Here is a 143,869-nt window from a genome sequence, read left to right as displayed (position 1 = left end):
AGAGAGAGAGAGAGAGAGAGCACGTCACATGATGTACTGCTTCTGCTGAGTTTGTGGATCTGTGTTTAGTGTAACGACAAAGTGGGAGCATGTAAGCAAGCAGGCAGAAGAAGAGACAGAGAGAAGGTGTGTAAACACTCGTTTTCACATAGGTGTGTGTTTGCAGCTCAGGCTCATATGGGACAGCTTTAGGAAGAAAGCTAACTCTGCGCTTGTGGGCCACTTTAAATTGACAGAAATGGAGTCCAGCTGCAGACAAACAACCCCAGCTGTATTTTCACTCTCTACCTCATTTTGAAACCTGCTGATGATGGTAGCCCCTATTCACCTGATCCTGCCCTGCTCCACCACCCAGAGCCCCCATGCAGGAAAAGCACCTTCATCTGAGCATGCTGCTGATCAGAATCAGACATTACGCCCCTCATTTCTACAGCATATCATCTTTTGCAAGTGCAGAGATTGCATATCTTCAATAGAGGTGACAAGAATTCTAGCAAGCAGGAAGTTTCTTTCTTTTTTTTTTTTTTTTTTTTTGTAACCTTGACATACCCTGGTATATGTCAGTGGCCAAGATGGATAATTTGTGTGCTAAGCAATAGTAAGTATGCAGCAAGGCTTATACTATGTACAGTGTATATACCGTCATGCTATATACATGCATGTATATACCACATACAGTGTATATATATATAATTTGCTTTGGCCATAATCCATTATGTCTAAATTTAACAAAAGCCACAGAATCCATATCATATCCCATTATTTTTGAGATTCATTCTTTGAAAATGAATCAAAAGTGACATTTCCTGTATTTACCTAACATGGGCTCTGCAATAAAGATCAGCTCGATGATCAGCTAAGTGTCAAACTGAAGAAAGCTACACAGTCATCTGAGAAGGAACCCACTGGAGCCTGTCAAAACACAGGAGGAGATGGAGTCTGTGAAAACAGAGGCCATGTTCTTCACAACAGAAACCGGAAGAGCCATTAAAGAGCATAGTGGCTTATTGTGAAAATGTACAAGCTGCTTATGTTCATGTGAGCAGAAGGGAGATATCATTCATTTATTATCTTTAGCCATATTTTTTTATTTACTGAATTTGTATTATTATCATAGATAGTAATTTTAAAACATTTCCCTGTCCCAATAAAAAAAGACCAGGGTGCTGCAAGGGTGTTCAAGCCAAACCAGGACTTGTGATAAAATTTCTCATGAACTGATTGACATTTACAGAAGACTTCAAGGATAGTACGGCAATGAGACTCTTAGCTGCAGTAAACCATTTGAATGGTGCAAATATTTTTTTAAAAGGCCATACATCCCATTCCCATCAACATTCTGCAAGAAAATCGAGGGAACTTGTGGAAGACATGCATCTGTCTGTAGGAACTGTACACACGACCAGTCACAACCACCACTTGCACATTAAAGGAACTCGGCTGAGAGTTATTGTAACTATTGTAGGGATTTCTGTTTGATTCACTAAAAAATTACAATCATAGTAGCTATATTAAAATTTAACAAACATATTATTGATACTAAATTGCATCCTTAAATGAGCACAAATAGAGCTGCAGGCTGATTTATCTAACTTGACAAAACTGTGGGAGATGGACTTCAGACAAAATTCACACAAATTATTATAAACAAATTATTTCAGTGTTTGTGCTTTTTAACACTCTGGCGACTCGATGAAAACATGCATAACATATTCTCTATCAGTTTGTAATTCATCTTGCTTCATATGAGAAAACCTCTTAAAACTGCAAAAATGGATATATCTCATTTTGCTGACAAACTGTTTAGTACACGGACGTCACTAGACAGTTTGGAGTTGACATCAATACCATTTCCAGGCAAGGCAACAGATTTTGAAACAGCTGGTTCCATTGCTTATCGTCCTAGGTCTGAAAGGCAAAGCATGAGAACGCCAAGACAAGACAGGCCAATTCAAATTGTCATTTAGAAATCCTACAGAAAATCCCGCCTGCATTGTCAAGAGGCTCATTTACTTAACGTTGTCAATATTGACTAAACATTAAAGTTGAACACACCGACTGTTCTGGTCACCTTCAGTTTTTTTATTTCGGGTACTGATGGACATACAGATTTCTTTATAAAATTAAGGTTTTGTATTTATTTAACAAAAATACCTTTTGTAACAAATGTATATGTGCAACTTTATCTATCTTTTTTGTCTATGAGTATATACTAGATAAATACCAAAATGCTATTCTCTAAGAGCCATTTTCTAATCAGATCCAGATACCAAACAGAACATGATGTAATCTGTTAATAAGTCCGGATCCATGTTAGCATTGGCCGCAGCAGGCTGCATCTTTAGCTGGGGTTACACGCTGGCTTGTGTGAAGCATCTCAACACTTACAGGTCCGTCAGTGTCAAGAAATAATTAAGCATAAATATTCATGTCTTGATTCTATGCAAAATAGCATCTGTTTCGGAATAGCATGCCATCTGTTTTTGGGACTTTAAGGGGCGAATGAGCTAAAGAGCCGTTGTGATGCACACTATCCATTTTGATCTAAAAAGATCATTTTTTGCATTGCTCTTAAAGATTTATGCTTTTATTAAGGTGATAAATGCTTCCTATGCTGATTCTGAAAACCTCATCAAGCAAACAGTTACGTTCATGCATTCATAGTTTATTCTGCCTCATTAATTCACCTGAGTGTGTTTAACATTACGTCTAGGGAAAATACTTCTCCTTATACAAACAATTCAATGTTCATAAGACCTAGTTTAAATGCTGATTAACATATAAACTGTCTAAAAAATATGAATCACTGTTGTAAGATAAGAATCCAAGATGGCTGCACTGTGCTGTATTTGAGTCACTACTGTATTAAAACATTAAAACCACCATCCTCAAGTTAAATCCTGCTCATCACACACATCACACTCTGTTCACTAATTGTCTCCCCAGCCATCCTCCATTTAATCTCTACATGTCTTTCCTGAATCTCCCGGCCCTGAAAAGATGAAACTTTGTGTTCTCTCAGTTAAATTCGGAGTTTCTCCACACCTCACCTAGCGATGATGGCTTTTAGCACTCGGAGGTGTAAAACACACACATTATAGGTGGGAACCCATTCTCAGCATCCCTCAGGATGGAACATGGTAGACAAAAAAAAAAAATCACCTCTGTAATCTACTGAAAAAAATGACTCCAAAATTTGTTCGCCGTTTCAGCACATTTAATTCAGCAAACAAGCTAATTCTTAAAACCATTACGAGATAACCAAGCTGTGTTAGGACAGAATTGATTTTCCTCAAATTATTTAAGAAAACCTCCAGGAAGCCATGGGAAATGGTTTGAATCCAGAGTATCTCATTGTGCACCATGAGACAGAAGAGACCGGGATTGTAGTAGATAAAAGACTTGGACACCATCAAAGCCATGGATGTTTTTTTCCATGTTTGTCTATCATTTAAATACTAAAATGCATGCAGTATACTTTAAACAGAAACCTTTTAAAAATAGCTAATATGTGGATAATACAACACTTTGGACTTGCTGTTATAGGAAAATAATCAATGACAGTCTGATCAGATGCAGTGCACCATTAAAAAATAGATTTGAATTGTTGATTATTTTTCAATGATATCACAAATTTTAACTGTCTTATTCAACAACAGCATGTCAATGAATGAAGCATCGTTCTTTTTCTGTTCATATTTGCATTTAATGCTGTGGTACCTCCATGAGGAAGTTTCTCTGGTTATCTTTGAATTTCAGTTTATGGGTCAAAAAAATCTTGATTTTGGCAGTTTTGGGAATTTTTTTAAATTAATTAATTTATTTTATTTCAGATTTTTTTTTTTTTACAAAAAAAAGTATTACAAGCAGTTAGAAAACATAATTGTTGTTTTTGAGTAACAGAGATGATAAAAAGCACAAGGACCACTTTTTCTTGGTTATATCTGTGTGAATTTTAGATGATTTTGCAAAATGTTCTACCCACCTTAGTTTTGTTCCAGGAAATAAATCAGCCTGAAGTTGTTTTTGTAACTATGCAGTTTAGGATTATTGATAGTGCTGGTTGAGTTTTAATTAAAAATAAAAAATAATCTAGCAAACTCATGCTTTGATTGTGCTCTTAGAGTCACTGGCAGAAAATTGGAACAAGGAAAAAGGTTTTACATTTTGTAACACACAAAACCTTCTTTAAAAGATAATGAAAACATAATTAATAATAATAATAATAATAATAATAATAATAATAATAATAATGAACCCTTTAGTTCACAATGCATCATCAGCCTCTTCCTCCGTTCCAAGTTTCACATTTTAATTTACTTCAGTTTTTAACACCAGTGCCTTATTGTAGTACAGGTATTAGTTGCATATGGTGCAATCAGGTATCAACTGATTGCATAAACATCTGTCGTCCAATAACCTTATAATAGAGTTCAGAAATCCTGATTAGAAAATTGAGCAACAAATGCAACAGCTTTCAATACACAACTTGTTAAACTTACTGTATTTCTTTTGTACACAGTGATCACATGTCTCTTGAGTGATAACGCTGATAATAAGATGACTTAGGAAACATCACCAGGTGTGCTGAATGGGAAGTGTCAAGATGGAAGGTGGAATTGAACTAAAGTTGAATGCTTGAGCTACTTTAAAGGGCAACTATTTTTACAATAATACATTAAATATAAGATGTGGGAGTGGTGGCTCAGGTTCCAGGTTGTTGATTTATCATAATGTTGAGATATTATAAACTTGCATAATCTGTTTCCTCTAACCAGTTTATGTTTTTCTTTATTTTTATATTTTAAAATTGTAATTAATTGTGATTATTCACAGACAACAACTTTTAATGACTTTTTTCATCAATTGACTGTTTCATCAATTTACTTATCAGTAAAGAGAAAACATGGGGAAATTATTTTGTGCAGTATTTTCACATGTTACAGATTTAATGGACAGAGTTAAAGCTAAAAAAAACAGTGGAGTATTCATTTAAGGCCTTTAATTGTTAAGCCAAACCTGACTATAAGACTTGGCAGTGTATTTGCTCAGCATGCATACATGAACGGACAAATTGAACAGTACAAAAGAGAGTTATATAAGGCAGATATATAGGGGTCAGGATCTGTGTTAAACTGCAAAAAAAAAAAAAGTGTGTGAGTTCATGTGTGTAAGGAAGCGTCTCCAGCAGGAGGCCCAGCTGAGAGAGGGCACAAATGGCAGTTCCCTGAGCTGGAGACCTGCCCACTCATACTTTCCCCCACTTCACACCTTATATCACCCCACATCTAGTAATCTGCTCTTCTCCTCTCTTTTCTCCCTTCCTCTCTCCTCCTGTCCTCTGGAGACTCATTAAAACTCCCAAAATCACACAGGTTTTAATATGGGATGCATTCCGTCACAAACACACACACACACACACATACACAAACACCTATTTTCCTGTCAGTTTTGAAACTCCTAACTTACACACATCTGCATTTCCATAAACTCACCAGCTGCAGTGATAACAAAAATACCAGTCATTCTATTGTACTGTATATCCAGACCTCTTCAGTACAGTCTTGAAAAATACAGTTTCTAGTCACCAGTGTTAGGTGTAACGCATTACAAAGTAACGCGTTATAGTACTTGGATTACTTTTTTTGATGTAACGAGTAATCTAACGCGTTAGAGCCGCCATTTAAGTACTCAGTTACTTGTGTGAAAGTCGTCCTACAAGCCCCGCCCCTGATAACCCGCCCCCCTCTGTTATTCCTGCTGTTACACCGCGATTTTCCTGCGATTTTGACAATGCGAGGACCGATGCGCAGAAAGATGGAAACCTAATAACAGTGCCAAAACTCGCAGTGAATCATGATGAACTGTACTTACAGCCACCGCGCGAAAGCGGTATTAGGGGTATTAGAAGTTAACAGATTATGGGCCAAACTTCACTGAGTGATAATGGTAGAATAATTATAAAGGTCTTGACTAAAACAACATGCATGAGGAATCACAAAGGAGGTTTTATTTTCTGCAATGGAAAAGTACTCAAACTAGTTACTTTTATCAGAAAGTAACTGTAATGTATCTGATTACTTTTTGAAGACAGTAACTTTGTAATGTAATTAGTTACTTTAAAAAGTAACATCCCACAACACTGCTAGTCACTGAGGCATTAAATACACACGCACAGGCGCAATCATGGTATATGCCTACTCACCAATCAGATCAACACGATTCTGGTAACTGGAAGGATCTATGTTGATTTGTAAATTGGCCAATTAAAAGTTGTGAGAAGTGAGCAAGTGCTGAAGAGGCGGCATTAGTGGAAGTTATGAAACTTAATTTGAGCAATACAGGGAAAAAACTGGGAAAAAAATAAATAAATAAATAATCACAAAAAAATTGTTGATCTTAACAATAACAGGAGCTCTAAAAATACTCAGAGGTTTATATTAAAGTGCATGTTTCAATATGTTATTACAGCAACACATTCACTTGAAATACAGATGCTCATGATAATCTAAGATTAATAATAAACAAACAGAAAAGTGATCCTATTTGACAAAGAAACTGGGTAATTATTACTATGATCAAATTTTGTTAAAGAGGCATTCGAGTCAAGCTGGGACTTCTGAATGTGCAGAATAACAGAACATGCTCATGAGAGTGAAAACTCAGTTTATTTCTTCATACAGTATAATCCCCTGCTACACTAATGCATTTATTCCAGTATTCCACTAGTGCTTGGTTACCATAAAGGTAGAAAGATTTCTCATTACGCCGGAGCCATGATCAGAACTCCTGTAGCAATCATGTGGAAATGGCTTTAAGTGAGGCCAGGACTGTATGGGCGTGTGGCAATAACTCCCAGCAGAGTTCCTGTTATGTGCAAGTGGTGTCCCACAGACAAATATGTCTCTCCTTTAAGCTGGTGACAAGTTACCTGTCGATTTTTTAAGGTTTATGAGTTCTACTGACTGAATGTTCATGGAAACAACCGCAGTAGCTCCAAATGTTTTATGTGTTTTACTAAGAGTCACATCATCGTAGTGTGCATAAAGTCTTCTGTAAATGTCAGTAAGGGTTTATGTAAGGGTTTATGCCTTAATTCATAAGAAATGTCATCACAAGTTTGACTTGAACATCCCTTGTGTAAGATGATGGTAATTTAACAATTTAAGTTTTTAAGATGTGAGAAAGTCTTTAACTTCTGCTTAACTTGATCTTGTAGAACTGATATAGTTTATCATGGATGTTCCCCAACATTAAAAGTGACTATAACTGCATTAAAAGTATATTACGAAGATAAAAATCTTCTTCTTTTAATAAAATCTAATAATACAAATCTAATTAAAAAAATATTTTATTCATTGAAAACTGTCATCTCATAAAAAAAATAAAATATTGTGACTTGTTTTTGTAGAAAAATAATCTTCTAAGGGGTCATCTAGTTTTTGTTCTTACATATGACCACATCCTTCCAAATCCCCCATCCTGGGTTACAGACCAGCAAACATTTAAACACTGTGTGATGTTTAACTGGAGGAGGATAATTTCATGTTTTCCAGTAGACGATTAAAAGAAGTGGAAAGCGACCAGCTCGCTGATACCATCTCAGTCATGCTGGTATGTCAAGAGAAATCTTCCCACACAAACCCCTTCACTCTCTCAAGGCAAACAGGCCCAGAGAATTCAAGAACACTCACTCACAAACGCCTGAACCCAAAACACAGGTGCCACCACTCTTTCATCTCCATGGCACTGAAGGTCAACAATGTAACGGTGGTTTGAACATAAATAATATATTTTACGTTTTCACAAAGCTGGTGAGTTTAAAGATTCTGCTCTGTTGTGGGCTGAAAGCGAGATATGTGGAAAGGTGGAGGGGGGGTGGGGGTGGGGTCAGGGAGAGAGAGAGTGAGAGAGAGAGAGAGAGAGAGAGGGAGAGAGAGAGAACTGCGCTTTGGGTCACAAGACCAAAGACTTTTCCTCTTCAGAATTTCAAAACAAAGCCATAAGAAGAACAAAGACCGTTGCTGCCTCCTGTGTCCGTATCTATGCTCGAGTTGTCTCTTTCTTCAACAGCACACAGATTGTTCATCCTTGAAGCTGACAGGAACTGAGAAAATACAATTCATAATGTGTGTCTACTTCTGTTACTCTCAAAATGGTGTCCATAGAAGTGCTTCCAGGATTTTGTGTCATAGCAGTGGAGTTCAGTATCAACTGCCATCAAATGCTCCAGACAAAAGTTTAGTTACTATAGTTATTACGTATAAAGAATTCTAATGGTTCCAACAAATATTCATTCATTTATTCATTTATTCATTTATTAATCTTCAGATACCTGCTTTATTCTGATTAGACTTTCCATAAAAGCAACTTTTTGGGCCAAGGCAGAGATACAGTGCATCAGAGAACACCATACACGTGCTTTCTCTCTCCCTCTCTCTGCCTCTCTCCTTCAAACACACATACCCAAACACACACACACATACACACACCTATGGGTAATTTAGTATAGCCAATCGACCTACCTGTATGTTTTTGGCTGAGGGGGAAACAAGAGACCCCATGCAAAAAACAAGCAGTAACCTGAGCTCAGGACTGAACTGAGGACCCTGGTGCTGTAAGATAGTCCAGTTTTTTAAAAACATCCTAAAAGTAAAAAAAAAAACATTTTAATTTGGTTGTTAAAAATGGTACTGTAATAGCTGCTCTATAATCCTTAATGGGATTTAATCATGGCATTCTACTTCAGAGAAGGTGCATGAAAAGAGCGCATGAAAGAATGTTTAATGTGATGCTCACGCTACCATTTATCAACAGTCTTTCTATCGCAATCCTTTTGGGAAACGTAGAGCTGTTCTGGAATAATTAGGCTATGGATGTCAGATTTATATATCCACTTTTTACTATAATTATATTCATGTCATGTTATAATGCTTTCATAAGATATTAAGCACACACTGGTATACTGTACCCCTTGAAAATGCATCTTTTAATGCACTATGAAACTTTAACATGGTGTATTAAAAGCAGTGTACATGACAGATTAAGATTTAATTATTTGTCACATGTACCTTACAGCACAGTGAAATGATTTTTTTGCATAGCCTAGTCAGGACGCTGGGGTCAGCCCAGATACGGTGCTTCTGGAGCACATAGGGTTAAGGGCCTTACTTAAGGGCTCAATAGTGGCAGCTTGGCAGTGCTGGGGCTTGAACCCCCAACCTTCCGATCAGGAACCCAGACCCTTAACTGATTGAGCCAGCAATGTCCCAGTATATACATATATTAAAACTGTGTCACAGGGGTATCTCTGGCCCCTTGGGGCATGCTTACCCAGGGCCTCAGGGGCTGTGCTGTTCTTTTGGTGCTGTGGGTTGGCCTCCTTGTGCTCTGCCTGCTGGGCCCCGTGTGTGGCGAGCTGTGGTGCACTGGGTGTTCTGGTGCCTTTCTATGATATGATTTGTGCTGCATTGGCTTTTCCGTAGGATTGGACTAACATTAGGTAAACATTTGGTGCCCATGATGTACATATAGTGTCAGTATACCAGAACATTTTTGGTATATTTATAGGTTATTATACTGTACATGCAGCCTCTCAACTCTAAACTACTCCTTCTGCCTTGGCAAATTTTATAATCTGTTAATGACTACTTTTTCTGTGGCCATTTTCTCATTTTCACCATTTTCATTTGGTCTGGCCAACCCTCCTACTGAGATCCACTTTAGGCTGCTAGATATCATTCTTAAAGTGCCTAAAGTTTTCAGACAGTTACTTTCTAGTGATAAATGGACACTGTGACGTAACCCGTGAGCTTCGCTAGTAATGTTACATTAGAACGAGACAACATCATGAAATCTGTGCATGTTTAGGATGGAGTTTTTCTCAGCCAGGCGGTGTTAGGCCTCAGTTATGCAGGACGGCCTGCGAGGGCTGTCACTGGCTAATCATCAGCAAGGATGATAGATGATGTTTATTTTGTGGTGATGGAACACAACCCCTGGCCGATGATAATTGTAATAAAAAGGACAGATCAAGCTGGCGGAGTTATTAAATTATCAGACCATAATTTGCATTAAAGTCCGAGGGGGGAGCCGTCTCGCAGCCGGCCGCGTGGCTCTGGCAGAGAAAACAACATTTCCATTCCGGTGTTGTCCTTGACTTCCAGAAGGTTCTTCTCTTTCTTCTTTTGCGCAGACTGTGTGTACTCCGGTACTGTGGAGGATATAGTGGGTTATTACAGATTGCTAAAATTGCCAAAGCTTTCTCTGCACACTTATGCATGCACACACATTGACATGCACACACACACACACACACACACACACACACACACACGTGTCCACATTTACTCCCCACACTTTAAGTTGTTTGACAAGGTAAAAGAGAGGCCCATAATCATAACCGAGTGCATAATAACAGCATGCGATCATTCTGTATACTTTTCATATTTAACTACAGACATCTCAGGTTTACAAATCTCCACTATATACACAACAAATGAAGTATCTGAAGGGCAGACAATACAAATGATTCAACAGCATCACAATTAAAGGGTTGCAAGAGATGCCGTGCCACATGAGCGGGCCGTTTCATGTCTGTCTCGCATTCACTTGTTCTCTTCCCGCAGGTCCAGGAGAGGCTCCGTGTTCATTAGCCAGCCAAGGACTCGGAAACATTTGCCTCGGTTGTCCTTTTCGAAGCGAGCGTTTGAAGGGCTCTCGCTGGGGAGAGAAGGCCCTGGTGCCGAGCCAGCTGCATGGGAATGGAGGAGTAAAAGAAGAGAGAAAGAGAGCGAGAGTGAGAGAGGAAGACAGAGAGGCTAATGGGGCTGCTCCTCTTTTAAGTGTGATCCACCAGAGGAATACATGGACATGCACAATCCCTGATGTGTGCTGAATCGTGCTGAACAGCCTGTTTATACTCTTCTTTTCTTGCACTCTGATAATCTCCCTTTTTTTCTCTTTTATTTTGTTTAAAGTCATAAAAATGCTTTAGCAGCTCGCATAAAAACAAAGCGAAATAATATAAAATATAAAAAGCAATAAAAAGATTTGTGGTGATTATAATGGTGACGACGATGATGATGATGATGATTGCATCTTTGAATTATCTCTGAGTAGTTAGCTAAGAATTATAAAACTATTATTAAATTATAGTAACTAGTAAATTAATCTGGGGTTAAATTAGATCCACCAGTAGATAATTCAGGATGACTGTCACTATTCAATATAACATTATTTTATTTGAATTATAATATAATTATATAATATATTAATTATCAAAACACAATTTACCCAATTTTGTGTTCTAAATCTGTGTTGAAATGAGCAAAGAAAATTACAAAACATAACACTGAGCGGTAAATCATCACTGGTGATAAATTATCGATTAACAAAATGTCACACATTGTACAGAATTATTTACAGCTACACTTGATCCGCAAAACAAATTATATTTCATCTATGTGTTATTCACGTCTGTTAAAGCAGCTATGAACAGGTTTTTTTCTTTACCAGCCTCTCTTTTTTCCTCTTTCTTAAAATTAATAAATCAGTGCAATGCAGCTTGTCATGTTACCAAGCAACTGGAAAGCACACACTCCTCTATTTTGAAGAATTTCCTCTGTCGGAAAACATACTGTTCCAAAACCCCTAAACTGGAGACTCCTTTAAAAATGCAGTGAGTGCTTTAATATAAACCTGTGATTCACCTTCAGCCTGGAACTATTGTTCTTCCTTTGTGACCGATCAGACTCAGGAATTCAACAGTGCTGTAACAAACTACACTATATGCAATACTTATTTGTGTTAAATCCAACAACACACTAATAACAGCAAAGAAGGCATTCTTAATTGTGCTCACAACTGTACTGTATGAGTTATCAAATTCAGATTAAAATCTGAGGATAAAAAATATAATCTAATCTAATACAATAAATTATGTTAACATGATTGTGAAGATTTGCTCCCTCACTCTCTCACACTCACTCTCTACACCACTTACCCTGCACAGGGGCCTGGAGCCTATCCCAGGGGACTGGGGCAGGAGGCGGGGTACACACTGGACGGGGTGCCAATCCATTGCAGGGCAGACACAATTACACATAATGAGGAATTTGGCAACCTACGAGTTTTTGGAATGTGGGAGGAAAGCGGAAAGCGTGAACACTCCATACACGCAGACCTGAGGCAAGAATCAAGCTCTCGACCCTGGAGGTGACATCATCATGCTGCTGTGAATATTCAAGTTCAGAAAAAAAAAACAATCTGGAAAAATATACACACAACATACATTTATACACTTTAAAAGACTTTATAAAGACTACTTGAACTCCCAGCTATCAAAGGGCATCTCTTAGGCCTGATGTTTAACGTTAACAATTAACGGTGTGCTACAATACATGATGCTAAATTATGATGCTTTAAGTAAATACTTTAACCTTTAAAAGCTTTCTAATAGAGAAACGTGTTGTAAGATTCTAAAAAAATATTAAATAATTTCAATATTCAACTTTTTTTCCCCTTAAGACTAAAGACTAAATAGCCCGTGTGTGTTTAAATAAATAAATGTAAAAAAACTGTAATAGAAACTTCTAATAGAATTTATCTAATAGAATCAAATGAAGCTCCTGCTCTTTTCAAGCATTCTAAACACTGATTCTTATGAAAAAATTTAAATTCAAAAATTGAAGGATTAAGTTCTTTAAAAAAAACTAGTCAAGACATACAGAGATAACAAGAGAATTGTAACAAATTTACCTTTTTTCCCTTTTTTAAATTCCTCTTAAACATGAAAGGCTTTTCCATTACATCCTGTGGCGATTTACAAGCTTTGAGCATTAAACGATGTTTATGGATGGCAAAACAAACAATAATAAACAAAAGAAATAACATGTAATTACCAGAGGTGGCAATTTCATCCAGATGTGAGTGGGCTTTGGCCTGGGACCTCGGCTGCATTAAATACTTTGCTTGATTAACAGCATGCACTCCCAACCGGTCCGGGCCTGTCCCTAATGATCCTGAGGTCAGAGGTCACCGGACTAAAAGCAGATCAGAGAGGCCGCGGGCCTCCAGTTCAGACACCGTCATAAATTCACCCGATGCAGAGGAAGCCATCTTTCACCCAGCTGTTAAATAATAACACAATCACGCTGTGCCACTCACATTCAATACAGACAAAGCATGCAGCGCTGCAGGAAACACAACGAGTGTCTCATGATTCAACTGCAGGCACACAAATCAGTTCCTGAAGCTTTTATTGAATTAATTAATAAAAGCTAGATTGAGTTCGGTTTGAGTAGTAATATCAAATTCAGGGAATGGGAAATTATAAGTGTACAGTATAGGGCATCGAATAATAATAAAAAAAGAAAACAGTGAAAATTTATATAATTAAATAGTTATTTTTACTTTTAAGAAAGCTGACAATCATTATTGTGTAAAGTTTTGAGCCACCCACCATTTCTTCATATTTGGCTTCCTAGGCAGTCTTTCTTATATTTATTGAGGAAGAGTTCCCCAGGCTACCAAAAGAGCTGTTTTGGTTCTTATTTATGGCAAGTTTGTGGCTCTAATATTCAGTCTATTCCCTGTACCTGACCAATTTCAAAGGAATGTTTTTGTTTGTTAAGCCACACATTGACCTATGGATCATTCAAGCATAATGACCACCTAACTTTGATCATGAACCAGTGAGAAACAGGTGCAAATGATGACAGATGATCAGGCCGGTGATTAGTATACTGCTGATGCTGAATGCTGAGTGGTTGGAACAGACAAGAGGGGAAATGAGGCTGCTGCTGAGGTTGTTACAGTAAACAGCCAATTTTTAAATTGTATCTTAAGGCAGTTTTTCCTATTGCAGTAAAAACATTTTTTTTTTTTTACATTTCTTTAATTTCATTTACATTATTTAATTAAACTTAACATAAAGAAATTCTTTTGTCCAGAATATTATTATATATAAATTAAATATAATCTTAATGAAATTATATTAATTTTATCAATATTATAATATTCCAGATTACTACTGAATACTGATTATCTTGCTTATAGCCCCTGATTCTAACGTTTTGTTACATTGTCTCCAAATTATTTCTCTTTATTAGCAGATGATAAATATGAATTTAAACAATTTCATCACTTTCATTTCATTCAAACACTCCTTAAGCTACACATATATGAAAATTTCATGATATAGTCAAACATGAGGTGAAGCCACTGTTAAAACCGTGAAGTTCATCATTTTACAACAACAGAAAATCCTGAAGTGATTTATTCCACTTATACCACAGCATCTGTCTAGCTTTAACGATTAGATTATTTATTAAAGAATGACACATTGCGCATTTTGTCCATTTATATTTTTGTTTTTGTTAGATGTCCAGGGAATAATTTTTCTTCTTGTTTTTATGTGGAATAAATCTCCTAACTGGCCTTTTTCTTTTTATCTTTGTCTAAAAAATTAAATAAAAAAATAAAAAAATACACTAATTGCTATCAGAAAGTCTTTACTGTATTTGCACATTGTTCAGTATCTTTTACTTCTGCTGCACTTTACTGTTAACATCCTATCTTTAACAGTTTATTCCCCAATCAGTCCTATTGCATACATTCTATATGTTTGTCTTTCTTCTTTATTTAATTTTACCAATTTTACTTTGGAGCACAGTTAGCACTGGGTTGGATGTTCGAATCGTGTCTCTGGTCTATGTGCATGGGGTTTGCTTGTTTTGTGGTTCATTTGTGGATTGCCTCAGGGAACTCCTGTTTCCTCTCACACTCCAAAAACATGCATTGTACGTTGATTGGTGTTTTCAAATCACCCCTAGTGTATGACTGTGTGTGAGTGAGCATTAAAGAATTGTCTACTAACAAAAAAAAAAAAAAGGAATCACCTTATAAACATTACAAACAGTTGAAATCAGTCTATATACAATGTCCACTATGCAATCACTGTTTAAGTTGTTACTATGGAAACATATTAATATAAACCTTACTTTTGAACTAATCTCTGACCAATAAGAGTCGAGGACTGAACAGCGCTGGGTTTTTTTAAATTGTGCAGCGCTGCAGGAATGCAACAGGCTCTGATTACAGCTGTCCCAGAACCTCACTAAGGAGCCTCAGAGTACTACTAAATAATCAGAACGAATACACCCTCTAGTGGAGTTGCTGGATTTGAAGCATGAGCATCTGGACGGCTTTTGCTCATTAATTTAGAAGTAAACAGCATTTTTGAGCCCATTCTCGATCGTTTAGAATGTGTTTAAAATGGGCAATGGTAATCAAAATGTCTTTTTAAAAGAATATAATTTTACACACACACACACACACACACACACACACACACACACACACACTCATAATTGGCTTATAGAATATTTAATCCTAATTATATATTATAATCCAATAAGGCTTATTATTAATCTTTTATTTCAGCGTTCATTTTAATAGCTGTTTCTTAATTATTTCTTAATAAATAAGAAAAGTAGAATTCAGAGGGAACTGTGATTTTGAACAATTTTACATGACACTTTTACTAGCAGTGTCAAAAGGTATTTGTTGATTACATCTGCCATAAAAAGAAGATTTAGATTAAACCCCCCCCAAAAAAAAATATTTAAACCCTCAGACTTTCATAGTGGTCCAGAGAGGAGGTCTGTAGTAAGCATTAAGCCTAAACAGGTGGATGAATAAAACCCATAAATACGTCAGGAAAAATATATGTATAAAGTACAGACCTGTAAGACAATCTTCTTTCAAGCCAAGTTTGTCTTAACATGCCTCACGGGTGATTGTAAAAACAAGGTCGCCTGCCAAGTGAAACTTAAAAGCGGCAGATAAAGTAGGGCTTCGGTTTAATATTACATTTGGTCCAGTGAGACGAGAACAGAACACAAACTGGGACAGTGACACAAGAACTGGTCTGTTTTAAATATCAGAGTGAGTCACTGGTCATATGGGCCTCGGCTTATATATGTAAATCCAATGCAGTATTCTGTTTCTGAACAAACAAGAAACAATTATATCACAGTTTATTCCAAAATGGTGAAGTCACTCTGATTTTTTTTTAGGGTAGATATCTAAAGGGCACTGAAGCATGAAAAGAAAAATATAAAGGACAAAATGTTATATAAATGACCATTTTTAAATAAAAAAAAGAATTATAATTAAATGTTTATAAACATATGAATGATGAATAAATCAATTTTAACATCAGGTTTAATCCAACTGTAAAATAATTATATGCTAAAACATTATAAAACTGATTCTTATCTGTATAATAAACATTATACTAACGCAAAATAGTATAATACATTTGTGCATAAAAACCTGTGTGTGTGTGTGTGTGTGTGTGTGTGTGTTATGAACAATATAACAGTTGGTGAAATAATATAACAGTTAGTGTAATAATATAACAGTTGGTGTAATAATATAACAGTTAGTGTAATAATATAACAGTTGGTGTAATAATATAACAGTTAGTGTAATAATATAACAGTTAGTGTAATAACCAAGTGTAATGTGAGACATGTAAAATGTAATATGTAAATGTAATGTTGCACATACTGTAAATGTGCAAATTGTTCTTAGACTGTATTTTAAGTCGCCACACCAATTATTAACTTTGTTGCATCAGTCACTGTTTACTGCTTTTATAGTACTGTATTTTTTTAAGTGTTGAAACTTTTTTTTAAGAAACCCTTGTTTTACAGCAGTTATTTGCGTGTGCTTAAGACTGAGATGTTTCTGCTGAAAAGCTATTTTGTGTTTGCCAACAAACATGACGCTGGGCATTATGACCAAACGACTCCACTTTGGTCTCATTTGTCCGTAGGACATTATTCCAGAACCAATGCTTTGTTCAGATGCATTTTTGCAAACCTCAGTCATGCCTCTGTGCTGTTTTTAGACAGAAGAAGCTTTCTCCAGGCAACACTTTCAAGCACTTGTACTTATTCAGTCCTCTTCTAATTGTGCTGTCATGAAATTTAACATTTAACATGTTCAGTTAGGCCTGTAAGGTCTAAGAAATTGCTTTTTTGTTTTTTTTTCAATTATTACTCTTGAGCATTGCACAGTCTGACCTTGGGGTGAATGTACTGGGACATCCTGTCCTGGGAAGACTGGCAACGGTCTTGAATGCTTTCCACTAGTTTGAAAATTGTTTTATAATGCATGCAGCAACAATTTCTTCTTTAAGACTATTGCTTATGTCTTTTCCTCTTTCGTGTTAACACACACCTGAATGATCTAGCCCAACAAACTAAAAATATCTGCCTTTGTAGAGGTCTGCACATCTACTAATGATCAATTAATCAAGGGCTCATTATTAGCAGCATGTGCCTGCATCTCACCCTATTAGATCATGTAGAAGCAGTAAAGGGTAATTATTGGCTTCATATTTGGTAAATAAATAATGGCACGAGTAGTATTTGCTTAATACTAAGACCTGCTGCAATCATATGACCTGTATTATTATTTTTTAATTGCTGCAGCAGAGGTAAGTTTTGGTCTTGCTTTCCCTGGATGGTCTTCATGCGAGCCAGTTTCATTATGGTGCTCGATGGGTTTTGGAAATGCACGTGACAATACTGTTCATGCAAGAACTATTCCAGAACAGCTGACCTTCATGTATTAAAGTAACAACTGACTGTTGTTGTTGTTGTTGTTGTTGTTACTTAATTACCTAATGCCATAGTTTAACATTTCCTACATTTTAAATAAAGGTTTCTAAATGACAATCTTAATATCTACATAAGATTATTTTTTTTTTTAACTTAAAGTCTCCTATTTCAAAATTGAGACAGTACAACTACAGGCTTCAACAAAACATCATGCACATTTTTTCACCTAGCAAGGAAAGAAGACAGTGTCATTGTAAATGCAAATTTTATAACATTGCTTTTAGGTACATACTGTATTTCCTGCTTATCAAGATTATTTGGAACAATAACTAAACTGGAATTGAAGCAGTGAACTAAACTGAACTGAGACAATGACACTTTGTGTGAGTCTGCTCTGCCTTGTGACTGGATCTGCAGCCCACATTCAGCTCAATTATGTCTTCATAATCAAAATGGATGATGTGACGGGCAGCTCGCCCCCCACAGTCCCCCCCAACACGAGACATTTTAATGTCAGTTTGACAGGCCTCACATGGGCCACGGGAGCTGAGAGTATGCATACTAATCAGGCCGATTAGGGCATGTTAAAACGCGGGCCAAGATGGAGAGGTGGATCTCTCAGACCTCCAGGTCTGCATCTCATCTCTCTCAGCACGATGTCTTCCTTCCTCTGCTGCAGAGAAACGGAACACCGTGCACATTCTGACCTCCTACACAGCCGGCGTCTGCCGCAGTCCGGTGTACCCAGCATGCCCTGGGCCTGCAGGACTCCCACGGGCCTGCGCCCGTTCCCCACCATCTGCTGTGATTTATAGAAAAGGCCCGATGATTTATGGTGCAGTCATCTCACAATGAAGTCGTTCTCTTTCACTGGCTCGACCTCCTCGACCCAGCCGCCACTCCTGGCCAGGTTTGGGAAATGCACGCTAATCATACGCTAAAAAGATGCTTAAACAGTCAGGCCTGGCCAAGGGAACCGAGGGCCTTTAATAAAATTAATTTTCAGCAGCAGGGTGAATATTGATGAGGATGCGGAGCCGGAGATGAGACGTGGCCACCGGAGAGAGAGATTGGGCCGTAATGAGAGGCGAGGACGGCCGACACACCTGCACTGGACTCCCATTAATACGTGGGAGAGTTTTTTTTTTAAAAATGAAACAAATAAATATCAGTGCCTGGGGAGAGATACTTACAGATTTAGGCCAACAAAGTTTATAGAGCTCACAGCTTTGGATGAACTTTCAATGAGCCAGGAAGTAAAAAAGTACCTCTAGGGTTAGGATTAATAAAGTGGTATAGTAATGGAACACAAAAGAACCAACCTGCCTTGGGGGAGAGAGAGAGAGAGAGAGAGTTTGTAATGGTATAATAGAACTAAAAATGCAAATAGCATTTTCCAACCAGGCTGTTGAATTCTTGTTTCTGATTTATTATAAGCCGCTAAATAAATTTCATATAACAGCAGCTCTTGTGTCATCTGCAAAGCAAATATCAGGTTTATCCTGATGTGGTTATTCTGACACAGGCATTGAGTAATAGCTCAATTAAAGAAACTAATATTAGCTCAATAATATGCATGTTATTTAGCAAAACAAATTTTAAAAAGTGTTTAGTTTATAGGTAGAATAAAAGAAAGGCTGTTTATGGCTATTATAATGTTTATAGTTAATGTTTATAGCTATTATAATGTAATTGACATGTTTTGTGCACAATCCTTATTACTTACAAATATAAGTACAAATGAAAAATGTCATACTTTAATAACAATTGAATACCAATTAGTAATTTTAAATATGAAGTCTATATACCTTTAAGAAAAGTAAAACACTTTGGGGCATGGTGTTGTTGGAAAATATGGAAAAATTTATAGAAATTATAACAATTCGCTTCAAACGACATTACACCCCAATGGTTTTACTTATTTTGATATAATAAAATGACATTACATAATAAGCAGGACAGCCTTCCATATACTTTGGTAAAATCAAGAATATTTATTAAACACCAAGTATTTATAGCATATATTTATAATCAAACACCCCGTATTTATAATTATTATTAAGCATATAAGAAACCATCATATAAGAAACCTTACAGTTGACTTCCTTGTAAAACTGCAAGGTTTTTGTAGTTATTTATTTGTTTGTTTGTTTGTTTGTTTGTTTGTTTGTTTGTTTATCATTAAGTTTTATGTGCATGTAATTTGTGATTTATGTATGTTGTTGTATCTTACTTATTAAGATGTTCAATGACACTATTTTGGCCTGGTCTTTCATGCAAAAGAGGATAAATTTCAATCTACCAGGTTAAATAAAACCGGTTTATTATCAAAATAATTATAATTAAAATATATAAACTAGTCACAACAAATATTAATTAGATTTGTTTTTTGCTTTACACTTTAGTGCACTTTATTTGAATGGTTTGATTATGATATACTGAAAGGCCATGCAAAAGGCCCAGGTTAAATTCCCAGGAAACGCCCTAATCCACTCACTGGATGCAGGGAATCCTTAGTCCCAAGACCGGATAGAATGGGAGGGTTGCATTATGTAGGGCCAAGTCATATGTGGATCAGATGGTCCTCCTTGGCAGCCCATTGATGAAAGCAACCAAAAGAACAAGAACAATATTTGTACTGTAGATATTATTCTGAAGAGCCTAAAAGAATAAATTTTCTTAAAGCCCCTACATGTACTGTCTCTAAAGTCCTCATAATTTCCCAGTTATTAAAAAAATCCCTGTGCTGTTTATAGTGCTTTGCATAAGTATTCACTCCTCCCTGAACATTTTTATATTTTATATTTCCATAATGCCATGAAATTAAGATTAAGATTATGATTCAATTATTTGTCACATATACCTTACAACAGAGTGATTTATTATTTTTTTTGTATATCCCAGTTAGGAAGCTGGAGACAAAGTGCAGGATCACACAGAACCTTGACCGTTTGAGCTACTGTACCACTGGAAACGGACTTAACTAGAATGAATGCAATGATTGCCAAGTTTTGTTGCTTATGTATTTTAAGTGTTCCTGATGCTGTTTGTCTTTGCATTCAGTTATTATCATTAATTATTATTACTATTATTATTATTAGTAGTAGTAGTAATAGTAGTAGTAGTAGTTGTAGTAGTAGTAGTAGTTGTAGTAGTAGTAGTAGTTGTAGTAGTAGTAGTAGTATAACAATTATTAATTATATTAACAATAATAATTAAATCAATAATTATAGGAATGGATTATTATTATTATTATTATTATTATTATTATTATTATTATAACAATTGTGATACACTTACATTTCACAAAGGTCGATTCCATTCAACTAATTATCTGACTTCTGGTGGGGAAAGTGTTATACCAGTATTGTGTTTGTTGAAATTCTTGACATCTAAATCCATTTCAGTTCTACATACAGTACATCATACATTAAATTCTTATGTATTATTACATAAGATAATACATAAGAATAATAAATTCATCATGAATTATCACTTCCTAAAAAAGCACTACTGTATGTCAATAAATACATGGACCTACTGTGTTTAAACTCTAAAACTGATTTTCAAACAGTCATTTTCAGGCATCAAATGATTGATGATCTAGAAGTAATTCTACAGTAAATTAATCGATGTGATGTAAATGTATCTGTCAGTAGAGACAGCTGGAGGAAAACACCCAGCGCTGTGGCTCATATCACTCTCAGCCACACAATCAACGTCCAGAAGAACGGCCGGAGAGCCATTTTCAGCTTCAGTGCTCATGCTTTTCTATCCCAATGACACACTGTGTGAAGAAGATGACACGCTCACTCCTGATAAGGAACAATGATGACTTGTATGGACATATGTATAAATACAGTCATTTATCCAATCACCACTCAAATCATCCTTTATTGCTCAATTATGGGGCCATAATTTTATTCATGAAATGCTGCGGGGTTAGAAGGCTTTCGACTGGCTTCTGAAATCCAAGGACGTAGAAAAGAGTTCGATATTAAACAAAAGAAAATAATTAAGTGCAAAAGCTGGGGGGCAAAACAGCTAGAGAACAATAGTAAAATTTTGTGTTCCAGTTTAATAGTACAATTTACATATTCCCATCCTTTAATTATGAAATGCACTGTCTTTCTTTCTGTCTGCTCATTAAACTGTTTAGCAAACACCAAATCCATGAGCATTAAGTAAACTACTTGTGGAGATACACTGCCTAGCGATTGGGATGATCATAACTGCAATTTTTAGATTGCTAAAAATTGGACTTGATAAAAATGAAAGAGTCATGTGGTCTGATGAGTCCAGATTGACCCTATTTCAGAGTGATGAGCGTGTCAGGGTAAGAAGGGAAGCGCATGAAGCGATGCAGCCATCATGCCTAGTGGCCACTGTACACGCCTCTGGAGGCAGGGTTATGAACTGAGGGTGCTTCAGTTGGTCAGGTCTATAGGTTCTGCAATAACCAGCTAATGACCTGAAAGTACTGAATGTCCAGATTGTAACATCTTCCCTGATGGCATGGACATATTCCAGGACTCAGGTTGTAAAAGAGTGCTTATGCAAGCATGAGGAATCATATTCACACAAGAACTGTCCACCACAGAGTCTTAATCTTAACCTCATTGGAAGTCTTTGAGATGTGCTGGAATTTTTTTTTTTTTTTTGATTCCTTCATCATCAATACTGTACGAGCTCTGTATAAGGTGCATAAGGTTGTGGAATCAATGCCACAGAAAATACACCATAAAAAAGCCAAAAGGGTCCAGCAAAAAAAAAAATGACTGTGTTAAGAGTGTTTTTTTTATTTTTTTATTTAGTTAGGCAGTGCACAATGATGTCCTGCAGAGACCCTCAGATCTCCTCAGAAAGCACTTATATAAAAAAAAAAAAATATATATATATATATATATATATATAATTGGTGCAGAAATTTGCCATGCTGCTTCACAACTCTTCTTGTTCTTGGGTTGATCCTGGGCTTGGGCACAATTTGGGTTTCCTTTAAATTATTTCTAAAAACATGATAGTACAGTATATGGACTGACTACTCTCCAGGCACCATGCACATCTTCTTGTTCAAACCTGGGGCAACTCTACTGCAGGTAATTCCCCTAAAGGCATGTTTTTGGAAAGTGAAAGTACATGCACGCGGACAAACAGAGAAGATGGGAAAGTCCGTACAGAAAATAACTCAAAGAACCAGGGACCCTGGAGCTGTGAGGAAGCAACTCCACGCACTGTATCACCATCCCAGTCAGTAGAAATGTAAACCTCCAACCGTGATCCATTACAATACATGCTGCTCATACATCTTTTGGTATGTATCAATTTTAGTCTAAATAGGGATTTAACAATATATTATACATATTCATATATGATTCTAAAGGCCTAGTCAAGATAGCTTGATATCCCCAGGCCTGATTTTAGACGGATTATTTTCTGCACTGGGCCTGTCTAGGCAAGACCTGTCTACTCTTAAGCCTACTCGCATTACACTGTAACGACGGGACTTTTACAGAATAAAAAAATTGGACCTTTTGGTCAAAATGCATAGCAGTAATCAATAATAAGCAGTTTATCAGCATTACGAGATTAACAGTTAATTCATGTATGCAGTCTAAATGCATCTATCTCAGGTAGTTTATTTCTGATTTATTTAAATAATGTTTTAGGATTTATTCTCAGTCAAGATAAACTGTATTATTATTATTATTATTATTATATTTATATTTTTGCATTAAATTTCTCCATGTAAATCATGTGCTTTATAACACAGTTGTATTACACTGAATTAATAAATTTCATGCACTCAATATTTCATGTATCTAGTAAATTGTGTAATACGTGTCAAGGTCGAGCGCGATTTAAAGAGCAGCACGTGGCTTCATTCTCAGCTCTCTACCTCCCCCTGCTGTTATTTTAAGGAACTGTATGGACATAATGTCAGTGCAAGTTTTTTTAATCACCTTGACTATTTTTAATCCAACCATAAATCATAAATGTATGTTTGATTGACATGCTGTCCAAGCTTTTAGACGTGAAAAGACATAGCTGCATTTCAGTTGGATCAGATGCTGCTGCTTTAGTGACTTGTCATGTCCTTCAAAAATCAAAGTGAAACACAGAGTTTTATATGTAATAAATATTGGGTTAAAAGACATATTTCTCCTGTAGCATACATTGTTTTCTACTGTTGCCTTGCACACCCCCCCGCGGCGTCTGTGTTAATGGAGTTTGCACATTCTCTCCGAGCTTTACAGGTTTCCTCTGGGTGCTCTGGTTTCCTCCGATAGTCCAAAGAAATGCAGATTAGGTTAATGATTGTTCCCAAGTTGCCTGTAGCATTTAAATGGGCGTGCAAGAGTGTATATGTGTGTGTGTGTGTGTGCCCTGCAATGGATTGGCACCCCATCTAGGGTGTACACTGCCTCGTGGGGATAGGCTCCAACCCATCACGACCATGTGCACATGATAAAGCAGTATAAAAATAAATGTCAGAGTAAGTAATCCCAGTAATAAAATATAAGGGAGAGTAAAAATCTTTAATTTTTTTTTTTTGTGAAGCTGCTTTGGGACAATGACCATTGTTAAAAGCGCTATATAAATAAAATTGAATTGAATTGAATTGAAGTAATCACAGTTTTTTAATCTCAAATCTGATTGGTCATAAGGTGTTGATTGATTTTTTTTTATCACAGCACAACATAACACGATGTTATTAACAGACAAAATCATACTGAAACTTACATGGTTAAGGTTTCTCTAAGAACATGTTTAACATGTAAAGAAGGACTCATCAGCGTCAGTGTTCTCTAAGCATTAATAATGTTTTAGGAGTAGGAGTTTTCTAACATGACAAGCTGCATTTTTCTCTTTTTTAAATCTCTATTAAAAAAGGAGGATATTGAGGTAATGACTGTTTATAGCTGCTCAAATGTAAATGAAAACAGGAACTGAACTGTCTTGGTGGTTTTACATTTCATGATGTTTAACTTCCCTAATAATTTTAATCGTTGGCAGTAGATGTGCAATTAAGAATTGTTTGGATGATAAGAATGTATTATTTTTCCTTCACAGCACACCCTGTCAAGTATTATCCTTTCCTTAATGTTTAATAGCAATTTTAGGATAATTTCACATTCCAATTCTGGTTAATAACTAAAAAATACTGTATATTCAGTGGTAATGGGATTAGGAATGAATTTCTAATCTCATGCAATGGGAGCAGAATCCAACTAGAAGTCGCTCTGCTTATTAAACTCATGCACCGTTTTGGTGGAAAAGGTCATTAAAAAAAAGTGCCATACGGCTTGTTTGAGCTCATTAATGAGAGAAGGAGAGAATGGAGAGAGCGTTAGTGAAGCCGGGTGATGTGATGAGCTCTCTCCTGCCTCAGGCTGTGATGTCAGTCAGAGGCTTAGAAGGTCTAAAACACTTCCTCCTCCATGTAACATTCCCTGATGAAATCACCTGCAAGCCAGCACACGAGTCCACTCAGAGCACTGACTGACAGATCAAATAAGAGACAGGTATAAAGAATGGAACAAAGCAGTGTAGAGTGCAAAAGCACAGCGGTATTAGACGACTTTGGAGTAAAGTAGGAAACAGTCTGAAGTAAGGTATTAATCTGCAGTTATCTTGGTCAAAATTTTGTATTTCAAAGATTCTAAAAAAAAGTCTGTGTACATTTTACAGTGATTAGTGCAGCTCTCTGTAGACACATGTAAGATTTTAATATTTTTTTTATTTATTTGCACACATTTAAATATAATTTAAGATTGTGTTCCAATCAACACATTATAGTATAGCAGAGTGCATGAACTTACAATTTGGTAAGATCTGTTATGCTGAATACTGTACAAAAAATGCAACCTATGCAGGCTGACATTATTTATCTAATGCATGAAAGTAGTGCCAACTTGTTTGTACGCTTGTTTGTCTAATTAAATCAGAAGATTTAAAAAATGCCATTCACTATAAAATTCCTATGATTGCTGCCATGAGATGGAAATCAAATCGAAAACTTTCATATTGGACTTTCATGTTGGTTCACAGAACTTGCCTTTTATCAGGTTTAATTACAAGGTGACATAATATGTTTTAATTTAAACACTAAATGTAATAGGAAAAAAATATTAGTGCAAGTACTCAGTAAAAGTATTAAATTAATCTATTGTTTCTAATGAACTAATCCTAAGGGTAAGGGTATGATGCAACACAGAGAGCCGAAAACCTACAATCAAAATATTCTAATGCATGGTTTTATAAAACAATATAATATAATTTAATGTTTACTTTTAAAATATATATATATGAAACTTATTTATTTGCAATACACATTTTTTTTCTGCCATGTAGTCTGTGAACAGAAAGCCTTAGTTTTGCAACATTTTACAATTTTCAATTAACAAATAGTGTTGATTGGAAGATTGGATATAAGATATACTGTAATGGTAGGTAGGTGTGTGATTGTGTAGGTGTGTGTGCATGCGTTGGCATTGTACATGGAACTGTGTACTACAATATACAACAAAATAACCAAAGATTAAGGTATTTTATGGACAGAACAATGGCATAAGTTTGATGGTTTTAATGACTTAATATATAAATTAGTTATTTCATTATGTTGATTTGTATTTTAACGTACACCATCATTAAACATTAACATTAAAATGTGAGCGGTAGCTCAGTGTGGTGTTAGACTACTGTACTAATCGGAATGTCCAGGTTCTAGCCCCAGCATACAACTTGAGCAAGGCCCTTAACCCTTAACTGCTCAGATGTATAAGATAAAATGTAAGTCGCCCTGGATAAGGGCGACTGCCGAATGCTGTAAATGTAAAATGCAGGTTGTGCTGCAGGGGTAACACTGGCCCCTCGGGGCAGACTTACTACTGGTATGTGGTGTCTGGCACCGGAATGTTAGTGGTACTGTAGATCCTTTGGGTGCTGTGGATTGCGGCGTGGGGCTCCGATGGATCAGACTTGTTTATTCAGCGCGCTGCATGGATGCTCAGTCAGATTGAGATTTGGGGAATTTGGAGGTTGGATCAAAAACCCTTTCCTTTCCAAGCCCCATAGGTAGCAGGCTGTGATGCACAATGTTCTGAAACCTTTCTATCACAGCCAGCATTACCCATGATGCCCATGATCCTGTCAACAGTGTACTGGTATAGAATTGCTAATTCATGTGGCAGTTGGGTCTGATCGTGCACACTGCTTAAAAAATTTTACATATACCGTACATCACTGTATATTTCAAGAAAGAGACAGAGCCTTAGGTGGAAAACTCAGGAGGTTTTGCTTTATCTAGAGCAAATGATGTTTACAGATTCTATCACAGGTGGAAGTTTAACAAAAAAAAAACAGGTCTCTATGTACAGTTGCTGGAAATCACACAAAATAAAACATAAATACAGATATGGATATTAAATAAGAGCAGCTAAACTAAAGGCATGCACAGTAAAGCGACAGGCGGCGGCTAATGTTTCAACTCGTCAGCAAAAGCACTGCACTGGCTGCCGTTGTAACAGTCCTTTGAAACAATGGAGTTTTCCTTTACACATACTGTACACACACACACACACTCACACACTGACAGACAGTGAGACATACAAACACACGCACACACAGATTTTAAAAAACACATTTGCAGCTTAAGTGAACAAAGTCAAATGTAACAGAAGAGGTGTTTTTTTCTTTAGTAGTAGTGAATAGTAAGGTAAGGGAACGTATAAAGCACTGAGCCCCTCTAGACATTTGAACCGAAGCCTGGGGTTCTAGCAAGTATCCATGTAAACATATCTGCAGTATACACACAACCAGGATTGTTAATCAGTCACCTACAGTACGACGCCGCTCACTGCACACATCATTACAGTACACCAGAAGAGATCAGATTTCGCAAGCGGCTGCTGAAACTCGCATGCTTTTGTGTGCATGCAGGAGGAGCTCTTCAGGATGGTCGATTAAAACTTTGCGAAAATGTTCAAACAGCACTGCACTTGTATAATATCTAAGGAAGTGGAAATATCAGAAATGAAGGCAAATTCTGCAGTCTCAGTTATTCCAATGATTATTATGCCATAAATATGCCATTATTTAGACAATGAGTCTAAATTATCACCAGAAAAAAATCTCCACTGATTAAAAACAAGCTTAATAAGTTTGAACTTAGATGTTAATTGGTAAAGCACTCAAGAAATAAATATTATTCTTTATTCCATAAAAACTAATATACTTATACATATTTTGGAGGAATTTGCCTTTACTCACCTGCATAGATATGTTTTTTTTTTGTTGTTGTTTTTTTTTTGCAGTGATGTTTTAACATTTTCTGACTTAACACTAATACACTGTACACTATTAGTATCTGTCCTGTGGTGTTAATTCTTTTGGTGTTAAGAGAAGTTCTTAAAGGTTTTTTTTTTCCAGGTAGCAACTCCATTAACTTTAAAATGAATACTCAACAGATCTCTGAGCACTGATTCATGAGCATACAGAAATTAATTTAAATATTAGCCTCGTTATTTAAACGTATACTCAGCGCCACTACAGTCGTTATAATATTAAAAGTGGACTGTGATATTTCACCATGATTTAAAAAAATATTAAATCAGAGCCTGATGGGGTTCTAGGTCACACTTCAGGAACCGATGCTTTACACAACTGTTTCTTAAAAATCACATCCAGCTGTTTAAACATACTACGAGACAATACCCCGGATGTCTGAACATCTTTTTTATTCGGGTTTCAGGCTGAAAAAAAGACAGAAAACCCATCCAGGTCAAATTGTTGTCCCCTTTTTTTTAATTCAGTGAGTTTTCTGGTCAGGCTCTTGCGGTCCAAACTAACGTGCCTATCAAAATTCAACGGCATTCAAGATCAGAGTAAAAATTAAAGAGCAAGGGTTCAATTAACAGCAGCTTTTTTTTGTAAGTTCCCACAACCAGAGAATTAAACAAGTGGCTTGACTAAAAGTAAATCCAATTTGGATCAAAATTATTGCTCTAAAATTTAGATTTGCACAACAGATATAACATCGGAGTGAATACATGCACAATTTCATAGCAGTGTTTTGGTCTGTAAATAGCCGAACGCACTGAGTCTACTCAGAATATTCACTGATGAAGAGGCTTGCTTCAAAATTGAGCAGAACTGAAATTCTTTTAACCAGCCTTTTCTTGGTCTTCAAATAAAATTTTAAATCCAAAGGCAAAAAAAAAAAAAAGAAAATCCTATATTATTCTAAGCAGGCTTCTTCCTGGAAGTCACCGAACAGTTCTTTTTTCTTTTTACAGAATCAACCAGGGATAAAGTTATCCTTCATCTTTTTTCTTCCTTCTAAATGGACAAAAGGACGATTACTGTACAAATACAATCTCTTGTAGTTCTTGCATATTTAGAATTAAATGCCACCCAAAAAGTGAATTTTCTGTAGGTCCGAATGATTGACATGCAACAGAATTTTCCAGCAATTTGAGGCAGCGGTGATAAAGATGTCTATTACTACACCTACTGTACATAGAAATGCATCTTCAATTAATCTAGTTCTTACATTTACTAAATATGTCCTTCACTGGAAAGTTGATTTAAGCTAACAATAATACAGCAGCTGACAGGGTGGTTTTCTTTAGCCAACCAGCGACAGGAAATAGGGAACTTATAGGAAGTTAAAGGAATACTCCAGAATCTTTCAACCTATTATCTGTACACAAGATCTGTAGGGTAGGTGTAATCACAGCAGATGCTTTAGTTTTATTTATTTTTACTTTTTTTTTTAAATGGGGGCCAAATACCGGATTTCCTTTACTGAGATTCCCTTTCAAATTCTAATAAAATTCTGAGAAGACATTTTCTCTGTAGGGGTCCAAACATCAAGTTTTCCCATAAAACTGTGTGTACTAAAAAAATAATTTGACTTACTGTATAATATACACCAATCAGCCAAAACATGAAAATCACAAAACATTAACACTGATAACCAACTACGTATAATCCAGCACCAACCGGTGACAGAATCAAGGGTACCCAAGGCTCACCCATGCCCACAGGGACCAAAGGTCAGACTGTCTGGTCCAATCCCATAGAAAACTCATTGCACTCTATGGCCATGATAGACAAGCACCAGAACGCCCAGTGCACAGCCCGCCGTACACAGGGCCCAGAAGTCACAAAGCCCAAGGCCATCAAACAAGCCTCCAAACTCTCCTCGTGATCTCATTCCGTGGAGAAACAAGTCTGATCAACAGAGGCCCCAACCCACAACCTGCAGCCGCCAAAGAATCTACTGCCAATGTCTTGGTACCAGACACCACAGCGCACCCCAAATGCCCTGCAGAGCCACGCACCACATGGGGAACCTACAAAATACTACTGTAGGTGTAATGTTTTGGCTGATGGGTGTCTAGGTCTAAGGGCAGATGTTGGTGCAATAAATTAATGTTTAAGATTATTAGGTCTATATAACAAGAATTAAAACTCGAATGAAAAATGAACAGTAATAAAAATGTTAACGAAAATACTCTCATGTACTGGTCCAACATTGATACTCTACATTCCAACATTGCATTAGTATATTTAAAAACTTCAGATACTGTACTTCACATACAATTTCGAGAATTCCCTAGTGTTACAGTAACTACAGAACATACCCAACAACTCTTCCATGACAAAAATCTGTCTGTCTCTGAAAAGGCTATTACTAAAAAGAAATTTTAATCAGAAAAACATAACTGACTCATAAATCTATAAAAGTGCTTTGCAGAAAAACTGCTGCCCCTAGACTTTCATTTTAAGAAAGTAGTATACTGTACGAATAGGTTTTCTGTCCTTTTCATGGTCATTACACATACTCTACAGATGTGCGACAGAGAGAATGCAAGAGTATTCCTTAAACAGAAACAGACTGCGCTATAAAAGAATACAGACAAACAGGTCCACTGGACTGAGGCACAACTGCTCTGGTTAATGCTTGATACATTACACTCACATTCAGGAGTACGGCAAGACAAGCGACCCATTTCAGTATCACATACTGGAACATGGACCCCATACCGAAGTCTCAACTCTAAACACAGGGCTAAATTAATCGAGACCTGCTGTTTCGGGTCTAATAAAAGATTCAAATAAAAACATTGTTCTTAAATGAAAAGAAGAACCCAGGTTATGTGTTTGGGTGTTCTGAAGAAACTGAATCGTTTCAGTGAAACTGGACTGGGCGTGAGGTTGCGATTGGTTCAAGAATGTGGTTGGTTGGTTTAGCTGTGGGAGGAGATGTCAGACGAGCTGCTGCTGTTGCTGTTGGTAGTTTGGGCTCGCTTGATGTAGAGGTTCAGCAGTTTCATCTGTCATAAGACAAGACGAAGATGGTATTAAAAATCTGCCACGATAATGCATTGAAACACTGAATTCAAACAGTACATAGTAAGAGATGAATTCATATTTTGTGATATTTTGCATATTATTCATGTGTAAAGATGGATTATACATGTAGGGAAGTATTGTGCAGATAACTACAACAGTTGTACAAGCAAGGTTTTTACAAACACTTTCCTGCAAAGAAATTAGAATTGTTAGGAAAATACATTTCCCTCTTTTGCGTAAACTGATGAAACATAAAATGCACAAGTCAATTTACAAATGGAAAACATATATACAGTAACTAAGAGGACACACATTGAAATAAACCAATACATGATCTAATAGTAGTTTTATGTATTGCTGATATAAGAAAATGTTTTGAATGAACAACATTGTCACTTTGCTGTAGCACCCAAATTTCCTCATGAGAATCAAATCATCCATCCATTCTCCATTCGTCCCTCCATCCATCCAATTACTAGTCCTAGGTATAATCATAACACTAATCACAACCATGCGATAGCCATGAGATACTAAATGCAATTCATAATATGTGCATGCAATATAATTAAGCAATATTACACAAAAGTGAGAGTGATGTTATACTGAATATCAGCATTGCTATAATGTGTTCATAGGCAGGAGCACAAGACTTTGAAACAATTCCCAAGGAGACAAAGGCTACATTTCATATTACAACCCAGACTGTCCGATTCAGATGTTTTTAGTTAGATGAGATTTGAGTTTCCTGACGTTTTACATTCTATGAGTCTAATGCGGAGGTCCTCTGAAATGACACACAGGCGACGAACAGTTGTTAGCACTGCTATGAAAAACCTGTGCTGTCTGTGTTCATTGACGTCTCACGCATGCGCGGAGGAAAAAGTCTCAAAAGTCTCATGAATTCATATCTGCCCGACTTATTCATTATGTATCTCACACAGTGTCTGCACATTTACCTTGCTGCCCGTCAGCTGGGCAAGATGAGGCTTCAACCCTTCTCCAATCACAGAATAAATCGCCACAAGGCAGAAGACACTGGCTTTCCGCACGCTGCTCTCGGTATTATCATAACCCTTAAATACAGATGCACAGAGTTCATAGTGACAAGTACAACAAACAGCACACAACAATCTCATTTGAAATTACATCACGTGATGCTGTCTATTAATGGCTGTGTCTTCCTACGTACAATATGTGGTTTGATTCCCTGGTGTAGCATTGCTTTCTATCTGTAACAGGGTTTAACAGTGTACCAGGTGTGTATTATGTCTTTTAAAGGAGCAGGTGTGTTTTTATATGCACGTCTGTGTGTACCTGCAGCAGACCGGGGATGATGTCAGGAAGCAGCTGATAAAGGGACTCTTCCGGGATGCGTTCAATGACCTTGGTTTGCATTTTAATGGCAGCCAGGTCGATGGGGTAGTCTGCAGTCTGTACAATGGGACACAGCACCTTTATGCACTGCTCCGGGTGAATGGAGGAAGCCAGGGTGGCGGCGGCCTCCTCTGCAGCACGCACCACCTAAAAAAAGAATTACAGAAGTGTACTTTCACTTTACACTGCAAGTGCAAGAATTTTATGTGTTTTAAGCAGGATTTTAAGAGTCCTTTATGTGACATCAGGGCAAAAATATATATATGAAAAAAACATCATGGGAGAAAAAATACATAAATGAAAACAATATTTCCCTGAAATTGATATTGATAGATTGAGTATATCTACATTGTAGGACGGGTCGTAGATAGACGTGCTCGACGATTTTCTTTTTTGTGTTTTGTATTTGAATTACAAAATAATTTGAGGTTAAGTAATCCCACCTTCTGCGTTATGATTAGTTACAAGAATTCAGTCTTTTCTATAATCAGTTAGTCTATTGAGAAAAGGCAGGAATTAAATTGTTGCTTTGAGTAAAATATTTTATATTATTATTTCATTATTGAATATAACTGTCAGTCTAAATCACATTTATGTATGAAAAGCGTTTAAACTTCAAGTCAAAGCTTCAAGCACAATACATAAGACTCTTAGCCACAGTTCAATTTGCAAACTTTTTAAAGAAGGCTTCACGACTAAATCCCAGCCAAAGTGGAGTCATTTCTATAAACATTCAGAGTGTGGAATGCTTAAAAATCGACATAACTTGTCACTAACTTGCAGAAGGAACACATCTGTCTGAGGGCACTGTACACACAATCATTGACGAAAAACACTTGTACGTTACAGGAAGTTGGCTGTAAGTTATCGCCACATCCCCCGTACAGTCCTGACCTCTCTCCAAAGTATTTCCACATGTTTGAGTCATTAAAGGAGTTCCTGAGATGCCAGAGTATTAGACGTGAATCAGGCAGGCAGCTCGATCATGGGTCAGGCATACTGAGAAAACTTTCTATCTTGGCGCACAAGTGAAACACTGGGATAAGTGCATTAGTGTTTGAGAAGATTATATAGAGAAATAAAGGGAGTTTTTACTCTCATAACTGTGTTCTGTTATTCTGCACAATCAGAAGTCTTGAATTGACTCGAACATGCATTATATAATTAAAAGGGCAGTGGTGGCTCAAACGGTTAAGACTGTGGGTTACTGATCGGAAGTTGCCACTGTGGAGCTCTTGAGTAAGGCCCCAAGTGCTGTCAACACAAGTGACAAATAATGTAATATTTATTTATTTTATTTGATTGATTCATAAATATAAATCACGATTATTAACATTATAAAAAAGAATGAATACAAAACTGTTAGCAAGTTTGTGGGAGTTTAAGTAATCCTGCATTATGATTGGTTACAAAAATTTAGAAACCTAGAGTATGACTTAAGGCAGGAATAAAGGTAAGACATAAATAATGTTTTTGAGAACAGTATAAAGTACTTGATATGAGTCTTTCATGGTTCTGTGGGAGAAAGAGAGAGAGAAAAAAAAACATTTTTATTTTTTTGACCCTACTTGTGACTGACCTCTTTGTGGGAGTCTTTGTGAGCCTCCAGTGTTTTCATAATAGTCAGTTCGGCATAGTTCCTGAACCGTGCAGGTTGACTTCGCAGGATCTCTTTCAGAACACGCAAAGCCAGCGCCCGAATGGTGTGCTGAGAAGGAAAACAGCAAAAACGGGTCATCAAACACAGATCTACACACTCCCACTGTTACTCCTGATCCAAAAGCCTTCGAAACTAGACCAGAATCTGTTTAAACTGAGTAATCTTACTGATTTATTGATCACCAAAACCAGGACAATTAAATGGTTTGACACTGATAACACAGATTTGTAGATCTGTTTTTATAAATGTTTGCCGTGACTGCTGATTGATACAGTGTTGGACTGGATACTATGTTTTTCTGTCAATATGGGGTGCTCTGTCGATTCCAGGTACTCCACACAGCACCCCATATTGACAGAAAAACATAGAAGTGTTGCCATTTTAGCAGATTTATTAAAAAAGAAAAACACTGTGGCTGAGCTCCAGAGATGCAGTCGGTAGATGAGAGAAAGTTGGAGAAAATCAACCATCACTGCAGCCCTCCACCAGTCGGGGCTTTATGGCAGAGTGGTCCGACGGAAGCCTTTCCTCATTGCAAGACACATTAAAACACCTGAAGGACTCCAAGATGGTGAGAAATAAGATTCTCTGGTCTGATGAGACCAAGATAAAACTTTTTGGCTTAAATTTTGGTATGTGTGAAGAAAACCAGGTACTGCTCATCACCTGGCCAATACAGTCCCAACAGTGAAGCATGGTGGTGGCAGCATCATGCTGTGGGGGTGTTTTTCAGCTGTAGGGACAGGACGACTGGTTGCAATCGAGGGAAGGATGAATGCGGCCAAGTACAGGGATATCCTGGACTAAAACCTTCTCCAGAGTGCTCAGGACTGTGCCGAAGGTTTACCTTCCAACGAGACAATGACCCTAAGCACACAGCTAAAGTAACGAAGGAGTGGCTTCACAACAACTCTGTGACTGTTTTTGAATGGCCCAGCCAGAGCTCTGACTTGAGCATCCCCGGAGAGACCTTAAAATGGCTGTCTACCAATGTCTACCATCCAACCTGACAGAACTAGAGAAGATCTGCAAGGAGGAATGGCAGAGGATCCCCAAATCCAGGTGTGAAAAACTTGTTGCATCTTTTCCCAAAGAGACTCATGGCTGTATTAGATCAAAAAGGTGCTTCTACTTAATACTGAGCAAAGGGTCTAAATACTTAGGACAATGTGATACTTCGGTTTTTCTTTTTAAAAAAATCTTCAAAAATGTCAACAATTCAGTGTTTTTTTGTCAATATGGGGTGCTTACATAAATGAGGGAAAAACGAACTTAAATGATTTTAGCAAATGGCAGCAATATAACAAAGAATGAAAAATTTAAGGGGGTCTGAATCCTTTCCACACCCACTGTATCTGAATAATCACTCATATAAGAACACCAGTGGTACAGTAGTATGCAGAGCTCCTATGCCAAATGTATAAATGATGGCAGCTCACACAGCCCCATTTGCATACCTTGCTCTTTCTACAGTACGAGTGCTAGAACACTGAGCAGATCACTCACGTCTTTGTCCGCCAGTGTCTCAAGCAGCAGCAGTAGCATAGTCTTAAAATGCTCTTCCCAAACGGCTACGCTGTCATCACGGGTCACCTTCAACAGCTCCAACAGGGCGGCCCGCCTCTCCTCCACACGCTCTGTGTGACTGGACAGCTCTTTTAGGAGGTCACCAACAAGCTCCAAGTGCTGAGCAGGGCCTGAGCGATAACCAGAGAAAGAAAAAAATATAAAACCACTCTCAGATAACTGCTTTGATTATTTAACACCTCTGGCAAGCAATCTAAAGGAAACAATCTATTACCTGCAGAATAACTTTTGGGAGCCATGATTTTGTTTTCACCAAACTCTTGACGCCGACCTAAAGAACAACCAAGAATTTTTTTTGGTAGGGTTACATTTTCAGTAACTGAAAATACTATAGCCATAAAGAGAAAAAAAGGAAGAAAGGCATTACCATCACGGAGCTGCTCCACATCATCATCGAACACTGCCTCCTTTAGAGCGGCTTTGTCATAAGTGCTAATGGAGTCGCTGTAGTTATAGGGATTGTACTCGCGTGTTCTCGGCCCCAGGAAAGAGCGAGGGGACGGTGTGTTCAGTAACGAGGTCTTATTGTCCAGAGCCATTCGTCCCCCCTCCATCACATCTGTACCTAGTCGGGGGTCTGCGGCAGGTGACGCTAAGGCACTCTGTGTGACACACAAATCATGAAACCAGATATATGAGATACTATTTTCGAAAGAAATTATAGATTTTATATGACATGAAAGTTTCACAGATGTCATTAAATATGAGGGGCGTTCATGTCAAACCAGTACTTAACTAGCAAAGTACAGTGATGAGACTCTCAGCCACAGTAAAACATTTGAATGGTGCAAACATTTAAAGAAGGCTGTACATTCACAAATGTCTGCGGTCATTTCTGTAAACATATAGCAAGTAGGATGCGTAACTCTTGAAGATCGACGGATAAATCGTCACCAGCACATCTGTGAGTGGGAACTGTTAACACAATCCTTCACAAACGCTGCTTTACTAGAACTTGGCTCACATCCCGTACAGCCTTGACCTCACTCCAAGCCATTTCCGAAAGTTGTTTAGGAGGCCAGCTTTTCAGACATGAAGCAGATTTTCAGCAGTTTCAGACATGGGGGTAAGTGCATTAGTGTTGCAGGGGAGTATATCGAAAAATTAAGTCTTATAACTCTGTTGTGTCCTTAAAAGTCCTGGTTTGATTTGAACACCCCATGAGTCTGACACATTAGTGTAGTAAGAGGTTAAATAGTAAAAAGCCTTGGCAAACCTCAGTTGCGTTTTGTGCACAGGGGTATGGTCATGCTGAAACCAACGTTTGGGCCTCTTAGTTCCAGTAATGGGAAATCTTTATAATATTCCATACAAAGTAATTTTATGTACTTTTATCCTTGGGTGCATAATTTTAGTAAAGGCTCAAATGCATATTATATCCAGGAATCCACATACTTTTGGTCATGTAGTGTACTGTATGTGATTTTTTTTTTCTTTCTTTCAGAATGATTAAGAAACTTGTATTTATTATGGAAGCAGAACTTAAGAGTGCAAAGTATCCAGTAAAATTTAGCCCAGTTTTTTTTTTTATTATAATGTAAAGTAAAACTCACAGCATCATCTTTCTTGGCGTCACGTTTGATTGGCTCGTAGCTGTCCTCCTGGCTGCGGAAGCTGAAGCTCTGAATGGCTTCAGTGACTCCTCGCAGAGAGCTGTAGAGCTCCTCCGAGTTCATGTTCTCTGTGTCGTATTCCAGCATGCTGCACACATATATATTTTTTTTTACATTGATGTAAAGTAACTGCTAGTAACACAATGGAGTGACAATAACAACACTACCCCTGCACACACATTAAGATAGTTACTAAATCATATGAGAAATATCCAGATCATTCTACTCCAAGGAATACACTACTCTTGGAAAAAATTTAATATAGTGTATGACAAAAAGAAAGGGCCAAAAATGTTTTACAAACATTTTGCTGCGCTTATGTTATTGTGGTCCTACAGTATCATTTTGACTGTATATTTTCTTGTCCCTGTACTGTATATCTACACTGATCTTATCATCAGTGCAAATCCCTCAAGCATAAATTATACATATTATACAACAATGTAATCTGATTAGACAAGGGGCACTCCATGAGTGCTGATAATAGATGGTAACAGCACTGGGACGTTTAACTATATGTATCACTCATCATTCAAACAATCATTAAATTACACTAGTTGCAGCATAGGTGAAAGTAGGTCGGTAGGATCAGCAGTACTTGACACATCTGATATCATCTTGAACAACACGCCTTAGTAATTGCTTTTAAGTCATTTAAAATTGCCTCTGAACTGTTTGTTTTGTTTACACCTGAGGCGAGCTATGCCGCACACCAACATCTAACAGAAGGTTAAATCCCAAATCCTTTCCGAACCCCTGTTTAAGAGCACTACTTGATGTGTGGAACAAGGGATCGTACATCCTTCATAGCCCACAAGCTTTCCATTAACCACTACTTGGTTTCCAACCCCAGAAACCCAGATTAAATGGATTTCCTAAAGTATAAATATAAAGTAATTCTTGTATCTTCTTTAGGATTTAAAAATACTTTTAGTTTCGCTGCATTCAAGCTAATTCTCCACTCAACAGTTAAAAAACAGTCTCAATCTCAGTTCTCTATACAGCTTTAGCTTTATCTGTCATCTCTATTAGACAGTAATTAAATGTGACTAGAAATGCACAGTTTAGTAAAACCATCTGCATATAAGACGTTCTGAATCGATTTAGCTCGCTTTGAGGAAACCCCTTGAGGACAGACTCTGTAAACATTAGACAAGTTGCTGAACATTTTGTTTAATGTGGTTTTGTAGTCTTGTCAACAGCTGTTAAATGATGCTTTAGTTTAATCTGCAGTCCTCATCCAGATGCAAAACTAAACAGAATGACAGAACAGAAACTCAAATAAAAAAAGGGTAAAATCCCCCCCCCCCCCCCCAAAAAAAAAGTTAAGTGTAGTATGATGGGGATTGATCAGACATCAAGAAACAAAAAAAACAAAACAGAAAGAAATGTAAGGTGAATAATACATTCGGAAAAAACTAAGAATGTTAAGTGCCTGGACATTGTGAAATATTCCTTCTCTAGGAACTCATAATAAATGCGATACAAGCGAACGGGTAATGAACAACAGCCTGTTTCTAAATGGGAAAGTGACTCCCCGTGACCTTTGACCCCACTCAGTGACCCCTAGACGGAAGGTCGTTACCTGAGCGAGGGGGCCCGGCGCCCAGGTCGGAGAGGGGGGGTACCAGGGCCAGAGGAAGGGGGAGTGAAGGGACACGGGGCCTTTGAAAGACCATTCGAACTCCAGCCCCATATACGACTGAGTCAGGAACAGGGGATGATGCAGGACGAAGGAAATAAACAAAGAGGAAGAGGAGAAAGAGAAGAAAGGAAAGGGAAAGTAGAGGAAACAGGCTTGCGTGTTAGAAGGTCAACTTATAATAAGAGGATTAGTATTGTTAAACAGTAGCAGGCATCCATAACCAAACATGGGATCGGCTCAATCATGTAGTGGCTTACATAAGTATTCACACCCCCCAAACTTTACCACATTTTGTAATGTTACAACCTGGAACTGAAACTTATCTATGAATAAATGTTAAGGCTCTACAGAGCATGGGTATTAATACATCTCAGGCAATGAGAAGGGGAGGTTTGAAGCTCTCTGGTCTGAGGAAAACCAAAATCAAAGTCTGGCTTTGTCAAAAAGCACTATGTTGGGTGAAAACCCATCACTCTGAATTCTCATAATGAAGTGTAGTCATGGTAGCTTCATGTTACATGTTTCATGTTACATGGTAGCTTCATGTTATCACTATTATCCGAGTCCACTTGCTTGCTTCTGTGACTAGTGCCCTCCATATCTGCTCACTCGCACTAATGGACAGACTCGTGTGTACTGTAAATTGTGTGTGGTTGTTGTGGTGCCATATTCATTCCATTTTCTAATAACTAATTTTATGACATATAGTCCCTTAAAATTCACCAGATTCTAACAGTACAAAATGTTTAGAAAAAAGGGGGTTAAAACTTGTGCAAAGGACAATATGTTACAGTTTTGGGAATATGTTTCAGAACCAAGCTGGGTAAAAATTGCATGCATATGACTGAAGGATTCTGCTTAGGCACAAAACATCTGATTTGGATTTCAGTTTTATTAAGTTTAAAGGTTTAATCTTATGTATATTGAAAAACCACAAAAATGATCCACATACTTCCAGAACGTTTTGTATTTTAATACCTGGGTGAGAGGCCTCCATGAGAGCAGTTTGTAGGGGATGTCAGGGGACTAGTACGGGAACCAGAGAGTCTTGAAGGTGTGCGGCTAACCGTGTTGCTCGGTGAACTCTAAGTAAAGACATAAATGTAAATTTAAAGTAATGAGAGAAATAAATGAGATTTGCAAATGATTTCTAATCTGCACTTCACTGTATAATGGGCTTTGGCATCTAATGTCGTGAAGGTTTTAATGACAATTTGTCCTTCCATCATCTCGGTATTAATTGTATGTTCAGTAGCAATGATATAACGTCAGTATACCGTGGCTGCAGCATTGCTGGAGTTCTTCAGGTGATTATGCAGGAGTTTGGTGGCTCCATCCTGAAAGGTTTTAGGCAGTGCTCCCAGCAACATTGTGAACTCTGGTGTGTTCAGCTCGAACAAGGAGATCAGCACAATCTGAGCAGCCTGCAATACAAGCAAAGTGCACAATGAGAAGAGGACTAAGAGAGACGTGAGCCATAGGAGAACGGGAAGTTGTTGTACAGCTGAGTAATCATGATACCTAAAGTGACGATATACAAATAGGAATGAGATTAGGTGGAAAAAACAATGTAAACTACCATATTAAAACAACTTGCACAAAAAACTTGAATCACTTGTTTCTGTATAGAAAAGTTGAGCTGGTCTCTTACAACATTGAGAATTTTTTAATCTGTTACACTTATATCAATATCAATTATTACTGTATATCAATGGCAAATTCTAATACAAAGTTCTTGATTCTGATTGGTCGGAAGATATAACAGCAATAGTCATTATCATTTACTTTTACATTTAGGCATTTGGCAGACGCTTTGATCCAGAGCGACTTACAAAAAGTGCTTTGAAGTTTCCGTCATTGGATCGATACTTACACTAAGTTACTATTTTACTAACCAAGTGCCATCAGTCAAACACAGTTGGGAAAAGGATTTTTCTACATAATTATTGTTTCTATAGTTAATAATAACAATAGAAAATACATCAAGTATCACACCATACTGTATAACAACATTGTACTTTAATCTTATGTAACATTGTATCTTTTTTTTAGTTCTCATACATCTTATACAAGTTATCAATTTACCTTTACATTAGTATAGCCTTCTGTCGCATAGATTATGTAACATCTTGTATTATTGTTCATATGTAATAAAAATATGTAACCACAGCCATTAAAGGAGAAAAAAGTGTTAAAAATATTGTGTTAGAAAGATCAGAAGAAATTGTTAGAGTCTGGATTTTCTGCAGAGGCATGCATGGTGTTTGAGCACATCATTCAAGTCCAAAGCCACAGAAACATTAGCTAGTAACAGGTTCCCAGCATTCCTAACCAGAGTAGGAATTAAACATCTTCAGATAGACATTTAAGAGATAATAAAGCTTTTATACATTCTTCCCACAGTCAATATGTTAAGAGTCCCAAATAAGAAGAGTTGAAGATTATCCAGAAGAACGGCTCCAGAGAGAGCACAAGCCAAGTGTGGTTTATGCGCCGGTCATGCAGGTTTAAAAGGGAAACTTTTACTACCTGCTTACATCTCTCCTCCAGGGTGCCCTCCACGGGGAGGGGGGTGAGTGAGCTGAGCCTCCCTGCCAGCTCCTCACTTACCCAGCTGTGCAGGGTCTGATACACACATACACACACAGTCAGAACAGCTGGGTACACATATTGTGCACTAACGCTCATGCGCTAATTGACGAGCCATACCACCTTTTGCGTACTATTTTTATTATCTTGGTTATAAAATATTATTTATAATATACGTTTTATGAAACAAAGTACTGTATGTTAATATATCAGTACGTGTATGAGCTCTAGTACAGATATTATTTGCTCTGTTTTTTTACAGGAGTGGGTTGGTTTTTTAAGAGCTACATAGGGGGATGTTTTATGTGATCTGGCAACTCTGGCGTCTATGCAAAAAGTCTGAGTGTGTGCATAATTTGCTCTGGAAGCATGCGTGTATATCAAAGCACTCATATATTAAAGCAAATTTCCCCATAAGAAATAATGGAAACTCTGATGATTTGTTCCACAACCCAAAAATATTCATATATGAAAATAATTCATACAAAAGATAAAGTAAAAATAAAACAAATGAACCTGCACTTTACCTTTGAAAAGAATCCAGACAGAGCAGTGTTTCCATTAGTGTGTGTTTGTGCGCACACACGCTTGTGTGTATTTGTAAAGCTGAAGTAAGATGAGAGAAGGAGGGAAGGGGCTACTGTGTAGGATGACTTTTACACACACACGCGTGCGTGCATACACAAAGACACACATACACATATACTGTACACAGACAATAACGAAAACTCTGCTCTGTTGGGAAACTAGATCTTTAACAAGGAACCTCTCTAATGACACTTGCTTTTGCTTTACAACAATGTTGTAATAAACAGTACACGCACACATCGATGTTGACTATATGACTGACGCAAGAGTCCAAGAAAAGTCAGGATTTTATTGTATTGTATTTTTTTTATTTAAAAGTTAAAAAAGCCCCTGAGAAACCCTGATATAAGTGATGGATCATTCTCAGCCCAGCAGTGACACTGACAGTGATGCCTGCTATGTGTCTGCTGTTATTAAAAAATAGATTAAAATCAGCCGTATTATGCACCCTAAAAGATGAGCTACACAGTGTGTATACAGTAAATATGTAACTGTACACAAGTGATTTTAAATTAGGTTTATAAAGTGCAAACAAGACGGACTCATTATCATTATGAAAAGCCTTCCAAACTCCACTGTAGACAAAGCATCACCCATCAAGGTATAAAAGATATGAGCTTCCATGCTGTCCAAGAATTCACATTTTCAATGATTGGGATGCCCAGTTGTCCAAAAAAGTGCATTTAAAATATGTTTTGTACATCTTTTTAAAAAAGTAATATTAAACTATTAAACTATTATACAAATATTGATGCTTCTTTTGCACATGTATTTTAGCGTATCTTCAAAATGTAACTGTAGCCTGAGTGTGTTAATTAACTAGAGTGTGGTTTGACAGATTGATTGTTGTTGTTAAGCGCTGTGGTAGTGAGGCATGGTTAAGCGTCAGCCCCAGATGGTGAGGAAAAAGGTTGAACTGGCAGGTAAAATGTGATGATTCCCACCTGTGTCTTATTACAGTACCTCCAAGCTACTTATCTGCATTTCTGTCTGCTTTCAGTGACTGCCATAATCGGAGAGGGAGAGAAAGAGAGATAGAGAAAGAGAGAGTGTGTAACGCATTATAGTACTTGGATTACTTTTTTGGTGTAACAAGTAGTCTAACGCGGTAGGTCCGCCATTTAAGTACTTAGTTATTTAGTTATATTTTCAAAAATGTGATCCGTTATTCAGACAATTTATGTAATTCGTGAGCCAGTCAGCAGTCATTCCCAATCGGTTATTGTGTGTGAAAGTCGTCATACAAGCCCCGTCCCCGATAACCCGCCCCCCCTGTTATTCCTGCTGTTATACCCTTATCTCGACTATGTGAGGACCGAAGCGTGGAAAGATGAAAACCTAATCACAGTGCCGAAACTCGCAGTGAATCATGATGAACCATACGTACGGCCACCGCGCGAAACCGCATAGCTGAGACAGGGGTTATTAGTAGTTAACAGATTATGGGCCAAACTTCGCTGAGTAATGATGGTAGAATAATTATAAAGGTCTTGACTAAAACAACATGCATGAGGAATCACAAAGGAGTTTTCATTTTCTGCAACGTAAAAGTACACTAATTACTAGTTACTTTTATCAGAAAGTAACGCTGTAATGTAACTGATTACCTTTTAATGGCAGTAAATTTGCATAATGTAATTAGTTACTTTAAAAAGTAACGTTCCCCAACACTGGCTATGTACTGTATTATAGTTCTCTTTGTGGAAAAAAAACAGGTCATTAATGAGTTAATTTCTGTGACATTTTCTGAGAACTGCAGACGTCTCTTTGACCCAAGGCCCAGCCGGATCCAGATGGCAAAACTGCGAGTTTGTTCAGCCTGAGTCTTCCTCTGTACATTTACTCACCAGGTTTTACAGCAATGCCAAAACCAGACACAGGAGGCAGGTGGAACTTTAGCAGAGCTCCTGGGACCTTCTTTCACTACATTCTCATGACTTCCATGTTTAAGCTCACGCTCCTTGGCATATGTTTTTGTCACTAGTGGTACTAGGACACAGGGGAGGAGTTCACGTCTTATCTGCTCTTTCTACCTGCGTTCTCTCTGTCTGCAGCACAGGCTCTAATAAAATATCTTAAAAGAGATGTCCTGGACATGTTTAAAAAAAAATTATAGCTGTGCAACCCCTTAGTTGTGAGAGGAAACATTATACATCACTACTGTACAAGAATAATAGCCAACCACATAAATACAACAATGTAAATATTATGACCAAAATAAACTTGCTAAAGCTTTTAGGTTAATAAACTTGATTATTGATAAAATCCACCTTTTTAAATAGATGCCATGAATTTTTCTTTATTATTAAAGGGCCTTAAAATTTCAACTGCAGCCCACAAATTATGTGTGTTAAAATGCAGAGACTAAAAGCTGCTTTATTATAACCAAGTTCAACTCCAATCCTTGTCTTCATGAAGCCACCCTGCAGACTACACATGGTGTCTGCTTACAACTGACGATTAGTGTGTGTAATTACAGCTGGGCGGCTGTGGTGCATCACAAGAGCTTTTGTGGTCGCTGTTAAAAAAAAAAAGTATAAGTGTTTTCTGAGAGATGAAGGAAAAACCCTCACTTTTCTGACATCTGAGCTCTTGGGTTCCGTCGTCCAGGTGATGATGCGGGAGACGGCTAGTCGCGTCTCACTGGAGTTCACAAAATCAGTGGGATCCATTTGTCTGGCCAGGGACTCGATATACTTCAGAATGGCCACCTTCACCTACACAACAGACACAACAGCGCAAAGCTGTTAGTAAGATACTTCCTTTTCTAAGGTACTGAACAATATGCTTTATGATTAAAATAGAGTGCAAGGTTATAGTTTCATACATGAGAATTTGATTTGTGAATGAATAATCTGATTTTCTGTTATTTATTTTCTGGACAATATTATCATTTACAGTATTGTGCAAAAGTCTTAAGCCACCCCAACTGTCTTATCTTTGGCATATTGGATGTATTAAATAAAGAAGGCAATGTTTTACTGTGACTGGCTGCAAAATATCCAAAGATACATTTTAAAAATATATTGTTTATGTAACAACCTTAGCAACAACCTCATTTCCCAGCTCGTCTGTTCCAACATCCGTCATATTAATAATGTTAATAATGTGCTAAAAAGGTCACACTAGAGCAAACAAGGTGCTGCATTATGACAGAATTCAATTATTGTTTTATGCTTGCGAGTGTTCATATATTGAGGATTTTACAATAGATTTAAAGATGGCTTATCCAATCAGATTTTAGTACTGATATTATAGAGTGCCAGCCCCAAGCCCAGATAAAATGGGAGGGTTGTGTCAGGAAGGGCATCCGGTGTAAAACCTGAGCCGTAGTTGTGTTTGTGCTGTTGTTCCGATCAGTTGGTTAGCTGTGGTGACCCTTCCATGGGAGTAACAACAATTATACCATATTATAACACAACAATTATTATATTATAATAAGGACTTTTGATTGTGCAGAATAACAGAACACAGTTATAAGAGTAAGAACTATCTGTGTTTCTTTATATGATCCTCTTCTACACTAATGCATGTATCCCAGCGTTTCATTGGTGCTTGGATACCATCAAGGTAAAAGTTTTCTAAAATGCTGGTCTCATATCTCCTTTAAAGGCCCAAACATGTGGAAATGGCTTGGATAGAGGCCAGGACTGTACAGGAAGGTGACAATAACTCCCAGCCGAGTTCTTGTACTGTGCAAGTGGTGTTCATGAATGATTGTGTGTACAGTTCCGGGAGACAGATGCATCTCTTCTGCAGTTTGGTGGCACGTTATCCATCAATAGCAATTTTCAACTATGAGGCGCCTGAGCCACTTTTTTTGTTTGTGAGTTTATTTTTAACTAAATAAAGTTAAGGTGTAGGAATGATTATATTTTGAGGAGAAAACGTAGTAAACCAACCTTAAGGTTTGGAGTTTGTGTCTGATCAACAATGAAGCGCATTAAGATGTTGAACTGCTGATCATACGGAAAAGAATCCCTGTAAAATAAAAAGAGAACACATTTACATGAAGGACACTTATTATAACGGGAATAAAAATAAGGCATGCAAATACAATAAATAAATAAATGTACAATCAAACTGTGCTTGTTTCATACCGGGTGACATCGAGAGCTTTCTGCACTTTGGCCTGCACCGAACCCAGCAAATCAGCGCCCATCTTCTTCAACAGCTGTGTGAGGAGCACAAAGAGCCAGTCCTGCAAATCCTCTCTGTGCAGCACGATGAAGTCCACAAGCGTTTCCAGGAACATGCTAAACACCTAACAGCATAACCATTTTAAGCATTTAGGACACACAATGTTTAATATAACGTATTTATGTATTTGCAATGACTTGAATAAACCCAGAAGGAAATCTCTTACTCTCTGATGCAGTAATCCACACCAAGGCAAGGCCGTGCAACAACATAAAAAAATGTTAGTATCACAAACCACACTACACAAATCACATTACAGGAGTTTTATACTCATGCCATTCACCAGGATTTATAAATGATGACTTAATTAAAGCGACTCACCTTGCTGTGAGGGTCGGCAAACATCCTAGTGAAAATCTCACACAGCCTCTTGAGCTCCACACGGCTGAAAGCCAAAAAAAGAGAGAGACATCCAAAATATTAATCATTCAGGGAGAATCGACATTCCATCATTGTACTGATGTACTGTTTCTTCATCTATATTATTTTGACAGCTTTACAAGACAGGAATGGACGCTGAATAGCTTTGTGTGTGACAAGTAAATTTTTTTAATCTCTCTCTCTCTCATTGTCTATATTGCTTTATCCTGCATACATGGTCACAAAGGCACCTGGCACTTATCCAGGAGACTTACGGCACAAGGCGAGGTACACCCTGGAAGGGGTGAGGGGAGCCAATCCATCGCAGGGCACACACATACACACATTCTCATGCACACACTACAGGCAATTTGGGAACGCCTAATCTGCATGTCTTTGGACTGTGGGAGAAAACCGGAGGAAACCCACCATGAAAACCGGAGGAAACCCACCAAGGGGTAAAAACACACAAACTCCATGGACACAGGCCTGAGGTGGAAATCAAACCCAGACCATGGAGCTGCAAGGATTTGAGACACCATAAAAACAAATAAATAAAAATAAAAATAAATGAGAATTTGGATTCATTAACCATTCAAATGCAGTTTTACTGCAGCTAAGAGTCTCATCACCGCACTATGATTTAGGTTTTCTGTAAATGTCGGTGTTACACCTTCATTCATGAGAAATTTTATCACAAGTTCTGGTTCTAGTTGAATGCCTCTAGTATCTAAAAAAAGAAATGTACCTTTTTTTTAATAGTATTATCAGAAACCAAATCTAAAATGAGTAAACATATCTTTCAGTTCTAATTTTAAGCCGGAGATAGTCATGTTTTATTAGTGGAAACTTCTGCCAATTTCAAGAATTCATTTCCAGAAAGACTGCTAATAGATTTTACGCACTCCTAGAGCACAATAGGGGGTCGACATAAATTAGTGTTTTACGTCCTACGTCCTGTGCCCTTTAATAAACTTGCTTTATGATTAAGTTTTCATGTGTCTCTTGTGTCTCTGTAGCTAGGAGTCTAAAACTTTCCTGTTCCAGCTAAGGCATACATTCTGGCACCTCTGTAGGTTTATTTGAAAGGAGGAAAATAAGCACATAATGGAAAAAGCTAATTAGATTCTAATTATGCTTGCATGTGTATAAAATATAGATCTGTATTGGGAGGGATTTGAGGCTATCACCTTGGAGTTTAATCTGTTTTAAATTCCACATGGGTGTAATGTGGATATTTCCTTTGAGGATATAAAGAAGCCTGTGAATGAGGTCATTATTTCAGTTACATGTGATACACATCTAATCTATCTACTGCTGTATTTGCAGCCTGAATTCTCGAAACTAAATTAAAACAAAACTCACCTGAGGGTTCTTTGGCTCTTCAGAAGGTTCTGGAGGCTAATCAGACCTTCTTTCCTCTCGGACCAGTTGGAACTGGCGCAGTGGTTTAGGATCTCGGCTACGTCCTCCGTCTGACGCATGTAGTGCGGCACTCCTCCGTTTCGCGAGCTATAGGAGAGCTCTGAACACGCGCTGGAGGCATCGCTGTTAGCATCGTCGTCCGAGTACATGCCTTGAGATTCGTACCAACGCCTTACAGGCCTCCGCTAATCATCAGATAAAACAAAAAGCACAGCAAGACTCAGGACTTATAATAATGCGGTTATATTTGGTGTTAGTGCTAGAGCACTAGGAATGCAGCTGTTTTTCTAAAGATCTATGCGGATAAGGGCATGCAGTGGGTCAGCAACTATCGTCATGAATCTCTGGAAGCTGCTACTATACTACATGACTTCAAACTATTTCAGTTCAAAGTAATATGTATATTATATTACTTATATAATATACATATACATATATTTAATATGTATATTACTTATATATGCATATATAAGTATACCACAGCAGCGTTGAGTTCTCGAATCTGACTGATTAGAGGATGGTGAGTATGTTATGTAATAAAACAGCGGTTTTACAGCGTGTATAACATAAAATAATAACAAAAGTTAACTTGTTTCCATGATGTTGAATAACACCAACTGTAACTATAGAAAAGATAAAAAGTCTTGCATGTCCTGCTAAAAAAACACTGCAAATTGCTGTGGTATAAGAAGAATAAAACATGCAATTGCTATACATGCTGTTATTGGAAAATAGTTAACCTCTGTAAAGTATTAGTAATTACGCCATCGCAGTGTTGATTACTTTCCTGTAACAGCATGCAGTAAAATATTTTTTTTAGCTGTCTTAGCAATGTCTATCTGTAATGGACTCTAGAAATTATGAAGATGAGATGAGGGGATGACACGAGTTAATTGCCGATTAAAACAAAACAAACCTTATTCCTGGAGTCTCCTAATAGCTGATGAGGTTTAAGACAGCCAGAGAGGGAAAAGCAAAGACAGTGACATGTCAGGATTTTTCGGTTCATAATTCCCACACACTTCTGGTGTTAACCGCTACAGGTCAGCCATTTAGCTACGTTACAAACAAAGCTAAGCAACAAATGCAATCTCACCAGAGCATCAGCCACAGCCGCCTCCACCTCCATGCCTGTGTTCAGGATGCGCATGGCATTGACTGAAGCAGAGATCCGTGCCTGATGGATCAGCCCGAAACGATCTGAGGATAGAGACAGCCAAAATTCTGTTTATTTATTCTTTAACATAATCTTTAAATGGGCAGTTTATAATTTTAGGGATCTGATCCAACTGGGATTTAAACCAGACCCATGGTGAACCCCTAACAAGACCCTCCCTCTAAAAAAACACAATCAAAACGCCCCCTCTTTTATGCTGCTTCAAATGATCTCGTTTCTCTAAAACTTTCAACCAGAAGCCTAAAATGATAAATGCCTACTTCGGAATTTTTTTTTTCTAAGGTAGCTTTATAATGTTATGCTAATTATTATAAAATTTGTAACACCTTTAAATCAATAATTTACATCGATTAACAGCAACATCAAATATCACACAAAACATAAAAAAACAACAGAAAAACACAAATATTAATCACCATACAAAATAAAAAAAAGATGTACTGTAACATAAAAATGGTACAATGATACAAATAAAAACATAAAGTCCAAGGCACAAAATACAAATGTAATGTTTTACACCAGAGTCAGCGTATCTACTTCTAATGATGTACAGTAATAGTAAGCTTTAAAGTAGAGCTTTGTAACAAAAACGTCAAAAGAGTTGTATAACAACATACAGTATTATAGCATTGATAACTGTACCATATTAATAGCTGTACAGTACAAAGAATATGGTCATGATCATATTTTGATGAACACCAATGCTTTTACCATGAATCTGGCAAATCTGCAAAAAGAATTTAGCACCACATTAATTAAAAACTAGTTATAAATCAATATCAATATCTTAAAAATCAATATCTTAGATGATTTTAATTGCATTTTTGTTTCAGTTTTGGAAAAAGTCAAAGAAAATTATTTAGAAAGATTTAAAAAGCCTCTACTTTAAACCTCTAAAAATGAGAAAATAAATTATACAACCAGTAACGATAAATAAAAATATATACCCAGTGACACATAAAATAATAATAATAATAATAAATCAATAACTAAATCAACTGAATTCCATAATGACAATAAGCAAACATTATAAAAAATATAAAAAGCATAAACGAAACAATACGCAAATCAACAGAGGAAAAAATCACAGACTTCACACCTCGCTCAAACTGCCAGCTATCATAAAACCATAATTAGGCAATTTATAAATTTGTAGAAGCGTGTAAGTCAAACCGGGACCTGTGATAAAATTTCTTGTGATTGAAGCTGTGAAATCAACTGTCATTTAAAGGAGACTTCAAACACATTACGGTGATGAGACTCTTAGCTGCAGTAAAACATTAAATGGTGCAAAGATTTAAAAAAAGTCTTTCCCGTGAACATTCAGTAAGTGAAACGCCTGATTCTTTAAAATCGATCGATATCTTGTCAACAACTTGCGGAAGAGGTGCATTAGACTAGTCTGATCATGAGTCTGGTGTACTGAAAAAACTTTCTACCTTGATGGTACCCAAGCACAAGTGAAACACTGAGATAAGTGCATTAGTGTAGCAGAAGATTATATAGAGAAATAAATGGAGTTTTTCCTAACTGTGTTCTGTTATTCTGCACAATCAGAAGTCTCGGATTGATTCGAACATGCGTTATATAATTAATAGGGCAGTGACGGCTCAAACGGTGGCTTAAGACTGTGGGTTACTGATCAGAAGGCACCGCCAAGTTGCCGCTGTTTTCTGTTATTCTGCACAATCAAAAGTCCTGGTTTGACTTGAACACCTTTTGTATTAATTTGACAAGGGCTTCAGGCTGAGGTGTAAGGTGTGAAATGTGTGAATGTGTGCTCTTTGGTTCCCCCGTGAGTTCGGCCATCATGCCAGTGGTCACCTGTTTGCAGGGCGTCGCCGCCTGTCAGGGCACTGGTGGAGCGTGACTGGCGCCGAGACACTAGACAAATACAGGCCAGATCACTTGGTGGTTTTAATTATACAAACACACATTACATTCTAGCGAAACAAGACTTAAGGGATGGAGTAAAACATTTCTATGAAGTTCAGCGTTTATTGTTATAGCATGCAGGTAAGTAAGAAGGTAAAGAGTTGACGGAGAACACGGGAAGCTAGAGCTGTTTGAAGGCCTTGCTTACTCACACACACAAACTTTTAGAAATGTTTTTGTCAATTAGTCCTGCCACTATTTATAGACTCTGCTCTGATTATGCATAAAAATGTTTTTATCTAGTTTAAAGTGAATATGCAATTTAACATGCAAATTCAATTATCATTATCATTACTTGTGTGTGCGCGTGTGTGACTCACCAAGGGGAGTAAAACTCCGTGCAGGACTTGTGTCTCTGCTGCTCTCCCTGCTTGTGTCACGACTGCAACCCTGACTCATACTGGGCCGTGGGATACGACTCCCCCGCACTACCAGCCCCCATACACACACACACACACACACACACATATATACACACACACATGTCCAAGCAGAGGGAAAGAGAGGAAAATAAGACAGATAAGACACAAGAAAAGGAAGTTAGAGGGAGGTTAAGTGGTTACAGACGAGAAAAGGAAGGAATGAATAGTAAAGCGGATGCAATGGATTTGTTTCTTGTATCTTCGGCTGTGATCATAAAGACACGCTTATACTCATCCCAGGACTCTTATTCCCACTCTGCTCATACTCAACAAACTTACACTGTTTATAAACACTTTGTTAGACCTGAACACTGTAATGATTTGTAATCACACTATAAAAGAGGAAGAGTTCAATTTTGCGTCAGCTTCTTCTCAAGGTTTCTTCCTCATTAGGTCTCGGGGAGTTTTTCCTTGCCATTGTCACCACTGGCTTGCTCGTTCCGCATGTTTATCTGTATCTGGATTTCTGTAAAGTACTGTAGCTCTATGACAGTGTATTATAAAACAAATGGTATAAAATTGATTTGAATTGATTTGAACAAAACAAATAGTTCCTCCAAAGCTGAAATATTTTTGAATTAGGCAACTTTTGGAACTGTTGATGTACAGTATTCAAGCTTATTCTGCCTTAAAATAAAATGCCTATACAGATAACACACCTTAAATAGGATTAAAAAAAATTCACATTTTTTATCAAATAAAAACAAAAAAGATTAGCTATAAATAATATACAGGATTTAGAGCGATAACAAGTAAGCAAAAAGAAGCACAGGCTTCACAATTTCAAGAAATCTGCTGTTACTTTTTTCAGTAATGTATTCAACAGGTACAAAAACAGATATAAAGTGCTGTTGTCAAAGGTCTATAGTGTAATAATGATGTGGTTTACACTTCTCCTGCTGAATGAATAGAATGAATTATTGAAATATCTCTACTGCTAAATCTTCCTCTTCTTAGCCTTTTGACTCTTTCGACCACAGAGAATCATCTGGCTTCACCTAAACCTATTCTCTGGGTCCTCTTCTCTCACACCAACTACCTTTTTACACTCTAGTTTGGTCTGGACCATTGGTCCCAAGTAGTCTTCTGGAAGAAAGTATTCACTACTGCCATTTCCATCCCTTTTTGCAAACTTTACCACCATCTGTCCTTCTGCGTTCCTGTCCTGAAGACCAAACCTGCCCATCACATTCTCATCACGTCTGTCTGGCCCTTCGCCATTAATCAGTTAAATATGAGAGGTCACTAAAAAGTATTGTACGACCTGTACTTGTGTGAGCTTTTATATCAATGCAGTAATAAACAAGGTCATTCAATATAAGTTTTCCTTATTACATCAACAATTATCTTCTATCCCTCTCGTACAGTTCAAGCCTAATTTTAATAATGGCATTCTCTTTGTTCACATCGATGTCATGGAGATAGTGTTGCCTCTGTAAGACCCCTGACATCCCTGGGTCATGTTTCAAAATCTTCGAGCTGAAACAGAATTTATTTTGCTATCAGTTTGAGCTTAGGCTGCTTTTATTTACACAAGCATTTAGTCCATTTGAATTGAACCCCGTTGTGTTTTCCATCTTTGTACCAGACTTACTATACTTAAGTCAAAGTTAAAAAGAATTGATCTGACAGAATTGTGGGATTTTCTTGATCTAGGTACTAATAAACTCTAGAGCATTTTACCTGCAGTAAGAACACAGTTCGACTCTGAATAGACCTGCTTACAGGACGTGAACAAACAAGGCATGGCTTTGGGTTGCATAATTTTTGAAAGCTGTTAAACTTAGTTGCAAGTCAACGACAAACTGAGGCAAAAAACAAAGCTGTATGACTGCAAAAAGTTACAATTTCTGGGATCAATCAATCAATCAATCAATCAATCAATCAAACAAACAAACGAAGGGTTTGACAGCAAAACAAAACAAATGGCATTTTCTGATGTTCAATCATTTGGGCGAAGCTTTGGACTATCACTAGCATCATGATCCATTTAAAAATTTATGAAAATAATACGTCTAAAAGAATATTAAGCAGCAAGATAATGCTACAACACTCAACACTGTCTTACAAGAGAGATGAGACAAACATGCTTTGTGTGTGGGAAGCTCTTACATTTGGCATATGTCTATTAATCCTGTCCAATCAGGATTTCTGAGTTTTATTGTATTGTATATTCCTTAAGGCACCACTGATGTATTTGGTTAGTTTTTGCCCAATCGGACCTTATCTGGGGCATCCCTGTACTATGGTACGGTGCTGTGAATCATACAAAATTCACACTGATACGACCAACACAATTTCGACATAAAATTGTGGCATTGTGTGTGCGGCATGGTGTTTCTCTCACCCTGGCCGGAGCGACCGGGACTGCTTTCTCGGCTGCAACCCTGACTTCGTGGTATCCTACTGCGTTTCTCTGCAGGGGTCACAGAAGACGTTTTGCCATAGGATTGACCAATAAGCTTTCCAGGGGAACTGGAACGACTCCCAGCTAAACACACACACACACACACACACACACACACACACACACACACACACACACACACACAGAGTTAGAAAGTGAAAGAGTATTCTTATCCATCTTATAGTAATATAGTATGACAACACACAAACAGTATAAAACGTTATGACATGCAGGAACACCATTACAAAGGAAGTCATAAAACATAAACAGAAATTAAACAAATTCAACAGTGATGTACATCAACATCACGATAAATGAAACTAAAAAGGGAGGAATTGTACATTTGGGTGGTTGGGGGGTGACATCATGCTGTAGTGGGCAGAAAGTTTGCTGTACCGTGGGTCTTAACACTGGCTTGGTTTGCTGATCTGGATCCTTATGTATGAGCAGCACGCAGGGCAGCGAAGGGCATCCAGTTACATAATGACAATGAAACTGTATTACCCAACATGCACTGGGCATGTCAATACATTTGCTTGTACCACAGCACTGGTAAATGCCTAATTTTTGTTGATTAGAAGCTCAGACAAAGGTGCAAAGCGAATATTAACGCGTTATTTTAAATACATTGCTTTTTTATAGTAAGAATTTTTAAAACTATTTTCTAGTGACACGATTTGTAACAATGGGGGTAAAACGGCAATATTACTTTTCCTGCCATGGTAAAATCTTCAAGAAAAGATGCTGGTAAAGGAACAGTTTATAGCTGCTATAACATAAACAGCTTCAACATCATAGGATGTTGCATAGCAATAAATGTGACGATTAATGCATAAAAGGTAAATGTTTATTCATTTTAAAAAATGCTGTGGTAGAAGAAGAATAAAATACTCTGTTATATGCTGTTACAGGAAAATAACCAACGTAACCGTAGCAACAGTAACTCTACTTTGTGCCATTGATTATTTTCCTAAGCAGCACATTCAATAGTGTTTTATTCCTTACATTAATCATCTTTGATTGTTGCCATGGGCAACAATCCCAAGCATGCTTCTGTTTTATGATGAAACAGAGAAAGAGCATCATATTTTTTTTAAGAATCTTAAATTATTCTGTATTTGTGGATAATGCATTTAAATTCATCCAGTAATTTAACCGTTACATGGCCTGTAAGGATTTTCTTATGACCACTAAAAACGAATAACAAATATGCAAAAATTCTTCAGGGAATGCGATATGAAAACTCACGTTGCGACTGCGACACCACTTTTGCTCGGCTCCGCCCCCTACTATCTGTAACAGAGACTCCGCCTCCGACGCTGCTGCCTGAACTCTGTCTCCGTGTACGCACCCGGCCTAGAGACATAAAAACAAAGCAGCAGTGGATAACATGCATAAATAAGACAAACAAGTTTAGATAACTTTTAGAAAAATGTGGGATTATAATAAAATGAAAAATGCACAGACGATGGAATCATCTTCTAGACAGAAATACACTCGTGCTTATAAAAACAGTTTCACAAGACACATAAGGCAACATGACTAAACTGAAAAAATGCTAAAAACTGATACACCACAAAACTTACCTCTTAAAAAAAAAAAAAAAGCCCTAAATTACCACTGTGCCACTTTTGCATACCTTTACACCATGCAGTTTTTAAAAAGATGTCAAAACTTTTGAAGTTTTGACATCTTTATAATTTAATCATTTAATAATAATTTAATTATATTTAATTCTAATTATTAATAATTTAATCATTATCCTACTATAATTAAATAACCTAATACTAAAATAAACTATCATTTCCTTTGTAATCAGACTACATGTCACCCATCCGGAGAATTAAGAAGCAGTGATGTTATAGCAGACGGTGTTTCCTCATACCACTAGGATATCTGGTCTGAAACAATTAATTCACATTTTTTTAAAGTTAATCTACTGAACATTTTAATTCTAAAGTTAAAGTACACAGTACTGAATTTGTTTTAAATAACCCAGTTTATATTCTCGCTGTGCTTGGTGGGTTTCCTCCGGGTACTCCGGTTTCCTCCCACAGTGAGAAAAGACATGCAATAACTCGTTTTCCAAATTTCCCATAGTGTGTGAATGACTGTGTGACTGACTGTGTGTGTGAACCAGCATACGATATGCTGGCAAATAATCGTATACCTACAAATAAATATACTATAAAGTATGTGGTACATGTAACTGAAGACATCAGGTTGAGCGTAATCCCAGGCTGGTAGATGTTTTCTCCCCAGTCATATTCTTCCTGCTTTTCTAACAATGGATTTAATGGTGCTCCATAGAATGTTCAAAGCTCAGGATGATTTTTGATAACTAAACTTTATCAAGACTGTAGCAGTTTTGATAGCACGGTTATCCGCCTATAAGCCTTCTTGGTCTTGGTTAGGTAAGTTCTCAAACAACCTCTGAGGCCTCAAGCGTATTTATACTGATATCCTGTGGCTTCTTAAATGCAGAGATTTTTTTAACAGAGCCGAGTATTCTTTCTGTAAACACTCATGCTTCATGCCCTAAAAAAGCTATCTGCTACAAAATCGAAAAAATGCACTTTACACTTTTAAATGATTAACCACTCCCGTTATAAAAATATAATAAAAAAAAATCTAAGACACTCCAGTAAAGTCAATTTGAAGATACCGGTCCGACATCATGCAGATGATCCATGCAGACTTATTAATCACAGCATATCAAACACAGCTTTTAAACAACATCTTATCAATCACTAAATATCAATTACCATTTATAAACCACATCTTATCATTTATAGCTTATCAATCACAGAGATGCCCAGGTCTAACAAACCTGATTCATCTGATTTTTAGCTTCAGGTACAAATAACAAGTGAATAAATCAGATGTGAATCAAATGAAATAACTGAGCTGGGCTTCCCTGAATCTTCAGTACACAGGGACTAGGACAGGATGAGAGACAGGGAGGACTAGACACAAACCCCAACTCTAAACACACACACACACACACACACACACACAGAAACCTTACCCTCCACATTACCAGGAGTTGCATCTTAGGTAAATAAAAGCAGGAGACCAAAAGAAAGGCAGAATATTTGTTTTAATTATTAGTGCTATTCATTGTTTTTTAAACTTCAATTATAGTTGCTATTAAATGATACATAAAAGAATACAAATCAAAAGTTAATGGTTGTATTTTAAGAGGAAAATATAAAGCAAAACACCCTAAAACCAGAAAAAAATTTGCACTTATCCTGCATTAAACCCAATCAATACAGGGCAAGCAGCACAAGTATGGACAAGAAACTAATTTTACACATTTTTCCACCAAAATCACTGCCACTGTGTCTACAATTTGTTCCTTTTTTGCATTTTCCAGATTAGTAGTTCAAAACCCAGTCCGCCCCAAACCACGGTTTGGATAATGTCATACAGACATACTTATGTAGTTTCTGAAACTCTATGACATGTACTGAGCTCCAATAAAAAACTAAAGAAGCAAGTGTTGGACACTAAACATGTCTTGGCTGATTGACTATGTTGAATACGTGGGATTGTGCCAACCTTTAGATTTGAGCCAATGAGCCAAATCAATAGGTTCATATTAGAGCAGAAGAGAAAAGTGCCCCCTAAAAATAAAATACTGCACTGCAATCATTTTTTTAAACCACAGAACCCACTTTAACTTCCTCTGTTAATGATGCAACCTTTCATTTTCCAAGTGCAGATGTAACGTTACCTAGCGAGGCGTAGGAGCCAGGTGGCAGTGCACCAGCAGAGCTAAACTGAGCAGCAGCGGGTACTTTGGGCATTCGGGACTTGGCGGTGGCAGCAGCGTTGACATCAACATCGCTGCGTGATCGCTGCAGCGAGACAGGTGTGGAGGAAACTTTAGCGCTCACCACTTTACCTGAGAGACAGAGCTACAGTTAGACACTAATAGTCATTACTATATGCAACTTAATAAAGGCCTAGGAAATACAATTCAGTCACATGAATAAAAACAAATGGCATAGACTTACTTCTGGTTACGCTGCTTACTACAGGTGCTTTAGCAGACTGCGGACGACTACAAGAAAGAGAAATAAAAAACAGAAAAGGGAAGCATTTAATTTCTTTAAGAAAAATCAAGTGCAGATAGCTAAGCTTGATCCTTGTCTTACTTGAGGCTCTCTTGAGAGCTGGAGGAGGAGCGATCGGATTGCGGGAGAGACATCACGCTGTCCGAGCTCTTCAGATGTGACTGCAGAGCTTTCTGATAGGTCTGCTCGAGGGCCTGAAACAGTTGCTCCGCCTCCTTACTGAAGTGGCCATGGAATCCCCAATAACACCTACATAATATGAGACCAGAATATTCGAATCAAGCTCATGATTTTCATACACAGACTCTAAGAGAAAAAGCCAAATGCACTTACTTTCTGGCGACGGATCTGGCTTCTGAGTCAGCATCGTGGACTCCTTTCTTAATGGTATCCATCAGAACAGCTACATGCCTGAAATGACACACCAGACATTCAGGGCTGAAGGAAGCTCTCGTGCAAGCAGATCCAAAATCAATATTTGGGTCTCTCTGCTCTCCTATAGAAACCACACATGCGCTTTTATTAACCACTCTCAATCATGATACAATCCTGTGCTCACAGGAAGTCTGACAGAAGCCCATGTGGCAACCACGACGAGACCACAAGGGATAATGATCAAGGACATGACCTCTGTGTGAGGATGTGTGTGCCAGTTAATATGTGGGGATCATCCTGAATAGGAAAGCGTTGTCACTGTAAGTTTAAATAAATTATGTTAAAAAAGGGCTTTATGAAAAATTAAACAGTCCTACCTGTCCAGGCAGCTCGTCTGCCACTCCTGGAGTAAAAGGTCTAAAAACTCATAACAGCGCCTGAGAAGGTATAAAAAGATTAGACTAGTCTGTCAACACGTTATCTATTCAGCACTAGAAAATGTCGATGGCCTTACCGCCGGACAGCCACGGATTTGGACGTGCAGTTGCTGGTAATGATGGGAATAAGCCGAGGATAGTGTGTGTGCTGTGGGAGACAAACACATTGATGGGTTTAAAACATAAAAATAAGCAAACAATGCACGTGTCAGGCAAGGGTATTATTTTCTATTTAAAATATAATACATTTAAAAGGGGGATTTAGTAAGATTTAAAGCAGCAGCTTGTAATTCGCCTGAGCAGCAAGTTGGAGATGCTATTAAAGTAATACAAGCCTTTCTTTTGCCTTAAATGACTCAACCCTCTGATTTAAAACTACGGATGACTCATGAGCTGTGTTTTAGGCTGCAATCCTTTTGTGGCCGTTAAAGTGCAAAGGTGAAAAAAATTACGCAGATCCATTGCATGGAAACAGTGTGAACCATATTTTTAGGTATCTTCAAAGAAACTATAATTATAAATGTTACTCCAGGGATTCAGTCTCACAAGCTTCTGGTGACAAATCCTGATCTATCAGATCCCCAGGCCATAATGTGGCCCTGACCTATCAGTTTCCACGGTCCATTATACTGTATAGCCCTAAGCTACCAGTTTTCCTTGTCCATTACTGTATATAGTCCTGATTTACCAAGTCTCCTTGTGCATTATATAGTCCTTATCCACCAGTTCTCCATCTATTATATAGCCCTGATCTACCATTTCTCCTGTCCATTGTATAGCTCTAACCTACAGTATTACGTCCCCTTGTACATTATTTAGCTCTGATCTACCAGTTCCCCTTGTCCATTATATAGCCCGAACCAACCAGTTCCCCCATCTGGGATGTAGACCTGACCTACCAGTTTCCTTTGCCCATTATAATGTCCTGACCTACCAGTTCCCCCATCAATTATATAGCCCTGATCACCCATGTCCCCTTGCCCACTATATAGTCCTGGTCTACCAGTCCTCCTTTCTATTACATAGCACTGATCTACCAGTTCCCCTGTCCATTATATACCCCTGATCCTGTTTCCCTTGCCCATTATATAGCTCTGATCTACCATTTCCCTTACCCATTAAATAGCCTTGATCTACCAGTTTACTTGCCCATTATATAGCTCTAATCTACCAACTCTTCTGTCCATTATAAAGATGCCTACCAGTTCCCCTGTCCGTTATAAAGCCCTGAGCTCCCATGTCCCCTTGCCCACTATAAAGTCTTGATCTACCACTTCTCCTGTCCATTATATAGCCCTGCTTTACCAATTCCCCAGTCTATTATAAAGCCTTGTCATACATTCTGACTGGTTTCAGTTTTCCGACATCCATTATATACCCCTGATCTACCAGTTCTCCCTGTCTATTATAAAAACCTGGCCTACCTGTACCCCCTGTGTATTACAAAACTCTGATCTACCTGTCCTCCGCAACCATTATAAAGCTCTGATCTACCATTTCATCTGTCTATCTGCTATTAATTCTCTATGAGCGGCAGTATTTAAGCAGAAGCATCAATGATGCTACAACACAAGGCCAGGGTGCTGGCATAGACATAACGCTCTGATCAATGTAATTGATTTTCTGTTGTTTCTGCACAAGACATGCAGCAAATCTGGTCTTTAACGACATGGGATGAGCCAGCATGACAGCAGACAACATCATAAATATGCACTCACTCGTATAATAAAGCGGATGGCTGCTATGCCAGATGTGGCCATCACTTTAGCGCTGTTAGGGACGAGATTGAGCAACGTGGGCATGATGGACTCAGCTCCATGGTCAAACTTATTACCTAGCAAAGATGACAGATGTCTAGAGAGAGAGAGAGAGAGAGAGAGAGACAGAGAACATCACTGTTCACTTTACATGCTTACCAAATGATGCAGATCAATTGATTATTGTGTGTATATTTTTCAGTGCACTTTAACTATGTTGAATGTAATGTAGCACATGAACCCTAAAAGCAACTCTAAAACCTGTTAAACACAAACCATAATGCAAATTTAATTATTTGATCTTTTCCATTACAGCCTTTTTAGAAGTGACATCTTTTTAACTAACAGCCATGCGAAGTGTCTGGTGAAGAAAAACTGGATGTACCCCAATGTGATGCAGGCTTCACGGACAACTTGGGAGCGCAGGTCTTTAGCAGAGAGCTTAAACGCTCCTTCCATCTGCCGCAGTTGTTGGAGGAACGTTTCATGATTGGTGGCGCCAGCGAGCAACAGCGAACGCATCTTCTTTAGCTATAAGAAATAAACAACTTTATTTGAATGCATGTACAAAATCTACTATTCAGAGCTTTAATTTAGTTAGTTCAGGAGAGGAAGAGGGTACTCGGGGTACACTCCTATTATTAAGTCAGATTTATTCAACCACTTTATTATTTATTTACCTTCCTGCTTTATTCCCTGACTTCCAGACTGCATTAATTACTTTTTCAGACTTACTTACTTACTTTACTTGCTTACAGATATTGTTAGTGTGCTGATTAATTGTCTTATTTTTACCCATACTTACTGGCTGACTGATTGCTGTTCACTCACTGACTCAGAGCAGAACAATATTCAGATTCAGATGCCTTAGGCACAAATGGATGCTGCCTGATTAATTTCAGAATCTACTACAGATTTAATTTAATAAATAATCTAGAATTCCAACCTTAACTTTAATTTTATTAACAAAAGTAGGAAATGGCTGGAAATCGCTCACCGCGACCACTCTGTGCTCCCAGTCTTGTTTTTCATCTGAGAGGATCTCTCTGATTTTATTCATGGAATCCTCAAGCTCTCTGCTGGAGTAAATCTGAAACAGGCACAAAGCACAATCCTCATGAACAGAGCCGGAACTGTCTGCTCTCCAACATGTACAGCCTCAGTGACCATTCGATTTCTGTTACAGCCGTGGAAAATGACAAGACCATCATACTTCACAAATCAGATGGAAAAAATATGAGTGTAGCCTTTTATTCATTACACATTTCTATCCTTAATTTTTTACCACAAAAACCCTAGTGTACGCATGGGCCAAAGAAAGAATGACCAATGGGGCATTTCCTTGAATGACTACTAGGAGCTGACACCGAAAGGAGTTCAATCCCCATAGACCCCTATGTTAAAATGTCCAACATTACAACAGAAACAAACATGTTTGTAAACTCTTTTGGCCTTCATAGCCTTCCTAGAGTTCCCATTCATGACAACTGTACAAGCGGAGAAGTCTTATAAAACTCTAGTTACAATTATAGTGAGCCATAAAATTATGAATAATTAAGTGTCTGTGCTTCAACCAACAGCCAAGCTCTGTTCGTTCTACTCATTGGTCCATTTAGGGATTAACCATATTTCAGGCGGAGTCAGCTCCTGCCACGATGGAGACGACCAGAGCTCCCACAATTTGCTAACAACTTCCAAAGTGCTCTTAAGAAAACCTATAGGTGACACCATGGAGTGTTTGTTCTGTTATATACAGTCTATTAGCGTATACCAGTGGATGAAGGCTTTAAGCCGACAGCACAAATGATACACAGCACAGATGGATGATGAACAGAATATTTTACCTTGAGCAATTTCTTTAAACACATTAAAGATCATCAGGAAGTAAAACGTTATTTAATAAATTGGCTCTCACCTGGATGGTGGGTACATCCTCAAAGGCACGGATGAAATCCTCCTCATCCACAACACCAGCACCTGACTCTTTTCCTGTGGAAAGAACACACAAAATACACAGATACATAATAAGTCGATTATATTAATTATTCAACGTCATTATTTACTATATAAAATTTCCAGTTATGATTCTTAAAAGAAACAGTGAAAGTTGTGGTATAATATATCTGTTAGGGGCGGGACTAACCTGTGCTCTTGGTGCTCGAGGCAGAGCTCGGCCTGCGCATGGATCCTGTCCTGCGGACAGACGTTGCTCCTTTAGAGGAAGCAGATGAACGTCCTCCATCCACAGAGTCATCATCATCTACGGTCTTATCTGGGGGGAAAATTTAGTGAAAATAATTCTTGATATCTCTCAGTGTAAATGCTTTCAAAATGCATTATTCTGTATAGGTTAAACGTAATTACAGATAATAAATCCACATATTTAATAGACACATACACATATAAATTAAGTGTGAGTGATTTAAAAGGTAAAGAACCTTATCATGGAGTTGTTTAGCCTAATCACTGTTTGGTGCCAGCATTAGGTTTAGCAACTCTGAACCAATAAACCTACAGAAATGGTAAGGCGTCCTTCCTATAGTCCTGAACTCACTTTAGCAGAAGAAGTGAAGATAGCAGTGCATGCGTGGCTCGCAGCTCAACTCAAAACATTTTTTAATAAGGGAATATGAAAGCTTGTTAATACAGTAAATAGACAAAGTGTATTAAAAAGCAAAGAGATGTTGTGGAAAATGATGCATTTTGTATCACCCTTGTATATGTAACAGTCGTCATTGCTGGCTAGTAGTAGTGTAATGTTATGTGATGCAATTTTGTTTTTAAAATACTCTTGATATGTCTAAGATCTTCTTGTTGTAATATGACATCATAGCTGGTCATAAGATCACATGATCTATATACTAGACTAGTGGATGTGAAGTCGTGAAAATGTTGTGAGAGATGGCCCAGTCATGATGTGATGTATGAGCTTGCCATGTGATGTGATGGTGTGATAAGATGATGTGATGCTCACCATAAGGTGATGTGATGTCAGTGTTAGACTAGTCATAATCTCATGACGTGATAAAGTGATTAAAGAGCACAAACAAATAAATGTGTGACGTGAGAGCTAGGTTAGCTTTAGGGTGATGTGATTTTTAGTGCATGGCTTGTCACTATGTGATGACGTGATGTGAGTACTGTACTACTCTCTCCTTAATGTGATGTTTTCCTTTCAAACGTGACCCAAATAAACACGCACATCAATTCAGATCACTTTTGCTATCCTAGGTTTAATCACACCAGAGGAAAGGGCAGTTTCAGAGGATGATAATAATAATACATATGGCTTTGTCGTTGTCTCTCGCTCACTACACCTTACTTTTAGTACTCGAACCATTTATAAACGCTTACATTTTTACAACACGAAGATACCGGAACGGATCAGGGTTAATACGTAGGTAACTATAATAACACCTTTAAACGTCAGGTCAATGCTAGGCTAAATGGAACGTGATAGCAATGCTAGGCTAGTCGTGGTTATGGGGTTCCTCTATGAAGGGCACTCTCACTGCTATTCAGCACAACCTTATATTGGAAGTGCCTACACATTTCCCCTTGAGTCGTACACGTGAGAGCTGCACTGAAGTGTGCCAGATCGGCAATCAATTTCAATGAATTATTAACACGCACACACACACACACACACACACACACACACACACAGCTTGAAGTCATCCTTCATCTTTCTCCTACATGCTTCTTGTGATAAACACCTCTTCCATGTGTACTTAATACTACATAGATTTATTATCATAAACATCGTATTTCAAACAAGGCAGTAAGATGAGCAGAATTGAGACACTGACAGATTCATCTTAAGATCAATGAACAGTATTAATTATCCACACCATACATTAAAACAAGACACAGATAGTGACAGATCCATGAAAAAATGCGACATCTGTTCTTAGTCCTTTCCACTGCCACCGCTTCATGACGCTCTCGCTCACTCTGCGTTAAAGATCAGCTACAGTTCACACCCTTCCGGCATTCACACCCAGTGCTGCTCTATCTGTTCCCGGCCCTGTATCTCCCTCTATCCCTCCCCTCTTTTCCTCCCTCCCTCGATGGAAAGAAAGAGAGATGCTTACAGGCGCAGATCCTCCGGCATACCAGCTTCCTCAACATGCCGTCACACTCTCTGGCTCAGCCTCATGCTGCCTGTGTCTCCACAGCCTACCCCTCCTCTCCTGCTCACTGTGTGCGTGTGTGTGCGTGCGAATCTAAGGATGCTCTTGCCGAGCGTGTGTTCGAACGTGTCGATAGGCAGTCACTGAACATGAACATCTCTGCATGATTCATTCAAGCACACTCCCTCCCCCTGCATGTGTGTGTGTGTGTAACACCAGGAACACCAGAAGGAAACATTTAGATGATGTGTCACTCTGTAAATGCACCTCCCAATTTTACGTGATGGGGGAAGGGGTGACATGGCTGGGGGAGGGGGCTAATAAACACACAAACACACACACCTATCACACACGTACAACCAGGCTGGGCTCAAAATTATGTACATGGTATTATGTATACTGCACCTGTATACTATATACTGTATGATATCTATCAAATATAAATGTACAAATTATATGTACAATAGTACAGTGTGCTAAATGCAAGGAAGAAAACATGACAGTGCATGTTGTAATAGAGAAAATATTGTTCACTAGCCTCAGAATATGTCTAAATATGATTCCACCAAGAAAGTGAATGGGTCGTTACTATAAAAATAATAACATATTAAAACAAATGGATTAATAATAGAGTTGGGAAAAAAACTTATTCAACTATGTATCGTGATTCTTTTGTGTGGCAATTCCTGTATCATCACACTGACATCAAAATCGAGTTTTTAATTCCTTTATTTATATATGTTTCTATTTGAGATCGTAAAATTTTGCAGTTTCTTTATAATCCTGCAGGTGGCGAGCTCTAAATTAGTTGCACAGCATAATATTGTTTGTAGTAATTGTGTATGTTTGTTTAAAATTAAAAACATCTGGAAAAAAATATTGAATCAGGACTTAAAATCGTGATACAGAATCGTACAATACAAATTTAATCATCACCTATGTATCGTGATAATATGGTGTAGGATGGCCCCCGGTGATTCCCATCCCTAATTAATATCAATCTTTCATTTAAATCACTAACTGGTCAGGAACTAGTACTCAGAGCTGCTGTTATAGACAATCAAGAGCACTGTGGTGGTAAATACAGTACTATATATGAACATACTCTATTAATATTTGAATGAAGAGTACATTTTAGCAAATGCAGCTCTCTCTTAAATTTACCTCAGATAACCTCAGCCACAGTTATCACAATCCCAAAATATTCCACCGTTGGTTGTTAAACCAAAAATAAAATACAAAGCAGAACATATTCTAAAGCGGGTCAAAAACTGTCCCAAAATGTCTTTATTTCAGAGCAGGAGTTTAGAAGGTAAATTAGCACGTACATTTAATTTCATGACTATCATTTTAGTTGTTCTTTTATTATGTAAGCTGCTACAGAGAGTTAAGAGCCTTAGAAGAAATAATATAAATGTAATATTCATTATACAGTATATTAATGCTAAAGTCTGACACAGCCACAACTAAGATAACTATGAATAAAATGCTATGCTAGTAGAGTAGCAAGCTATTGAGCCATTGCTAACAGTTTTCTATTAGTCTTTGCTTGTTTAGTCAGATTAAAAAAAAAAAAAAAAAAAAATTAAGAGACATTTTAGGCTATCTGAACCATTTTACCTTCATATGATTTAATTAATTTTTTAATAATTCCTGGTATTTTAGCACTTTTAAATGTGTTCAAATGAAAATCTGGAAGAAACACGCTTCTGTATTTTTAAACTTTTACACTATCAGTTCTGTGTCTTGCCAACAGTAAAGCATCCTGAGACCATTCATGTGTGGGGTCGCTTCTCACCCAATGGAGTGAGCTTACTCACAATTTCGCCTAAGAACACAACCATGAGTAGAGAATGGTAATTAAACTTCAACCAACCATCTAAGAACAGTTTGGTGATGAACAATGCCTCTTCCAGCATGATGGAGCACCTTGCCATAAGGCAAAAGTGACTCGAGGAACAAAACATAGAAATTTTTGGGTCCATGGCCAGGAAATTACCTAGACCTTAATCCCATTGAGAACTTGTAAATGGCCAAACAAAAACCCACAAATTCTGACAAACTTCAAGCATTGATTATGCAAGAATGGTCTGCCATCAGTCTGGATGTGGCCCAGAAGTTGATTGACAGCATGCCAGGGCAAATTGCAGAGGTCTTACAAAAGAAAGGTCAACACTGCAAATATTTTTACTCTTCGCATGAACTTAATTTAATTGTCAACAAAAGCCACACTTAATGAAATGCTTGTGATTATTATTTAGTATACCATAGTAACATCTGCCAAAAGATCTAAAAATACTGAAGTAGCAGATTTTGTGAAAATTTATATTTATGTAATTCTCAAAACTTCTGGCCATGGCTGTAAACAGAGGGTTAAATTAGCATGTTTAGGGATTAAACACTCTTGCAGATCACCTACTGTTTTCCTAAAATGTCACTGGCTAATTGAAGATCAGACCATCTGCCCCTCTAAAGTTCTCCCTCACTGTAATAACACATGGCAGATAAATCTGCACCAGAAGCATCCAGACACAGGCAGTGGACCTATTCTGATGCATCACCGGAGAAAGTGAGTCACTGAACGGACACTGCTATTGAAACACGGCGTGCTGATGGAGCAAACTGGGTTAGCTAAGTGATATTACAGCTTGGGGTGGGGGGCTAAAGAGCTACATTTAATTGTGATAAAACAGACATTACGTTGTCTTTTTTAAAGATACTATTACTATGAGTACATACATGATAAAGAATATTATATACCTTATACATTATAAATACATTAAATACGGCATTGACATCGGTACCAGAGGGGTTGGGGTTTTCTGAAACTCCTGATCTACTGGGCTGTTTACACACAACCATCTCTAGCGTTTAGAGAGAGGGTTAAAAAAGAAAACTTCAGGTTCTGGTCTGATGAGTCTTGATTTCTGCTGTGACATTCGTAGAATTTGGCACAAACAACTTGAAAGCATGAATCCATCCTGTCTTCTACTGTATCTAACAGACTGGTGGTGGTGGTGGTGGTCTAATGGTATTTTCTTGGCACACTTTGGGCCCCTAAATACCATTTGAGCATCGTTTAAATGACACTCCCTACCTGTGTATTGAGTGTTTACTAATAAATAAAATGCTTTATGATGATGAAATGGCATATGAGCCGCTACACTGTTCTTAAATGAAATCTAAATAAATATAGGAAAAAAAAAGCATTTCCAATCTTTGCCTTCAATCCTCCCATGTGACAGAGGACAGATGCGTAAGACTTGGCCAAGATCAAATCAGAGAAAAAAAATGGGAGAAATTCCAAGAAAAAATGTACCGATTATATTTTTTACAAGACGACAGATGTAAATCGAGTTGTTTATGTCAAAAACCTAATGACGTTATTTGCTACCATTATTCATATGCACAAGCACATAATCAGCAAAATGTGAGGAAAACAAGAAACATCCTACTGATTCATCTATAATAACTACTCAAGACAACAACATAAAACACAAAACTACACAATACAACACTTTTGATGTTTGGCGTATCCTGATGTCTTTTTTTTTCAAAAATGGGCCACCAAAACAATAAGGCCACATTAAACTATTAACTTATAGTAATAAATAATAATTAGATAAAAAAAAAAGTAAGGAAAGCTTCATTTTGTTTTTGAAATATTGTAACAGTGCAAGGATATTAAAGTTAGTCGATATAAGTTATGATAACTACAATACGTTTAGAATAATAAGCCATACGGGTATTACGATATTATATCATGGGATAAAGACATCCTGAGTGATAAAGTCATTGCGAGAATTCCTAGCTTTTAATAAAAAAGCTTTTTAGGAGGCCAATATTAAATTCATGTATAAAAACTACGCTTAAGTAAAACTTTTAATTAGTCACAAACCTTTGTCCTTCTAGAAGTGAACATCATACAAGAACCACCATTTAATGTAAGTAACCTTATAATATTTCTCCACAAGGTGGCAGCGTTCTCTATTTTTAAAGCATCACACTGTCTCGGGTTCCCAACCCTGGTCATGGAGGACCTTCTGTCCTGCACATGTTTCATGTTTTCTCTGGCCTATCACCCCCCGCTTAGTTTCAGAAAAGGCTGTTAGTTAGCTGATTAGTTAAATCAAGTATGCTAAGAGCAGTCTTTGAGTGCGAAAGCATGTAGCGAAATCCTAAATTAAAGTGGATTAGGTATTATTGCTGAGGCTGGATGTTATACATCATTAGTAAAGTAGTTTGTAAAATATGCATACACATTTAAGCTTAATTTAAAGAGAAATGTCAGTGTCTATCTGGCCAAAACATACAGACAGCCAGCCTTGCCGCACACTAACTCTTTGTGACAGTTGACTGCTCACGCCATAACTCAGAAAATGAGTTCAAAACAGCCAAGACACATACCAAACACTGAACCTAGTAATCAACACATTCCACACAGACTTTTAAAATGCTGAGTTTGGACATAAGAGTTATGAAGTGAGATGGAAATTATATGCTTGCTTTGACACATGGCTCAAAGTCGACTAAAAATGCAGAGATGCACTATAAAACTGAAATGTTACAGTGTGATGCCTCAGTTCACATTTTATCCAAGATGAAATGCACTAATCCTTAGAAAGAGGAGAGGGAAGAAAAAGCTGGAACGCAGGAGGTTTAGAACTTGGATCATTACCGCAGACCAACTTGACATCAATTGGAGCAACAAAAGCTGCACAATGTTGCACAATGTGTCCAAATCATGTTTTTTTTAAAACTCTCTTGAATAAAACTAACTTTGCAAAATAAAGGACTCGATCACATGTAAACAGTGTCCTACTTTGGGGTTATTACAGCTCAACTTGTGTTAGGTCAACACTCATAGGAGTAGGATTTAACTAGGTCAGGATGTGTCCTTTAGCCATCCTTTAAAATATGGCCTAAATTTACTCCTCCACCATAATATATGTCTCCAGTCAGGCTGTTTCAGGAACCTCCTTATTAGGCCTCTCAGGTCAATGTGCTCCCTAATACTCAGACACCACAGATGGCTTCCTACTGTAAATAACATTCCTAACCACAGGGCTGGAGTCATTCATAAAGTCTACAGCAGTACTTATCGCTATGAGAATGAGGAAATGTGCATGAAGTGCTCAGCTGGTCGAGGGAATTTATTCTTTTGAACCAAACATAGAACATTTAAGCTCTTACACTCAGGACCAGAGCCACAGGGAGGACTAAGAATGAAAGAAACAGTAAGATACTGTATGTAAAGTGACTCTACAGTATGTAGATTGCAGTCCATGACATGCATTATAAATCATTTCCTTTATACAAAATAAAGTCTTGATTTTAAGTAAATAAACAATCTCCACATGTTTTTTTTTTTTTTTTCGTTTTTTTTTTTTTATTGTTAGTTGTACCCTGCTTTTTATAAATGCACACCATGAATGTGTAACTGCAGTTGCCAAGACACAGAAACCTCAGAAACCTCAGACATGGACACCCTGGACAGAACTGCAGTGTGGGTATTCCAGCTTTGGCTCAGACAGAAAGAAAAAAAGGAAACACAGGACGCTTCTGTTCAGGGCAAACCGATACACTGTTTAGAACAGCAACAATGAACAAAGAGCCCTCCTGAGATTCATCACATCTGAAACGTGACAATGACACTGTGTTCATCACAAGAAACCACAGCATTTCTGTAACAAAAGATGAGAACATTTTCCCTCTCACCATCAGAATACTAGCACTATATCTAACTATTACTTCTTGCTTTTAAAGCATTCCAACAGCTCATAATTAACCGTTCATTACGAAGTAAGTAAGCCCTGAGCCTAATTATTATTATTATTATTGTGTAATATACAACGTTTAGTTCCAACAAAGTAATCTGAGTGGTGATAACAGAGCAAAACAACAAGGGGACATTTAACTATACAGTATGTACACAACACTTAGTTCTGACCGGGTGTTCAATTGGAGGTGAGGCGTCCCACGAGTGGTGAAAATAACCGGGAAGACCGCTGGGACATTTAAACACTACGAAAACCCACCTGATTAGCTTATGTCATTTTAAACAACACTTTGTTTAGCGGAATAAGAGAAAATATGTAGGAAATCTCACAAGTTTCTCACTACTGTCCACCATCTCATGGTGCTCCACCAGTCATGAAAAAAAATGTATTGGCAGAGAAAAATAACTGGTTAAATAAGCAAACAAATCTGATGATAATAAATGTCATATGGGGAAGTTTTGCCTAAAAGCAGTAAGGTTATGATGTTGTACTTAATATTAGCACAGGGTGGTGTAGTGGTTAGTACTGTTGCCTTGCACCTCCAGGGTTCAATTCCCAGCCAATCTCGATTCCCGTCCCGTGCTTGATGGGTTTCCTCCGGGTACTCTGGTTTCCTCCCACAGTCCAAGATATGCAGGTTAGGCTAATTGGCGTTCCCAAATTGCCCGTAGTGTTTGAGTGTGTGTATGTGTGTGTGCCCTGCGATGGATTGGCACCCTGTCCAGGGTGTACCCTGCCTTGTGCCCTAAGCCTCCTGGGATAGGCTCCAGGTCCCCATGACCCTGAATACAGGATAAAGCGGTATAGAAGGTGAGTGAGTGAGGGATGCCTACAGCTGCATCTCAGCCGTGCTGATATTCAGTACAACAGCGCATCCTCTTATGTCATATTGCATAATTTAATCCTTGGATTACCCTTTGACCTTGCTGAACTGCCCCATTCCTTCTGTAACTGTTAAAGAACCAAGAATGGCTCTATTATCCTTCAGACAATGGAAAGAGATGGAAGATGAAAAACCTGTAAAGACACGAAAGGATTTGATATGTTTGGCCAATATAAAACACTATAAAAAACGCTGCACACATCTAAATGTGCTGGTTTATGGGGCACTGCATAATGATATCTTGGCAACCGAAAATATCTTGAAGATATTTTTTGCAGAGGGGAGCTGATGTGGTTCGAGAAGAAAAGAGCTCAGGCCTGGCACGCAGCCACACGGTCCCAAGTGAGGGTGGAAATCCAGCTTGATCAGGACAATAGGGCGCTGAGCTCTGCATGCTGCAAATATTTCTCTCTGTAAATGTAACACTTACACAATCGGCTCTGAGAGATGCACGATTTTTTCTCATAAGTTTAAAAAAAATCAGTGTTAATGTCAGGTACAAGATGAAGAAACACATTCTTAAAAAAAAGGACGTTCTTATTTTGGAAAGTAGTGTCACTGTGCGTGAGCTCAGCACAATAAAAGAACGAGACATACCCAGCGGGTCCTACACACATTCTTTAACATGCACTCAAACACACACACACACAAACATAAGCATGCGAAGATGCTGATAACACAACCATCAAACCCAGTAATACCTTTAATGTTCTTCTACAAGGCAGCCATTTATACACACATACACAAACAACTGCGCACGGATGCATTCACAAACAATCAATAGATTTCTCTATTCTATGCATACATGTCATAAAGCTGTGATTTCAGTAACATCACAAAAAACATTTAAATTATTTTTTAAAATATGTACACACAGTAAACCGACTCCAAACGACTGGTTTAAATGACTTCTCTGACCAGTTCTAAACTCTGTGGCCTGTCGTTTCATCAGCATCACAGCCACAAGTCTACTTCCTATGTGCAATTAGTTCCCATTTACTGTATGACATGCAAAAACAGGAAAACTGAAACCTTCGATTCATCATATCCTGTCTTTTACAACCTCTCGTTAAGCTTGACTAGAGCAGAAATAAAGCTCATAAAGCTCCCAACTTACAGCTGAATTAGTTCGGTTCTCTTTATTTGTTCGATGCCTAAAAATGAAAGCAAAACCATTTTTATTCTGTCATATACAAACTTTAAGACGGAAATTGTTGAAGATTCAAACTAAAAGTGCTGGCTGTACTACACAACAAACTAAAAAACCTGCAAGGACTTTTTTTTTTATAATAAGGGGCATTCATTAAAATGAGCGAACTTACTTACTTACTAATACTGTTCTGCTCTTTTTTGCGTTTATCGTCATGACAACCATTTTTGGATTGCTTGTGCGCTGCAATATCGATTACTTAAATATAGCTGTGTTTAAAATGAGATGATGTTTTGGGAAGTGTGATATAATTTCCAAGGCAGATTAGTTTAAAAGGGACACTCTTGAGAAAACCAGGAGAAGTGGTAACACTAGCTACAGTACAGTAAACACTATCAATAAACTTGTTGCCTGGTACTGTATATGCAGAAATAAAATACCATCCCTAATTATTCATACTCTTAAAAAATGCCATCAACAGTATATTAACAAGCTTGGAGCATTAAAGTAAGCATGCAATGAAACTGTCCCACTAGGCACTTCAGTTCTGCAAGCAGTAAACAAGTGCTTTAATTTAATTCATCTAGGAATCAATTTCGATAAGCGAACTTACTGAGAAAATACTGTTCTTCCTTTTTTAGGTCTGCCATCCCGATGCTTTTAATTAAGGACACCATGTCCATCATCTTAAAGATAAAACTCTTTAAACTAATAGTGCCACGTAGCAGTAACCAACTTACAGAAAGTTAAATAAAATATTTCATTTTGGCCTAAATTGCTTAAAAGTTCACCATGGATCATTCATTACAATATCATAACGATACCTAGGTGGTGATTCGATTTGTATTGCGATTATGTAAGCATCTCAATTTTATTTCAAAAAATTTCGATCATTTTTTCAATTTTGTTACAGTTTTAAAAACCTAGAACCATAGCTATAAAGCTTTACACATTTAAACAATAGAGTATAACACTGAATTGAAAATTAAATTCTACAAACAAGTTACATTTTCACTAAGTAGCACTTAACTCTAGTATGTAATGAGCCATAATTGTTATTTTTAAACAAACTTGGCAAATAATTTGCGGCCACCATACATGATGCTGTGCTGCCTGTAGAACGTGTAAGAGCTTAGAGCGCACCACCTGTAGGATTATAGAGGAACTGGAATGTTTCAACACCTTATATGCCTCTCTCTATATAAAAATTAATGACAAATTAATAAAAAATCGAATTAATTAGTCAGTGTCTCAATACATGAAATTCCTCCATCTCTGTTGCTTAATATTAAGAACAATGCTCGATTTTTTTTATCATTGTTCTTATTCGTATTATATGTATGCATTCGTACCCAGTTTAAAATAATGAAAAAATAAATAAACATAGTGTTTCACTATTTCTTTTACTATTAATAACAATAACCAGAAGACAGACATGTGTTTCTCACTGATTACTTCTGCAGAAAGACTAGGTCACGTTGCTCAAATTGCACAGTTTAAAACATTTAAGTCTTTAGCATGAATAGTTAATCCTGTGTGAGAAATATGAGAACTGACACAGTGCAAGATGTCACTCCAGATGAATGTAGCCCAATAAAATAAACCAAATCGTGCAGCAACTTGCATGGAGCCACAGGACGGAAGAGGGATAATGAAGGTCTATAAAAGAGCACCTGCTTCACTTTTAACGAAAAGGACGTTAGCTGTCAAACGCCACAGTCAACCTTACGTAAACACTGTGTTCAACTCACAGCATGCATCCACACACGGCGTGTGCATGAAATCTTAATCACCTGCCCGAGTCTATTAATATTCTCTAGAAGAAATGTCCTAAAACTGGCTGCTTGCTGAGCTCTTACCTTCCCCAGACGTCATGGCCAGTGTGCTGATGGTCGACGCAGTATTGTTAGTGTGTGTACATAAGTGCGAGCGTTTGCTCTCCTTTGCTCTGCATAGCTTCACTCTCCTGTCTTTACTGCTCCCTCCCTGCCTTCCTCCCTCTCTCCCTCTCCTCCCCTCTCTGTGTGATCTTGTGACTGCAGATACAAAGTGGCACCGTTCTCAAAAAAACGAGAAAAAAAAGAAGAAAAAAAAAAGCTGCAGCTGCTTGTTTAAACCTTCTTGTCTACTTTGCCGCAGTTCCTAATCCGATCTATTATTTCTCCTTCTCCATTTTAAATGCTCTCTGCTTGGCCTCCTTCAGAAAGGGGACTTTTCCATTCCAGTTAACCGGACGGGTACCCTGACGTGTGCTAACCTTTAAACAACACAAAGAAACACTGAGTCGCTTCCACCTCCTCCTTCAAACACTCAGCAGAATGAAGGATGCTTTAGAGCTCTTAGCCACTGCACTAGTTAACATTTAAGGCCTGGGGGTGTAAATACTTATGGTTCAGTAAAGAAAGTTTACAGTATGAGTGCTTGAAATAAAATCTGTGTATCTTTCAATCTGCTGAAAGCCATGTGGCCGATGTATCTGCCTGTCCCAATGAAGGAGGCGTGGCCGATCTGCCTGGCACTCCATCAACGTGAATAAGCAAAGGGGGTGTTTCAAGTTTCATGACAGTCAGGAGTAGTTCAGTGGTTGAGGCACTGGACTACAGTTCAAAATGTCCCAGGTTCAAACCCCACAACCAACAAGTTGCCACCGGTGGGCCCTCAAGCCTCAAGTGCTCAGATATGTAATGGGATAAAAATGTATGCCGCTCTGGATGAGGGTGTCTGTATTGTCCTTAATTACTGGTGATAATGTGTTATGAATATATTCAGAGGTCAAAATATACTGTAAAATTGCAGCACAAGCCTGACATGCGCGAGGACTTTACAAATCAGTTAGTCAGTTCCGACCTCTGCACCTCTTCATACCATTTTGTTTATTTCTCTTAGGACTACTACTGTATGCTGTTACTGTATGTATCATCCAATCCAAAGATCCAAAGAAATCCACCAGAAGACAAACCAGAAACAAGCCAACGAGATTAAGCTATGACATATACAGTATATACTATATACTGTCCTATAGTTCTGTGCAAAAGGCTTAGGAATGCATTGAACACATGCATAACAGATCTGTGCATACACAGCACCGGTACAGTATATTCATGTGCTTATATGAAATCCTTGCCGGTGTGTGTTAATGGGAAGACTTCAGACATTGAACTGTGTCTTTGGGTTTTTGGATATGTCAGAAAGAACCAAAGTTAAGAATGACTTTACAACTCCCAAAATTAGCATGTTGTTATTATTATTATTATTATTATTATTATTATTTATTAGATTTTTTTTTGGTCATAGAAACAACCGAAAAACAACAATAAAAACACGTGATCATGTGTATCTGTGCTATTTTACTGCCTTTATGACCCATTTTTACAATTTTTTGCTCAGTCATGTTTGTATAGTTGGTTAAAATGAAATAAAGTTCATCATGTTGCCTAGATTGCGCTGAAAAAAAGGATACGGCACTCTGTGCTGCACAATCTTGAACCTTATATATGATTTTTTTTTTTTTTACGAGCTACAGAAACAATTTTATTGGAGTGACGAGCCTTCTGAGGACACCTACTTCTTTTTTTACTTATACAAACTTTTTATTAGTTTGTCTGAAAAGGGCTCTTTTACAGGTTTCTTTTCTGACCAACAGATATTTTCCTGCTGGAATACTAATGTTTGTAAAATTAGAAATGTTTTTTATACTTACTTAATAATTAAGTCATAAAATTTACATTCTAGGATGTCTACATACACACACACACACACATAATGTATAACAAACACACAGTATAACAAATGTGCGTTAAAAAATTAAACAGGGTGCTTAAGCGTTTTGCCAGAAACAAATGCATACACACATGGGCTGATGTGTAATCACTCACCTGCAGACAGCACCATATTCCCTGATCGCTGTACTTCGTCAAATCTGCTAAAAATTACATTCAACCTAAACAAGAAAAAAAACAACAGAACAATGTTGCAGCTGCAGCAGTGTTGTGTACAGTCCAATGTGATCACACTGCCGTATGTTTGTAAGTGAGAACTTCCGTCACATGCCGGGACACCAAAAAGGGAACTTCTCAATAGGTCTAAAATAGAACTGCTACATTTGATATGGCAACAAGGTTTTGTTTAAATAATGATGCTAAAAATTTCTTTAAAAGGTCATACCGTGATTGTGGCAAGCCTTTTTTCCCAAGATCCATTCGAACTCTCTCTCCGACATGTCTGTAAATCTCTACAAGACAGGTCATAGCTCCATCTCGAACCTAGAGGACATAAATGCACCTTGAATTTCAATAAGTAACGAATTATGACTAAAATGAAGGGAAAACCTTAACTAGGATTATTTCAAATACTTATGATCTGTTGGATGCCACTGTACAGTGTTACTGTGAGAAGTTTGTGGTTGTGTGTGTCACTCTGACATCGCTAGTGAAGTTGCAATGGATCTTATTAGGCGAAAAGATTTTTTACCAAGTTTTTAATATTTAAAAAACAATCCAAAGAACAAGACCTTCTTTTCCCAAGAAATCTTCAACTTCACTTAATGGGAACTTTAACAACAAACATGGCACTCAAATTGTAGAATCTGTCGTGCAGTCTGGCTCTAGTGCACCAGGCTCCCCTGACCATGGTCTGAATGCGGAAGAAAAGATAACACTCGAAATAATCCAACGAGCTGCCACTTTAATGTGAATATGGAATTATTTCCTCTTTCCACTTCCCTCTTTTGTGCTCTTGACCCTCAATACAGTATATACGTACTGTATATATATAAAGCTCAATATATTATTAAAAAATCCTTCTCTCCATGCATCCATCCATCCATCCATTTATCCATTCATCTATTATTGGGTCGTGGTGGCCATGGAGCGATGCCCTCCTGCACAAGTGCCCAAGGCGCTGCAGATCACAATAATACACACTCACACATCAAATCATACGCTACGAGCAACTTGGACATCCCAGTCACCTTATACCGCATGTCTTTGGACTGTGAGAGGAAACAGCATTACTCAGAGAAAACCCACCAAGCATTTGTATAATGAATGTCTATATAATATAATACATACAGTATAATAATATGTAATAAATAAATACAAAATAAAATTTAATTGAACTGAATTTGTATACTCCATATACACACACACAACTTGAGGAGATATTCAAACCCTGGAGATGCGAAGAAACACTGTTACAAAAATACATAAACACTGTGACCCAATAGGGTGACCCAATAGGATTAAAATATGTATACTGTATATCAAACTGTCGAATCTAATATGTTACAAATTATGGCAATGAAAATAATAATTAAAAGGTGATCATATTATAGGCTGTTTTGTTTATTTTTTTCTCATAAAAAAAATCCAGTATTAGCTAGAGATGCACCGACTGATCCCAACAGCCTTGAATACAACCAAAGCTGTGCCAATCTCTCTCGCTCTCTCTCTGACACACACACACACACAAACACGCTCTCCAGAACAGCATGACATTGGGGAGTGCTCTGGCATTCACATTGTAACCTGGAGATCATGAGTTTGAATCCCACTAGAGCCGTCTGTAACCGGGCACTTTCACGTCACTTGAAGGAGCACTAGCCAAACATGTTATTCCCGCCCCTAACCAAACCAACCGTGTGTGTGTAAAGGTCATGTTTTGGAGAAGGCATGTGATAAGGTTCACCCTCCCTGTTGATTTTTTTCATTGGCAGGGGGCTTTTATTTGGATAAAAAGGCTCTGATCAGTAACCTAGAGAAAGTTTTGTAAATACTGAAGTGACTTGATAGACCAGGGTTAATTATATACATATAAAAAATACTTTTAATTAAACAAAAGTGTACAAGGTTACAAAAATGCTTATGTATGCTGTCTGCTTGTATGTATGCTTATTGTTTTATAATAGATTATAAAAAATACGAATCAGCCAAAGTTGGTACCGGCAGGTCATACCTTAAAAAAATCAGAAGTTGGTATTAGCTAAGAACATTGCATTTTTTTTACATATATCTTTTTTCTGTCTCCTTTAATTATATCAATTTGATAAAATAGCTGAATTGGTATTTGTGATTTTATTGGAATAAGCAATTAAAGCTTAATAATAAAAAAATGTAGCAAACAAAAAACTAATATTAAGTTTTTGAAGATGTTGGTCCTTCATGGCAGACTCTACTGTACACCCACTGATATACACCAACATACTGTAAACTGCTTTTTATGTAGTATATTATTTGGCCACTAGATGGCGAACAAAACCATGTTTTTATAACAAACCTCGTGAAACTGTTTTTTAACTAGAAACAAAAGAGCACCCTGTACTCACCTGACTTGTAGGGTCTCCTAACAGACTGCATATATGAGGCACAATCTTGCTCAGAGTTAAACCCTGGGCTCCATATCTTTTAAAAAATATATAAGGTAATGTAAATAATCATTTTCATTATTTACACTTATTAATTCACATAAATGATAAAAAGCCATACACACATATTTAGTGTGGAAACAAGGCAAAAACAGACAGCCTCTCTGGTCCTGTTGTTCTTGTGTTTGAATCCTCCCAACATTCGGTCCCATACGTACTGCAAACACAAGTTCACATGATTTAAAGCATAAAACACTGTTTGCACAAAAGACTGTGTAACATGAATTTACTACTAAAAGGGGTTCATACCTGTGGATTGGCAGCTTGATCCATTATTTTTAACAGCAGTGTCTGGGCTTGGTCTCTTACTTGGTCTTTGGCATCACCTAAACGGTCTGTTAAACTAGGCAGGACTGAAGACAAAAGGACAAAGACAGAAAACTTACTCCTCTTTTTATAAACATGAATATGACACAATAAACATGAATATTGGATCAGGCTAAGAATAGAACATTTAGTATAAAACTGTCCATTCTATAAGTGCAAGAGGAATATATAGTGAAATAAGAGGGGAATTGTGCAGTTTAAACATTAATCAACCTTTGTTACCTGTACCAATTTGGGGTTTAAAGCGATTTTGCAATCTGGTCACTAAAGCAGACACAATGTCCATTCCCAGAAGAGCCACCTAAAAGAGAAAGGCATAAAAATGTAAAAGGTTATAAATACATAAAAATAAGAAGGTTTTAAAAAATATATATTTTTTTAAATAAAATAAATAACCAAATTATGATTATTTTTTTTTAAATCAAATACGCAGTTAATTAAATTATTTTGTAAGCATTTGGCTTGTATTAGCATTCAGCTGTATAACCCCGCCCATTTGAGATCGGATTGGTGGTATGCAAATTAGCACAGCAAAGCCTTATGGGTAGTGTAAAAGTCGCTGTTTTACTCTCTTAAATTTTATAAATCGACGTGGAGATTCAAAAATAGTCAATGGGAAATGTAAATATTGTGATATATAGTATAGGATTACGAAAAAGAGTTAATCGAATGGGACCTAAATATACCTTCCATAAAGGAAATGTCGAGGTAAATGATAAGCCCTGTATTCTGCGCGCGCCTCTTTAACCTTCCTTGTCTTGGGGTGGCTTGGGCTGTTCAATGAACGTCTAGTGAGAACATCCCTGCTAACACCTAACCAACACAACCAGCATCACCTGAGCAGTTTCTGCTCAGGCTATGGTGCAATTTTTGGAACCCATTACATTCTGGTGAAAAAAAAAACAAGCAGGAAGTATGTGCCCGAACAGCGGCCTCTAGTGGATCATTCAGTATATAGGATTACTATATGTAATGACATTAAAAAATGACTTATTTTGTTTTTTTTTAACTAATATATTCGATTCAGATAGAATTAAATAATTTGTTTAGTAAGTGAGTATTAGTTATAAAATATAGTTAATATTTTAAGTATAACAATTTGATTTAATTGTTATAAAATCATGATCTATTTGTTCAACTTAACCCAAAAACACTGAGCACAAGGAAAAAAAAACTCAATTATGTAAGAGCTCCATTTACAATCATTTGGGTACATTATAAAACATAAGGAAAAAGTACACTGGGGAAACAGTTAATTACCATTTCGAATTTGTGAATAAACCTCAGCATTTTTAGCCACTAATGGTAATGACACATTATGGCAGGAGAACAACTATTTGTTCTTGTTGAGTCTTATGTTAAAAAAATATATTTATTTAAGAAACCATATCAGAAAGCAGGGCATGGTGGCTCAGGTAGGAGGTTCAAGCCCTGCTGTCAGGGCAGCCTCAAACAGACTATCGTTTCCCAGCTTTAATCCAATTCAATTAAATTTTATTTATATAGCACTTTTAACAATGGTCATTGTCTCAAAGCAGCTTTACAAAAATGAAAGACTTTAAAAAAAAAAAAAAATTCAGCTCAGTGGGTAAGGTGTTGGACTGCTAATGGGAAGGACCCAGGTTCAAACCCCTGCCCCACCATGTTGCCCCTGTTGGGTGCTTAGCAAGGCCCTAAACAACTCAAGTGTTTAAGCTAAAAAAATTAAAGATGCTGTGTCTGCAGTATGTGTCTATCTAACCTAACCCAGAAACAATTAAACTGTTACAGTAAATTAAGCAAAACCTTCTGACCAATCAGATTTGAGAAATTATTGATTCCACTGTGGTTCACACACGCAGACACAGACGAGCCAGTAGTTCTTGTAAGACAAGAGCTTGCTGCAGTTTAATGTTTCCTGGTGTGGATTTCCTGCCTGAGGGAACTACAGGTTTCTGGACTACATCTGTGGATTGCACGTCTATGAATGACTGAGAAGAGACACTGGAAATCAGGCATTTCAACTCCACTGTCTTGCTTATTCAACTTACCTAATGCACAGCATCGAGTTAGTCACATATTTAAGGTACAAGTACTTAGCATCATGATAGTATTCTACAGCATCACACCACTTTTATTTTTTGTTTTTATACCTTGGTAGGAACCAAATATTGTCAGATGCATAGGAATATCTAAAAGTTTTGAACTTTTAAAGATCCAGAGTGATTCCTTTTGTTTCCTGATGTTAAGGTAAGGGTTTGCTTGAGGTGTGTGTACATGTGTGTGTGAGAATAAGCTGTGGCAGAGCTGCAGAGGGACTCCTGGCCTCATTTCTACGTGTGCTATGGTTACACTTGGTGGAAATGACTGGGTTTCCAGGCCAGCTGTGGAAGAAGAGTTCTGATTGGTCTGGTCGGCTCAGGCGTCATGAGAACATTCTAGTAAATCAGGACTAAATAGGTCAAACGGTGAAGTGATGACAACCTGCCTGCTCACTTTTCACCACACAATATCATTCTTGGGTTTGTGATTTTAGTAAGTATGCGGAGGATTACGAGTTAAATCTGCAGAGCCTTGTCGCGCCGTACGGTCTGGTAGAAAAGCTCACTTAGAGTCTTTAGTTGTCTTCACAGGATTTTTTTCTAGGCCGCACACTGAATGTTTATTTAACAGAGGCATGAAGATGAACATGTGATTGTGAAAGAGTACAAAGAAGACAGTAGTGCTGCAGCTCTTCAGGTCTTTCACGCCTTCAGTCTGGCTGAACTGCATTCATTATGCGGGCTTCCCCCTGCAAAACCCTACTGCAGTACACACAAGAGCTGCAGCAAGAGCACTCACTCACTCACACACACACACACACACACACAATACGTCTGCACATGCTATACACCAGCATCAATGTTTCTGAAAAGCAATTTGGAATAAACTCAAGGCACAAAGTACAAAGTAATCACATCATTAAAATTCTTAGATCTTTTAGATCACACGTGTAAAAAAAAAAAAAAAAAAAACTTCAAAGAAATCATTTGTGACTAAGGTTTAATCTGTTACAGTAACAGTGATATACCATGAAAAGCTCCAGTGATTATAATGGAAAAATATTTCAAGCTCTATTATCATTATATTTTTGAATAAAAAAAAAAAACGTACTGGACTGCGTCTGTTTTAAGGCAGAAAAAATGAGTGAGTCATGGTAACGGGGATTGAGATGGCGCTTCTTTCATTATCATGCTGTCAAAACTAATCCTCACGATATATAAATGCATCCTTTATTATTTGCCCTCTTTTCTCCCCAGTTTGGTTGCCTGCCAAATCCCACACACCAGCCAAGTGTCCCTGTTATATAACAGCTACCAACCACAGCTTACATGAATTTCTCTGAGATAAGCACATCTTTTTCATCACAGGGCAGCAGGATGTACTGTGAGGTAAGCACTATCTGCCCACTTCCACAAACATGAGCTTACAGATGCCCATGATTGGCTAGTATCACTGCGACTGACACAAAGGAAAATAAGAATGGGACAGTATGTCATCTCTCCCATCTACTGTATATTTCGTTCTCCAGGCCTAGAACGAATCCCAGCTTGCAATCTCCTGACGATCGAGGGAATGCTTTTCGGTTGCATCACTCAGGAGTCTAACAGAAAGCCTACAAAAACAAATTATTTATTAGTCTCAGTGCATAACATGTGGCTCAGCTGCTGCACATGTGGCTGTGGTTTCCGAAATCCTTGAGTCTGTTTCAATTTACATGGTTTTCATTGTTTGCTTTAGCGCCAAGGAACAAAAATGCATCTTCCCATAGACGAAGCTGTTACATTTATTTTAGTAACATTAAGTAATGGTAAGGCTTTTTCATTTCCACTGCATAGAATCAAATAAACTTTAGCACCTTAATAAAATTGTATAAGATTTACAAACTGTGGCATTAAGATGATCAGAAATGGCCTAACAATGTTAACAAAAAGATATTCCTCGGTTAAGCCTTTATTTGTCTCACATACATTACTGCAGAGTGAAATTCTTTTCCTCACACATCCCAGCTGGTTAGGAGGCTGGGGTCAGAGTGCAGGGTCAGCCATGATACCTCAACCCCTACTTAACAAGGTTAAGGGCCTTGCTCCAGGGCCCAACAGCAGCAACTTGGTGGAGCTGGGGCTTGAACTGCCGACCTTCCAATTGGTAACTCAGAACCTTAACATACTGAGCTACCACTGCCTCAGGGCAAGTTTAATAATTAGTAATGACATCATGAATATCATATGTACTTAGGGAAATAAAAACAAACACAACACAAGCAGACACGCACAGAGCTTAGGGCATTATATTCTGCACTGTACTGTACATGTGGCCTTCACACACCCACACACACCTATACACACCCAATATCAATTACAAAGTCACTTTGTCTGGGAAGGAACTTTTGTACTTTCACACTTATTCTCAGGAAGATAACTTTAGGGTTGCAACTAACGAATATTTTGATAATCAATTCATCTATTAATTATTAAAAGGATTAATCTGATTACTACCATCACAATTACTCAATAGCTCTTATTTAGTATTCAGCTTTTAAATCTAACATGAGATTGTTTTGTGCATATGGTAACTATCATTCGATTAAAAATTATGTTTTAAAGGAACTTTCCTGAGGAAACAAAATCTAAAACCAAAGAAAAGCAAAGTTGAGGCAATAACATATAATTGTTAATTACACCTTAAAGATGGCGGATGGTAATTATGAAAGTTAAGTTGAACAAAAATTGCGCTAAAACCTGTGCTGAATGGCACATCAGGCGAAGTGAAGGGGCAGAGATTGAGGTAAGTGAGAATAGGACACACACTTGATGATAATAATGCTAATTAGTGTCTGTGTGTGAAAGAGAGAGAGAGAATGCACTTTTACATCTCAAAAGCCAGCTATTGTGTGTGTGTGTGTGTGCGTGAACTTAACTTAGAAAGGTTGATTGTGAAAAACTGGAAATAAACCCCCGACACCAACACACAGTCACTAATTATCCACATTCTCTCCAGGATCATGAATCCTTTCCCACTAGCCTGACTCTCGTGTCCTTCACAAAGCGGCCCTACCCCCGCCAGCGTCTTTCCCTCTAATTCTAGTGGCTGTTTTGTTCGAGCAAAGAATGAAATGTTCCCACACTCAGAAGATTTTTCCTCATGAGGGTGTTTGCCATTGCGCTATTACTCACTTTACTCCACTAAGCCAAACACATACACGTCAAGCGTTCACTGTTCATGTGAAAATCAAGCGCGCTGATGTCATCAACAAATCGACAATAAAATTTGTTTCAACTAATTTGATCATCGATTTTAGTCAATAATGTCGACTGTTCGTTGCACCCCTAATTAACATACAGGTACGTTAGTGGCTGGAGGTTCATCCTGTCGTAAGGTTGTGTGTGTCTGACCAGTTGTTATTCATACATTTCAAAGAGGCTCAGAGGGTATAAAAAATCTGCTTTGCACAATACGGATACATGCTTTTTTACCACCATTTTACCATGCTAGGCTACAGTATAAATAAAATTTAGGTTAGAAAATTTGGTAGAGGACATTGAGTTCGGTGAATGGTTGGATCTGAGTGAACACAGTCTAGTTATTCAGTTATTCAGTTATTCATTTTCTCCATTACTTTGGTTAATTCAAATTAATGGAACAGGTAACAAATCACAGAGGAGGTAGCATCACGGAGGCAAAATATTCAAATATCACTTAAGCGATATGGTTTGAAAAGTCAGATGAACATGTTTCATCCTAAGCGATAATTCATTTCCGACATCAACTCATTCCACAGATGAGACTGGACGCTGCTATGTTCGGGTTTTGGCAGCATCATGCTAGGCAGCTAACTTGGATTTGTGACATATGGTTTCTTCCTCAAACTAAACAGACAGTGATTTAGATTTAATGAACAAATATGGGTGTAAACGATGGTGTAATGGTAAGGAATGTGGCCTCACACCTCTAAGGTCGGGGGTTCTAGTCCCACCTTAGGTCTGTGTGCGTAGAGTTTGCATGTTCTCCCTGTGATTGGTGAGTTTCCTCGCAAAAACATGCAGTTTAGGCTAATTTGTGCTCCAAAATTGTGTATGGTGTGCATGTATGCACTGAAATGGACTGACACCTTGTCCATGGTGTACCCAGCCTCATGATGTCCCTATCTCTTACATCTCTCTTTGTTCTATGCTATATGTCCACAAAGCAACCCCCTTAGTGCACTTCCTCATTTCTTATATTCCTGAATATACTTCAGAAGGCTTACTTTTAAATATGAATATATTTAAAAGAATATGCTAATGTGCTTCCTATCGTACATTCACCATATGACTAATTCTCTTCATTCTACCCAGAGCATGATAATTACCTTTGTACCTTCTTAACAGAAGTATCACAAGGCATGTAGCTGAAAAACTCTGTCTGTCCTGTGAATAGACTAGAGAGTGCATTCAGACATATCATGTGTGTATGTTTGTCCCTCTCTCAGTTCGGGGGCCAGCTAGAAAGATTATCAAGGCGCGGAGGACACATCAAGCAACAATTCTTCCTCTAATTAATTGTACACGTGACACTATCCCTTATTAAAACTATATACTGTTGTTTGTACTATGTGATTGGGTATTGTTCAACTATTGTTCGTACTATGTGATCATGTTGCATGTGCATTCCTTATGTGTTGAGGAACTTATAGCCAGTTTGCTATGGTTTACAAGTTTGTACAAGTTAAAAAGAAATCTTATGTTTTTTTTTCCTTTTCACTGTATCAGAAAAACAGACCGAACTGAGACTTTTGTGTACCGTTACACCCCTGGTGTTTACTAAAGCAGGACTGGGTGTTAATGCCTTCATTTAAACACTTAGGAAAAACATACTGTAAATGCATGAGAGAGACAACACAAGCTGTGTTATATGACAGCAAAAGACATTTCTGCCGTTAAGGCACTAACACAGTGGGCTTTAGGATGTCATCATGGACTCCGATGGAATTAATCAGCACCAAATGATTGAGCCGTGAAATACACATCACTGCATGTCTCCTACCAGCAAATAAGTGATACTGTGTCTCTCTTTGGTGATTTGCACCCACAGGTTATTACATCAGGGTTGCCAGATGTCTGTGACGCAAATGGTATTTAAATGCTTGGTCTGAAAACGGAAGGAAATGTTGCTTAAATTACTCTTTAATGTATGCTCAAAACCTCATAAAATGAAATCTAATAAAAAATCTATAGCCAATAAAATCTCCCAAATTTGGGTAATATTCTATTTATTGAATTAGATTATTTAAATACAGTGTATTAACACAGAAAATGTCATTAGTCAAAATGAACACAGAAGGCACAACACCATGGCTATATTTTTACTTAATTAAAATGTATTAGACCCTTGCTTACAAAGGTCCCGATAAGCAACTAGCATGGATGACCGAATAGTGGCACTAGGTAGTGTTTAATGTTTAAACAAAACAAAAAAAAAGCAAAATTAGTTTATGGATATAAATTAACGATGCACCAATCAATTTGCCAGTGACCGCAAAAGTGACCGATCATTCTCAGATATATTCAGTTCTGTGCCAGTCAAATTAACACACATGGGCTCCCAAGTGGCACAAGAGAAATGAGTCCGGCTTATCACCCGGAGATTATGACTCTGAACCCTGGCTGAGTCTAGGGAACGGACTGGTCATGCTCTCATGGAGAGGGGATTACTTAGGAAAAATGAAAATCTATGAAACTCTCTCCACTTTCTGACCCTTAAGCTAGTAGACTAGCTGCTTTCGGCAAAATAACAGATTGTTAGCAAACACCTTGCTGATTCATGTTTGGAAAGGTGGAGTTCATTACTATTTTTAAATCATACATTTATCAGCTGTGCTACCATATCCTTTCCAAATTCTGCTTTTGGTCTGCTGAAAAACTTTGCTTTATTCTATGACTATGTACTGGGTGCTGGTGGCTCAACAGTATGCTTTTCACCTGCCGTATAGAAGGACTGGGTTTGAATCACAGTTACTGGATGTAGGGCATCCTTAGTTTGCAGCAAGGTGAGACGGAATGAGAGATTTGCACCCAGCATAAAAGCTGCACACCATATTATACGGTTTAAATTTGCATGCTGAAACATAATTGGCTCTCACATTTTATGATGTAATGATGTTTAATACATAGCAGTGATTCTCAGGATGCACAGCTAAATGAACCATATACAAATTAATCATAGGTCTCACCAGTCACCACCGAATATATGATCACAATACCTAGATTTAAATTGCAATTCTAACTAACTAACTTCAAATACAAAAGTTTAACATTCTATATAAAATGTAAAAAACTTATCTAATTACTTACTCCTACCACATGGGATGAAAAAGTGTAAATATTTCAGTGTAACGCCTGGAAGATTATAAACAACGGCAACATTTTACCTTCTCAAATGCCTCCAGAGTCTCAAAACTTATCTTAAGTGTGTGCGGGTGTATGTGGGTTCACTGGCAGGCACAAAGGGCTTTGACTAATTTGTGCTCAATGTGTTTTAAGATTAGTCTAAGAGTGTGTAATGAGTGGGTTTGAGAATAATTCACTTGCAGAGTTTGTAGAGAAAGCCAGATTGGGGGCTGTTATGGTGTGCGATTTTTGATAATGCAACACCATAAAAATGTGTTTCTACTGTGCCACTCTGAAGCTTTCGTGCTCAGTACATAATTAGTTATATCTAAGGGCTGATTAGCTGATCACTGGTCATCACAAATTAAACTAAAAGCCTGCCAATTCTGGTCACTAGCTATTGTCACACGAAAGAACTGCAGTTCACAAATGAATCAAATCTCTAATGAAAAAATATATAGTTTACAAAGAACTGGCAGCTGTGTAATATTTTTTTCCCTAAATGTGGTTCGAACATGTGTGACAGGTTTACAGACTTACAGAGAGTGTTATTGAGCGTAAGTGAGTTAGGTAAACCTATCCTGGGATGTCTGGCCAGTGCTGTTATTAGCTCATGGTGGTCCTGCTGTTGGTCTGTTCCCCACTTAGAGAGCAGCTGATCGATATGTGAGGTGATTTCTCCCTCTATACTGTAGCTATAGATCAGAACACAATACAGAGAAAATTACGAGCTTGGTGGCAATAAATCTCAAGACTGACGTAGGTCCTGGGGCAAGGTCGTTCACCCTCATCCAGCTCCGGGATACAAATTCAAAATTCAAATTCAAATTTAAATTCAAATTTTATTTGTCACATACACAGTCATACACAGTACGAAATGTAGTGAAATGCTTATACGACCGCCAGTGACCTTAAAAGAGAATTAAAGCTTATAATAAGAAATACATTAGAAAAATTTAACTGAACTAGGATGAAAAAAAGAACTAAAAATAGAAATATGCTGTACATAAAAATAGAAATATACTGTACAAGAACATTTAAGAAATTTTGATATTTTTGGAAGAAAGATGGTGTGCAAATATGAATAAAAAAAGTTGTCTTTGTGCAATGGTTATTAAAGTGTCTTTGTGCAATGGTCCAGAATGTAAACGTAAACATGTAGTGTAGATGTGAAGGTAGATGTGCCTGGATTTGTCCATAGTGTCCATGGGTGTAAAAAGATTAATTGATTGATTGTAAAAAGATTGTGTTAGTTAGTTCTACATAGTGGCCCCACGATCTTTAAACAAATCTCTAAGTCAAAACATTTCTCACCTGTAAAGGAGTGCTAGAAATTTAATGGGAATGTTAATGTCTTTCAACCTTTAGGAATGTCTCATGCACATGAAGTCTGCACCATCTCACAGAACAGCAGGCTGGGCCCAGCAGACTGAGTACAAACCCAGCGATGTCTCAGACTATCATGTTACCTACAGGCCAGAGCAGAGAAGTACAGTAGCAGAGTGAGATAATTTCATTACTGCACTTAGGAATGATTTGCAAGCATCTGCCTTTTGATGTTAAAACCAGTTAACAGTTGTGAAGAGGGTAGTGCTGCCAATTCAATAGGCGCTGGTTTAAACAGTTTCAGTGCTTCACAATTTATTGTATAAAAAATTAACATCACAATATTTCACCGTGTGACTATTTGATCGCAAAAGACTGTGATTTTTTTTTACAGAAAATATACATACAGTCAGTAATTTATATAGAGTTTGTCAATAATTTAAGTTTTTCTTAATACTTTTGGGGTGAAAAATAAATGTTGGCAAAATAAGATAATTTGTGCAATAATGTGCTTTTAGCAAAGATAAATATGTTTGAATACATAATTACATTAAATAATTAAATATCGTTGTTTAAATTTCAGTCACAGTATGTTATTTGATTTTTTTAACTGCGATTTGATTTTCTTTTGTTTGTTTTTTGTTTTTAATATACTGTATCATCAAATCATGCAGCCCTCATCAGTGTCAAGATTCTAAAGCTTGTTGCAAGAAACCTTTGGAGCATCTGAGATGGATGTAGTGTACTGTATATTTCCACCTTATATCCAGTGTTTCCAGGATAGTTTTTGGCCAAAGATAAAGCACCTACTGAACATGAAATCATAACTAAATACAATTTATATTATTCTTTGTATTGTGGATATTTTCAGGTGTCAGTACTTTGACACATATATTTTAACTCACTGCAACTTGAACATGATTGAAATGAAATTCATTTCTTTACCTATTAAATATATTTTTGATTTATAGGAATATTATATTATTATAGGAATATTATAATATTAATATTACACAGATTGGGTTTTAAAGTATCATGATACATTACTGATATGACAGCGTCTGTATATTCAACACATAAAGGTCTGAATTTTATCTCAATGCTTTGAGAACAATTGCAGCAGGCTCCGAGTCAGCTCGGCTGGGATCATCATTTACACCATTCAAATGTTTTATTGCAGGTCAGTCTCATCAGTGTACTGAGCGTCAAGGCCTCTGGAAATGTCAATCCGTTTAACGCCTTTATTCAGGAAAGATTTTATTGTTTAATTAGGCCTTTGATACTAAACAGTTATCACCAAAAATTTTCAAACCCATTTTTTTTGGGAGAAGTCATCAAAAAATATTGAAACTAAATTTGGGATTATGTCAACACTATTCTGAGCTGTATTACATACTTTACACGTTAGCAAAGTTTTAAAATTAAGGTTTAAAGTATAACCAGTAATTAAGGTGTAACTGCTGTTGTAATTTTTTAGTGGAGATGCGTATCACATTAACAAGGCGGTAAAATAAAATAAAAAAACACTGGCATGCAGAAAAGATCTAGGAAAATCTGCCGCCAACGTAATAGACTATATTTATAAAATTCCATAAGTGTTTAACCTGCTTCCCTGCCCTCTTAGTCCTAATTCATTTACATTTCTATCTGCACCGTCGGCACACACATACACACACGGTCTGATTTGTTTTTTTCCATTATATCTCATGAGGTTCATTTAAGGCACTTTCATGTTTTATTCATCAATGTCAGAGTCATATCTCTGCTAACCAAAGTGGTTCATTTGACTCAACTGAGCAGTAAAAACAAGCAAAGCTTTCTGAACCACTAAGTATTATGTTTAATATACCTAGCAGTTGGCAACAAAACCTGCAGCAATAACAGGTTAGACGTTCAACCTGAATCAAGAATCCAGATACTGAAAAGACTGGACATGCCTGAGTCTATGAGTGTAAAGAAACCAGACAAATAACAGAAACAAACTGAAAGAGGGGATCGCTGCTTTTATACCTCACGAAGCATGTTGTCTCAGACAGTGGTTTAGCTTCCAGTTTCATTTCACATTAACCGTTTATTATGATAATATCATAAATACAATATTGTGTAAGGTGATGTTGATCATGATAAACACCATATTGTAGTTATGATATCATGTGCCTGTTTGCATGCTGGGAACACCCTGAAATTGGCAAGATGTTAGATAGATAACGGGGCAATCACCCTTTTTTAATGTGGGCTCAACTTGGGAAAGAACATGTAAAAAACATCTGAAAACAGGTTTTAGTTAGTGATAATCTCCTTGATTATGTTTGCATCGCTTTTCAGTTATGTCCTAGACATAAAGAGTGTCACTGTTGTGTGATGATAGAAACACAATTTAACTTTTATCAATCATAATTAACATGAATGGGATAGAGACAGACATCAATAACTTCTAAACAAAGAAGAATAATATAATCTTAAAAGTAACGGAAACTGTTAAAAAATATATAAAACTTACATACATCAATTAGGTCTCACGCTATGTATTACATGGTCTCCTCATACCAACAATATCATAATCATGATAAATCAAACGGATCTGAAACCTTATACATTTCTGTGGAAGTTGCACAAACATATGCCTAATACAAAGTTATATTTGTGACTCATACCTAAGCGTAAAAATACGCTCTTGCCATAGCAGTCCTGTGCCTGCGCTGATTGGTTGTGCATAACATACAGTACTGTGCAAAATTCTTAAGCCATGCTTAATTTCTTAGATTAAATGTAATTAAATGATGTAAATGCTGCTCAAAAACTACTTCAAAATTACCTAATTTCCATTTTTTATCTGTTCCAACCACTCAGCATTTAGTATTAGCAGTATACTAATCATGGCTAGATGATGGTATTATGTTTCGGGCAATATATAATCCATAAGCCATAATAATTGTAATGTATTTTTTTATTATTACCTATTTATTTCGTAAATTACTGTAAATGCATTCTGGATTGTCTTCACATATTCCATCAAACCAATACCAGAAAAAGAAAATAAAGGAATAAAGGTATTATTAAGTCTTAAAACCAAATTTTATTATATATATATATTCCTAAACTCAGAGTGGTGTCTGTTTCACTGGTCTTTTTGTATCTTTCAGCAGATTCTCCCACCTGTCAAAAACATGCTAGCAAGTGGACTTGCTACTCTCACTTCCCCTGAAGTGAATGAGTGTGTGTACATGGTGCTCTGAGATGGTCTGACGTCCCGCCAAAAGTTCTTTTCTGCCTTGAGCCCGGTGATCATGGGATGGGCTCTGAGTACATTACAAGCTTGATGAGGACATAAAGCAGTTACTCAATGTGAATGCATGAATGAATGAAAGTTTCATTCAATAACAGGTGGTGTTTACAAAGTCTCCAATACCAATACACTGCATCCTAACCTTTTTTATGTTAAATGCTTATTCACAAGCTTAAACATAATGCAGATTGATATATAGAACATCTTAATCACCTGTTTGTGGAAAAAGCCACACTACGCCGTTTATTTGCGGCACAGAGATAGTCTCACCTCTCCATTCGCTCGTATTGGTTTGTCATTTCAGTGGCAAATTCAGCACTGAGCTGTTTGTACATGCAATGCTGACCACCCTGTTTCAAGGTCATCGTGTCTACAGTATCTGAAGTCCTGAATCCCTGAAGGCTGCTACTTAAAAATGCTAATGTGACATGAGTGAATGTCGACCGACTCGTAAAACAATCAATGAATATTTCATTACCCAATAGTGTGCATACAGAAAGTACTTCAAAATAGATTGTAGGCACTTCTGAACAATAAAGACAGCTGTACGAGACACATGTGCAAGACTCAACATGGCTGTTACAATACAATCGAACAGTCAGTTTTTCAACTGTACCCTGGTGACTTTGTTCACAGTTATTTCTTTCAGGTTAACATTTTTTTGCTGTTGTGAATAAGGCCTTGTCATGGAAAAAAATATATTTATATTCAACCGTCACATACGCGAGAGGTAACAACCAATATCATAAATCCTATTTATTAGTTTAGATTTTTTGCTGTTAAACTGCTCATTACACCTGAATGTATTAGCCTTCTGTGAACTGTATACACAATCATTCACAAACATCACTTTACACATTACAGGAACTCTTCTGCTCTTCTTTTCTGTACAGTGCTGACCATGCTCCAAGCCCAATAAAAGGTGTTCCTGGGAGGCCATTGTGAGATAGGTAGCCAAATCATGGCTCCAGTGTACTGAGAAAAACTTTCTATCTTGATGGTATCCAAGCACTATTAAAATGTTGGGATAAGTACATCATTGGGGGAGATAATTATATGGAGAAATAAAAATGGTTTTCACTCAAAGAAAACTGTTATTCTGCACATGCAAAGATCCCGGTTTGACTTGAACAACCTTTTTAAAATGTATTTATTTTTCCTGTTTTTATTGTAAGTTAGTACACAGTTCATACAACAGCAGGGACTGTCTTGTCTCCTGGAGTTCCCTCAACATGAAATGTAGGTATAAACCTATATAAAGCATTATTAGCAACAACTTCTCATGACTTCGGGTATGTCTCACTGCCCACTCACGATTTTTTTTGCCTCAAATGTTTTATCCCTTACCTGACTAATATAGTAAAAACAGCCAGTGTTAGTGGATTTATGGCCCCTGGCATGAGTGTTACTAAATAATTAAGTACATGGAAAAAACTCTGTTGTAGAAATAACCCCGACAATCTCACATTTCTCAGGTTTTTATTCATGCATAACGAAAGAGTATGTATATCTAGTATTCATGCACGATGCAGAAGGATGTGACTGCAGAGCAAGATAAAGAGGTGCGCGCGCACACACACACAGAAACACTGCTATAGTTTATCTGCAGAGTCATCATGAGGTCAGTGTTGTTCAGATGACACAGCTGTAAGCCTAACCCTGCACAGTGACGTGATCCAACAAAGCAGCCGAGAGTCTTTCATTTTCAACAAGCAACGCATGGGAGTTAGGGACAGTATTAGATTTCTTTTTTATCTTTCAAGTGTGAAACATTACCTGTGTTTTATGGTTGCACACATTCATTCCTACATACCATAAAACCGCACCAGTGTTTCAGGTTCTAGTTCAGTATCTCATGGTCCTTAAGTCTGTAAAATGGCTTTATATATTGCTTGTATATTGTATATTAGGAAAGGAAATGAACAGTGACCACCCGATACAATATTATCACAATATCTAAGTGCCGATTGAATTTGTATTGCAATTCTGTAAGTATCATGACTGTATAAATATCCCAGTTCGATATAAAATTTTCTAAGCTTAAATGAATTGCTCATTCCACACTATATGCTCTATATTGCCCACCAAAGTAAGTATGAATAGAGCACACAACCTGTAGGATTATACGTCTTACCACCTCAAATGCAATTATAGATAAATTTAAAAAAATTATTAGAAAAATTAATTTTGGAGTCAGTGTTCCAATAAAAGGGTCAATTTTTCCTATCTCTATTGTAAATATTGTTTTAAGGTCATCCTAACACTAGAAGGAGATGTCCTTGTAGTGTGAATGCATCTGATTTGTGATCAACTTTGGGTTTTTATATGCATTCTTGAACTACACTACATGACCAAAGGTTTGTGGACACCTGCCCATCACATTTAGGTTTATCACGTTTCCCCTTTGCTCCAGGACTTCCACTCGCCTGGGAAGGCTTTCAACCCAATTTAAAGAAATCAGAGAATGTTGAGTGAGGAGGTCACGCATGTAATCAGACGTGCAGACCAAATGTGTTCAGTGGGACTGTGGTCAGGCTTCCACTACAACCTTCGCAAGCTATCTTCTCATGAACGGGTGCCCTGTCATGCTGTAAAAAAAATTAGGGTTCTTAGTTCCAGTGCAGGGAAATTTCAATACTACAGTAAAGAAGACATTCTAAACCGCGAAAGAGTGCATTAAAGGATGTGGAAGGGATGTCCAAAAACCTTTGATCATTGGTGAAACCATGGCAATTGGCGAAAAATAAACTCCCACATGCAACGGGTGTAAAGTGATTCAACCAACGTGAGATGAAAAATCTGACACACACTGTATTTTCATACACATACAGTCTGTACATCAGTGAATAGTCTACAGTGAGACTAGTGCAAGTCTTTCCCAAGAAGTCGAACAGGTTTTGGCTTGTGCGACAATGCTCAAGTTTACCTAAGGTTGAAGCTATTCCGGTTGTTAATCCACTTTACATGCAAACTAATCTTGACAAAAGTGACACAAAAGAATAGTGAACTAATCATTTAAAACCTCATCATGAAAGCAGCACAATGGCAAGCACAAAACACCAGTGAACAGGATGGAGGCCGAGTAAACCCCTCTCTGGTCTGTGATCTCTGAGGCGAACTACAAATTGTAAAGATTTATATATAATAGGGAAAAAAAAAATCATAAAGCACAGAATCCTAAATGTAATTCGCAGGCAGTATTTCTCCGTCCTTGAATACTTTCCACTGTAGTTAGAATATTCAGTGCAGCCTCTTTCCATGACACATTTTGAGGTCATACAGTTTACAGCTAAAAGCAGGTTATATCATTTCAGCATGTAAAAGCTAGAGTACTGGATGTGTGTGTGTGTGTGTGTGTGTGTGTGTGTGTGTGTGTTTTAAACCTAGACACAATATATTTATTCATCTGCACTAAAAAAAAAATATTTTACGCTTTTAAATGATAAATTAAGTGTGTGCAATTTGTGTATATGAAATCTTAAGAGTGTAGCACTGTTAGCATTCACATATAACAGATACATATCAGGAGAAAATGGCATTTTTGCCTCATTTGATGAAAATATAATTATAGCACCTGAACTTCTTTTCTCTCATCAAAAATACCAGGACCAACAAGTAAAGATAACTACATGATTATATATTTATTTTCCCTATACCAAATAAATAGCTAGTTAGCTAACTGTTAGAATGTGTCATTGGAAAATATGAGCGTAAATTCTGGTTGTCATCTAAAAGCCCTTGTTTTATAAATTATTCAAAACACATTACAATTTACCTTAAATCAAAACCCTTAAATACCTTAAATAGATACCTTGTCAATAATAAATACTCAACTAACAAGAATCTATTAGTTCTACTGTTCAAAGAAAGCACTACTCATTGGCTATTTTAGTACAGACGCAACATTCATCGATTGTAGACTGGATTTAAGACGCACTATGTGAAATATTATTGTGCACTTTATTGTTTATAATATGTGCACCAGGGACTCTGAATAGAATTAGAAAACGTCTGTAAACCGATGCAGACTATGTGGTAAGATGGGAATTCAGTTGCATACCATTGTACTAGGACTGCACGGTTTTTATGCGACTAATTGTAGAGTACTATTTTGTATGATCTAACTGTAGATGTAACAGCAGCAGTCTCTCTAACTTCATTTAAAAACCGAGTCTTCAAAAATTCACACCGCTTGAAGTCTCCATAAATTCACCACACACAGCATGAACTTTAAGTGCACCCTCTGGTGGTTTAAATATTAATAGGTATGCAGACTACGGAAAAATATTATGCAAAATATTTTCAGATTATTTTTCTAATCGTTATATTCTTAGTGGCAACCTTTTTTTACTCAGTTTTTTTTCAGAAACTCATAATAAACACTTTCTAAGACTATTAAGGAAAGAATAAAACATGAGATATTATTCTTAAAATCAACCGAATGGTGATAGAGCCTGATGCATCATGCATATAAACATAAATGAATTAAAGTAACACTTCAAGTAATACTTCTTTTTAACAGCAGAATGGGCCTGGAGCTTATGAGACAGTACAAGTCTCCCATTCTGTGCAAGTATGTAATTGGACTCCATTTTCCTGTTCTAGAAATGAAAGTAGGTGCTCTTATCGCCTAAATCAATATCCATTTTCATCTTAACCATGTGCTGCATTCCTGCTGAGGTGTGATACCCAAATACAGTGCACAACTTAGCCGAGTCTACCTACATATACAATCATCTACTGTATATGAAGCATGAATCTTTTATCATCAAGCGATGATGACAATTTTAAATAAAGCGAAAAGGTTTTATTCACCTTGAAGTTGCTCGAGTTGACCCATGTTGTAGCCAGGCCGTCCACCATCCTGTCGAGCATGGTCTGATCATTCTCCAAATCATGTGACTTCTGCCTATCCAGAATGTAGTCTATGATCTCCTGTCCAACCTGGAGTCGCCGTCCCAAGTCTTTCTGCATGACCAGTCCCACAATATATTCCATATTGGCCTCCATGTTTCCTTAAGGTCAAACCAGTTATAGACCAGGACTAGCATAAAAAAAGGCAACAAGAATAATGATGTGCAAAAACAGCACTTTATTGCAAAAAGGTTCTCTTTTTATTTACAGGCCAGAAGCACGTGGGCACCATATGTGAGTTCAGCGTGATTACAGCAAATACTTCAAACACTGGTAATGGAAAGAGTTCGGGGATTCATCTGTGATAGAGAACGAACATGACGTCGGTTCCCACATTATCCTGCAGATCGATTTACAGTCCTAAGGAAAAAAATGGAAAAATACAAAATGTTTTAGAGTATATAAAGCAAATATATAAATGTATTTCCTTCTAACACATTTCTATGTACATTATAGTGACAAAAAGTTAAAATATGATGAACAAATAGTATTAATATACAGTAAAATAAAATAGTGTTATATTATAGACACAAAGGTACAATTAAAGATACAACAAAAAAAACATTATTAATATTGTTGCACAAAAATCATCTAAAAATCTGGACTTTATGTAAGGTATATCAATGATTTAAGTTATTTGATTATTTATAAAAAAAATACTTTTAAGATAAAAAAATGTAAATATAACCAAACATCCTCTTTTTATTATTTGATGTTAGCCTGGATAAATACACATGAATACAAAATGGTACATTTAATAGTAACATAGCACAGTTTAAATCGCAATATGTGTCAAAATCATCACAAATTTTTTCAGCAATGTGATTTTTTGGACCAAATATGCAGGACATATAACATTGAGGTAATATGATTCCAGAAGTTGATTATTTTTCATTGTTCCTTTATTTCCCTGCAACAATATGAACTGAACAGTTGTGTCTTATTCCTTTCTTATAATAATAAACATTAGCTCAGGAATCTTACAGACATCTTAACAACTATGCATGTGGTAAAAATATTAACATCAAATATCTGGGAACCTGACAAGTCTGTGCTTGTGATTCAGGATCTGGACACAACTGTGTAAAGGAGAAAGAAACAGCTCAAGCTTCAATTAGGAATTTGGTCAAGTAAGTTTAAACACAGGGCTGTAGAATAAACTGATTACATTTATCTTCTTCATAACACAAGAATGCATGTGCACAGTGAATGTATCTATTTAAACACCTTTAATCAATACCTTATAACTACTAGCTAAACAAACTGGACTAATAAAATCTCTCAATATTTACACAGAAGTGAAAGCGGATTATTTGCATTTATGCAATTAATGAATTACCTTTGCTAAATTAATCTTTATTAGAGATGGTCACCAGGCATATAATTTAAAATGCAATTCATAATTGTTTTGTATTGGTGCACAATCCCAATAAATTCAGCTCATGCATCCATCATACGTTTATGTAATTGGGTTTACTTATAAAATCCATTACTAGCTGTGATCGCTCTAAATGTACTGGCATTAACTAATACTCAGTAAAAACTGCCTCTTTGTAGCAGACAGTGTAATATTAAGAAGTTATATAGTTAGATGCAAAGGACTGCTAGCTAACTTGCTAGCTAGCTGCAGAAATACTACTTTCATTGGTTAGCTCTGTTTCAGCTAACTTGAAAAAAAAAAGCATTTCTGACAGTTAACAGAGCAAATCGGGTTTTCTTAGAACAATCAATCACACGTACCAAAAACAGCGATACAGGCTGTACTCAGACATACCTGCCATGTCAGTCCTCTGCACTGAGCATCACTGAGATTGTTGATTATCAGATATTTCTGCAGCAAGCGGCGCTGATCATCTCCGCCCCGAAGCGCCCGTTTGGAATAAAGACTAAGCTGCGCATGCGCCAGTAGTAGCGCTGTTGCACGCGTTATTTTTTTTTCCAGCAGAATTGGAGCAAATCCCGCCTTCTGTACAACGATTGGCTGAAACGCAACACAAACATTTTTGCCGATTAGACACGTCCCCGCTTCCGTGAATACGAACAAGCCAATCCAAGCGAACAAGGCGGAACCCTTAAGACTGCACTGACGCATGAGACAGCGCCATCTACAGATCAACAGCCAGAAAGTCTTTCAGCAAATGTATGTACAGGTATACTGTACTGTAAATTCAAAGCTGGGAATGGTGCAAAAATTAGACATCCAAAGAAAAAATATAGTTGCAAGCAACGATGATCACGCCCAAGCACCTGCGCCATTGCCATCCGTGTGCTTTTTGATCATGTTTAGACCTCCAAAAAGCCCCGGATGCTGGGAAAAAAAAGCATCACACTATCACTCAATATGATGTCACTCAGGCAGTAAATAGCCAATTTGTGGCATAGTTTTAAGGTATTGTCATGGCTGAACTTAAAATTCCTTCACATTTTTGCATCATATTTGCATGGTTAGATGAGTTATGCAGCAAAATCTTGTGTGAAGGCCCGTGCCACGCCCAGACACCCAGGCGTTCTAATGGCAGCTAATTTCAACCTGTGTGGTAAATTTCATGGCTTTTTGAGCATGTTAAGGCCCCTAATAAGCCCGGATGCTGGGGGAAAAAATGTGATATGTGAGTGAGTTTGAGTCATTATATAATAGTTAACATGTTTTATACTGCATACTATTTATGCAGTATATAACATAATAATGTTGTTGTTAAAGTAATAATTTAGTATTATCAACAAGATTATCACAGCTATCACGCATTCAGTATTTTTAAAAGGTAGAATTCCATTGCAATGTAATTTATTCATTTATTTTCTATAACGATTATCCTTCAGGGTTAGAGGGGAAACTTTGGGCACACCCTCGACAGGGTGCCAATCCATCGCAGGGACACGCACACACTATGCCAGTTTGGGAATGGCAGTTGCCAATCCTAATCCTAATTATCCTAAGAATCCTAGCCTAATCTGTATGTCTTTGGACTGATAGAGAAAAAGGCTGCAGTACTGCAGACTTATTAATTCTGTTGTTAATGCCATTAATTAATGCCTTATTTTTTGAAGTAAAAGCTATTTAGCAGGACATTTTGAACAACATTTATTATTATATAATGGGTATATGTGTAATTTCAGTGCCATTTCAGCTATCATAACACAAGTAATAACACATATGTTAATCACATGATTCTAAATATATTATACAAATAGAAATTCTGAAGCTATTAGCAATTTTCACCCTTATCAATTTCATACTTGTAAGTTGAGAACTGTGGTTATCACAACTGCAGTTGTGCATCAGCTCGCAATATTTCTGCTGATATAATAGACATTGAGTGAGTAAGTGAGTGTTATATTTCTGGCAGGAAAATTTTTCTTCCATTCTCGATCAGTGAACTCTGTGAGAACCATTCTCTCCAGTCTTTTCTCCTGAATCTTATCCTCTGAAGGGGCACTGATGAGTACGCCACTTTACACGTAGTAAAGCATCTAACCAGTCAGAGATGAAAGTAAATTGTTGTACCCAATAATAAGGTTTAATTTATTGGAAAAGACGGGAAGCCTATCCTGACCTCAAAGTTGAAAAATAAACTTCATGATGTAAGTTGTTACATGTTGCTATTAAACAAAATGACATAAGACTTTTAAATTAGCGTAGTGTGTACAATTCATTTTTCAATTAAATTCTTGAAAAGTTAAATAAGCTAAATTAATTTTACAGGACATGTCTGCATTGTGAGATCACTCTGAAACTCTTTTTAGACCAAAACATTTTTTTCTTGATTCTTTGCAAAAATAAAAAGATTTTTTAGGAGTAATAATCAAATGGGCGAGGGATATCTAAGACGTTTTTGACTTTGTAAGGACATTCTCATAGCTGATCCTCATGAAAACCAATTTTTAATGAAAATACAGTACAAAATTTTTATAATAAAAAAATGCAAAAAAAAACAAAAAAACTTTCCTCGTTCTTTGGTTTACACTTGGGTAAAATGTTGATGTGGGTGTGCATTAACTAGCTGGATTTTGTCAGTGGAAGAACTCAGCCACTAAAGTTGCACAAGGCATTGTAGTCTTAGTGTCTGTCCCAAGCCCAAATAAATAAGTATTGCGTCAGGAAGAGCATCCATAAAACGTGCTGAATTAATGTGCAGATCATGAATAAGATTTCCATACTGGAACAAGTATCAAGGCCCGGGTTAACAACAACCGCCTCAGGTATTGTTGTGCAGCAGGATACGTGTAAAAAAATGGGCTATTAAAACCGTAAAGCTTAAGAGTGTCTCCAAAAAAGAAAAATTGGTGATTGCAGTTGGCATTAATGGGCATGTTGGAAAAGTGAACAGAGGTGATGAGGAGGTGAAGTGGAGGTATGGCTTGGTGGTGACATAAGGAAATACAGACAAGTAAAGACAAAGATGCTGGCAAAAAATGAATTGAGATAGTAGGAGAGTTATATAGACACGAGTATAAAGAGATGCAATATAAGGTGAAGAGGCCAAAGGCTAAGGAATATAGTAAGTTGTATGAGAAGATAATCTCAAAGGAAGTGGAAAAGTATTTATAATCACTGGCCAAACAGAGAGACCAAGTGGGGAAGGATGTACTACCAGTTAGGCTGGTAAAAGATGAAGATGGAAATTTACTGACAAGCGAAGAGAGTGGAGGTTGCTTTAAGAAAGTGGAGGAAGTATTTTTTATTAGCAATGATAGATAGAAAAGATGTGAGAGAGAAAATTGTATGAGGTGGAGGTAGTGAAGCAGGTAGTAAATGGAATTAGTAAGAATCAAGTGAGGACAGCTATGAAGAGGATAAATACTGGAAATTCCAGTGGAGGCATGGAAGTGTTTAGGAGAGATGGCGGTGGAGTTGCTTAATAGATTATTTAACAAAATCTTACAAAGTAAAAGGATGCCTGATGAGTGGAGAAGAAGAATTTTAGCTTTACACCAAACATGGCATGTTTGCTTTGAGAATGTTGATTTAGAAGTATAACGAAGGTCAAAAAGAGTTGCATTGCGTATTTGTATATCTAGAGAAAAAGTATGACATTGTGCCCAAAGATCAACTGTGGTATTGCATGAGGAAATCAGGAGTGGCAAAGAAATATGTGAAGGTGATGCAAGATGTTGAAGATACAATCAGTGGTTTATGGTGGAGCTGGGACCGCACCAGGGATCGTCTCTTAGCCCCTTCCCATTTGCATTAGTAAAGGACAGGTTGCTGGATGAGGTTAGACAAGAGTCCCAATGGACTTTGATGTTTGCAGATGATGTTATGATTGGTAGCAAGAGTAAGGAGCAGGTTGAGTGACTCTAGAAAGGTGGAGTCATCGCAACACAGCCGCCGAAAGGGAAAAGGCCTCTGCCTCAACTTAAGGTGACTTAAAAGCTTTTCCCAGTAAGGAATGCTGCCAAAATGTTGGACTGTCATGCTTGACTCTCGCCTGAGGCTGTGCCAAAAGAAGGCTGGACGGTGCTGGCTTTCCGTGAATGTGCTGTCAAGGATCCTGAGAGCACCTCTGTCTCTAAGAGCTCTTTTTTTTTTAATTCTGGTGCCGCTTTTGCTCACCAGCCAAATGCTTACCTGCCAGCTGGGCACTGTCTCCAGACCTGCATGTGCACATCGAGGCGAGGCAACAGTGCTAACCACTATGGCATCTTTAAAATTTTATCATAACAAATTATCAAAGGTGCAAGCAAATGTGTGTGTGTGTGTGTGTGTGTGTGTGTGTGTGTGTGTGTGTGTGTAGGTCTATACATGTTAATGGTGCTTTGTGGTGTACTGGCATCTCAGCCACAGTGCATTCCTACAATGTGCCCAGTGTTTCCAGGGTGGTGATGTGTGGTGTCCTGGCTTACCATCCAGGGAGTTTGCCTACCCCAGGTATAAGAAGTTGGTTTTAAAGTTAGCACATGAAGTTTGTCCTTTCCAAGCTGGATCAGCATTTACGTAATGTGTCATAGCGATCAGTCGATTAGTGTGTCAAAGCAAAAGGTACTGTACATTTTTAACATTTAAGTCAGCTCGTCAAAAGACATCAGACATTAATTCCTACCACACCATTTACTTTGTTGATTAGGTAAGTAGACTATAGCATTAGGAAAGGGCTAACCATAATGAATTTAAATGAGATATTTTGGCTTGTGTTGTTCCTAGTAGGCACTGGAGCCAATACATTATGAATAAACAAATGTGTGGTCTTCCACTGGACAAGACACAAAAGTCAAAATACAGTCACAGACAAGTATACCATTGTAAGGTTATCCCATCACCAAAAAGTTGCCTTACCTCAGTTAACATATCTAATTGAACTAAACAACAGATAAATAATAAGTTATTCATCGCCTAATTCCGTTGAATTTATCAACTTTTATCTTGGTATGTTAGAATGTTCTACTCAGGTTAAGAACCTTGGTGTTATCTTGGACAATACACTTTCTTTCAATGCTCATATAAATAATATGTCCTGCACAGTCTTTTTTCAGATTTTGATTAATGCATTTGTGACGTCTTGCATTGGCTATTCTAATTCCTTCTTGTCTGGCATCTCAAAGAAATCGATTACAAATTGTACAGAATTCATCAGTCAGGGTAATTAGGTGATCTAAATGATCAGATCAATGGCTTTCCTAATCAGTTAAAAATAATACTCTTAACATTTAAGGCCCTTCATAATCTTGCCCTAACGTTTTTTTTTAAATCAGATTTAATTCAGATCTACACCCCTGCTCACTCTCTGATTTCCTGTTTAGCTGGGCTGCTTTCAGTTCCAGACTTTTAACTTAACACAAAAGCTGCTCCATTCTCCAATATTGCACCAATTTAAGTTGCTACCTTCTGACTTTCATTTGTCATTTCTTTCTCAGCGTTTTAGTTCAAATAGCCGATTGGCCCATTTAGTCCATATTGTATTGACTAGTGAGTTTTTTCTATGACTTTGCAAGTTGTGATTCATTGTTATGGTTTTAAATGTGTTTTTTTTTTTTTTTTTTATTCTATTTTGATTATGTATTTATTTTAGTTTTTATGATCTTTGTGGATTTTAATTTTTTTCTTGTTTTATTGTTTTAACTTTCATTGTTGATGTTGTTGTGAAGTGTCCTTGGGTGAATATTATATATTATTATTATTATTATCATCATTACAGGCGGAACAATGGCGTTATGGGTCTGTGTGCATGGAGTTTGCATGTTCCCCGTGCTTGGTGGGTTGCCTCCGGGTATCCTGTTTCCCCCACAGTACAAAGACATGCAGATTAGGTTAATTGGTGTTTCCAAAGTGCTTGTAGTATGTGTGGCTGTGTGTGAGTACTCTGCAATGGATTGGCACCCTGTACAGGGTGTACCTGGCCTTGCACCGTAAGTCTCCTGGGATAGGTTCCAGGTCCTGCCGGCCCTGTACAGGATAAAGTGCTATAGATTAATTAATAAGTTACAGTAAAACCTCTGATTACGAGTAAGACGGTTTACGAGTGTTCCACAAGACCAGCAAAGATTTTTAATACATTTTGACTTTGAAAACGAGTGTGGTCTTGGTTTACGAGCACCAAGTATCATGTATCACGCATGCGCTTCTTGTTTTGACGCCGAGTGTCACGTGATCACAACTGAGCCAACAATTTTTCTCTCTCTTGAGCTGCGGAATTGTAGGTAATCATCTCCCCTGCTGGGTCTTAGTGCTCGTCTCTTACTGGTATAATTAACATCCATGCACGCGTTTACTGTTTACCTCAACCCTGTGACCACGTGTGTGTGTGTGTGAAACATATTTTATTTTGTGTTTGTAAGCACATGTGTACAGCGTATGTGTACTGTTTCTTATAATACACGTGTGCGCGTGTAAAGCAAAGAAAATCTCATTAGAAATCTCATTTTTTTCTCTCTACCTCTCCGTTTCAGCCTGTGTGAGCTTATGTGTTACAAACAGAGGGTGCTTCACACACACACAAACACACACTCGTGCGCAAGAGAGAGTGTGTGTGACCCCGTGCCGGCGTGAGAAAGAGAGAGTGAAAATTTCCAGACTGGTTGAAATCTGCTGCCATTAGGATGCCTGAGAGTCATGTGATTCAGGGCCCTTAGGGGCTCCCACACGAGTGCTGCATAGCTCAAACACACTTGCACGTATGCACATAAAACTCGGTACATATTTAGAACTCATCGAGCCAAACAACTTTTGCACTGCATGTCCTTGCCTCAACTCAACAGGAAGTCAGGTATTTTGGGTCATTTGCCAAAACGCACCCAGTGGATTTTGATATACTCCTCCTAGGGAATTTATACAATGTGATCTAACGACATTGAGGATGCAAAATTGTAGAGGGATTTTGGAGGGAAACTTACACTTAAAAATGGTTAATAATTTTCTGTGTAGCCATATGTTGGGTGACATTATATTCAGTGACATCACGTTCTGTGACATCACGTTTAGTGACATCACATTGAGTAACATCATAGTGTGATGCTTATTTTCCAGCATCTGCGGCCTATTTCACGTACACATCACAAGAGTTAACACTCACACACACGCGCGCACAGACTCATACGCACAAACACACACATACACACTCACATCTCTCTCTTACACACAGACACACACCACGCATGCGTGCATAAACGCACTCATATATCACAAATGTTAAAACACACACACATACACATCACAAATGCTAACACTCTCTCTCTCACACTTACACACACACACACTCATACACACATACTGTACACACAAAAACGCAACACATCACAAATATTTAATGTCCAAGCTGGCTTTAGCCTTATTATGTTATGATGTGTAAAGTGTACAAGTTGGCTTTTTGGATTTTTAGAGGTCTTAACATGCTCAAAAGACAAACAGATTGTCTGGTGCGTCCGGGTGGCAATGGCGCAGGGTGCTTGGGCCCGCTCATCGTTGCTTGCAACTATATTTATTATAACTATTATGGTCTGCCAGAAAGTGCTGTGCAGTCCAAGGAGTTTTCTGGAACATGGTTAGATTTAGAAAGTTTAAATGATTTCAGTATGCATTATAATTCTTTTGGCTAGTGTCATCAACCATACTGTAAAAACAAAACATGCTTGTTTTACTTGCAGTCATACATTCCAATGACACCATGTAAAGAAATGTGCATAAATGTCTACCATTCCAGTCCACTGCTCACATGATCTATACATTTTTATTCCATCTACCCATAAAAAACCTGTACCAAAATGTCATACACTACATCTACAGTGGTGTGAAAAATTATTTGCCCCCTTCCTGATTTCTTATTCTTTTGCATGTTTGTCACACTTAAATGTTTCTGCTCATCAAAAACCGTTAACTATTAGTCAAAGATAACATAATTGAACACAAAATGCAGTTTTTAAATGAAGGTTTATGTTATTAAGGGAGAAAAAAAAAACTCCAAATCTACATGGCTCTGTGTGAAAAAGTGATTGCCCCCCTTGTTAAAAAATAATTTAACTGTGGTTTATCACACCTGAGTTCAATTTTTGTAGTCACCCCCAGGCCTGATTACTGCCACACCTGTTTCAATCACTTAAAATAGGAGCTACCTGACACAGAGAAGTAGACCAAAAGCACCTCAAAAGCTAGACATCATGCCAAGATCCAAAGAAATTCAGGAACAAATGAGAACTAAAGTAATTGAGATCTATTAGTCTGGTAAAGGTTATAAAGCCATTTCTAAAGCTTTGGGACTCCAGCGAACCACAGTGAGAGCCATTATCCACAAATGGCAAAAACATGGAACAGTGGTGAACCTTCCCAGGAGTGGCCGGCCGACCAAAATTACCCCAAGAGCGCAGAGACAACTCATCCGAGAGGTCACAAAAGACCCCAGGACAACATCTAAAGAACTGCAGGCCTCACTTGCCTCAATTAAGGTCAGTGTTCACGACTCCACCATAAGAAAGAGACTGGGCAAAAACAGCCTGCATGGCAGATTTCCAAGGCGCAAACCACTTTTAAGCAAAAAGAACATTAAGGCTCGTCTCAATTTTGCTAAAAAACATCTCAATGATTGCCAAGACTTTTGGGAAAATACCTTGTGGACCGACGAGACAAAAGTTCAACTTTTTGGAAGGTACGTGTCCCGTTACATCTGGCATAAAAGTAACACAGTATTTCAGGAAAAGAACATCATACCAACAGTAAAATATGGTAGTGGTAGTGTGATGGTCTGGGGTTGTTTTGCTGCTTCAGGACCTGGAAGGCTTGCTGTGATAGATGGAACCATGAATTCTACTGTCTACCAAAAAATCCTGAAGGAGAATGTCCGGCCATCTGTTCGTCAACTCAAGCTGAAGCGATCTTGGGTGCTGCAGCAGGACAATGACCCAAAACACACCAGCAAATCCACCTCTGAATGGCTGAAGAAAAACAAAATGAAGACTTTGGAGTGGCCTAGTCAAAGTCCTGACCTGAATCCTATTGAGATGTTGTGGCATGACCTTAAAAAGGCGGTTCATGCTAGAAAACCCTCAAATAAAGCTGAATTACAACAATTCTGCAAAGATGAGTGGGCCAAAATTCCTCCAGAGCGCTGTAAAAGACTCGTTGCAAGTTATCGCAAACGCTTGATTGCAGTTATTGCTGCTAAGGGTGGCCCAACCTGTTATTATGTTCAGGGGGCAATTACTTTTTCACACAGGGCCATAAATAAAAAAAATCATCATTTAAAAACTGCATTTTGTGTTTACTTGTGTTATCTTTGACTAATAGTTAAATGTGTTTGATGATCAGAAACATTTTGTGTGACAAACATGCAAAAGAATAAGAAATCAGGAAGGGTCCAAAACAGTTTTTCACACCACTGTATATACAGTGCATCCGAAAAGTATTCACAGTGCATCACTTTTTTTTTCCACATTTTGTTATGTCACAGCCTTATTGTAAAAAGGATTAAATAATTTTTTTTCCTCAGAATTCTACACACAACACCCCATAATGACAACATGAAAAAAGGTTACTTGAGATTTTTGCTAATTTTTTTTTTTTTTTTTGAGAAAGCACATGAACATAAGTATTCACAGCCTTTGCCATAAAGCTCAAAATTGAGCTCAGACGCATCCTGTTTCCCCTAATCATCCTTGAGATGTTTCTGCAGCTCAATTGAAGTCCACCTGTGGTAAATTTAATTGATTGGACATGATTTGGAAAGGCACACACCTGTTTATATAAGGTCCCACATGTCAGAGCACCAAGACAGAGGAGAACCTTCCAGAAGGACAACCATCTCTGCAGCAATCCATCAATCAGGGCTATATGGTAGAGTGGCCAGATGGAAGCCACTCCTTAGTAAAAGGCACATGGCAGCCCGCCTGGAATTTGCCAAAAGGCACCTAAAAGATGCCATCCAAAGTTACAGTGTGATCTAAATTCTTGCCTCTAGCTACATGCGGTCCTATGACTAAAACTTCTGTCTTATCAGGATTAAGCAAAAGGAAATTAATTAACATCTATTTGATCGGTCAAATAGAATCTGAGCCAGGAGATTCCTTAATTCCTACCACATAACACCTTTATATAATAATCATTATAACAGAGTTGTGCCAAGCAGAGCACACAACGAATAAAATATATTTCAATACTTAACATAAAATGATAAAATAAAGGTTACATTTTTTAAATGTTCTGGTGCCTAAATTGTCCTCTAAATGTGGAATGTCTCGTATACTCTGTATTTACAGATTTAGCATTCCCACTATCATTGCTGCTAGCATTTCCATTATCATGATTATCATCGTCGCCGAGACGTCCGTGCCCGATGTTAGAACGACGTTTAGCCTACGTATTTAAGACGTAAATGTATTAAAACGACCCTGATCCGGGGGGGGCTTTATAAGCGCTTTCTATTCAAGACTACCTGTTGTGCAGGTGTGAACATGTTACACCAGTTCATTTGTAACTGCAATGCAAGCAAAAATGGACGGCCCACTTGTGATTTGCACAAAAGAAGAGGAGCATGCAAAGATTCATTTTTTGTTGTCTGGTGCCGTTAGTTATCAAAGACTTTGGGCACAGGAGGGAGAAAGTATTTTGTCACAAAGAAGTATGTTTGAATTGGTATAAAAGTTCAAGGAAGGTCGCAAAAGTGTTAGTCATCAAGAAGGAGCCGGACACCCGTCCACATCCTTGTCATCACTACGACCCTGAGAGTATGGAACTGGCAAAGTATGGAATAGAAACATTCTTAATTCAAGAGAAAGTTTTTTCAAATTGATGCTTACAGTTTTCTGGGATTCTCATGGGCCAGTATTAGAACATTATCAGGAAAAGGTTCAAGAATCAACAGTGCTCATCACAGTTAAATGTTTATTGAAGATAAGAAGCCTAAACTTGGTTAAATGCAGAGGACTGCTATCCAATGGCAATGTGATCTTGTATGCCAATGCATATTTGCATACTTCGGGCCACACCGAAATTTAGTTTTTGAAGTTAAAGCATTCTCCCTATAGACCCGATCTTGCTTTTTCCCCTGAAAGCTAGGAGTACGAAGATTCACTTCTGATGAAGAAGTGAAAACAGCAGTGCATTCATGGCTTGCAGCTCAGCCTATACCATTTTAATTCGGGGAATACGAAAGCTTGTTGACAGATGGATAACTAATACTGTAAGTAGCTACTCCCCATGTCAGAAGACATATTCTGTGGTTGTGGCAAAGACTAAGAAAGCTAAGGAGATTGCTGAAACTAATAAAATAGGCCTAAAAACTGTAAAACACATTGTTAAAACTTGGAAGGGTAGTGTTGAACCATTGTGACAAAAAAATGTGGGCGCTAAAATGAATGAATGAGCATTTTGGGAGATCACATAAAGGTTTAGTGAAATCAAATCATAAAAAAAACTTTTAAACTTATGGCTATGTTTAATAGTGAAAGTGAGAGCATTTCCATTTGCACAGTGTGTAGAGAACACAAGGGATTGAAACTAAACAGCTAGCCTTAGTAAAACCATATATCAGTAAGGCTGGGTGGACTGTGGATCATTGGAAAAAGGTCATGTGCTCTGATGAGTCCTGATTTACCCTGTTCCAGAGTGGAGAGAAGAGGCAGATAAAGAGATGTGATAGAGAAGGCCATGGAGTTTTTGGAGAGAAATTCATACACCTCTGGACTGAAATAAATGTTGTGACATTTCATAACCTTACTGAAACAATGTCATGAATGTCCTAATCAAAGCAAAATGTGGTTCAATGAAATATTAGTGTGTGATTTGTTTTTGGCTGGGCAGTGTATTTTCTTGCAAAAAAATATACATAATATAGTTGTAAAAAGAATATGGACATACGGCCATCACACTTATACTATACATTATGTGGGTTTTCTCCCAGTTGTATACACATGGATGTCCACAATGTTTGTATGCTATAACGTGTGTGATTTTTTTATCACTTGTACGAAGGGGCCCAAACCTCTTTCAGCATGATAATCCCTCATGCATAACCTGAGGTTTCTAAAGACATGGTTTGCCAATGTTGGTGGAAAAAAAACTTAAATGCCCTTACAGCAGCCTGACCTTAACCACAGTGAACACCTTTGGGATGAATAGGAATGCAGACTTGTGGCTGAATTAACACAATTCTCCACAACCACATTGCAAAATGTACAGTATTGGAAAGCCGTCCCAGAAGAATGAAAATGGCTGACCATACCTCCTTCTCTGTAATTTGTCCACAATGTATTTTTATTAATTTTTTTTAATTAGCTATTAACAAATGACTACCACACACATATATATAGACGTTTATGTAGCAGTGTGGACAAAACAAACAAATCCTGAATTTGAAGTACAGATGCCCTGGGTAAAATATGACTCTAGCAAAAGCGGGAAAAGTTCTCTATTTTACATTTCCACTTGAATAAAAGTACAAAAGTACTCACCTTCAAATGTACTGAAGTACTGAGGTATTAAAATTAAGATTACTCAGAGTGACATAATCAGATAATATTTTAATTGAGTCTGACAATTGCAATTGAGTCTGACACTGAAACATTATTATGAACATAAGTGAGTTATTTCTGTTAGGGAGATATGAATGACTGAAATAACAGGATTTGTGGGGAAAAAAAATAAAAATAAAATATACTGTAAATCGCCCAACCACACACCCAGAACACAATCAAAAACAGGCCCAATACCCTCCAGCTACGACGGATGTGTGTGTATCAAACAGGTCATACACATATTACTGTACTATGCCCAACCTAGTTCAAATATTCAATCAGGCAATACCATTAAATTCGTAAAAAAAAAAAAAAAAAGAAGAACCAGTTTCCATTTGTAAAAGAATGTCTCAGTAAAACCTATTAGCATATATTTTATCTTTTTCAGTTTAATAAAAAGTAATTAGTCTTTTATTTACTTAGAAATGGAGGGACATGTACTGTAATGGACTTAAATGTAAAGATATGGAACCTCTGGCCAACACAGAAGAGAACCCTAGAACATCAGCAAAACCCAATGAAACTGGATCAGGAACTTATGCATATATAGCAATTAATGAACATGGTTGCAACTGCCAGGCATGATGCTGAAAAAAAAAAACCTGTCCAGAACTCCTGTAAATTTGGGCACAAAAGAAAAAAAAACATGTGACTTAAATGACAAAGAGAGCACTGTCACATCCGTTCTCAGCATCAGGATAGATTTTCAGGCAGCCTTGCTTTAAAAAAATGGACTCAAAACAGGGCTACCATGCTTAAGCTAGAAAAAGGACATATGCCAAACATTTAACCAAATATCCCAGACATCAGTTTCCCTCTCTTTGTTGAATGTTAATCAATGTTTCGCGTATTTGGTGTATTAGAGATTAAATGAGATACTGGATTATTTGATAGTTAATCAACACAACACGGATGGTTTAAAGGCAATTTGCAATCACTTAAAAGTCATTACTAAGATGACAAAGTTTTGACAAAGTTTAAGAGGACATAACGTTAGCAGATGCGTTTTAATGCTGTAAGTGCCACCATGGTTGGTTTTGAATGTGGGTTTTGGCATGCAGCTGCTTGCCCCTCTTTCCAGTACACTTACGATGAAAGTTTTAGTAACCATACCATGGTAACCATACCAGCCTACTTTTATCCATGTGTCTATCTATAATACATACTGTAGATGTAATCTAGGCATAAATCTCCCTTTCTCAACATTAGTCCCAAGTCCAAACCACAAAATACTGAAATCAGGACAAATGCAAATCACTTTAATTGTTTATATTTACAATATTGATGAATTTGATTTTATGTGCGAGGTACTTTACCCTAGAAAAAAGTGCCACAATGCATGGTGTTGTTCTTATAATCATCTTGAAATTATAATGTGTGTGCAGGGTGGCAAGCAGGTTGACGTATTCCACACCCAGTTATTTTCCTATGGTCGATGAATAAAAAAGTACCATGGGGTTAAGACTTCTTTAGAAGTCTTCTAAAGAAGTCCATTTGCATCAGTACTGCCAACATGTCAAAGTCCTTGGTTTGTTGTGTGATTTGAGTGCCCCATCTGAAACCAAATCCTGGCTGTGGGTGACTCAATGGCGCTGTTCTGGCTGGTATGCAGAGCCAATTACAACTACAGGGGCCAGCACTGGATTTTTTGAGATGCCTCCCTCCTTCTGCATCCCGCTCTTCCTCCTGGCAGCCAGCAGGGCCACTAACATGTTCTTCACCATTGTGGATATGGATCACTATCTGAATAATTGTGAGCCTACACCGGACAAATCTAATGAATCTGAACTACGCCATGTGGGTCACTTCAGGCCTATGGGCAATTATTACAGCTATGACAGGACACTTGCTGGGCTCGCTACACTTTTTTGAAAGCCACCGCCATGGTCTTACTCATCAGCCTCTTCCCAACCACAAGATTGGATCCTGAAGATCTGGTTCAACTGTTGGTGACACAGTAGTGAGGTACATAGTGAGGCGAATCTGCACACAGTGAGCCAAATCTGCCATTTTATAATTCAGTTCAGTGGGCTAAACCCTCTGGTTTGCTGCTTTTGCTGCATTCAGTTGGATCATGCAGCCTTTTTAATCTTTACGAAACTCAAAAAGTACAAAGAAGTGTATAAAGTATATTTAAACAGAATATGTTAAAATGCTGTTACCTGATAAATCAATTTATGATATGTATATGCCAGCTTTGAAACGGGTTGTAATCCTGTACAATTTTCCATTTTCAGTGGAACAAGTTTTAAAAACTTGTCATTTTTGCAAACCTTACTATTTGACCTAAATATTATAATTTAACTATTCATTTAAAAATAGTGTCTTTCTCTTCAAAAAAAGATGTTTGTTCCAGAGTAAGAAACTGTGATGTGACTTAGCACCCCAATTTTATATGTAATTTATTTATTTTAAACTCCTTGTTTTAACATGCCATATGCAGAGCATTGCCAAAAAGAGTTGTCAAAGTTTAGAAAGGTTCAAATTTAGAAAGCGTCAAATTATTGGCCTGCATTACATTGTTCTGGAGGCAAATGCTTAAGGTGCTTATTTCCCATAAGAAATAATGCAGAAAATCTGTTCTAGCCACCCAAAAATATTAAGTCCAATATTTCCTATATTGACTATAATCATATTTTTGCATATAGAAACAATCAAAGCATTTATGAAAGGTATGTAAATGAAATAAATACATAGACATTAAACCTATCATAACCTCAATTTATGATTCCTCTTGGCACCAGCTGATTTTTAGTATATACTGTTTATATACAGTAACAACCTCATCAGCAAACTCATTTCCCCTCCCGTCTGTTCCAATCACTCAGCATTCAGCATCACCAGTATACTATTCAGCGGCCTGATCATCTATCATCTGCACCTGTCATTTCTATCTGGTTCATGCCAAGTTAGATGTTTTTATGCTTGAATTATTCATGTCATTGTGTGGCCTAACAAACAAAAAACATTCCTCTTAACTTGGTCAGGTAAAGGGACTGGAGTAAAAAAAAGCCAAAAATTAAAGCCAAAACAGCCCTTCAGTTAGCCTGGAGAACTATTCCTCAAGACTACATAAAAAAGAAGAAATTCTCGCTCTTTGAAAGCAGCATATAAAGAAATGAGGGCTGGCTCATGACTTTTCCACAGTCCAATCCTGTCTACTGGATTTCAGGTTATCTGGCCTGTTTATTAACATTGTATTTGTCTCAGTCCTCTATATATAGAGGGGCAAAAAAGCCACCAAATGTGCAAGTTCTCCCACTTAAAAAGATGAGAGAGGCCTGATATTTTTATCATAGGTATACCTCAACTATGAGGGACAAAATAAGAAAAAAAATCTAGAAAATCACATTGTAGGATTTTTAATGAATTAATTGGTAAATTCCTCTGTGAAATAAGTATTTGGTCACCTACAAACAAGCAAGATTTCTGACTCTCACAGACCTGTAACTTCATCTTTAAGAGGCTCCTCTGTCCTCCACTCGTTACCTGTGTTAATAGCTTCTGTTTGAACTCGTTATCAGTATAAAAGACACCTGTCCACAACCTCAAACAGTCATACTCCAAACTCCACTATGGCCAAGACCAAATATCTGTCAAAGGACACCAGAAACAAAATTTTAGACCTGCACCAGGCTGGAAAGACTAAATCTGCAATAGGTAAGCAGCTTGGTGTGAAGAAATCAACTGTGGGAGCAATTATTAAAAAATGGAAGACATACAAGACCACTAATAATCTCCCTCGATCTGGGGCTCCACGCAAGATCTCACCCTGGGGTCAAAATGATCACAAGAACTGTGTGCAAAAATCTCAGAACCACACGGGGGGAACTAGTGAATGACCTGCAGAGAGCTGGGACCAAAGTAACAAAGGCCATCAGTAACACCCTGCTCTGCCAGGGACTCAAATACTGCAGTGCCAGACATGTCCCCCTGCTTAAAACAGAACATGTCCAGGCCCATCTGATGTTTGCTAAAGAGAGCATTTGGATGATCTAGAAGAGGATTGGGAGAATGTCATATGGTCAGATGAAACCAAAATAGAACTTTTTGGTAAAAACTCAACTTGTCGTGTTTGGAGGAGAAATAATGCTGAGTTGCATCCAAAGAACACCATACCTACTGTACTGTGAAGCATAGGGGTGGAAACATCATACTTTGGGGCTGTTTTTCTGCAAAGGGACCAGGACGACTGAGTCGTATAAAGGAAAGAATAAATGGGGCCATGTATTGTGAAACTTTGAGTGAAAACCTCCTTCCATCAGCTAGGGCATTGATTGAGTCTTTCAGCATGACAGTGATCTCAAACACACCGCCCAGGCAACAAAGGAGTGGCTTTGTAAGAAGCATTTTAAGGTCCTGGAGTGGCCTAGCCAGTCTCCAGATCTCAACCCCATAGAAAATCTTTGAAGGGAGTCGTCGTGTTTCCCCACGAATGTTGGGGGCGACAACCCCCAAAACATCACTGCTCTAGAGGAGATTTGCATGATGGAATTGGCCAAAATTGAGATGAAATTGAGGCCAAATACTTATTTCCCACCATAATTTGCAAAAGATTTACCCACTGTAGCTCTGTAAATTTGCACCTGTCTACCTGCTTACGCTCCAAGTAGTAATCCATTTGTGTTGCCGCCTTCTTCTGCATCTGTATTTATCGACCGCAATGGATCACTCCGAAAAATCTACAACCTTACCACAGCCTGATCATCCTTCCCAAGTCCCACCTGTATACATTGCCTGGGTCCTTGTGCCAACAAAAGGTTTTCAGACCCTTTGCATTTCTCTATATTTTTTCTGTTTTACACTAATCTTAAAATTAAATCAAATCTTTTTACTCACTCATTATTCTACAAAATATTGCATAATGACAAAGTAAAAACAGGTGTTTGTTAATTTATTAGTTTTTTGGCATGGTTCCCTCTGTCTTTAAGCTCTTCCTCATTCCTAACATGGTAATACTTCCTGTGGTTCACTGGATGTCTATAAGAAATATAAAAAAAAATATTTTGTTTCTATGATAATCTTTTTACCTATTGCACATAAATTTACCATATACAGCATGTTTACACAGTCCACTGAGTTTTTTATAATAGGACATATTGCCACTCATTAGGGAGACAAAGATGGTGGCTGCATCTCAAATACCGCATGTTTTCTATGCAAGATCACGTAAAGGGTCCCTGCCATGACGTTAGTCTTTGACTGTGTTTGCATATAATTTGTTGTGCTAGTAGAAAAATATTTTAATATGATTTTTTTAATATGAGTTTGCAAATGAGAACACAGACTACATCATGTTTATTGAAGCATGTGGCAGTTATATGACTTTATAGCCCAAAGGAAGAGGAAGTCATTATAGTCTGTCCTCTTTTCTCAAACTGAGCAAATATCTTCTCACAGTCCATTCAGTGTGTGGGCTAAAAAAAAGAAAAACTATCCCACTATCCAGAGACAAATCTAACTTAAGCTAACATGATTGACTCCATGTATTGCCAAGAAGGAGAGATGGTTAAGAAACTGCCAAAGAGAGAAAAGTCTGAAAAGAAATAATGAAAAAAAATGTGTTATACAGGTGCTACTAGCAGGCAAGCAGGCACCTGTGTCACATTTGTGTGTCAGGTCATGTTAAATTATTCACCCACCAACATTCAGCTTACTTGCTCATCATGATATGCTGTTGTTGTGATGTTATTGTTAGCTAGTAGCCTGAAAATTATAAGGATTGCTGCCTGGAGCTAGTACACTGCCTCTAGGGAAGCATCTGATCCTCTCACATCTTCACACGCAGCAGCTGTAGCTATTTGCTAACCCATAATCTACCTAACATTATGTGGTGTGGTTTTGTTTACGCTATATTGTGGTATTTTTGCGAAGGGTTTTGTAGACAGAAAGACCTAAATATACATGCTAGCAAATATACATGCTAGCAAAATGGGAATGTTTAGATTGATGCATAATTTTAAATGCTATACATAATTTTTGCTAGTTTTTATTTCATTGTGTTATGACCTGTGTTTCAGTGTTTGCATGTTGTTCATATACAAATATTGTATATAAATATTGGCCAACTAGCCCAGTTGTTTGGCCCATTTCCTTGGCAAATGTGCGTCCACAAATTTGGGGGCAAAACATCCAAAGGAACAATGAAGGATGCAGGGTATTTGTTTGGGCATGGATTGAAATACCAATGTGTTTTCTCTAGTATTACCCTTCCTTTAACGGGGTGTTTCACGGAGAAGATGTTTCACGGAGACGATCATGGGCATCACTTTTTCAGTTATCAAGGGTTTAAAGCAGGCATGTTGACTTTCACCACTGTGCATGAAAAAGAACTAATGAGCCTTCATGAGGATTTCAGTTTTCCACATCTTTAAATCAGGAGCTATGGCCAATAAAGCATGAAACCCTGAAACATTTAAGTTGCACTAATCATTTGTAGAAATACACATTACACACATGATTAAAATATCTGAATATTTTGTGGAAATATTTTAAAAGACCAAAAAGCTGTCGGTTTAAAAAGATAATTTGTGTGCAATTGAACCTATCTATTGTAGCCACGGTAAAAAAAAAAAAAAAAAAAAAAGTTGCAACCGACAGCCACAAGAGGGCGCCAAACCTCAGAGAAAAGGCAGTGGAAGAAAAACTAAATAGGCCCCAAAGGGAACTGTATACGGCACGCTAGGCTATATGAGAAAGGAAGCTAATTAAAATTCATAAGTAAATGCCCACTTATCTAAAGAAATATCGTTTATTAATAATTTTAGAAGTTTAATGCAAAACCTATATAGGAAGATCACAGTAACAGGTAAATGTCCATATGTGTAGCATTTGAGGAGTTTGTCCCAGAAACAAAGGGTTAATTTACCGCATATATTAAAGCTGGAAGAACTAGTTAAGTGCTTAAAGACTAATTATGTGTGTGCAAGGTTTGCTTGTTTAAAGCATAAAGAGAACTGTTAAGCACTTGCTGATTTTTAAAGAAAAAGAAGTATGTGATATGAAAGAGGATGACTTAAAGTCATATAAAGAGCATGCTTACAACGGAATGAATGAGTATCATAAGCCAAAAGGCAGTTCCAGAGAAAGTTTAAAGAGTCTTTGACTGGGACCTATAATAAGCCTAGCTTGGGAGCTGGACCAGATAGGAACTCGAAACACTTAAAGCTAAAGTGTGGAGTAAGCACGGTGTCAGTGATTCTAGGGTGTGGAGCAAGCAAGACAGCCTTAAAGCCAGGCAAAATGAGGGGGTCATGCAGGGAGAACTGCCATCAATCCAAATCCATTTGTCCCTGTGCACAGTGAAGGGTTTGGAGTATTTTGAAGACCTTATTGGCTCCTGTGTTCCATGACAACTACTTCCCTTCTTTCACAGTGAATTAAGAGGATTATGATAGCGCTAAAGCCCTAGGTGAATTTTTTGTGATATCAATTAATTTAGCATGATAATTCAATTTAATTACATTTTATTTGTATAGCAATTGAAATTGTCGCAAAGCAGCTTTATACAATCAAAAGAATTATTTAAGTTTGTATAAAATGTGAATGTGTATAAATCAAAATGTTAAGACCATCCCTGATAAGCAAGCCGAGGATGACGGCAACAGGAAAAACTCCCTGAGATGGTAATAGGAAGAAACCTTGAGAGGAACCAGACTCAACAGGAAACCCATCCCCATTTAGGTGAAATGGTTATCAGGGATTAATCTGCATCACACTGTATGAGACTGGAAGTTCAGTATAACAGGAGATGTGTTTAAGTTAAAATCCAATTCGTTATTGGAGGCTCAGGTAGACTGTAGGAAACTCCAGTTTCTCCAGTATCGAGCAACTGAAGTCACAAGTCCTCAGAGAACAGCTGTCTGCATCAGCCGAGGACAGGAGCATCTTTGTGGAAAACCGTCCCCAGTCACCACACGCATCCCGTGCAGACCACACGGAGCATCTATGCGACAAGATCTATAACCAGAAGCAGGACACCAGGACTAGTCAGACAGGTCCAGGGGGCAGAGGGGTCTGGATCACTGGCAGCTCAGGAATGACATGAGGTGAATCCCAATTCTACCCCTTACCCCTACACTTAGCCCTACCCCTCCGTTTGGCGCGTTCACGTGAAGGGGTAGGGGTGTCTCATTTCTCCTTTGGTTGGAGGGGTAGGGCTAAGGGGAAGGGCCAGATAGCCCTCGAAACGAAGATTTTTCGGGACCACACTTCAAACGAAGGGCTAACGAAATTTTCAAGATGGCCGCTCACTCGAGCAAGCAGACCCGTAAATTTAACGATTTTTTGCCATTAATAAGGATTTTTATGACAAGTTTTTATTATATGTATATTAATTTTAGTCTTGTGTTTGTGTTTATGGTGATGTTTTGTAAAAAAACGTTTGCAAAAAAACCGCTAAAGTTTGCTAGCGGATAGCGCCGATTGCGCAATATTACAAAAATATATTTTTATGTCATATACACTTTACTACATGCTACAAACAAATATGAAGGTTCAGTAGCACGGCAGTTTGCCGAGCTTTTGATAACGCATTGTTTGTTTTGCTTACGGCCATACTGTATGTGTACATGTAAATGAACGGATACGTATGATGACGTATAACAGTGTTGTAGTGGTGTCCCATTTCTTAGGGGAAATATTTTAACCCTTCCCCTTTCCACTTCGTTTTAAGGGACAAGGGGAAGGGGCGAGGGGTAGGGGAAGGGGTAGGGGAAGGGGTAAGGGGTAGAATTGGGATTGGGCTGTACTGTATAGCTCGACAGAGAGACAGGTAGAAGGAAAGAGAGAGAGAAGAGAGAGAGAGGAGGAAAGAGCAAAAGAGAAGGAGATGGTGAAAATCAAACAATGTATAATGTGAATGTATATTTAGTGCAGAGTGCAAGCAGGGACTCCGGCAGGACTAACTATGACAGCATAACTAAAAGGGAGATAAGAATTGTTATTTTAAAAAATGCAAAATTGATCCATTTTCTCTAGTGGACTTTTAGAACCCATCACATGTACTTAAATTATGGCACTGTAGAAGCCATTATTAAATGGGACTAATAAAGTTATTGAAATGTAATTGCAATAAAAAGAGGTGGAAAAGGGTGGAACAAGGACGTGGGTTTCCTTTTGGTTCTTAAGTTTCCTCTCATTTCCTAAACATGACTGTGGGCATATTCGTGACTCTAAATTGTTCTTCTGTAGTACTGTATATACTGTGTATGTACTGTATGTATGTACTGAATTTACTGTATGTACACAGTATGTGTGTGCATGTTACATTGTTACATTATGTTAGACAGAATTTCCACCTCTTACCCGATGTTTCCAGGCTTTGGATCCACCACAATCCCCACCAGTACAATGTGGTTAATAAATATTACTAAATAAATAAGGATAGAAAATTTAAGAGGGTAGTTTTGAAGATTTTGGATGGGTGGATTTAAGATTTTGCTAACCCATATTTGACTCTTAGTGACAGCTTGCAGTAAAAAGCACCTCTATTATTTAAGATTCTCGGAAGACATTAAAATTAAGTAAGTAGACCATAGCGGTAAGGAAGGTACTCACCACAATAAATTATGAATAATTCAAATAAAAACCTGGAAGATCTTAGGCTTGAGTTGTCACTTATAAGCAGTGGGGTTATTCATTTATTAATATGCAAAGATGCCCAGATGTTATTCCACTGGATAAGACATGAGTGTCAAATTGCAGAGTTATGCACCTACCTCTATCATCAACAAATAAAATGATCAACCATGTGTATTATTATATATGTATTTACCAGGCTAAGTAGAGGTAAACTTTGTTTTATAATGTTGTGTGGCAGAATTGTAGCAGATAATATAGACCTACACACCTCAGAATTCATTTTGCTGCCTTTGTCAGCAGTCATATGAAAAAAAAAGAAAAGAAATTGGTTTCACTTGTAGCTGAATGCCATAAAATGCCTGCCCATGCCATAAAGTGAGGTGGTTGACCAAGTTTTGAACTTGATTTGTCCAAAGAACCTAGAGTGACCCACAGTTCAGTTAATTTTATTAAATCTCAACTGCCTTTGCTCATTTCGTAGAAATGCTCTATAAGAAAATAAGAATGTACTGTACTCATGAGTTAAACATTTGATAAAATGTTACACATAAATTTTACACAATTAACAATGTGTGCTATGCTGGGAAGTGTGATACACAAAGAAATGTTTGGAATATTTTTCAGAACCAATCACTAACTTAAACCTATCCTTACGTTGGTCCCAGGCTTGTTTTAAAAACTCCTTGGTCTTTGTTATGCTGTTTCTCCTTTAGGTATGTTCTCTAAGCTTGACATCTCTGAGCTAACTTGTTGACGATAAGTTTCAGGCAGATGTTTAAATACAGTCAACATAAGTGCCATGGCAAAATCAGTGGTTTTTTTGAACTGTTTGGTTTCTGGGGAAGATTGATTGTAGAACGTTTGTCTTTAATAGATAAAATCCCAAGAAAATAATGCATAATGTTTAATTAGTTTAATTTGTATGTAAAAACATACACTGTTTTTTTATGATATTGAAACAGGGACAAAAATATACATACAACCAGAAGTTCTCACAACTTCTTATTAGAGACTTCTATCCCTTTTATAGGAAATTTTTACACACGTGTGTGTTGTTTATTGTGTCATATGAAGACCCATATAAAGGTCTAAAAATAAGGTGGACTTTGCATAATGTCTGCTGCATAATGTCTGCTGCTACAATATTTCTTTGCAGCTCCTTTGGAATCTCCAGGTTCTGCTGGGGAAATAATGGAGGCAGACCTCTGAGCAGCTGTTTACTTGTATAACTAACACTGTGGTTGAAAAAATGAATAATTTATCTCAAAAACAGTAGAATTATATAAAATGTAATTGTAAGTGGCATCTGATTAGCACCTCACTGGCAGAGGAGAGCGGCGGGGTTGGCTGGGTCTGGGGCATGGGAGGAATAAAGCACATTGATTTTAAATAAAAGAATTACTAAAGATGTGAATAAATGTATGTATGTATGTATGTCTCTTTTTATTTTATGAAAAGTCTCTTTTTATTTTATTATTTTTTATTATTTGTTACATTTAAATGATTCAGATCATCAAACAAACTTTAATATTACACAAAGGTAACCCGAGTAATTAAAAAAGGGCAAAAAAAAAAACTGTCCATACCTACCTGGCCATATGTGAAAAAGTAATTGCACTCTAAACCTAATAACCCTTGGTGGCAACAACTGCAATCAAGCATTTGCAATAACTGGCTATGAGTTCTTCACATCGCTGTGGAGGAGTTTCGCCCAACTCTTCTGTGCAATTTTTTTTTTTTAATCAGCCACATTGGTGGGTTTAACCGTTAAAAGTCATTCAGATTTGCCATGCCAAAACCTTACCTTTTTTTTGAGGCATTGAGAGGTGGACTTGCTGGTGTGATTCGGATCATTGCCTCACTGCATAACCCAAGTGCACTTACGAATTATGGACAGAGTCATGGTTCCATCAATTATGGCAAGTCGTCCAGGTCCTGAAGCTGCGAAGCAGTCCCAGACCATCACACTATTACCACTATATTTGACTATTTGATGTATGATGTTCTTTTTATGAAACGGCAAATGTAATGTAAATGTTTTTTTTGTAGGGCAAATGTGAGATGAGCCTTTGTGTTTTTTTTTGGTCAGCAGTGGCTTTCACCTTGGTACTCCCCAAGTGCATGTCATTTTCGCTTAGTCTTTCTTATTCTTGAATTATGAACATTGACCTACAGTAGCACTTTTAACTAGTGATGCACAGAAATGAAAATTCTGGGCCGAAACCGAAATTTAGGATACACTTGGCCAACAACCGAAAAAGAAACCGAAAATGGCTTCTTTTCCACGCAAACAATAGAAAGCGGTCTTGGTTTAAGCGCCAGTAGTCAGGATTGTTGCTTCTGGCAATGTGTAGTTTATCTAGATAAGTCTCAGCTGTGCTTGTTCGAACCCCGCTGTAATCAAAATGACAGATTGTCCCTAATGAGTAAGCCGAGGGGTACAAGGAAAAACTGGTATGTTTTGATTCTGTCTTCCCCACTCTCAGGGATCACTCAAGTTTGTTGACAGTGAAATAACTAGTTGCTTTATATGCCCGAGAGCTTTCATGTCATAGCTAGTCCTGCCGGAGTCCCTGTTAGCATGCTACACTAAATATACATTCACCTTATATACTATGTGACTGTGACCATACCTATCTGTTCTCTCTCTTTCTCTTCTTCTACCTCCCCCTGTTTCTCTCTGTCGAGCAGAACACATGCCACTCCTGAGCTTCCAGTCCAGACCCCCTTTGCCCTCTGGACCTTTATGACTAATCCTGATGCCCTGCTTCTGGTTGGCGATTTCATCACATATAGGCCTGTGTGGTCTGCATAGGGTGCGTGTGGTGACTGGGGACGGTTCCACTTTCCACTTCACATCTATGAGGATGGTCATGGCCTTGCAGACAGCTGTTTTAGAGGACTTGTAACTGCAGTCGCTCAATAGTTCAGCACTGGAATTTTCTACAATCTGTTATTTAAAGTGCCTCCAATAGCAAATTTAATTCCATATTAACTTAAAAACCTGTTATACTGAACTTCCAGCTGCCTAATACACAGTATGACTGCAAAACAGTTCCTGCTATTCGTTTTCACCTAAATGAGGATGGGTTCCCTGTTGAGTCTGGCCCTTCTCAAGCTTTCCTATTGCCATCTTAGGGAGTTCTCCATAATACTCTCCATTTGCTCCTTTACCTAAGGCAAATCTATTTACAAAAATGCTTGGCTAAATAAATCGATTTTTGGCCTAGACTTAAACAAAGACTGTTAATTTAGTTAATTTAAATTAATTATTGAAAGGCTATTTCATAACTTTGGGGCTTTGTAAGAAAAAGCTCTGACCCCTGCTGTCGGTTTCATAATATGTGGTACTGACAAGCAGCCTGCATCTTTGCTTGCTGTAGTGGATCGTAAGACACTAGCAGTTCGCTCAGGTACTACATTTAATGCTTTATAGGTCAAAAGTAGTTTTAAATCTTTTTATTTAAAATGGGGCCAGGGGTATCTCAGTGGTTAAGGCATTGGATTACGGTTCGGAAGATCCCAGGTTCAAACCCCACAACGACCAAGTTGCCACTGTTGGGCCCTTGAGCAAAAAAAGCCTAAACTGCTTAGATGTGTAATGAGATAAAAATGTAGGTCGCTCTGGATAAGAGCGTCTGCCAAATGCCTAAATGTAAATTAATATGAAATTTCACTTGGAGCCAATGCAGTGTAGATAGGATAGGGGTGATGTGCTCATGGCTTTGGTTCTAGCGAGGACTCTTGCTGCTGCATTCTGGGGCAAATATTTTTTATAGCAATGTATGTATGAATGAATAAATTAATGAATATACAGGATGATCTACGGTATATCTATCATTTATTGCCTTTCCACGAAATTAACTTTTTGGCTGTTAAGGGAATTTGGTTTCATGCAAAAGTATAATTAATTTACCATATGCTATGGTAAGTTGGAACTTGACAATTTACAAAATCACATGCAAATATTTTAAATGTTGTTAAAGTTAGTCAAGTATTTACTGTTTATACTTACTCTTTGTTTTACCAATGGTATTTTATCCCAAGGGGGCAGGGGTAGCTTTGTGGTTAAGGTGCTGGACTGCTGACCAGGTGGTTCCTGGTTTAAACAGTGACACCACTGGGCTGCCACTGTTGGACCCTTAAGCAAGGTCCTTTACCTGACCCCATAAGTTATTGCCACATAAATGACTGATACATCTTCAGGGTGGGGTTTATCCATCGCTTAATGTGCCAGACAGCATGTAGACGGACCCTTTTACCTTTTTACCACTTTACCCCAAGGAAGAGTGTTGCCATGCCACAGTGCATTGTGTCTTTTCATAATCATTTTTACATTATAATATGGGTGGTGGGTGGTCAGTAGTTTGACGTTTTATTCACCTAGTTATTTGCCTATGGCTGTAGAATAAAAAAGCAGTGTGGAGTAAAGAGTTCCTAAGTCCCTTTGTATCAGCACTGCCAACATGTCCAACTCCTCAGCTTGTTGTGCTTTTCAGTCCCCCATCTTAATCCAATTTATACCCCCTGTACTTATTTTGCAGTTCACTTTTGGCCTCACATTGAACATTCTGGCCCTCAGCATGTTCATTTTTCATGTGGAGAGCTGGAAGCCGAACTCTATCTACCTAGCTAACCTGGCTATGGCCGACTTAGTGGAGGTTATCTGCCTGTTCTTCAGAGCCGACTACTACATCAGGGGCCAGAACTGGATATTCGGTGATGTCCCCTGCCGCATGATGCTCTTCCTCGTATCGGCCAACAGGGCTGCTGGCATCTTCTTCCTCACTGCTGTGGCTGTGGACCGCTACCTGAAGATCGTGCACCCACTACATCGTCTAAATAGGATGAACCTGAGTTACTCAGTGTGGGTCTCTGCAGGTCTATGGGCTATGGTCATAGTTTTCACCGGTCAGTTGCTGGGCTCGCCGCACTTTTTTAGTTTCGGCAACCACACCCAGTGTGAGAGCTTCAACATATGCTTGAACGTCAGTCCACTTTCCATCTGGCAAAATGCCTTCTATGTGATCCAGTTCTGTGTGCCAGGTAGCATCATCATTTTCTGCACAGTCTGCATTACATGGCAGCTGAAAATGAAAACAATGGACTCCACGGGAAAAATCAAGAAAGCCGTCCAGTTCATTGTCATTGTTGCCATGGTTTTTCTTATCTGCTTCTTCCCAAGCACTGCCATACGGGTCGCTATTTGGATCCTGCAGATCTGGTACAATGAATGTTCACACTTCAGTGGGGCAAATCTGGCGTTTTTTATTACAGTCTGTTTCACCTATTTGAATTGTGTGCTAAACCCTCTGGTTTACTACTTTTCTACTCCAGCATTCAGTGGTGTCATGCAAAAATGTTTTAGGAGGCTTATGGGGAAAAAAGAAGAGGAAGCCCATGGGAACAGCACTCGGGTTACAACAGAAAGCGAATAAAGATAGATTTAAGCATAATATGTGAAAAGTTCTGTTATCCTCTAGATGCAATATCTTATAGTGAAAATTGAAGTTATTATGATACGTATGTACCAGCTTTACATTGCTTTTCCAGGATTTTTGCCTAAATAAAAAAAAAAAACAGTAAACAAGAGCTCAAGAATTTTTGGTGGGGCAGAACAAATGGTAGATTTAAAACTCTATAAAAGATTATATTAATACTATAAGGAAACATCTGAGTTTATAATTATCTGATACCTACATTTATATTGACTTGCAAACTGTGACTGTATGCCAATGTGCAGTCACAGTTTGTGCCAAAGCTTCAATGTAATAGTTTACATATCTGGTCATTTTACGTAAATCTTATTTACGAACAAAATATTGTTACTGCAACATGAACTCGTAAATACTGTGGTGATTTTTCCTTTTAGGCAAAGTGTTCATTTCAGAATAAGAAGCCATGAGATGACCTACCACCACTTGCGGAAATGTGGATAATTTTTTACCTATAAATGACAAATATATAAAATTTTATTAACTATGTCTGAGCTTGTAATTGAAAAAATTATTGACCTTAATACTTTTAAAATAACATACCCAATATTTTAAATTCACTACATTATTTGGAATTAAATACATTTTTATTTATTTGTAATTATGGGAAACCTGTTAAAATTTACATTAAAAAATAAGTATTACATAATTTATTGTGGGTACTTGGTATAATATTGCACTTTTATTATGGAAGATATAAAAATTAATGTTGGCAAATTTATGCAAAGTGTGTAAAAATCATGTGATCACCTCCTTACAAACTGCTATATGTGGACTCTAATCATCTGACTAAGTACACCCTTTGATCATGTTTGTGAAGATTTTGTCATATATATTGTCTCAACTAAATAACTATTTTAATTATCATTTAAAGCATTTAACCATTAAAATGATTATACATTTATTTTGATTCTTAAATAAGCTATATAAATCTTTATATCAAAGGATTTGAATGTTCAAAATTTTCAATATTTCATATTTAAAATTCAGTAATATTTTTTTTGTTTTTGTTTAAATGTAAACAATGTTGTAATGTGGACTGTGTTAACTGCTTTATACAAAAGGTCACATTTTCCCCATGTCTACTCTCTTCTACTAAAGCAAATGTGTTAGACAACACTTTTTGGATTTGATCTAAAAATGGATCATACGGTTTTTCACAAACTTGTGGAGTCCATGCCAGACCAAATGCAACCTGTCCCTTAAGAAAAAGTGTAACAAATCACAAACTACAAACCTCTGAAACTGATGAACAGTAAATGTTTCAAAGCTTCTACTTTTCACTAAAATTGTTGTTGAAATAATTTGTAAATAAAATCATCAACAAATAAAATTATTAGCCACATGTATTCATTTATTTAACAGGAACAGTAGAAGGGAAACCTTTTTATAGAATGTCTTGACCGGAGCTGAGCAGACATTGTAATCTTACACACTTCAGAATTCATCCTGCTGCATTTGCCAGCAGTCACATCATCACAAAGACAAAGGAACCAGTCAAATTGACGTACAGACCAATGCCTTAAGAAGAAGTGGTTGACCTCTGTAGGCATTTTTATTTCTGATGGTAGAGCTTTTTATAGCTACTGTTTATACCTTTAACAATCTTCTTTTGAAAATCTTCCAATATACTACTTGCTCAATTTTAACAAACACCAGCTCTAGGTATTAACTAGAAAATGTAAAACTGAATATTATTACTGGAATAGTTCATTTTTTAATTTTTTTTAAAGTATCTCTATTTGCATGCATTTATAAGTAGGGCTGAGAGTTCTGCCATACAGAAAGACAGCCAGACATGTACAAACTTATATAATAATATCACTGACTACATTAAGGCTGATCAGCTTTTTTTTTTAGTGTTAGTCTTTTAACTATTTCTCAAAACTCCTTCTAAAAGTGTAGCATGTAGTATAGGACAGGTGTACAAGTCCATTCCCAGAATTATCACCCCATTATGAAAAATCGCCAGGTATTCTGCACACAACCATTAAACTTGTATCGGGTGGCTGAAATACTGGAAAATACTGATATGGTTTTATCCTGTATTCAAACTCACTCATTGTTAAGATGGCAGATGAGGAACCTTTCGCTGCACAATAGATTGCATTTCCAAAGCAGACCACAAGATAGCAGACATTACCACAACATACATATTTTTTAAAACATATTTGACAGACATAACGGCAGCATGTGGAAGATCACGCTGACACACAAGGAAACTTGACATTACAGTATACTTTTATTAATGTTCTGGGAGGTGCAGAGGAGTGAGAAGCTAAATGAAAATACTTTCCACAGCTGCAGTGGGGACATATTCAGCTTTTTAATGACCGATGAACTGTGCATTCTGATTATAATAATAAAAAGTGTTATTTAAAAAATCTGAGGTCTGCCTGTTTTTCTGACAGGTAACTTTATGCTCAAGGGTGGGTTTCCCAAAGAATTTATTTATTTGTGCAGAGTTTTTGCTGTTGAGTTGAGCCCATGACATTCAATGTGAAAGTTGTTCAGCTCAATGAGCTCTAAATATACTGGGTTTTGCATGCATATGTCCAAGTGTGTATAAGCTATGCTGCAAAATCTCATGTAAGGGCCATGCCTGGGGCCCAGACTCTCAGCCATCCTAATGGCAGCAGATTCCAACCTGTCTGCCAATTTTCATGAGTTTCTGAGCATGTTAAGGCCCCAAAAACCACGAATGTTGGGGGGAAAAATCCTTAGCAGACCAACAAGACACTATGACGACATGATGCTGATGTCATAGTACGTATGTCCTAATAATAACAAGAAGGCCATCCCACATTAGGATGACATAGAGATGATGTCATAGTGCTTGGGCCCTACAAACTAAATTATCTAAGAGCTCTATTCACAATCCTCATGATTTTGAGCTGTCTAAAAAAGAACAACATTTGGGTACATAGAGATCATTGTATATTATAAAACATAAGGAAAAAATACACTGAGAATTTTTAATTTGTCACCATTTTTAACCATTAACAACCAGCCCCTGTCAGGGTAGAAATAAATGAGAGGGTTGTGGCAGGAAGGACATTCAGTGTAAAAATCTGTGCCAAGTTGTGTGGGTACTGGAGGGTCCGTTGTGGCGACCACTTGACAGGAGCAGCCGAAAGATTTGATACCAGAATGATCACTTTGCCATGGTGGGAAAACATACTGACTTACAAAGCATTAACATTACAGACTCTTCCATAAATGTCAAATAATTGTTTCCATTACAATATTAACAATAATATGTTTTTCACTAATAAAAAAAGTGTACACCTGTCAAAGTCCAAAGACTTATTATTTTAGGTGAATTAGTGTTTTCAAATTGCCCGAAGTGTGTGATCAAGTGTGTGTGTGTGTGTGTGTGTGTGTGTGTACAAGTTTGTGCCCTGCGATGAAATGGCACTCCATCTTGGGTGAACCCTACCTTGTGACCTTTTGGGCTCTAAGTGGTAAAGAAATGACTGAGTGAATTAATATTTTGTTTAATATATTAAGCTGAGTTCATTTAGAAACTTATCCTTTACAGAATGACAGGAATAACCTCTGGAGGGAGCTCTTTGACCATAAATCCATGTGTTTCTGTTTTGTGTCTGTCACAGACTTCATTTAACAGTTTTCATCTAAACCAGTTGAGTTGTCTGATTAGTTTTTCTATGTATAGTCATTTATTTGAGTTAGTCTGCATCTTGCACATGTTTAAGTTGCTGTTTAAGTCACTCAGGTCAGTGAGTAAGATGTTTGACTGCTGACTGGAAGTTCCCAGGTTCAAACCACTGATGAACCAAGCATGAAGTCAAAGAAATTGTCTGTAGACCTCAGAGACAGGATTGTCTCGAGGCACAAATCTGGGGAAAGTTACAGAATTTTTTTTGCTGCCTTAAAGGTCCCAATAAGCACAGTGGCCTCCATCATTATCACTTGTGCTAGATGGGCGCGTCACTGCCAAGGACTATCGAACTATTCCAGAGGACCATGTGCACCCAATGGTTCAAAATTTTATCCTGAAGGCATCGGGATGATAATACACCAATACACATACTGTAGCAAGACTGGTGACAAAGTGGTTTGATGAACATGAAAGTCAAGTTGAACATCTCTTATGGCTTGCACAGTCACCAAATCTAAATATTATTAATCCACTTTGGAGTGTTTTGGAGGAGCGACTCAGAAAACGTTATTCTCCACCAGCATCATGTAGTGGCCAATATTCTGCAAGAAGAATGGCTTAAAATCCCTCTGGCCACAGTGCACGACTTGTATCTGTCATTTCCAAGACGAAATTGATGCTGAATTGGCCGCAAAAGGAGGCCCTACACCGTACTAATGAATTATTGTGGTCTAAAACCAAGCGTTTCAGTTTTATTGTCCAGCCCCAGTGTATATATATATATGAAGCTTATAGGGCAATAAACCCTATAATACAAACAAACAAACTAGCAAATAAAAAATACTTTGTCTTTCTGTGGTGCTCTTCCCCTACAGGTTATTACATCAGGGTTGCCAGATGTCTGTGACCAAATGGTGTTTAAGTGCTTGGTCTGAAAATGAAAGAAAATGTTGCCTTTATAAATGTTGCCTTTATTAAGTTATTCTTTAATGTATGCTCAAAACTTTATATGATGGAATTTAATAAAAACTGCCAATAGCCAATAAAATCTCCCAAATTTGGGTAATATGATATTTATTGAATCATATTATTATGTGTATTAACTCAAAAAATGTCATTAGTCAACAGAAAGAGACACAGGACCATGGCTATATTTTTACTTAATTAAAATGTATTAGGCCCTTGCTTTCAAAGGTCCCGAAAAGCAACTAAAATGGATGACTGAATGATGGAACCATTTATTGTTTAAAAAAAAAAAAAAAAAAGCAAACAATTATATATATATTAATAAATTATATAAATAAATTAATGATGCATCAATCAATTTGACTGCAACAGTGACTGATTATTCTCAGATATATCTGGTTCTGTGCCAGTCAAATTTACACACATGGGCTCCCAGGAGATTATGACTCTAAACCCAGGCTCAGTCTAGGGAACAGACTGGTCATGCTTTGATGGAGAAGGGATTACTTAGTAAAATGAAAAATCTATGAAACTGTCTCTACTTTCTGATCCTATAACTAGTAGATTAGCTGCTTTCATCCAAAATGTATGTACAGTAGCTGGACAAGACTGGTAGTAAAAGCCTTGCTGATTCATGTTTGGAAAGGTGGAGTGCATTACTGTTTTTAAATCACACATTTATCTGCTGTGCTACCATATTCTTTCCAAATTCTCCTTTTGGTCTGCTGAAATACTTGCTTTATTCTATGACTATTTAGTGGGTGCTGGTGGTTTAACAGTAGGCTTTTTACCTGCTGTACAGAAGGACCAGTTTTGACTCCCAGTTACTGGATGTAGGGCATCCTTAGTTTGCCCCAAGGTGAGACAGAATTTAAGGTTTGCGTCCAGCATAAAAGCTGCAAACCATATCCCACTGTTTAAATTTGCATAATGGAACATAATTGGCTCTCACGTTCTATGATGTAATGATGTTCAGTGTATACAGTAGCAGTGATTCTGAGGATACACAGCTAAATGAACCATATGCAAATTAAGGATAGGTCTCACCAGTCACCACCCAATATGATATGACCACAATACCTAGGTGCCGATTAGATTTTAATTGCGATTCTATAAGTATCACGATTTTTTCAAAAATTTATCTTCAATTTTCAGTTCAATTCAATTCAATTCAATTTTATAGTGCTTTTAACAATGGTCATTGTCTCAAAGCAGCTTCACAAAAATGAAAGAATTTCAACATTTATATGATACAAACTAACTTTAAATGCGTTTAACATGAGTTTAACATTAACTGTTACGCCCCGGTCTAGGTCGGGCCGTAACAGGAGTGAAAAGAAAAAAAAAGGGGGTGAGACCAAGAGTGCGTTTGCTTAGTGTTTATTTTACAACAAGGTGAAATAAGCAAATTCCCAAAATGTGGCTGTAAGCTTTAGAAGCCGACAAGGCCAAAACAATAAACAAAATTCCCTCTACCTAGTACGAAAGTGAAACAACTAACCTTCACCAAAAACAAAGAAACGGAAATACAAAGTTCTTCCCTTACTCCCTAACTAACCACAAACCAAGAAAAAAACAAGGGGCAAACAAAATGGCATCGGCTCCTTACTAAGCCACTCAATAAAGAATTAAGTACAAATATATACAAAAGTATTTACAAACTAAACAAACAAAACAAAGAGGGCAAACACAAAAGCGTAGTCAAAAACAAGCAAAAGGGTCATACACGGAATAGGCGAACTAAAACCAAGCAACTATCAAAAGGGGAAAGTCTAAGAGTAGTCAAAACGTAGCAAAGGGGTCATACACAGAATAACATTCAGAATAAAGTATTGAATAAACAGTAAGCAAAAACAAGGTCTGAAGCATGGTGGTCTGAAGGCCTTAAGTAGGCCTCTGGGTTGCCTGTAGGACCAATCATCTGGGAGGAGGCGGGACCAACAAAAGACAGGCCAATAGACTTCTGGCAATGGCAGAAGTGGGCGGCATCTGCAAAAACAAGGAAGAGACCCCAATTCCACCACCAGCAGAGACAAAGCAAGCATAACCAAACACACAAAAACAAATCCAATATCGTAGATTTTAATTGCGATTCTATAAGTATCACGATTTTTTCAAAAATTTATCTTCAATTTTCAGTTCAATTCAATTCAATTTTATAGTGCTTTTAACAATGGTCATTGTCTCAAAGCAGCTTCACAAAAATGAAAGAATTTCAACATTTATATGATACAAACTAACTTTAAATGCGTTTAACATGAGTTTAACATTAACATAAATTTAAATAAGTTTAGCTAATTACTCACTCATGGTTGTGAAAATGTGTAAATATTTTAGTGTACCACCAGTGTACCAGTGGATTCTAAAAAAAAAATAAAAAACAGCAACATTTTACCTTCTCAAATACCTCCAAAGTCTCAAAACTCACCTTGAAAGAGTGTGTGTCGGTTTATCAGCTGCAAGTATGGGGTTGCATGCAGCTTCTTATGCAGGCATGTGGGGCTTTGACTAATTTCAGCACAAGGAGACTGGTGTAAGACTGTATAATGAGTGGGTTTGAGACTAATTCACTCACAGAGTTTGGAGAAAAAGGCAGATTGGAGGTGTGCACTTTTTGATAATGTAATGCCATAAAAATGCCTTTTTGTTGTGGCACTCGGAAGCTCCTGCGCTCAGTACAGATTCAGTTATATCTGAGGCTGATCGGCTGATCACTGGTCATGGCCAGTCAAACTGAAAACCACCTTTTTTGGGTCACTGGCCTATCGACTAATTCATCTCCTTTAAAAAAAAACAAAAAACAACCCAGATTCTCCTGCCTGCGCCACCACTCGCTGCTTTCTCATATGGTTTCTCAAAGAAAAAATCTTCTTTTTTCCTCCATAAGAAGCTGGTGAGGGAACAGCTGCTATAACAAAAGGCTCAACAGGAACAAAGAGTTGTCCTCCCGCCTTAACATGTCATTACTATTAGTGGACATTAATTCAAAAATTAGAAATTCCTAGTGTATTTTTTCCTTATATTTTATAATGTACCTCAAAAGTTGTCATTTTTTGGACAGCTCAAAATCATGAGGATTGTGAATGAAACTCTTAAATAATTTACTTTTTAGGGCCCAAACACTATGACATCAGCTCTATGTTAATAAGCTGTGTGCTGGCATAGATTAATATACAGTAAATTTCTATGTTGAAAAACAAGTAGGAAATTAACAAAATTATACAACAACAAGTTAACAGCCACCCAATGGTACATTGTCCTGGTCACAACCTGTGTTTACAAAAGCAGAATCTTTTCCAGTGAGACACTAGGTGTTTTTACTTGAATCATAAAATTCCACTTATAATGAGAATAATAGCAAAATCAGAATACAAATGCATCATATAAGAACATCAATAATTAACACACATCAACACCTGTTCCTGATCCACCTCATGCGCTAAGTCTTCTGGGATAGGCTCCAGTGGCTCATACAGATGGGCACATCCTCTTTACATGTAGTAAAGCATCTAACCAGTCATAGATTAAAGTAAATTGTTTTATAAAAAGTAAAATTGTTTAATAATTTTACAACAATTTAGGGGCAATTTATTGGAAAAGACAGGAAGCCTATCCTAACCTCAAAGTTGGAGAAGAAACTTCTACAAATTATTTATACTTCATGATGTAAGTTGGCTGTTTAACTAAATGGATAGGATAAACCACGACCGCCTCAAATATTGTTGGTCAGCCTCTGTGAAAATTGGGCTACTGTGTGAAACTGTTGAAGTTGAAGGGGTAATAATGCCCTCATTGCATACACTCCACACGTAGGATGCGATGTAAGGGGGAAAGAAGATCTCTGGAGTGGAATGGGGGGCCTGAGATTCATCAATAAATGTCGTAAAGTTCCGTGATGCTGCTTCCAAGCTGAAACATGTTTACACCAGAGAATTTCCTAACTTTTATACAGATTCAGACAAATTGAATTAAAGAATACACCCTTAGGACCCTAAACCACAAACACACACACACGCAAACAAAAAACACGTTTTACGCTGAGTTTAACAAAGCAGAGAGGCACATACATACATAACATAATATGTGCATTCACACCTCTCACCGTTTTTTGTCTTGTAAATGTGTTCTTTGCAGGTTGCGAGGGGGGTACACACATATACACATACCATTTTAAAGAATAAAAAAAATAAAAGCAAGTTCACAAGCAAATCTCGATATTTCTCTAATGTGTCTTTAAGAAGAGAATCCATCCATTCTGTGGTGTTTGTGTCTAGGTGTGCCAGGTGTGTATCTCGGAACTGCTACTGTAACCTTAGTTCCTACAAACAATATACTTTGGATTATTTTAAGTTTACTGCATTGATTTGTTATTTATTACAGGTATTGCATATCATGGTATTCATTTATTTATGTGTTTTAATTTAGAAATTTATATTATTTTATTATTATTTACAGTGCATTATTAGCTATTATTTTGTCTATATCTCTGCATGTGTAATATTTAATTTATTGATTATGTTACTTATGATAAGAGGAACTAACAAGTTACCTGTCCTGGGTTCCCAGGGGGACAGGTGAGAGAGTGACACGGTGAGAAGCACATGAGAGAAGTTCATATACTGTTGTGCTGTTTGGCTTAATAAACTAAGTCCGCTTTTTACCCACAGCCAGATAGAGACTGGAGAATAGTCAGTCAAATCAAGAAAGGAGGGTTACACTACTAATACAATTTTTACTGTATTTATTAGTCTCCATATTTTTTTAGTATGCCTTTTTCTCACATCATGTTTTCACAATGCCTATCCTGTCATTTCTTTTACTGTATTTCTTAATTTTGTAACATTCTTACAAGGTTTATCTCCTTAAATAAAAGAAATGGTTTTATTCTTGTTCTTTTGACTTAGCTAAGTAAAACTCCTCTCGCTGTGACATACCAGTAACTATCCAAATAAATCACATGCATAATTTGTTAAATAGACAATTTACAGTTTTACAGTATTGGCTGGGGGAAAAATAATGAATAAAAAAAGGTCTTATAATCATATGAGTTTTAATGGTGGGGGCAGCATTTTTATATATAATATTGTTAGTCACAATATTTGCTCCACCTATTCTTTCATACGTTTAATTTTTTTTTTTTTTTAAACTGAATCCAATCTCTGTTTACTTTAAAACTGTCTGTAACGTCACATGGTGATTTATGGATTAATGCGTTCTTAAGAACAAACGCCATCTAATGGTGACACCCTGCAAATAAATAAATGGGGACTTAATGGGCGTGTTTACTGTGACACACCCAAATATGTCTAAATATAGACACACCTTCCTGGGAATAGGAGAAGGAGTATGGAGGCGGATCGGTCTCATAAATAATTCACAAAAGACATGATGTTCACGTGCGTAACCCAATTCACATGCGTAAAACCCAATTCACGTGCACAAAAAAATATTCACAAAAAAACACATTCACGTGCATAAAAAAACATATACATATTCATAATATACAATTCACATATGTGTAAAATTTTTTTAATGTTTAAAATTTACGAGTGCATCATGGGCCGTGCATGTGAAAATCGATTTACGTGTGTGAACATCGCTGTATTTGTGTGTGTGTGTCTTTGAGACTTTGCTGGCACGTTGGAGCGTCATTCGTGCTCTTTAGCCAGTCAGATGCGACCTTACTATTCATCCAATCACAACCCTGCAGGAGCGTTCGAGTAGCTCAGCTTTGCACACCTTTTGTGCAGAGTTAATTACAACGAAAATCATGTTTTACCGACTCAAACCAAGAACAGGATGCACGTCTTAGTTATTACTATATTTCATAATGTTTAATTTATGAGCTTCGCCGAAAATAACACAGTTAACCACTTTATAATCTTTATAAACACTTCACCCTCATTACATTTTTGTCAATCAAGACAGTCACAGTTATTCATTTGGAGAATAGATGTTTCTGTGGGTCACAGGGTTTTCTGTTATATCTGAATGCCACCAGATTTGCTTTTTTCATTAACAGCTCAAATGTGTATAACATAATGGATTAAAGCTGCATGATTGCAAATTTGCTTTGGTGCGTCACTGAGCCAGAGAGCAGTTGTCATTTATAGGTTTTATTAAACAGTTTCACAAACTCTTCAGTCACCATTTTTTCTTAAAATATGATTTCCTTACAATAATTCAAATTATCAGAGGTACTGGGATAAAATTTTTTATTTCTAAGTTAAACACTAATGTCTATACAAACCAAAATAAAGTTTTTGAAAATTTTAAACATTTAAAAAGTAACTTTAGCTTTAAACAAAGGTCGTATCAATTGTACAGTATCAGCAGCTAACTACTAACTCTTGTTTTTCTTGTTGTTACAGAATTCCCTAATTCCATATGTGGTATTTTATAGTTTTGAAATCCCTAGTATTGGTGTAGAATGTAGAAAATAAATCACTAGACAAAAACAAAGAAATTTGCCAGCTGCTATGTAATGCTGCTGATACAATTGATACAACCTTTATTTATGCGCACAAACAAACACCTATCTGTACTGTGCAAAAGTCTTGGGCCACCCCTCATTTCTTCATTTTCATTTCTTCATTTTTTCTTCTTCCAAAGAATTCTTTCATTCTTAATGTTGTCTTGAGAAATAGCTCTTCAGGCCTCTTGAAGGACTTATGCAGATAATACTGAGTGGTCGGAAGAAATAAGAGAGGAAATAAGGCTGCTGCCGAAATTGTTTATGTTGTTCTTACAGACACAACCAATTTTTAAATTGTATCTTTAGGCACTTTTCAGCCTGTCACGGCAAAATATTTGTTTACATTTTATTCAATTTACTCACTCACTCATTCAAATACCACTGTTGTACAACGTCACTGGAGGCCTGGCATCTATCCTAGGGGACTCAGAACCCAGGGTACACCTGCATTGTCCATCACAGGGCACACACACGCACTTACTTACACACTTCTGACAATTTGGAAATACTAAGTACAGCGGAACCTTGGATTGAGAGTAACACAGTTAACAGGCGTTCTGCAAGACGAGCAAAAAATGTTATACATTTTGTCTTGGTAAACAAGTGAATCTTGATTTACGAGTATCAAATATCATTTGGTATTTGGAGTATCATGTGGCATACGTGCGCTTCTTGTTTTGACACAGAGAGTAACATGATCACAACTGTTATTGTGACTGTTATTGACTAATCAACGTTTTTTCTCTAAAGCATCTTTTATTTGGCGAGATAAAGCGAGATACTTTTATTTGTATTATTATTTTCATATGAATATTTTTCGTGGATTGCGGGTTGTGGAATGAATATTCTAAGTTTCCATTATTTCCTATGGGGGAAATTCGCTTTGATATACAAGTGTTTTTCACGCTTCTGGAACGAATTGTGCTTATGCTTGCTTAATCTGCAAGTTTTTGGACTATGGGAGGAGTCCAAATAGTGTAACCACTAAGGCATTATTAAGTGTGTAGTGAGTGCATATTATATATATAATAAAAAAACTAATTGCCTAAGGTGCTCTGTAGGTGTACGCAGGTTAATGGTGCTTTGTGGTGTACTGGCATCCCAGCCAGGGTGTATTCCTACCTCCTGCCCAGTGTTAACAGGATGGTGATGTGTGGTGTCCTGGCTTACCATCAGGGGAATATGCTTACCACAGATAGAACAAGTTAGTTAACACATGAAGTTTGCGCTTTTCAAGCTGGATCAGCATTAAAATAATGTGTCGTAGCGATTAGTCAATTAGTGTGTCAAAGCGAAAGGTACATTTTTAACATTTAAGTAAGCTCCTCAGAAGACATCAGACATTAATTCCAACCACACCATTTACTTTGTTGATTAGGTAAGTAGACCATAGCATTAGGAAGGGGCTAACCATAATGAATTTAAATGAAAAATTTTGGCTTGTGTTGTTCCTAGTAGGCACTGGAGCCAATACATTATGAATAAACAAATTTGTGGTCCTCGAGTGGACACAAGAGTCACAACAGCAGTCACGGACAAGCATACCATTGCAAAGGAATCCCATTAAAGAGTTGCCTTACCTCAGTTAACATACCTAATTTAACTAAACATCAGATAAATATTAAGTTCTTCATTGCCTAATTCCGTTGGATTTAAGTCAGGTTATAACACTAATGCTGTATTTATACTCTTATCATTGATGGCTATCCAGTACGTTAGAATGTTCTATTCAGTTTAAGAACCTTAGTGTTACCTTGGACAATACTCTCCTTTAGTGCTTATATAAATAATATGTCCTGCACAGTTCTTTTCCATCTGCGCAATAATCCCAAGCTACCTCTTCTCTCTCTCTTACTGTGCAGAGATTTTGGTCAATGCATTTGTGATGTCTCGAATTGGCTATTGTAATTCCTTCTTGTCTGGCATCTCAAAGAAATCGAATACAAATTGGACAGAATTCATTAATCAATCTAAATGATCAGATCTGCAATCAGTTAAAAATATTGCAAACACATTGTCAACATGATCTGTTACCATTAAAGGCTCTTCATAATCTTGCCCTAATGTATTTATCAAATTTAAGTCAGATTTACACCCTTGCTCACTCCCTGATTTCCTGTTTAGGTGGTCTGCTTTCAGTTCAGGACATAACACAAAAAGTGCTAGAGCATTCTTCAATATTGCACTAATTTAAGTTGCTACCTTCCGGCTTTCATCAATGTTACCTAGTCTCAGAGTTCAAGTTAGTTATTTACTTACCTCCTGGCCTATTTGCATCAATAGTTCATATTGTATTGACTGCTAGAAGTTGTTTTTTGTTTCTCTGACTTTGCAAGTTGTCATACATTTTTATGGTTTTAAATGGTTTATGTATTGATTTTTGTTTTTTATGATCTTTGTAGATTTTTTATTTTATTCTTGGCTTATATATTAACCTTCATTGTTGGTTTAAAGTGTCCTTGGGTGGATTTAAATTATTATTACAGGCAGCATGGTGGCATATTCCCCGTGATTGGTGGGTGGCCACCAAGTACTCTGGTATCCTCCCACATTACAAAGACATGCAGATTAGGTTAATTTGAGTTCCCAACCCAAAGTGTTTGTACTGTGAGGTGTGTGTGAGTGCTCTGCAATGGATTAGCACCCTGTCCAGTGTATACCCAGCCTTTTACCATAAGGCTCCTGGGATATAATTCTTTTTTGCTAGTGTTATCAAACATACTGTAAAAACTAAAACATGATGGTTTTACTTTTATACATTTTCTACAACAATCTAACAATTGTTCATTACCTGTAAATCCTCTTTTGCAAAATATTTCGTAACGTATTTGCACAAAACTATTTTTATCTTTGCTGCTACTTACAAGGAATGTTTATTGTTTCTTCTCCCACTACCTTAACTCATTACCTCATTACCACGAAGTATTAAAATGTGTCATGTTGTCGGGTCGTCACTTTGATGCTCTTGTTTGCACTGTCAATCTGTCTTGTCTCAGCTAGTCAGCTCTTAGTTATGTTTGTTTATTTATGTTGCACTGTATGTAGCACTTTGGTGCTGGAGGAAATTTGTTTCGTTTCACTGCGTACTTAACTGTATATGGTTAAAATGACAATAAAAGCCTACTTGAGCATTTCACAACAAAACCATATTAAAAAAATGTGTATAAATGCCTACCATTCCAGTCCATTCCTTACATGATGTTTTCCTCTTTATTCCCTCTACCCAGGAAAATCTGTACCAGAATTTCATCAGCACTATCTATCTATCTATCTATCTATCTATCTATCTATCTATCTATCTATCTATCTACAGTACTGTGCAAAAATCTTAGGCACCATATTATATCCTGTGCCAATTTTGTTATACATGTTTATCATGTAAAAAACTTAAAAATTAAAAAAACATTACAGGAAAATATATGCATGGCTGTAAAGAAAAAATATATAGTACAAGGCAGACCAGTTTTCAGATGAAAACAAAAAACCTAATGTTTGAGTATTGCATAAAAATAGAAAGAAGCAAGTGTGACAAAGTTACCAGAAGAACTCATATTCTCCAGCATGCTCATTAAAAACTAACAACTATTTTACTTATAGTACTGTCCAAAAGTCTTGGTACATAGAAAAATATAGCATAAGCAAAAATCGTTTGGAAAACATTTCTGCATAAAAGAAACTTCTATAAATAGCAATAAAATAAACAGTCAATATTTGGAGTGAAAACTCATTGCTAGTTATATGCAGTAGCATTAGAATTTTTTATTATTTGAACAAAGGGGCCCAAACCTCTTTCAGCATGATAATCCCTTATGCATAACCTGAGGTTCCTAAAGACATGGTGTGCCAAGGTTGGTGGAAAAAAACTTCACAGCAGCCTGACCTCAACCACAGTGAAGAACTTTGGGTGGAATAGGAATGCAGACTCGTGGCTGTATTAACACAAATCCCCACAACCACATGGCAAAATGTATTGGAAAGCCATTCCAGAAGAATGAAAATGGCTGACCATACCGCCTTCTCTGTAACTTGTCCATCCACCACGCAGGTGAGTTATTTCTATTTAGGGAGATCTGAATGGCTGTGAAATTTTTTTATATGTTGTGAAACGGATTTGGGAAAAGAAAATCTTACATTTCATTTTTTTTTCTTTTTGTAAAATACTTTTATTGACTAATCAACATATACAAAATCGTCCAAAACACAAACAAAAACACACATACACAAATGCCACACCCTCCGGCTCAGACGGATATTTAGCATATATAGCAATTAATAAACATAGTTGCAACTCCAAATATGCCAGGCATGATACTGAAAAAACCCTGTCCAGAAACCCTGTAAATTTGGGCACGAAAAGAACATGTGACTTAAATGACAGAGAGAGGACTGTCACATTTGTCCTCAGCATCAGCATAGATTTCAGGCAGCATTGTTTTGGGCTCAGAACAGGGATACTATGCTTTAGCTAGAAAAAGGACATACTATATGTCAAACATTTAACCAAATATCCCAGTTTATCTCTCTTTGATGAATGTTAATTAATGCCTTATGTATTTGGTGTAAACTGGATTTTGTGATAGTCAGAGGTTATGACCACAGCTGGTGGGAACTGAATTTGGATATAGTACTCACAAACTGAAACACCTGTCCATGTGCTAACTGCTTTGGCATAAACAGGTGTTGAAGTGGAGTGAAGTTAGAGGTTTGGTCATTTTTCTAGATGCTCAGTATTTTCTATGTAAGGAACAACACATGTTGCATAATGTAGCGAAGTAAGAGTGTGATATTTTTCTATGAAATGCAGTGGATTAAAGGTTATGAAAAAAATGTAATACTTTAGTAAAGTACAAATCAGTACAAGTGTTTACAAATTATTATAAGTACTGCAACAAATACAAATCCTTGTCGTAATATGTAGCCACATGGAAAGGAGAATAGCCTCAGCTAACTAATTGTTCTGCAGTTAAATTCTAAATATCCTAAAATGGAAAGATACAGTATGTGGGTTATGAAATCCCTTGTTCCACACATCAAGTTTTTCCGTTTAAGCTTGCACTCACATTAACTAGCAGTAATGTAAGATTGAAACACAACATGGATGGTTCATAGGCAATTCGCAATGACTTGAAATTCATTACTAAGACAACAACGTTTTAACAAAGTATAGGAGGACATAATGTTAGCAGATGCATTTTCATGCTGAAAGTGCTACCATAATTGATTTTGAATGCGGGTTTTGGCAGGCAGCTGCTCTCCCCACTTTCCAGTACACTTCCAATAAAAGTTTTTGTGGTACACAGTACTGAACCATACAGTACCAGCCTCCTTTTATCTATGTGTCCATTTCTGATACATAGATGTAATGTAGGCATGAATCTCCCTCCTCAACATTAGTCCTAACTCCAAACCACAAAATTCTGAAATCAGGACAAATCACTTTAATTGTTCATATGTAAAATATTGATCACTTTGGTTTTATGTATGAGGTACTTTACCCCAAGAAAGAGTGCCACAATGCATGGTGTTGTCCTCATAATCATCTAGAAATTATAATGTGTGTGCAGGGTGGCAAGCAGTTTGACGTATTACACACCCAGTTATTTGACTATGGTCGATGAATAAAAAAGTAGCATGGGGTTAAGACTTTCTTGTCCATTTGCATCAGTACTGCCAACATGTTAAAGTCCTTGGTTTGTTGTGCGTTTTGAGTGCCCCATCTAAAACCAGGCTGTGGGTGACTTAATGGTGCCAATTACAACTACAGGGGCCAGGACAGAATTTTCTGAAATGACTTCTTCTGCATCCTGCTTTTCCTCCTGGCAGCCAGCAGGGCCTCTAGAATTTTTTTCTTCATCATTGTGGATATGGATCGCTATCTGAAGAATTGTGAGCCTACTACACTGCATAAATCTAACGAATCTGAACTACACCATGTGGGTCACTTCAGGCCTATGGGCAATTATTACAGCTATGACAGGACACTTCATGGGCTTGCTACATTTTTTTGAAAGTCACCGCCATCAGTCTCTTCCCATCCACAAGTTTGGATCCTGAAGATTTGGTTCAACTTTTGGTCACACAGTAGTGAGGTACATAGTGGGGCAAATCTGCAGACAGTGAGACAAATCTGCCATTTTATAATTCAGTTAGCTCCACCTATTTCAAGGTACTAAACCCTCTGGTTTGTTGCTTTTACAGTACTGCATTCAGTGGGATCATATAGCCTTTCTAATCTTTATGAGACTTAAAAGGGCAAAAGGTGAGCAGCAGTGTGGCTATAGTAAAAAATGAATGAAGTATATTTAAGCAGAAGATGTTAAAATTATGTTATCTTATGGATCAATTTATGATGTGTATATGCCAGCTTTTAACAATTCAGTCTCAAAGACAAAAAAAAAAACTTACCAAGTGTTATAATTCTGTACTATTTACCATTTTCAGTGAGACAAAACAAATTTTGCAGTTTGTAAAACCTGTCATTTTTGCAAATCTTCTTATTGACCTAAATATTATTATTACAACATGAATTAGAAAATAGTGACTTTCACTTTAAAGAAAG

At 37.3% G+C, this 143,869-nt stretch overlaps 2 protein-coding genes and 1 non-coding gene across 21 annotated transcripts; 2 read left to right on the top strand and 1 right to left on the bottom strand.

The window, feature by feature from the left end:
- Window positions 1-28,911: 28,911 nt before the first annotated feature.
- On the bottom strand, window positions 28,912-99,109 carry LOC128542760 (CLIP-associating protein 1-B-like). 19 transcript variants are annotated; one of them, XM_053512744.1, is made up of 43 exons: window positions 98,976-99,109; window positions 97,137-97,595; window positions 79,545-79,623; window positions 79,245-79,348; window positions 79,061-79,152; window positions 78,897-78,972; window positions 76,739-76,836; window positions 76,450-76,514; window positions 62,772-62,900; window positions 62,544-62,617; window positions 61,626-61,718; window positions 61,014-61,159; window positions 60,590-60,725; window positions 58,949-59,019; window positions 58,812-58,871; window positions 58,393-58,470; window positions 58,141-58,308; window positions 58,000-58,046; window positions 57,717-57,887; window positions 55,226-55,333; window positions 54,374-54,412; window positions 53,918-54,061; window positions 51,469-51,576; window positions 51,038-51,097; window positions 49,133-49,236; window positions 48,953-48,976; window positions 47,977-48,221; window positions 46,573-46,636; window positions 46,152-46,315; window positions 45,954-46,032; window positions 44,625-44,768; window positions 41,404-41,499; window positions 40,152-40,298; window positions 39,853-39,959; window positions 38,815-38,931; window positions 37,170-37,317; window positions 35,984-36,218; window positions 35,831-35,887; window positions 35,536-35,726; window positions 33,949-34,077; window positions 32,310-32,516; window positions 31,952-32,068; window positions 28,912-30,976 (listed from the first exon to the last, which is right to left on the bottom strand). In XM_053512744.1, the coding sequence occupies exons 2-43, from the start codon at window positions 97,329-97,331 to the stop codon at window positions 30,890-30,892; spliced, it is 4,803 nt and encodes a 1,600-aa protein (XP_053368719.1). In that variant the 5' UTR covers window positions 97,332-97,595; window positions 98,976-99,109; the 3' UTR covers window positions 28,912-30,889. The 19 variants fall into 19 exon arrangements, with proteins under 19 accessions (XP_053368719.1, XP_053368718.1, XP_053368723.1 ...); XM_053512743.1 differs by having other exon boundaries at window positions 99,010-99,109; XM_053512748.1 differs by lacking the exon at window positions 38,815-38,931 and having other exon boundaries at window positions 99,010-99,109.
- Window positions 80,069-80,200, top strand: LOC128543530 (U4atac minor spliceosomal RNA). The gene has a single exon (XR_008365752.1). It is a non-coding gene; the product is annotated as a U4atac minor spliceosomal RNA (small nuclear RNA).
- Window positions 99,110-125,218: 26,109 nt separating the features above from the next.
- Window positions 125,219-126,190, top strand: LOC128542720 (hydroxycarboxylic acid receptor 2-like). Its single transcript, XM_053512694.1, has one exon. The coding sequence runs from the start codon at window positions 125,219-125,221 to the stop codon at window positions 126,188-126,190; it is 972 nt and encodes a 323-aa protein (XP_053368669.1).
- The last annotated feature ends 17,679 nt before the right edge of the window (window positions 126,191-143,869 follow it).

This window comes from Clarias gariepinus, chromosome 15, assembly GCF_024256425.1.
Source record: "Clarias gariepinus isolate MV-2021 ecotype Netherlands chromosome 15, CGAR_prim_01v2, whole genome shotgun sequence".
In the NCBI taxonomy this organism is placed as follows: Eukaryota; Metazoa; Chordata; class Actinopteri; order Siluriformes; family Clariidae; genus Clarias; species Clarias gariepinus.
Note: the sequence above shows the minus strand (reverse complement) of the source record. Positions and strands in the feature narration are given on the sequence as shown.

Coding starts and splice junctions, on each gene's coding strand:
- LOC128542760 (XM_053512744.1), bottom strand. CDS start 97,331: ATGGAGGCCAATATGGAATATATTGTGGGACTGGTCATGCAGAAAGAC. Junction 78,973..79,060: donor CTTGTTTCCACACTAAATAT/GTGTGTATGGCT, acceptor ATTTTTTAAAAG/ATATGGAGCCCAGGGTTTAA. Junction 55,334..57,716: donor TGGCTCCTACGCCTCGCTAG/GTAACGTTACAT, acceptor TTATGTCTCTAG/GCCGGGTGCGTACACGGAGA.
- LOC128542720 (XM_053512694.1), top strand. CDS start 125,219: ATGTCCAACTCCTCAGCTTGTTGTGCTTTTCAGTCCCCCATCTTAATC.